Source organism: Pongo abelii, chromosome 3, assembly GCF_028885655.2.
Source record: "Pongo abelii isolate AG06213 chromosome 3, NHGRI_mPonAbe1-v2.0_pri, whole genome shotgun sequence".
In the NCBI taxonomy this organism is placed as follows: Eukaryota; Metazoa; Chordata; class Mammalia; order Primates; family Hominidae; genus Pongo; species Pongo abelii.
In genome coordinates this window covers 125,787,378-125,931,556 of record NC_071988.2, presented here as the reverse complement: position 1 = coordinate 125,931,556, position 144,179 = coordinate 125,787,378, and the positions used below count along the sequence as shown (strand labels likewise).

At 34.7% G+C, this 144,179-nt stretch overlaps 1 long non-coding RNA gene across 2 annotated transcripts; it reads left to right on the top strand.

The window, feature by feature from the left end:
- Nucleotides 1-57,911: 57,911 nt before the first annotated feature.
- LOC129059045 (uncharacterized) lies at nucleotides 57,912-140,915 on the top strand. Of its 2 annotated transcripts, none has more exons than XR_008524662.1 (4): nucleotides 57,912-58,163; nucleotides 123,532-123,680; nucleotides 125,831-125,893; nucleotides 140,699-140,915. It is a non-coding gene; the product is annotated as an uncharacterized LOC129059045 (long non-coding RNA). The 2 variants fall into 2 exon arrangements; XR_010139879.1 differs by lacking the exon at nucleotides 140,699-140,915 and adding an exon at nucleotides 133,216-133,279.
- Nucleotides 140,916-144,179: the final 3,264 nt, after the last annotated feature.

Below are 144,179 nucleotides of genomic sequence, written 5' to 3'. Positions count from 1 at the left end.
CTAATGCTATCCCTCCCCTCTCCCCCCACCCCACAACAGTCCCCAGAGTGTGATGTTCCCCTTCCTGTGTCCCTGTGTTCTCATTGTTCAATTCCCATCTATGAGTGAAAACATGCGGTGTTTGGTTTTTTATCCTTGCGATAGTTTACTGAGAATGATGATTTCCAATTTCATCCATGTCCCTACAGAGGACATGAACTCATTATTTTTTATGGCTGCATAGTATTCCATGGTGTATATATGCCACATTTTCTTACTCCAGTCTATCATTGTTGGACATTTGGGATGGTTCCAAGTCTTTGCTATTGTGAATAGTGTTGCAATAAACATACGTGTGCATGTGTCTTTATAGCAGCATGATTTATAGTCCTTTGGGTATATACCCAGTAATGGGATGGCTGGGTCAAATGGTATTTCCAGTCCTAGATCCCTGAGGAATCGCCACATCGACTTCCACAATGGTTGAACTAGTTTACAGTCCCACCAACAGTGTAAAAGTGTTCGTATTTCTCCACATCCTCTCCAGCACCTGTTGTTTCCTGACTTTTTAATGATTGCCATTCTAACTGGTGTGAGATGGTATCTCATTGTGGTTTTGATTTGCATTTCTCTGATGGCCAGTGATGATGAGCATTTTTTCATGTGTTTGTTGGCTGCATAAATGTCTTCTTTTGAGAAGTGTGTGTTCATATCCTTTGCCCACTTTTTGATGGGGTTGTTTGTTTTTTTCTTGTAAATTTGTTTGAGTTCATTGTAGATTCTGGATATTAGCCTTTTGTCAGATGAGTAGGTTGCGAAAATTTTCTCCCATTTTGTAGGTTGCCTGTTCACTCTGATGGTAGTTTCTTTTGCTGTGCAGAAGCTCTTTAGTTTAATTAGATCCCATTTGTCAATTTTGGCTTTTGTTGCCATTGCTTTTGGTGTTTTAGACATGAAGTCCTTGCCCATGTCTCTGTCCTGAATGGTAATGCCTAGGTTTTCTTCTAGGGTTTTTATGGTTTTAGATCTAACATGTAAGTCTTTAATCCATCTTGAATTAATTTTTGTATAAGGTGTAAGGAAGGGATCCAGTTTCAGCTTTCTACATATGGCTAGCCAGTTTTCCCAGCACCATTTATTAAATAGGGAATCGTTTCCCCATTGCTTGTTTTTCTCAGGTTTGTCAAAGATCAGATAGTTGTAGATATACATCGTTATTTCTGAGGGCTCTGTTCTGTTCCATTGATCTATATCTCTGTTTTGGACCAGAACCAAATACAAAAACCACATGATTGTCTCAATAGATGCAGAAAAGGTCTTTGACAAAATTCAACAACACTTCATGCTAAAAACTCTCAATAAATTAGGTATTGATGGGATGTATCTCAAAATAATAAGAGCTATCTATGACAAACCCACAGCCAATATCATACTGAATGGGCAAAAACTGGAAGCATTCCCTTTGAAAACTGGCACAAGACAGGGCTGCCCTCTCTCACCACTCCTCTTCAACATAGTGTTGGAAGTTCTGGCCAGGGCAATTAGGCAGGAGAAGGAAATAAAGGGTGTTCAATTAGGAGAAGAGGAAGTCAATGTGTCCCTGTTTGCAGATGACATGATTGTATATCTAGAAAACCCCATTGTCTCAGCCCAAAATCTCCTTAAGCTGATAAGCAACTTCAGCAAAGTCTCAGGATACAAAATCAAGGTACAAAAATCACAAGCATTCTTATACACCAATAACAGACAAACAGAGAGCCAAATCATGAGTGAACTCCCATTCACAATTGCTTCAAAGAGAATAAAATACTTAGCAATCCAACTTACCAGGGACGTGAAGGACCTCTTCAAGGAGAACTACAAACCACTGCTCAATGAAATAAAAGAGGATACAAACAAATGGAAGAACATTCCATGCTCATGGGAGGAAGAATCAATATCATGAAAATGGCCATACTGCCCAAGGTAATTTATAGATTCAATGCCATCCCCATCAAGCTACCAATGACTTCCTTCACAGAATTGGAAAAAACTACTTTAAAGTTCATATGGAACCAAAAATGAGCCCGCATCGTCAAGTCAATCCTAAGCCAAAAGAACAAAGCTGGAGGCATCATACTACCTGACTTCAAACTATACTACAAGGCTACAGTAACCAAAGCAGCATAGTACTGGTACCAAAACAGAGAATACCTACTTCTAAAGAGCTACAATGAAACTAAATTCTATGTAGAGAGGTCTGAGGGATAGCCAAAAATGAAAGAAACAATTCTGAATAAAATAATAAGAGTCAAGGGTGAAAATATTTGAAAGAGTAAAGAAGTCAGCAACAAAGGTAAATGCCACCAAAATATTAAGTTAATCTGATGAAAGTACTCATGAACTTAGAATTAAGAAGTCATGAAACACCTTAATTTAGTGCAATAAAAGGAAAAGCCAAATGGTGATACTGAATAAGAGATAAGAAAGTAAAGGTGGTGAGGGAGCAATATTTTAAAACAAAGAAAAAGAGAACTGAGTTATTATAACTTGCAATATTGTCAAAGAATTTGTTTAATTCTTTTCTTGGCTTATTTATGAGTTTCTATAAAATAGAAAAGTACTGTGCATGTGTAAATGGTTAGAATAAGTCAATACATAAGAATAAATCAAATATTTCACAAAATTAGGGGAAATGATAGATAAAGTTCTCAAAACAGAGAATGGGGAAAATAGCTATAACAATGTTGTCCTAAGACAGCAGAAGAAACACATCTTAATCTGAAACTGTCAAGAGAAGGTAAAGATAGAAGTAAAGAGATATGTTAAAGGTTAATAAGAAGCCAAAACGTCAGATAATAGTCTTGACTTTTCATGTAGAAAAAGAAAATAATAAAGTAAGCTTAATAGCTGAGAAAAAGACAGAAAAGAGGAATTATTTAGAGCTCAAGGAAATATAAGTTTGAAATACATTTTGAGAGAAATGGGAAATGTTAATCATTAAATATATGTATTAAGATTGCAGAATAGTATGGAGGCACAGTTATGAGTAAATCATAAATCTCTAATGACCCAACTTGCAATGTTAGGAGATTTTATTTCACATCATTCAGCAGCAAGATATAGTTTCTGAGAAATATGTTTAAAATTACCCATGATTGGGCATTTGGAAGGTATACAAAATCAAAGAGCAACGAGGTAAAGAAGGAGGTTGTTGCCAATAAATAGTAGCTGAAATGATGCTGCGTAAGTTGCCAGTGTCATAGTGATAGAATCGAAGCTGCAAGACAGCTGGTTAAAGTGGACATCAACGACTGCAGGTCACTATGAAGCTAGGGATGTATCTCGTAGAAATGAACAATAATATCAGAAGGATAAGAAATTACTTTCAGAAATGAAATACTGAAATATTTACCACAAAAGCAGAAACATATGGTCAATGACAAAGACGAACTTGTAGCTATAATTATTGATGACTGAGGTAGGGTGCAGGTAAAGGTAAGCAAAACTCAGGACATCAAAAAGAAAAAAAAGGTGAGGCTAGGGTGTTATAATTGCAATCTACTGAAACAGACCCTGCAGTGTCCTGTGCTACCCCATTACCCTTACCAATTACTAGCCTTTCGCTTTTAACTTTTAACTGCCATTTTTTGCACATTATTTGTTTGAGGGTTTTTCCTAGCTTCTGGAGCCTGCTTTGTTACCTGTAAGGTAGGATGGAAGTGCTGGGAAATTAGTGCACTTCTTCTCCCTAAAGTTCTTAAACAGTGAGAGACCAGCTCCCTCAACCCTTCAGTGGATGTAACTTATCTTGGCTTGCAAGATTTCTCCAGTAGAAATGAGTTTCAATCTTCAGTGATAAGCTAGCTTGAAAACAAACCCATTACAGGTTCTGCTCTCTTCCTTGACTAAGTTGTTTCTCTTGCCTCACGTTCTTATCTTAAAGTTCTGTTTTAGTCAGAAGGTAACTTCAATGAGGAGTGTTAAATGGTATATATTTATACATGTGGGTTGAAATAGAACAATTTGAAAAGCAAATTGATAACTATAAAAATGGTTGATACAACCCTTTTTCCTAATCACATTAATACATGCCAATTATCCATTGGAGAAGAACGAAGGAAACATGGCTCAAAGAACAAGCCCATGGTCACTCATTCAACAGACACTTATTGAATATCTACTAGGTACTGGCAATAGGCTAGGTTTCAGAGACACAAAAATAAGTAAGATAGCATTTATGTTCTGAATGTTTTTGCAGGCTATTACATGAGTTAAACCTATAATCAGAAATTTCTGATCAACTATAAAAGGAATGACTAAAACACTAATAGTGAATTGGCATAGAGGAAACATACCTAAAATCTAGGAGAGTCAGAGGAGACTTCGTGAAAAGGGTGTTAAACAAAACCAGGGCCACACAGAAATTAAAGGAGTGCAGATAAATTTTATCATTAAAAAGTATTGCAATAAGGGGAAAAATTTCTGGTAGAGAACTGAACTCATTCATAAATACAGCAGGCACAAGTAGGAATGTATAGACAATGAGCAGAATGGGAGTCAGAGTATGGAAAATTACTAAGAGGAATTATGAGGTCAGTAATTGAAGGTGATCGGATATCAAGAGTTGGGGATTCTTTCTAAACCAACTTAACAAGATTCTTGCCTAAACTGGGTGGTGCAGGCCCAGTAAAGACAGATGCCAAGGTTGAGACCTAGACAGCTCAGAGGAGCCTGATCAAAGTTTAGTCAAGGAGAGAATAAATCTTAGTCGGAGGTGACCTCTAAATTAAGTTTCACAATAAAGTGATGTTGACCAGGTGAAGGGGTAGAGGTAAAAGGGGTGGCTATTTTAGGAAGAGAGGAAAGATAATGCCACATAGGCTAAAAATGGCAGGGTAAGTGTCAGAAATTACAAGAGGTTTAGTGCTTCTGGAATTTAGACAGAAGAAAAGATAAATACATTTTGGGAAGCCAAGTAGGGTGCAAAATTATTCATTACATGTCAGTTCATGGAGTTTGTGAATGTATTTCAGGTAATGAGTTTTCAATGATGAAATCTGAATAAACAAAGGAACCACCTCTATTAGAGCATAGAATTGTGTGTGTGTTTGAGTGTGTGTATGTGAGAAAGAGAGAGAAGATAATAAATGTACCAATACATTTATAAATAAGGAAAATAGCAGAGATTGGTATAGAACATATATTTGGTGAAGTGATAATATATGGGTGATTTCTTTAGATGTTTTGGTTTAGTAAACCAACCCTGTAAAAGAAGAATTTCAGGAGATATTTAAATGATAAGAAGAAGCCAGTTATTTGAAGATACAGAATATGGCATTAAAAGCCAGAGAGAACAGCCAGTACAAAGGGCCTGTGCTGGATTTATTTTGCTTTGTCAGAAGAATAGGAATAAAAACAAGGCAGCTGGAAGATATTGGGTAGGAGAGGGAGTAAAAAGAGATGTAGTTGGGTAGTAAGAACATTCTAGTTCAAAAAGGGTTTTAGAAGCCAGAGTAAGTAGTTTTGTATCTTATTTTAACTGGGATCTATTTGAGGCAGAATAATGAGCCCCCAAAGAGATATATACCTTAATCCCTGTAACGTGTAAATATGAAACATTACATTGCAAAGGGGAGTTAAAGTTTATAGCCTGCTGATCTCAAAATAGATTACCCTGGATTATTTGTGTAGGTCCAATGTAATCACAAGCATCTTTAAAAATGAAGAGGAAACAAAAAGAGAGGGTCAATGGAAAATATGAGTATGACAGAAGGGCACAGAGAGATGTAATGTTGCCGGATTTCAAGGTGGAGAAACGGCCATGAGCCAAGACTAAGGCTGGTCACTAGAAGCTAGAAAAGAGGAGGAAACAAGGATGTCCCTTAGAGCCTCTGGTGTAGAACAAAGCTTTGCTGGCAGCTTAACTTAGGTTCAGGAGACCTAGGTTAAACTTCTCAACTAGTACTGTAGGATAAATTTGTGTTGCTTCAATCTACTAATTTTGTGGTAATTTGTTACAGCAGTAATAAAGTAATACTGTTAACAAGAAAGGGGATTGCAATATCTGCATATGGTTTTGAAAGTCCCTCTTGTGCTTACTATATGGGCAGTGGATTTTGGTACAAAAACAACAAGAGCAAGGAGGCCAGTTATGAGTTGTCTACTGTAGATAAAGTATAAAATGGACAAGTTGAACAAGAATATTCAGAAAACACATAAAGAGAAGTGGATGGGTTTGGGATATAATTTGGAATTAGAATTGAGATAACTTGTTCATTGACTACATTTGGGGAGTGAAATAAAAATAAATATCCAGGAAAATGCATACATTTTAACATTACACATTTTGGTATATTTTAACATTACACATTATACATTTGGTATGTTTTAACATTACACATTTTGGTATATTTTATAGAAGTGGAGAAGAAAGTGCAAGGGCAAGTTTAGGAAGTACATTTGAGAATCACAAGTATACAGGTGTTTTAAAATCCATAGGTCTAGATTAAGACACCAAGGGAGAATATTTTTCAAGAGAAAAGAAGGAGATGCAGTTCATAGCCATGGGACACTTCAAATATTAACAGTAAAAGACAAGACAAGAAAGTGAGGTACCTGGAAAGAGTGGTCAGGGATATAAGAAGACAATAAGAGTTACATGACACTGAGTGTTTCTAGAAGAATATGGTCTCAAATACTGCTGAGAAGTTGATGAGATGAGATAAAACCATTGCATAGAGGTCATTGGGGATCTTGACAAAAATTTCAGTGAAGCGGTGGGAACAGGAACCCAACTAAAGTCAGCTGAGAATAGACTGAGAGACCGCAAAGAGTAGAAAGTGATTTATTGGCAATCATGTCAATAAATCAGGCTATAAAGGGAAACATCAATATGACATAATAATTATAGTAAGGTGTCAACAAAATAATTCTCCTGAAACACAAATGAAGAATTTTATACATTAATTTTTCTATTCCCATCTTACACAGAAACACAGCCCTTAACTTGTTGTTCACCTCAAGTACATTTATTAATTATTCAGCCATTTATTTATTTACCCATGAATTTCCAATACATGTTTATTGAGCACATATAGATAGTACTGAGTTATTATCTAGAGAGAGGTCAGATATCTAAGTTTACATTTAGATGTCATAAGCATAAAGAAGACATATAATATATAAAATATATAGAGGATTTTACAGTTTTAGGTCTTACATTGATATCTTTTGTCTATTTTGAGTTGATCTTTATGTATGGTGTGAAAAAAGGGTCCACTTTCATTTTTATGCATGTGGATATCCAGTTTTTGCAGCACCATTTATTAAAGTGAGTGTCCTTTTCCCATTGTATTTTCTTGGTGCCTTTGTTGAAAATCAATTAACTAAAACCTTGGTTTTATTTCTAGACTTTCTATCCTGTTCCATGGGTCTTTGTGTCTTTTTTTTTAATGCTGTACCATACCCTTTTGATTACAATAGCTTCATCATATATTTTGAAATCAGAGAATGTGATGTCTCCAGCTTTGTTATTTTTGCTCGAGATGGCTTTGACTACTCATGTTCTTTTCTAGTTTAGTAAAAAATTAGGACTGTTTTCCTATTTTGACAATGAAATTTTTAAAGGAATTGCATTGAATATGCAGATCACTTTGGCTAGTATAGACATTTTAACAATATTAATTTTTAAAATCCATAAACATGGAATATCTTTCCATTTATTTGGTTTTTATTCAGTTTCTTTCATCAATATTTCACAGTTTCCAGTGTATAAATATTTTACCTCCTTGGTAAAATTTACATTAAGTATTTAATGTTTTTATACTCTTACAAATTAAATTTTCTTAATTTCTTTTTCAGATAATTCACTGTTAGTGTTTAGAAAGACTAATGATTTCCGTAAGTTGATTGTGTAACCTGTGACTTTATCAGTTCAAAATTTTTTTGTGTGTGTATGGAGTCTTTAGAGTTTTCTGTATCTAAGATTATATCATCAGCAGAGGGAATTTCACTTCTGCCTATCCTATGTGGATGCCTTTTATTTGTTCTTCTTGCCTAATTGCTCTGGATAGAACTTCCAGTACTTTGTTGAATAGAAGTAGCTAGGGTGGGTATGCTTGCTTTGTTCCTGATCTTAGAGAAAGTTTTCAAGTTTTCACCATTAAATATGCTGTTAGCTGTGAGCTGGTTATATATGGCCTTTAGTGTGTTGAGGTACATTTCTTCTATACTTATATTTTTGAAAGTTTTAATAATAAATGTTGCATGTTGTCTAATGCTTCTTAGGCATCTTTTGAGATGATCATGTGAGTTTTATCCTTTGTATTGTTGATATGATGTCTCACATTTATTGACTTTCTTATGTTGAACCATTCTTGCATCCCTGGGATAAATCTAACTTGATCATGATAAATAATCTTTTTACTGTGCTGTTGAATTCAATTCACCCATATTTTGTTGAGGATTTTTTCATCTTTGCTCATCAGGGCTACTGGTCTGTTAGTTTTCTTTTCCTGTAACATCCTTGTCTGGGCTTTAACACCAGGGTAATGCTGGCCTTGAAAAGATCAGTTGGAAAGAAAACATAGGGCACAAGCTCCATAACATTGGACTGGGCAATAGTTTCTTGAATAGAAATCCCAAAGCACAGGCAACTAAAGGAAAAATAGACAAATGCAATTGCATTAAAGTAAAAACATTCTGTAGAACAAATAAAACAATAGATTGAAGAGACAACAGATTGGGAGAAAATATGTGCAAACCATACATCTGATAAGGGGCTAATATCCAAAATATATAGAAAATGAAAAACAAATTACCCAACTAAAATGAGTAAAAGATCTAAACAGAGATTCTCAAAAGAAGAGATATAATTGGCCAACAGATAGATTAAAAATAATCAACATCTCTAATCATCAGAGAAATGCAAATTTAGACCCCAATACAATATCACCTCACTCCTATTAAAGTGGCTATTATCAAAAATTGAATAATAATAAGTGTTGCTCAGGATATGAAGAAAAAGAAACTCTTTTACACTATTGCTGAGAATATAAATTAGTGCAGCAATTTTGGAAAATAGTATGGAATTACCTCAAAAAACTAAAAATAGAATCACTGTATGATTCAGCAATCCCACTTCTGGATATACATCCAAAGGAATTGAAATTGGTATGTCAAAGAAATATCTGCATTCCAATGTTTATTTCAGCATTATTCAGAATAGCCAAGATTTGAGAGCAAAATAAGTGCCTATAAACAGATGAATAGATTTAAAAATGTTATACACACACACACACACACACACACGCACGCACACACACACACAATGGAATAATCCACAGCCTTAAAAAGGAAGTTCTATCATTTGTGACAACATGGATAAAACTGGAGGATATTACGCTAAGTGAAGCAAGTTAGGCACAGAAGGATAAATATTGTAAGATCCCACACGTGGGATCTAAAAAGTCAATCTCCTACAAATGGAGAGTAGAAAAGTGATTCCTGAGATTGGGGAGAAGGGTTGTGGAAAGGGAAGATGTAGATAAAAGGGTATAAAATCTTAGATGGGAGGAAGAAGTTTTCATGATCTTTTGCACTGCATGGTGACCATGGTTAATAATAATAAATCATATATTTCAAATTGCTAAAATAATAGATTATTCACAATCTAACTACAAAAAAGTGATATGTTGGTGAGATGATGGATATATTAATAAGATTGATTGAATTTTTCTGCAATGTATATAGAGATAAAAAATTACATTGTATCCTACAAATATATGTAATTATTATTTGTCCATTAAAACAAATACATACATTTTTTAAAAAGATACATATGGCATCTGGTTTCTAAGAATTATAACCTAGCAATTTCTTTGGATTATAATGCTTCATATATTAAAAATATTAATTGCCCAAAACCATTGTTATAAACTATTAATAGCTCTGTTCAAAATTTTAGTTTCCAGTGTATAAATATTTTACCTCCTTGGTAAAATGTACTCTAAGTATTTAAAACTACTTTGTAAAACTACTTCTTTTTAATGGACTGACTTTATGGCTCTCTTTAACACATACTTCGTATTTTTATCTATCAGTGCTCTGCCTTTGCCTTAAGAGCAGTGTATGCATCAGCTCCACCCACAGAAAGAGTAGCCATAGAAATTTAAGCCCTTACTCAATATTTTATATCTTCTAGAAGTCTTCTGCATAATCACGTATTTAGCCAGAAAAAAATATCTTTTTGCTTTGAGTTTTTGCCTCAGTTCTTGTATGTACTGTATGTATGAGTTTATCATATTGTTTGCCTTGCTTTGTGGGAAAGGAGATCATAGCTGTTTTTTTGTTTGTTTTGTTTTTTTGAACTATGCTCTTGAAAGTATCTTTCCAGAGTGTTTAAACTTAGGAACTTTTGATGACTTTACATTAAATATATATTCTGCAGTGCCTCATGGAATAATTAGGAAAGGCAACAGAAAATCGAGCTCTCAACATACTGAGATTATAGATTTGGACCATATTCTAACTGCTATATTTACTAGTGGCTACATACAAACAAATCCCTCCAAATGTAACTTAATGAAATAAGATTCTACAAATTCTCGAAGACACTTATAACCAATATGTTATTCAACGAATGCTATCTGATTTCATTTAGTATTCAGTTGATAGAAGAATAACATGAATTCATATAGGTCCATTCACATCTTTTCACCTCTTTATAGTCAAATGTCATGACAGGTCCAGTAAGTTGAACTTAAAATTTGAGAATTTATGTTAAATAAATAAATACTTCATCAGTACTTTTCTTTATCAACAATAGATTATTTTAGATATTGAAATGTAAAAATTACTCTTAAAAGTTAGAAAAAATCCCCTTAACTTCTTAAAAAAAGATGATTTAAATTGGAATAATTCTGAGTTTCATTTTGGAGAAAATTGCAAAAGATCAGACTTTTCCCATAGGAATTATAGTACTTACAGGTTTGGGTTTAAATTATAAATACCTCAGAAACTGCCTTACTCATGGTGTTTCAAATTATTCCCAGTTGTCTCCTACTGAAACAAAGAAGCATGCATATACCTGTATGTAGTGATGGGAAAAAACTGTTCTACTGTTGGAAAGGTTACATTTAGTTCAAGTTTGGATCTGGCCTTTACATGTGCCAAACTAGTTTTTCAATAATTACAAAAAGGGAAGGATTCAGTTACTCTTGCTCTGTGTGCATATTTTGTTACATTTGAAATTTACTTCATAGTTTCTTAGCATTTTGGAGGGGAGAGTATCCATCCAAATGTACAAAAGTGTCATTAAGACAAATGACAAACATTTCTCCATTATAGCACATATCACAGTTTCAGAATCAGCATTATGACATCTTATTAAAATTAAAATTTTTGTATACCATGACAGTATGTGGAACCCTAATAAATTATTTCACATTATTAAATCTTCAAAATGTATATTACATATTAAATTGTCACATATCACATACTAAATTAAGAAAAGTGGGCATTCAAAAAAGAGTGGCTAGAGACAAGTTAAATAACGAGAGTCACATTAGAAAAAAAGAGAAATTAATTTGAATTCCGTTTAGAATTTCCAGATACTCTTTGAAAGAAGAATCAATTCATTACAAAGAAGTATTTCATAGCAACTAGGCAATATGTTTTCAGCCTGAACCCCACAGGCACTGTCTCTGCCCTTCTTGGTGGCAGGTAAAATAGAATTTGGCAAAAGAAAAATCTGCTTTATGCATAGATTAATAGATGGTGTTAGCCAGATGTCAAAAAATCAGCTTTATTTTATTTTGTAAGGACTAGAAAATCACAACCTTGAGTTTTCAGTTTCTTTACACATTTCAACCTCCTACTTATGTAGCTATTTATTATTATTTTTTGATTTATAAAATGCAAAATATTCATTTCCTTCTTAGATTTTCTAAAATTATAAAAATAAATTCAAATGTAAATGATCAATAACTGTATATCTCGCAATAAGTAATATAAATTGAACTGCTTTTTTGAAGTTCAGACTAAAAATATTAGAATATAAATGCTGGAGATTAGAGCAGTTTGTTACATATAATTAGTTGTCTCATTCCCAATTCCATACGAAGAAAAACTTAAGAAGCTATGGATTCCTAAAAAATTTGTAATAGGTGGAATGATTTTCAAGACACAGAACAAGTATTGTAGCCCAAAGATAAATTTTTATCCCTGATTCATACAGTGATCTACTCTTGTTTCTGGTACCTCCTGCTGGTAATTAAGAGTCATAAGAAGGTCCAACACATGAACCTTGAAAACATGAGGCCCACTGAAAGATGATAGTCACAAAAGAGCACACATTGTATAATTCCATTTATACAAGCTGTCGAGAATAGGCAAATTTGTGGAGACAGAAGTTAAACTAGTAGTTGCCTGGGGGGATGGGGAATGACTGCTAATGAGCAAGAAATTTATTTTTGGGGAGATTAAAATGCTCTAAAATTAGATATTAGGGATGGTTGCACAACTTTATGAATATACTAAAAACAAAATGACTGAAATGTACGGGTAAAAGGGTAAATTTTGTGATTGGCAAATTGTATCTTGATACAATTTTGGAAATTTGGGTGTATGCAAGTCATTATTTAATTTGGTCTTTCATTTGCCAGCTAGACTATCCAGGTTTAATACTATTGCTTATTTTTAAAATAGTCTTTCACACAGTGTTTTACAGAATACATAGCTCTTTTATATACATTATCTTTCTTAAACCCGCAATAGACCTATTACTGAAATCTCATTTTAAGGAAGTATCATTTTAAGGAAGAAGATTTTAAGGTCAAGAGAAATTGAATGATTTGTCCAGTGTTAACGATCTAGTGAGCTACATGTTTAGGAGTTTTCTCACATCAAATCCCATGATCTTTCCTGACATCACAGATGACTCCTTGAAGATTTTACTTAGAGCAGTGCACAAATCAATAGGAATGAAATAGAAAGAGTCAGAATTCCAGAGAGGACTGCTTTGGTCATAACTGCTATTTCTAGATAAAAATGTGGATGGTGCAGAATGAGAAGTCAGTTGCAATTTGTTGTTTCATTCCATGTTCTCAGCACCCTTGTAGAAAGAAACTTCTGAGTATGGAGTTATGATTAGACAATGGATGCTTTTTCATAAGAACAGTGAGAACAGAATTGATCCAGTAAAATGTAAAACAGAAGAGGCAAATACATGGGAAGAAATGGAGCTGAACTTTTCTAGAAAGTTTATTATTATTAGAGCTATGAAATAAACTTTAGTAACCATAAAATATCCTATGTTTCTGTATAAGAATCATTTAACTAGTTGTGTCAAGGAAATGTGAGCAAGAGTAAAGAATATAATTTCTACACAGAGGAAGTGAAAACCTGATGTACCACCTTCATTTTTCTAGGTCTTGCTGTGGTGACCTTGGAGGCTTCATATTCCACATTGCACAGCCATAAGATGAAAGAAGACTTCTCACTCACATTAGACTCTGAGGTGAGAGAGAAAAAATGTATTTTTCTACCAAGCTAGTAAGATTTTAAAGTTTATTTCTTATTGCAGAATAGCTTATTCTATCCTTGCTAACTTAAAGTTAAGTGATGCCTTACTTTTATCCTTAATATGGTGTTGGTGTAGCAGTTGGCTAAAGCACTGGAGAAACCAATTAGAAGCTCAAAAATTGGCAACCCATATTACATCCAGGCCAAACAGTAATATTGTTGCCTGATATAATGGGGCGGCAGGCTGTTTGTGTGTTGACTACTGTTGGTTGTGTTTGGCAGATTAATAATATAGAAACATAATTAGGTAATAATTAACCAAGTCATAAACAAAAATGGAAAGACACAGAATCTCTCAATTTAGAGATTTGATCAATTGGAAAATGTTTCTAGATATGGGATAAAACATTTGAGCAATGAAGTCCCAATCAACTTAATTAATGCAGAACAAGAACCCAATTAAGGGCACGGTCTTTTCTTTTAAGCCTGATAGCCTTAATGTAGCTATCATGAAAGAGGTGGGGGGTATGAGGGTAAGAAAACAAAAATAAATAAATAAATAAGAAAGACAGATCTGCAACCAGTTGTCTCAAAAAGAACTTCTTTGGGAATGGTTATTGACACATTGAACTGACTGGAAGAAAAATAGATTAGAACCTGAGATGTGGTACCGATAACATATCTTCAAGGATTTAAGACCTAAAATAATGCCCTTGGACTTTCGATCACTCTCAAGCTGAAACTCAACTTAGAAAGCTGTGCATCCACCAAAAAGAGGATATTCACTAACTCTCCCTTTTAAAATAGTGATAATAGAAAGGGAAGAAACTTTTGGGAAGAGAATCCAGGAGCTAAAGAAAAATGTGAATTTAAGAGTTCCTAGCAGAAAGCAGAATTATGAACCAATGAACACAAATTTCTCGCATTCCCTGGGTAGGGGCCTTCACAGTGTTTGCTATATATCTCCTGTTTTCATATTTCCTGGAAAATAGTTTTATTATGGTTGCAACCTTGTGCTATCATTTTTTTATTTTGAATGCTTTTAGAAGAACACATAACTTGTGTTGTTAATTCATAAGGCACCACATCAGTAGGAAACACATTTAGACTTGATGGAGAGAACCATGTGGATAAGCTTTCCTTGATTTTTTTCCTAGGGAAATGGAGGAAAACAGACATTGGGAGGCAACTTGCAGTGTCAACCCTTTGTGTGACAACAATAAATTTGTCACAGAAAGTAATACCCAAGGAAGTCATTCACTTTTGGCCATTTTATACTGAAATTTATTTTTTAAAAAGGGAAAAGGGTAACAAGAGGGTTGGATCCATATTTTACCCATTTAGATGGGAAATATTTATCAGTTTCTACCTCTTATATGCTGCTTTTATTGTTTTGTTTTGTTTTTGAATGGAGGTAGTATGTGGACATATGGGAAACTCTAAAATAGTGCATCTAGGGTTACATTTTTCTCTTTCAGCTATCTTTAGTTTATATATAATCATTATCCATCTTCTGGTAACAGAGCACTCCTCAATGGCCATATTTGTGGGCATATGGCACAAAGTCAAATGTATTACTTTAGCTTTCTTCATCATAATGACTATCTCAGGGACTGAGCACATGGGTCCCAATAATTGCATTTTACATGACACTAGCCAGTGGTCATGAGACTGTAAGAAAGTAAATCCAGATCTTCAGGTGCTAATATTACCCTGCTTTGTGGATAAACTGGATTTGATATAATGATGTTAATACATGAAGAAGAACCAGATTTTTTTAAGAGGCAGAAGGAGGAAATTCTCCATTTATTTAAGTTTCTATAATTTACTGGGGCTAATACACACTTGCTCTTTCTAGTGATAAATTTGTGTATTAATGGAAGCAATATTCCTCTTTTAATTTACCTTAGTTTGACTTGGATTTTGACACTGTCATTCAAAATTACTTCTAATTAATTTACTTATAGCTATATTACTAAATGGTAAATGGTCACAACATTTTCCTGTGTATTGTTCCAGAAAATTTCCATCCATGTATATACTTGTCTATCTAGATATAACATGTTGTGTATTGAGTATTTTTGTGCAACTTAATTTTTATGTATTAGAAAATTATCTGTCTATTACACTTTGTTTATATATCCTATAATTTATTTCATGTGGTTCCAGCCCAGTTGGGTTTACTGTAGTGGAAAAAAAATATGAAAAAACCCACTCCTTTCAATAAACTTAGATTATCAGACCTAGGAAAATATTATTTCAGAGTGGCCCAGAATGATCCTCACCGAGGGGAAGTGCATTTAGAATGGCCATTGCAAAGGCTCTAGGTTGAATATGCTTAGGGTACTGGAGTAAAGCTGATGCTACGATGGAAAGTGATGAGTTGAAGTCACAGAGGTTTTGGAAGTTCCTGTGGGTTATGGGAATTCCTGAAGCACTTTTAGTAGAGGACCGAAAAGATCTAATTTAAGTATTAAAAACAATACCTAGGCATCTGTAAAGAAAATTGATCAGAAAACCACATGCAATACAGAAACCAATTGGGAAGTAATTGCCATAGAAAAGGCAAGAGATGATGGTGACAGTGTTGAAAAGAGATTTAATTCTGGACATGTTTTAAAGGAAGTTGTGGGAAGATTTGGATGGATTGACTGGAGGTTAAGATAAAAAGAGAAGAGTCTGACTTCTAAGATAATAACCCAAAGATCAGAAGAATGGAGCTGCCATTTATTGAATAGGAAAAGATGGGGAGAGGAGACACAATTGTGCAAGCAGTGAGTGGCAATCAAAAAGCTAATTTTGGAAATATTAATTTTGAGATGTTGAGAATATATGAGCCTGGAGTATAGGGGTTTTGAACTGGAGAAATCAATTTAAGAATTGTAAGATAAGATTCCCTAGGCAATAAGCAGAGATAAAAAAGGAAGTTGTCCAAAGATTGAATTCAGAGAAACATCAATATTATTAGAAGTTAGTTAAAAAGTAGACAAAGAAGTAGAATCCATTTAGATGGGGTAGAAACCCGGCAAAATAAGGTAAGCAAGTGTTCAAAAAGAAGGAAGTGATAAAAAAAAATCACATGCCATTGATAAGTTGAATAAAATCCAGACAGAGAATTGACCATGTATTGGTTAAAGTGAAGCCCGTGGGTGATCTTGTCATGTGGAGTTTCAGTGAAAAGGTGAACACAAGTCTGACTGGAATGAATTCAGGAGGGCAAAGGATGAAAATAAGTGGAGGCACAAAGTATTGACAAATATTTTCAGTGTTTCACTTTAAAAAAAAAAAGTGAAAAAAAAAGTTTGCTGTAGAGCAGTGAAGTGCCTGGGTTTTTTAAAAAAGATTGAGTATAATAGAGCATGATGGCCATTATTTGGTTTGAATGGAAAAATTGAGATGCAGAAAACAGAAAAGAGGACAATTGTCTTTTAGTGACCAAAGACAATGCAATCCATTGTGTAAACGAAGGTTTTGGCATAACAAGGGAACAAAGTCCATGGAAAAAGTGAAATGAGTGCACGGACTGGTAGCTTTGTAGATATTTGTGCAATAATGTTTAGAATTCCTCTTGAAAGTATTACTTTTTAAAGCAAAATAAAAAACAAGGGTATCATCTAAAAATAAAAAAATGAGAGAAAATATTACTGGAAGTTTGGGAAGTGAGGATAGAGTAGATATAGTTATTGAGGTCTGGGGAAAAAAGTGTGCAGGGGTTACTTGACAGCACTAGCAGACCACCTGAGGTTTGTGATAAACAATAGAAGCTATGGTGTAAGTTAGTATGGTTTTGAATTCTGCTTCAGTTACATTGCAGATTGTAGATGCTGAATGAACAGATAATTGAATTTATCTAGATTTGAGGTTTTAGCAGCTATATGCACTGAAGAAAGTGCCAAGGGAATAGGAAGAAAAGCAAAGGGGCAATTCTAATTATGGATCATGAAATCTAAGCTGGAAAATGATGGAAAAAAGCATATGAAGTGGGTGAAGGGCAGAAAAATATAGCAGGTCAATGGCAGGGCAATCCCAGTGATGTGGATAAATTTTTGAAATGAGGGAATTCAGTAATTGATCTAGAAATTTGCAAATGAGAAGCCTGAAATTGTTACTACAAAGGGGTATAAAATTATTAGAAATGTAGGTCTTAAGTTTATGAGATAAAAAAGAGGGCTACATGAAGAGACATCACTGTGGATATTCAAATTATTAAGAACTATGATAGAAGAAGTATTGGAGAGAGAGAAGGAGGGAGACAAAGGTGAGAATAGCAAGGAAGGGAAAGGAAAGAAAGAGTGCTCTGTCAAGATATTCAAGAAATATACGGGAGTCACACAAAGTGTGTAACTGGCTCTTACAAATTGGGGTAATTTGTGGTAATTATATGATGAAAAAATTAGTCTCAAGAAGCCTCCCCTTCCTTTGCAATGGCTGCATAGAAAACATTATATAAACATATAACAATCTGTGTAGCCAGTACCTGATTAAAAAGAATCATAGAAATTGCTAATTCAAAATATACTTCTTTAAATTTTGGAAATTTTTTTCCAACTGATCTCTCAAAAGTTTTTTGAATATCGCTGAGTTCACAGCATCTTTTTATAGCATCTAAATATTTTCTATAACAAATACATCTTTGCCAATCAGATATATTTTTAAAAGTCTCATTTCTTTTTAAAAAGCAGGTTTATGGAGATATAATTAAGTAACCTACAATTCACTGATTTAAAGTACACAATTCAATTCAATTTAATATATTCCCAGATTTGTGCAGCCAATTGCCATAATCAATTTCAGAAACTTTTATCATCTTAAAATAAAATCTTATTCCCACTAGCAGTTGCAACCCATTTGTCTTCAAACTCCATTGCCTAAAATATTACTAATGCACTTTCTGTCTGTATAGCTTTTCTTATTCTGTACATATAAATTGAATAGTACAATATGTGGCCTTTTGTGACTGGCTTATTTCACTTACAATGACGTTCTCAAGGTTCTTCCACGGTGTAGCATGTGTCATTATTTGGTTTATTTTTATGGCTGAATAATATTTCATTGTAAGGATATACCACATTTATTTATCCATTCATCAATTGATGGATGTTTAAATGGTTTTCACTTTTTGGCTGTTATATATAATGCTGCTAAGAACATATACGTTTTCTGTATGTTGACAAATGTTTTCATTTCTCTTTAGTAATAGGTTGGTGCAAAAGTAATTGTGGTTTTTGCCATTGAAAATGATGGCAAAGAACCACAGTTACTTTTGCATCAACTTAATAGATAACTAGGAGTGGAATGGCTGTGTTCTATGACAATTCTATGTTTAACATTTTGAGGAACTGCCAAACTGTTATCGAAGGCAGATGCATCATTTTACATTCCCAACAGCAATATATGAGGTTTCCAATTTCTCCGTATCATTGCAAAACATGTTATTTTCTATCTTTCTGATAATAGCCATTCTAGTATCTGTGAAGTACATCATTGTAGTTTTGATTTGCAGCTACTTGATCTTAATGACTAATGATGTTAAGCATCTTTACATGTGCTTCTTGGTCATTTGTATATTTTTGGAGAATGTCTAAAACCTTTGCCCATTTAGTGTTTTTTTTTTTATTATTGACTTATCGGAGTTAGTTACATATTCTAGATAAAATTTATATGATTTGCAAATATTTTCTTCTAAAGGTTGTCTTTTTTTTCTGAAGTTTTATTCTTTTAATGCTATTATAAATGGAATTGTTTTCTTAATTTTGTCTTGAAGCTGTTAATCATTGACGTATGAAAATACAATTTATTTTATGTATTGATCTTATACCCTGAAATGTTGCTGTACTTGCTTATTAGTTCTAATAGTTTTTTGGTATGGATTTCTTATGGTTTTCTATATGTAAATAGTATTACTTCTTCTTTTCTTATCTGAATACCTTTTATTTCATTTTTTCTTTTCTTCCTTCCCTCCCCTCCCCTCCCGTTCCTTCCTCTCCCTTTCCCTCCCTCCTTTCCTTCCTTCCTTCCTTCCTTCCTTCCCTCCTTCCTTCTTTCCTTCCTTCCTTCCTTCCACACCGGCTAGAATCTCCAGTGTTGAATAGAATTGGCAAGTGTACACATCTTTGTCTTCTCCTGACCTTAGGGGACAGCATTCACTTTTTCACCATTAAGTATATTAACTCCTGGTTGTTTTGTTTTTGGTTTTTGTAGATGCCAATATCAAATTAAGGAAGTTCTCTTCTAGTCCTAGTTTGCTGAATACTTTTTTCATAACACAGTGTTGTATTTCTTAAAAAGCTTCTTAAGTATCTATCGAGATGCTTATGTATAATAATATCCTTTTATTCAATTGACATGGTGTAACATATTAATTAATTTTTAGATGTTAGATCAACCTTGGATTCGTGGGATAAATCCCAATTGGTTATGGTATATAATCCTTTTTATATGTTTATGGATTTGATTTTGATTTTGTTGAGGTCTCATTTCCTTTTGTTCTCAATTCATGTTTATAAATCAGTCTTTGCTTTTTGTATGTTGTTGAATCGTCTGCTTATATGCTATGCTAATTCTGAATTATTTGACTCTTATATAATATTAAGGTATCTCTGTATATTACAGACTTTTGTTTATAATTATAACTTTGATTACTATGTATATGCCAAATTATATTTCATCATAAAATTGTATAGATTTTACAGGCTTTTTTATTGCAAAGGATATGTACAAATATGTTCTGATTTATTAATTTTCTTCATTGGTTCTGGATAAAAAGGTGTATCCTCCAGATATTATATTTTAACTCATCCTTTATTTAAGCACTTTTGAGCTTTAATTTTTAAATTTAGAAATTTAATGTTTCAACTATTTTGTCATGAGAATTGTAGTAAGAATCCAGTTTTACATTTTTTATTCCTGACTACCACTTTTCCTAAGCTAACTTCATTTTGTTTTCCACTCTATTTAGAGAGCCTAATCAATGCCTACTAAACCATAGGCTGTCAGTAGGAATTTGTTGAATTAAGCAGTGAAAGAAAACAGATTATTACATTATATATTACTCAATTATATCTAAAATGAATAAAACAAATGAACAAAACTTAGTACATTATTTGATGTTTCCTAAAAATGTCAGAATATTTTTGTGTATATTTGTGTGTCTGTTTCTGAGAAAGAGACAGTGAGAAAGAATATCTTTGGGTTATCTTCACTGATCTTATGAATTTTTATCATTAATTTATGAATAGTTTTTACGAAAAAGTCTTGCTTACACACAAATAGTGACTTTTCAGGCCTATGTTATAAAAATGATCAGTCTACGAAAAGACTAAACAAACTACAAGGAAACATTAAATGTGTATTAGTAAAATAGACATAAAATGTGGGCAGCAGCAAACATTCATAATGAAAAGACATAAGAAGTTATTCATAGAAAGATTTTACTGAAAGAATAAATGTTTGAACATAGTTTGAATAGAAAGTTGAAACAGGCCTCTGACAAAGAAGTAACATGGTTTCAACCTGCAAAAATTAAGAAGGAAGTTTGGGAATACAAGTAGAAGAGTGTTGAACATGATTGAAAGAGAGGGCAATACGTTTTTATTTTTATTTTAGTTTTAGCTTTAGAGACAGGATCTCACTCTGTTCTCTAGGCTGGAGGACAGTGGTATGAATCATGCCTTGCTAATTTTTTAATTTTTTGTAGAGACAGGGTCTTATTATGTTGCCCAGGCTGGTCTTGAAATTCTGACATCAAGAGATCCTCCTGCCTCAGCCTCCTATAAGTGCTGGGATTACAGGTGTGAGCCACCACACCTGGAGTTAAATTCTAAGAGGAATAGCTTATATAACTGTAGGACTGGAAAGAGATGAAAGAATTCCTATCCTTTTTCCTCAAAAGATCTTTATCTTCACCCATATGAGTAGTTTGAAAATTTTATAGAATGCTCTTCTTTATCTATATTTATTTTTGGTTGAGGTAAGCTAATTCTGTGTCCAAGTTAGAAGTTAACTGATCTTAAATAAATTCATCTCTCTTTTCTGAAAGTCCATCTCTTTGAGACCTCAAAATATAATGAAGTAAGTAACAGAAAATGGATTCAATTACCTCAGATTAATTTTCATAAAATAAATATGGGGGCCCAACACCCATTTACAGTGAATGTTGGAGCTCTTGTTTTAAAGAATTCAGCACTAACCTACATCATACTTTTTTTGGAACGTTGGTATAAAGTTTAGGCCATTCAAACTTGTATAATCATTATAAGGTCTAATGCTAGATTATTTGTTAGGTGCTGCTAAGTATGACAACCAAATTTTGTTGTTGTTGTTGTTTTATTTTATTTTTTATGACAATTTTCACTTTAGAAAAATTTGAAGTAAAATTTTCTTAATGGTACAGTGTAGTGGTTTAGAAGAGCCTACATTCAGAGCCCAGAGGTTAGATTCTGGGTTTTCTCCTCAATGGGTAATTTGGCAGGTTAGCTAATCAATCTGTGTATCATACAATTTGCCAGGGTAATTATGACATAGAGTTTTATGAGCATAAAATGACTTAAAAATTCTAAGGCACTCAAAATTATGTCTGAGACATAATAAGCAAATAATAAATAATTCATCTATGTCTTTCAGACTTTAAAAAATAATGCTGTAGATTGCCTGCTTGCCATAGAAAAAGACATCTCTAGAACTAAAGGAAAAAAAATCTGGTTGCTTTTTATGTGTATGTGGCAACCAATCAAGCATCACTTTTTTTTAAATGAACCCAACTAATGAGAAAAATTTTCTCTTGTTTCTTAAACAAGAGCATTAATATAATCGCACATATAAATATCAATGCTCAGAGTCATCTTCCTAACCAAGCTGATACATGTTTACATTATATAGTTCAGAGTTTAAACAAATTATATGTTATTTAAAAATATTTACAAATTAAAATTCCAATTTATTTTGGACTCCTGAGTTAATATCCCTTCTTTTTCTCATCCTTCTTCTCCTTCTCAAAATAGAGTTTATGTGATCCTTTAATGAAAGGAAACTTTAAAGATCAATATTTTTTCTATTATTTTTACAATACTAGTTTGTTTTAATGTTTTAAGCATTCTATATGAATTATGGTATTCTCTCACTCTCCCCTATTTCCCACTTCTGACTTTTTTCCCCTTCTTTGGGCATTTCTTCTTGAAAAAATTTAAGTAATTCAATATATTTTCTGAAGCCTTTCTAAATTTTGTCATTTAAACACTTCCCAGGGACAAAGGCAGAATACTCTGTTCTAGTCCCTACCGTAAAAGGAAGGGTTTGTACTGTTCACTAGATTTTTCTGAAAGAAGTTTAACAATTTAAGACCAAATGACTTAGATTCCTTTTTCTGTATCCATTAAAAGACAATATTTTATTTCCTATTCTTAACTTTCTGTACTCCTTCACAAACACTTCTGAGATTTAAATATCCTGAGTGTACTGAGATCCCAGTGGATTAGAGAAAGTTTTGAGCTATAAATAGAAGACATTTCCACAACCTCATGGCAGAAACCTAGCAGAGTGAACATAGATTTTCTCTGATGGATACTAAGGTCTCCTCATAAAGCTAGGCAGTCCTGACTGTCCCCTGGCTAGTGGGATGCTCATCAGTGCTGTGATGAAGTCAGTGTGGCACATAGGGGACTTAGATATTCCTCAATGAATCACAGCCCCAATACTTGATGCATATATGACCTGGGGCAAGCTGATCAAACTGTCTATGATTTTGCTTAGTTCTTTGTTTACATAATGCTGCCCCTGAAACAACTCCACATTAACCCTCTTTCCTAGGAACGTGTAAAACCAGTCTTGAATTAAAAGATTAAGAAAGGGAACCAAGGAAAGGACTTGCAAAAACCTGAAAGAAATAGCAGATACAAGAAAGAAAAAGGCTTGAAAGATGTTGTCAGAAAATCAAATTATTTTTCTCCCTAAAGCTTGCCTTTTTTCAAATGTGTAATTGTCTTGATGGGCTCAGAGCATAAAGACTATTCCTGCAGAAGAGCTGTTTGTTGGAGAGGAAGTGCCTGCATAGAATAATCATTTAAAATAAAACAAGAATATTGCAGTGAAGGACCAACACAAAATGTTAGAATGAAGCTGTATATATAATTGGGCACAAATAAATAATTTCCAACTCTTGAAATCCAAGCAGTATTTTCCAAAATAATATGGCTTGAAAATGATGGCACACCCACTTTTTTTTGACTTGCAAAACAGCCAGCATTTGGCAACAGTAATTTCTGTAATGCTCTAACTTGGAGAAAAGAGAGCTACAAACGTTGCTCTCATCTGTGGCATTCAATAAGGCAGTTGCTAAAACTGAATAATTTGTAGTGCTTACTTTTTTCTTGAGGTTGACAATTAGATTTAATAATTTTAGAGATTTTACTTGTTGTTTAAGTATTATGTAAACATACCCTGAATGTCTATGATTAATACCTGAAGTTACCACATGCCTTCACTACTTTTTGCTACCTACTCATTGTGCAATGATGTTGAATGAACGTGTTTTTAAATTTAAAATTATATCAAGCTTATTGAATAATGAGTTTTTTTGTAATATATAGAGTAAAATAATTACAATCAAGTAATTTACTTCATATGCAAAATTTATGTTATTTCATTATGGAGTTTTTCACCCCATGGTATGGTTTGGATTTGTGTTCCTGTCCAAATCTCATGTCCAATTTTAATCCCCAATGCTGGAGGTGGGGCCTGGTTGGAGGTGATTGGATCATGAGGATGGTTTCTCATGAATGGTTTAGCTCCATCCTGTTAGTACTACTTTTTTGATGGTGAGTGTGTTATCGTGAGATCTGGTTGTTTAAAAGTGTGTAGCACCTCCCCCTTCTCTCTCTCTTCCTCCTGCTTCTGCCATGTAAGATGCCTAACCCTTCTTGGCCTTCTGCCATGATTAAAAGCTCCTTGAGGCCTCCCAGTAGAAGATGCTGCCATGCTTTCTGTACAGTATGGGGAACCACCAGCCAATTAAACCTGTTTTCTTTACAAAATACCCAGTCTTGGGTATTTCTTTACAGCTATGCAAAAATGGACTAATATACCCCATCAAATATATTCATATAATTACAGTGCAATTAATTAAGCTACTACTCTATGCTGTTTATAATTTTTAAATTCCTAAATATTTTATTATGAATTTTATCTCCCAAAGAGTATTTTATTAGAACTAAAGTAACACCATAAATTATAACTGTGAATCCTTTTTATTTAATAATTTTAGTATTTTTGTAGGTAACATTATTAATGTAAACTTAAAGTTACTATAAATTGAATATCACCTACTGGAAAGATAAGACTATCATAATCTCTCTGTCTAATTCTTCACTATCTACATGATGCATACATGATTATATTGCTAATTTTTATAATCTGTTCAATGGGCCAGGTATAATATACCTTATTATTTAGTCAAAATAGCTTCTCACTACTATCTTGATCAGAAGAAGCCCTGGATACTACTGTGAAACATGCACACAAAAACACACATATACACAATATCCTGGGCTCATGCCATTCCTCATGCCCCAATCACACAGTATATCCAGTTATCTCTAGGCTACATACCCTGAAAGTTCTATGGTTTTGATTATAGACTGGGAGAGGAATTCTCTACTGTTAAGATATCAGATATATCAAATTTGATGAATCAGAAGACCATTACACAGTTTTAAATTAACAAAACATTTGACTTACTAATCACTCTTCTATCAATTCCAATTCTTTGTCATGATTTTTTAAATTCTATTTAATTGTATTTGTTTTATTTTGCTTATTAGTATCTCATGATTAGGGGAAATTAATAAGGTTTATCATCTCTTTTTTAAATTAATTAATTAATTAATTATTATTATTATACATTAGGTTTTAGGGTACATGTGCGCAATGTGCAGATTAGTTACATATGTATACATGTGCCATGCTGGTGCACTGCACCCACTAACTCGTCATCTAGCATTAGGTATATCTCCCAATGCTATCCCCCCCCGCTCCCCCCACCCCACAACAGTCCCCAGAGTGTGATGTTCCCCTTCCTGTGTCCATGTGTTCTCATTGTTCAATTCCCACCTATGAGTGAGAACATGCGGTGTTTGGTTTTTTGTTCTTTCGATAGTTTACTGAGAATGATGATTTCCAGTTTCATCCATGTCCCTACAAAGGACATGAACTCATCATTTTTTATGGCTGCATAGTATTCCATGGTGTATATGTGCCACATTTTCTTAATCCAGTCTATCATTGTTGGACATTTGGGTTGGTTCCAAGTCTTTGCTATTGTGAATAGTGCCACAATAAACATACGTGTGCATGTGTCTTTATAGCAGCATGATTTATAGTCCTTTGGGTATATACCCAGTAATGGGATGGCTGGGTCAAATGGTATTTCTAGTTCTAGATCCCTGAGGAATCGCCACACAGGTTTACTTAAAGAAGATTTTTTAAACTATTAACTAAAACCACAGTTAGTGTTTTTATTTTTCTTCCCATTTTTAATAGCATAAATTACAAAGCTACTATAATTAAAATGGTTTTTTTGAGACTCTGAGTTTTTTCACATGCCTGTGTCAAATTTGTATGATTTAATAGACTGTATAGAGAGCTTTACAGTGAGAATATAACCTCTTATTTCCAGAAATCCGAGGAACTATAAACTCTAAAAATCCTACCCATTGGAGAAAAAAAAAAAGATTCTGTATAAAACTTGCTTTCTAATGGATTGTGGGAGTGATAAGTAAGAATAATCTTTCAAATTTATGAATAAATAAATAATTTAATAAAACAATGATATTTGAGCTGTTATCTGTGTAGAAGTCCTGCATCTTGGGCACACTTGAATGGTAGCAAAAGCTTATACCTGCTAATAAGCCTTGGTCATTTTCCTCAATGTGCCAAATAAACTCCAACATTTAGGAAGAAGCTAAATTGACTGCAGATTGATTGTATCTTTTGGCTCTTTGAATAAACAAATCTAAATCCTTTTATTTGAAAAATGAATGTGTAATTTTACCCTCAAGATTTTTATCAGTTATGACCAATCAAATTAAACTTTCAATCAAGGATCATATACACATATAAAAACAAACAAGACACTAAAATCCAAGAATTTCAGACATTGGAATTATTATATAATACACAATATAAAACAAGTAAAATGGTGAAATAAATATAATGATAAAATCACAAAATCAAAAAGAAAAATAAGACTATAAAATTATACCTAACTTTTTGAACTGGCGTTCAAAAGGAGACAATAGAGGAAATAGAAGAGAAATGATATTTATAGTTGAGAATGTGCCAAAAGTTAAAGAAGCTATTAATCCATGAATAGAGGCAGCACAACATATATTAGGATATCATAAACTAATTAACTCCATGCTTAGGCATATCTCAGTGAAACTTTGGAACAACAAGTACAGTATAAAGATTAAAATTACATTCAAAATGAAAAATTATATCTCTAACAAAGGAAAGGAAACTAGGCTGAGAACCTGCTACTCATAGCAATAATAGAAACCAGAGAGAGTAGTCTAAAATCACTGTGCTATAGAGAGGAAATAACCAACTTAGAACTATATAACTAACAGTGATGTTTCAATAAATGGGAAGAAATTAAAACATTTAAAAAACTGAGAGAGTTTACCAATACAGCATTTCTACAAGAATGTATACAGAATAAATCAAGAAGAAGAAGGAAGGTTCCACGGGAATGTCTGATATGTAAAAAGAGAGGATTAACAAACACATTTATAAATAGGATGGCAAACAAACGTCTGTTTAAATGAATACGTATAAAAATGAGCATCTTAAAAAGAGACACAATTGAGGCCGGGCGCGGTGGCTCACGCCTGTAATCCCAGCACTTTGGGACGCTGAGGTGGGCGGATCACCTAAGGTCGGGAATTCCAGACCAGCCTGACAAACATGGAGAAACCCCGTCTCTACTAAAAATACAAGATCAGCCAGGCGTGGTGGCGCATGCCTGTAATCCCAGCTACTCGGGAGGCTAAGACAGGAGAATCGCTTGAACCTGGGAAGCAGGGGTTGCAGTGAGCCGAGATCTTGCCATTGCACTCCAGCCTGGGCAACAAGGGCGAAACTCCGTCTCAAAAAAAAAAAAAAAAAAAAAGAAAAGAAAAGAGACACAATTAAAGCACTATATACTAATAACATAGGAATTCAAATTGCAAGGATTATTGTCAGTGGTAAAGGTCCCTGAATTGTTTAGAAAGAGAGTTCAGATATAGATTAAAATAACTTTAAGGCTAAAAAAATAGTTTCGCAACTAAACCCCCAAAAGTTTAAAACTGTATAATAAAAATACAAATATTTCTATCTTTTCAATAGAGAAAAATAGAATAATACAAAGTATAAAACAAAACCCAAACGTCAATCAAAAACAAAGCAAGAAAAAAATGCATAACAAAAGTGGACAATTTGACAGTTAAATACTGGAACAAGGCCAAATATAAATCAAAATAATAATAAGTTCAGTTGACATAATTGTAAAATAAGTCATACTTGACTAAAACACTACTAACTCTACTTTTTCTAATATTAAAATACCAAAATACCTAAAACTTCAGGGTATAGATTATTAAAATTAAAAATCTGGAAAATCTTATATTGTACAAGTTTTAATAAAAGGAAAAGAGAGATAGCTATATTACTGTCAGGATAAATAGAATTAAAAGTAATACCATTTTCATACATTGATAATAAGGCTCAAATTATCATGAATATATATATAATATATTTCTAATCTTGTGTGTACCAATAAAATTGGCTGATCATATATCAAGCAAGTCTTAATAAAACTATAAAGATAAATGCACAAGTCTATCATTATGGGAAAATTTAATGTAACTTTTTCCATTTATGTTAGTTTAAGAAAAAATGGATGTAAAAATTGGAACAAGAAATTTAATAAATACATTATATTAGAACTATATTAGAACTCTGAGCCTTACAATTTGAAAATATAAAGTTGATAGTATAGCACATATGGATGATTTGTCAATATGGGTCATATAATAGGCCAAAAGAAAGCCTCAATGAATTTCAGAGAATTAGTATCTTGGAAATTATGTTGTTTAGCACAATAAAATAAAATTAAAAGTTATTGACAGAAAGCTATACTAAAATTCCCTAAATTGGTAGATTTAAAAAGGTTACTGTCAAATGATTTTTGACCTAAAAAAGCATATCCAAGATTAGAAATAATTAGAACTAAAAAAACCCAAAAATGCCACATATTCAAATTTGTGAAGCAACAAAAATGACAAATTGAAGGAAATTTAAATCATTACATGTTCTTATAAGAAAGACTAAAAATTAATGATCACAGCAACCATCTAAAAATGTTAGAAAAAAGAGAATAACCCAAAGAAATCAGAATGAGATAACAAAAAGCTAAAATTATTTAAAAAGAAAAAAGAAAAATTATTTAATTACTAAATGATACAAATAAAATATAAATCAAGAAAAAGAGAAATAAAACAAAAATGAAAAATAAAATTAAAGATATAACTTGAATTTTAATAATAATAACAATTGTAAAAGTATAATATGGAAATTTTTGTACTAAGAATAAACGTAAAAACCTGGACAAATTAGATAAACTCTTAGAAAAATGTAATGAACATCATCTGGAAGAAAACTACAGGACAGCTTTCCAGATAGTCTTTGACCAATCCAGTTCTCTTTTTCTCACTTGTTATCTGATCTTCCAATCATATACAGGAGTTTCAAAGAATAACTGTAAAGTGCGCTAGGCAGGCAACATCCTGAGATAAGGGGGGAGTTGACTGGAATAGCCCAGGCCCCGTTCTTGTCCCCCTAGAAACAGGACGTCCTTAGTGATTTTTACCCTATGGCACTTCGGGTATAAAATCTAGGGTGGGTTGGTTTTTGCAGTCCCTCAGCTGTGGGGTAAGTTCTGTATGCATAGATAATATTCCAGCCACCTTGGGTGGTTTTCCAGACCCTTGGGGGATGGGGTTGCCATGAATCTTTAGTTTTGTTGTCCCTTGCTGCCTATCTGTAAGTAACAAGTCCACTGCATGTAACCTGTTGTGTGTGTAAGTGTTCTGTCTCACTGGACTCAGGCAAGAAGTAAAGGTGCAGACCAAGATGCAGTGTGCTGGGATGGGGACCAGCACATCATGAACCTGCTTCACAAGTTCAATAATCTCAAAAGACAGTATATCTGAATAAATTGTCTTCCCTCAAAGAAAACACTAATTCTTTGCTATTTTACAGGATAGTCCCACAAAACCAGATCATTTCACTATTACAAGAACCCTTCCAAAGTATAAGAAAGAGAAATAATTCTTCAGTCATCTTATGTATTTAACTTTGATAACAAAACAAGACAAAGACAGTACAAGAATGGAAAATCTGAGGCCTCATTAACTCATGATACTAGATATAAATATAATAAAAACATTAGCAAACAGAGTCCAGTAATTTCTATAAATTGATATCATGACCAAGATGGACTTATTCTAGAAATTCAACAGAGATATAACATTAGTAAATTGATAACTTTATTTTACTATGTTACAGAATGAAGAAAATGATTCTTATTAGATATCATAAAAATGCATTTTATATAATACAAAGTCCACTAATAAAAAGCCTTTTAGAAAATACAAATATTGGGGAAGTTTCTCTCAGGATAAATTATATTTGCCATAAACCTACAGAAACTATCGTTTTACTGGCGAAGTATCAAAATAATTACCTTTTCTATAAAGAGCTATGTGAGGGTTTCTGTTATCATGTCATCACCTCTTATATTCAAAATATATAAAGGACCCTTCTGTACTCTGAAAGACTAAAACAAAAATATGAAAAATTGAATTGATTACTGTATATGCAGAAAACCAGAGTATCTACAGATAGGTTGTTAGAAAAAATGAGTTTAGCTAAGTGGTAGGAGATAGAATAAATACATAAAAAATGATTTAGCCTTATTTTTTATATACTGACAACTACCAATAAGAAATAATAATAATAGGAAACATCTGTGAACATACTTAAATTTTCAAAGAACACATGGAAACTTTTATAAGATCTTCTTGAAAGAGACTTTTTAAAGACTTAAATAAAAGGAGAGATATATCATGTCCATTAAGAAGTAATATTATCAAGATGTTCTTTCTCCCTTAGTTGATCCATACATTGAATGCAATTTTTTCATCCTTCCTACAGGTGTTTGTGTGTGTGTGTGTGTGTGTGTGTGTGTGTGTCTGTGTGTCTAACTTGGCAAGTTAATTCTAATATTTTTATGGAGGAATACAAGAGCAAGTGATCAATACTAGACAAAATAGTTCAAAGGAGAACTTTTCCTATGAGACATTAAATCTTGCTATACATATATAATAAATAAGGTATTGTAAAATTGATTCAGGATTAAAAATATTTACAAATGCAGCAGAATAGAGAGATCCAAAACCAGCTCAATTACAAACGCAGAAATTTTTCTCACTGCACTATTTCTACCACCTAAAGTGTAACTGACATATAGTAAGTGCTCATTAAATATTTCCTTAATGGATTTTGCATACTCTCTGCCATATGTGGCACTGCTAATAAGCGGGAGAAAGATGTAACTGTTCCATAAATTATTCTGGGATTGTTGGTTACTTCTTTGTAACAAACTGGTTATCAAATTCTATATATAAAAATAAATTCAAATTGCGTTGAATATTTACAATTTTAAAAATTATAATTTTAGGTTTAAAAATATGGAACATATAGATATCACATTAAAGCACATGTACCCTAAAACTTAAAGTATAATAATAATAATAAAAGAATGTTTAAACTAGACACAAGTGTTTAAAAATTCAAAGTTTAAAAATTAATTGAACATATTGATATTAAGATATCCTACTCATCAATAGGCACTATGTGGCAAGATAACAAACTATACACTGCAGAAAGTATTTGAAACATATGCAACTGAGAAAAATAATTATACAGAATATATAAAGAACATTTCTAAGTCAATAAGAAATAGATAACCCAATATAAAAATGGACAAATAATATAAATAGGCAATGTTTATAAAAACCAAATGGTAAACAAATATGTAAAAACAGTCTCACTCTCTTTAGTAATCAGATAATCAGTAATTAATGCTGCAGTGGTATACCATGTTATTTATATTGGCCAGAATGATGAAATTTGGACTGACAATAAACACAAAATTTTGGTGAGCATATGGGTTAATGAGAACCTTTGACTACTGCTATCAGGAGTGTGAATTAGTACAATCCTTTCAGAAAATAGTTTGGCATATATTTTAGGTCTGAACATTCTCATTCTCTACAACACAGCAGTTCCACTTCTAGGTACATATCATAGAGAATTATTACAAATGTGTGCCACAAAATCTACACAAAAATATTTATTGTACCTTGCTCTTAAAGGCAATAACTTTAAACAACTGCAACATGTATCAACAGGAGAATTGATAAAATGTAGAATAATCTCAGACTGAAATGTTAGATCACAGTGAAATTAAATTATAGCCATATGCAACCACATGAATGAATTTAAAAATGCTGCTGAGTGATATGTCATCAAACTATTTTTTTAAAGTAAAAAAAAATGGTTAATAGAAACTTCAGGGGAGTGTTACTTATGTTGGAAAGACAGAAGAGTGGACTGAGGATACACATACCCATTGAAGCCACACCCTTGGTTATGCTCTATTTCATAAGTAGATGGTGGGACTGTAAGTGTTTTTCCTTTCTTTATGACTTATAACCCAGGGGTTCCCAACCTGTTTGGCACCAGGGACTGGTTTCATGGAAGACAATTTTTCCACAAATTGGTCAGGAGATGTTTTCAGGAGGAAACTCTTTCACCTCAGATCATCAGGCACTAGATTCTCATAAGGAGCACACCACCTAGATCCCTCATACACTCAGTTCACAGTAGGGTTCATGCTCATAGAAGAATCTAGTGCTGTGGCTGATCTGACAGGAGGCAGAGCTCAGGTGGTAATGTTGGCTTGCCCACTGCTTTCCCACTGCAATGCAGCCCAGTTCCTAACAGGCCATGGACCATTACCAGTCTGTGGCCTGGGGGTTGAGGAACTCTGTAATATAACCCACTTAAATCTGTATCAAATGTTACATAATTAAAGCCATTTTAGAGTACTCACTAAATCTACACATAAGGACAAACATAAAGTGATCTAATGGAGAGTAAATTATTAACTATTATACAAACAGCACACGTTACTTCTTTAATTCTAAATTTGTGATAAAAATATTAACTGCCTTTCTATATTGTTTTCTAAAGAAAATTTTATCTGTAAGTAACAATAATATAATTTTAAATTAATATCGATATATTCCTGCCTCATACGTTTCCTTCTGAGACAAATGTCCTGGTAATTAATACTTATCGAATCTATAAGGAAACAACTTGGGAAAGAGGAAGAGAGGAATCTTCCTGACACTGTTAAAATGGAACATGCTTTTGCAATGGCGCCATTTCAGAAGAGCACAGTGAATGAGGGCTTTCAAATGGAATGCTTTGGCCTCTAGGATATTATAATTATTTTCTCTGAAAATATGTCTGAACATCACTGAATTCTAATTCAACTGTAAGAAAAAGATAAATGTAGACATTGTTTTACTCCAAAGAAATTAAGCCAAATTTTTATAAATGGAAAACTGTGAACAATACTAAGCTTTAACCATTGTAAAAAGATTGAACAACATAGACTTCTATGTATTTTTTTCTTATTTTTCCTTCAGAGACTCTTATAGTTCTCTAGCACAGATTTATTTTTAGTATCTTAGTGTTATGTTCAATAAATGCTCAGTTAAATCTCTGTTGATATTATGATTTCAATTATGTAAGCATGCAGCTAGAAAAAGTCTTGGGCATTTTTCTCCATAATGAAACATAACTCAGATACTCTTCAGCTTCATGATGTCATCCTCAATCTCTACCCCGACCCACAATTTAGCAATTATGCTCCATCATAATCAGAAGCGTGGTTTATCTGTTCTCATCCATGAGCACATTTTCTAAACATAAATCCCAGGAGAAATCCATTAATGGATAATACAGCAGATTTTACTACTGAAAGAATTAAAGAGAGGAGGGAAGAAGAGAAGATACCAGTTTCTGATTTGGGCACTTCAGTGGTGTTACCGTTCACTGAGAGGAAAATAGATGAAACTAGATGAAAGAAAGTTTTCACGGGGATGTCATAACTTCAGTTTGAGTATAAAATATCTCTGAGACAAACCAGAAGGTGATGTCTGGTGCTCAAACATGAGCCCCACACTGGAGATACATTGGGAGGCATTGATACATAGTTGAAGCATAGGTGTAGAGGAGCTTTCCCAGCGAGAGAGTTAAAACTGAAAAGAGGCCTAAAGAGAATTGTAAAGAGCACAGATAAAGATTTAAGTTAAACGGCTGGCTCCTGATTTCTGCCTCACAGAGAATTTTATTTAGTAGGTCTAGGGCAAAATCCAGAAACTAGTTTTTGTCAAGCAAATGTCCTCTGGACTATATCTTAAGAGAGGCTAAATAACAAGGGAGGACTACTCTTTTGCTGCCTGTGTATTAATTGTATACTTGCATCGTATCACGTTTTATTTCTAAAGTAATTTCATACAACTTTATTACATGAATGAGGAAGTCTTGAATGAACATGATGACACACAACAGGGTTTGTAAACATTTTCAACTATGAAAGAATGCACAGTGTAAAAGAAAACTATACCTACCTATTCAATTGAAAATTGCTAATTTAAATTCAGCATAATTATTTGTAACTACAAAAAAATTGGGAAAATATGTGTTCCCTATATAGAAATTACCTCTATGAGCATTTAGTGTATCTCTGAATGTTGTGGTAAGAAAGATCCATCCAGTTTATGAAAAGCGACTCTGTGGCAAAACACAAGATCATTTGTTTAGATGAATTACAATAGGATTGCATGACTAAATGATCAGCTTATCCATTCATTTGATTTTTGTGAATCTAAGTCATTCCAGAACAATCTAGCAGAAAGAATCTAAAAGATAATGCCAAAAATACTGTTGTTGAACAGTATACTAGTCAACTCTGCTCCACTTGGCTTGGAATTTAAGTATTTTAATGTATCAGTTTTACCAAGACTGATGCTTCATTTAAGAGAAAATCACAGTATTAGTGATCTTGATGTCATTATGAACTTGGATTTTCTTATTGGAAAAAAATTGTATGTTCATGTTGTCATTCTTGTGTTGTTAATAGTATGAAAGAAATAGAATGATGAAGTATAATGAATATTGAATTCAAAGCCAAGTAATAAGAAATCGTACTGAGAATAAAATACCAATAGAGAAGAGATGGATTGTAGCTAGATTTTTCATTTTCCTAAGAAACAATTATAAATCTGGTGTATTTTAGAAAAATCCTTGACTGAAGCATTGAAAATTACAAAGGACACTTTTTTTTAACCTTGTCCCATAATAAGATGAAGACAAGGAGATACTTGATAAAAATAAGGAGCAGTAAATTCAGAACAAATTGAGATAAATAATGCCTTATGAATGCGTATAGTGAACCTGTGAAATTCATTGACCGAAGAGGTCACTGAGTCAAATACGATGGTTGAATTTAAAAAACAGCTAGGTAATTTTATGACCACTAATAGCTTTGGGAGCTCTTTTCAGCAAGTGGATAATGATAAGGGTAATCAAATCTCTTGTTTCAGGATGTAAGTTACCAATGGGGGGGTTGTTCAATTCCACACCTTACTTTTGTCCTCTGGACACTTCTCGTAAACACCCACCTACAGGGAAGTACAATGATGGACACAAATGTTGTTATTCAGCACTTTGATACTGACATTTATAGAAGGCTGTCTGTTGTTTCACCTTCATCTGAAGTATCAGCCTCTGAAACATAGGAGCTAGGATAAGTCTGGTTTGGGAAATAGTGTCCTCCATAATGATAATCAAGATAATCAATCATTTATGCTTTTAGTGAGTGCCCTAGAATATCATTCTCAGAATTTCTGAATTTATCAAATCAAAATAATTTGAAAGTTAGCAATAATTACATTTTGGGGGGAAGGGGGCTTAATAGTGCCAATTTTGTATACCGTTATATCAAGTGGTATCAGTAAAGTTACTATTTTTTAACACTTCATTCTAAATGCGTCAAAAATTTTAAAACAACATGTCATTGAGTGTTAAACTGTGTTTCACATTTTACTATTAATTGGATTATGCTACCCCTTATGTCCAATCAGTGTGGCAGATTAAGTCTTTTTATATTTATTTATTTATTTATTATTTTGTGTTTTTTTGAAACAGAGTCTCGCCCTGTTGCTCAGGCTGGAGTGCCGTGGCATGATCTCGGCTCACTGCAACTTCCGCCTCCTGGGTTCAAGTGATTCTCCCTGTCTCAGCCTCCCGAGTAGATGGGATTACAGGCACCTGCCACCATGCCCGGCTGATTTTTGTATTTTTAATAGAGATGGGTTTTCACCATGTTGGTCAGGCTGATCTTGAACTCCTGACCTAGGGTGATCTGCCTGCCTCAGCCTCCCAAAGTGCTGAAATTACAGGTGTGAGCCACCACGCCCGGCCAAGTCTTTTTATTTTTAATCAAGGTCAAAATTCAAATTTTATTGTTTGAATCAGTATGTTACCAAAATAGAAAACTTTACAAAAAACACAAAACGACTTGTGATCTTAAAATACAGGACAACTATTGCTGATGTATATATATATCTGCCTATATACAATCATTTATGTGTTTTTTGCTAGTTTGGATGTATAAAGTTTGGATTCTGCTATATGTACTATTCCATAACATCCTTTTGATAACAGTTCTTCATGAATAATTTTCTATGTAATTAAATATTTTTGAAGCCTATATACCATATTAATATACTAGAATTTATTTTGCCAAATTTGTTTTTGAACATTTTGGTGGTCTATAGTTTTTACTACCATAACTCTAAAGATGTATGATTATTTATTATTCGCTGGTTCAAAGTAAATGCATTTTATGTTTAAGTATTTTGATTGATACTGCCAAATTATTTTCCAGAAAAAATTTCATTATTTTACACACTGATTATCAATTTATGACAGTATAATTTCCCCCACATAAACAATGGAAAATGCATATATACACATATATATATTTATTTAACCTTTAATATTATCACTATATAAAAAGAAGAATCTCATTAGTAATTAAATTTTCACACTTATGATCACTTGCAGTTTTAACACTTTTTCATAAGTTTATTAATCATTATATTTCTTTTTTTTGTGAATTGCCAGTTCATCTTGTTACTTTTAAAATTTGGATATTTAACTTTTTCCTTCTTTATAGACATCCTGTTTTTAAGGATAATAATAATTATTAGCTTAGATTTCCAATTTTTTGTTTACTTTTGATTTTATTTATGACACATTATACAATAATTTTATATTCTTCTACAGCCATAACTATTAATTTGCTATTTCTGCATATGAATATATATCTATTCTATTAATATTTATCTCTACTTTCTTCTGATACTAGGTATAATAGAGTAAGGTGATTCTGCTTTTTTCCTTCAATACATATTTCCAGATTAATAAAGTATCTTTTCCTTCCCTTGCTGGTTTAAATAATATTTTACTGTGTATCCTATTAATACCAGTAATTTAACTGACCTCTGAAATTTCTGTTGATTTCATATTTATTCCTGCATTCTTTATAAAATATTTAATTTTATATTTAAATATTTGAGAAAAATATCTTTCAATTATTTTCTCAAAATGTTTAATTCAATCAATTTGTTTCTTAATGAAATTTGGTTATTTTATTTATTTTAAGAATGAATTAAGAAACGAATTATTTTAAATTATTTTCATACCTCATCTTGTTAATTTATGACTGCACACATTAAGGTAGCTGTTTTATTTTGTATATTTTAATAAATTGTATAGGTATATCACATTATTTCTGCACATTTTTGATGTTTATTACTGGATGTCTTGTATTTTTGTATTGTCAAAATGCATGAATAAAATGCATTTCTCCTGTATTTTCTAATTGGATTGTTGTGGTATATAGAGAAATTCTTTATTTTAGTTTATTTTAAAATAACTTCTTTTCATAAGTGATTGAAATCTAAATTTTAAAATGTGTTTTATGAATATTATAGTCAGGATATACTATCATCTGAATATATATATTCATATTTATGATATATATGATGATGCTATAAGCATATGTATTTGAACATAATATATTTAGATGAAAGTATGTATATACACACACACACATTTTTTTTAGAGCAGTTTTACCTTCACGCCAAAGTTGATAGAGCAGAAACCACAGGGTTCCTCTATACTCTCTGACCCTGCCATCAACGTCCTGTACTAGAGTGGTATACACTTGCTACAATTGATGAACCTAAACTGATACATCATTATCACTCAAAGTCCACAGTTTACATTAAGGGATTTACTCTTGGTGTTTTACAGTCTATGGGTTTTGACAAATGTATAATGACATGTTCCACCATTATAATATTACACAGAGTAGTTTCGTTCTGCCCTAAAAATCCTCTGTGTTCTGCCTATTCATACTTCACTCCCCCACAACCCCTGGCAACCACTGATATCTTTTCTGTCCTCACAGATTTTTCTTTCTCAGATGTAGTTGGAATCATATATTATTTAGCCATTTCAATTTGACTTCTTTCACTTAGTAATGAGGAAAGTTTCCTCTACATCTTCTCATGCCTGAAAAGCTCATTTCTTTTCACCATTGAATAAAATTCCACTGGGAGGATGTTCCACAGTTTATGTGTCTATTCGTCTATTAAAAGAAATCTTGGCTGCTTTCAAGTTTTGGTAATTACAAATAAAAGTGCTATAAGCATGCAAGTTTTTGTGTGGACAAAAGTTTTCAGCTCATTTGAGTAAATACCAAGGAACACAATGGCTGGATTATTGGTAATAGTTTATTTTTGTCAACACCTGAAAACTGTCCTCGAAAGTGGCTGTACCATTTTGGATTCTCACCAGCAATGAATGAGACTTCCTGTTGCTGTACATCCTCATTAGCATTTGGTTTTGTCAGTGTTTGAATGTTGATCACTCTAATGGTGTGTAGTAGTATCTCATTGTTACTTTAATCTGCAGTACCCTAATGACAGATGATATTGAGCATCTTTTCGTATGCTTATTTGCTATCTATATATTTTCTTGGGTAAGGTGTCTGGATTCTTTTTCCATTTTTAAAGCAGGTTGTTTGTTTCATACTGTTGAGTTTTAAGAGTTCTTTGTATATTTTAAATGAGAATCCTTTATCAGATATAATTTCTGCAAATATTTCTTTCCAGTCTGTGGCTTGTCTTCTTTTTCTCCTAACAATGGCTTATCAGAGTGGAAGGTTTTAATTTCAGTGAAGTTCAGCTTGTCCATTAGTACTTTCATGGATTGTGCCTTTAGGGTTGTATCTAAAAAGTCATTCCCATATTCAATGTCATCTTGATATTCTATGTTATCTTCAACAAGTTTTACAGTTCTGCATTTTGCACCTATGTCTATAATTCATTTTGAGTTAATTTTTGTGAAAGGTGTAAGGTCTCTGTCTAGATTCACTTTTTTGCAACGAAAAGTTCTAGTTTCCAATACTATTTTTTAAAAGACTCTTTTTACCATTATATTACCATTGCTCTTTTGCCAAAAGAGCAGTTTTGGCACAATCAGTTGACTCTGTCTGTGTGGGTCTATTTTGGGGCTGTCTACTCTGTTCCATTAATCTATTTGTCTATTTTTTTTTCAGCAATATTGCACTGCCTTTAATACTGTGGATATATAGTAAGTCTTGATGTTGAGTAGTGTCGATCCTTCAGCTGTGCGTTTTGGCTTCATTATTGTGTTGATTATTCTGATTCTTTTGCCTCTCCCTATAAACATTAGAATCCATTTGTTGATATTCAAAAAATAACTTGCTGATATTTTGATGGGGATTATGTTGAAGCTATAGGCCAAGTGAAGAAGTGACAATATTGTGTCTTCTTGTCTGATTTCTTTCATCCCAGGTTTGTAGTTTTTCTCATATAGATTCTCTTCATATTTCTTTTCATTTTACCTCCAAGTGTTTAATTTTGGGGGATGTTAATATAAATTGTATTATGTTTTAAACTTAAGATTCCAGTTACTTATTGCTGGTATGTAACAAAGAGATTGAATTTTGTATATTAACCTCATATCCTGCAACCTTTATGTAATAATTTATTATTTCCAGGAGTATCTGTCTATTATTCTGAATAGCCTACATAGACAATTATGTCAACTGTGAACAAAGACAGTTTTACTTTTTCTTCCCAATCTGTATACATTGTCTCTTCTTTTTTAAAACAACCTATTTTTTAATTTTCGTGGGTGCTAACTAGGTATACATATTTATGGCTTATATGAGATATTTTAATACAGTCATGTAATGTGAAATAAGCACATCATGAAGAATGAGGTATTCATCCCCTCAAACATTTATCCATTGAGTTGCAAACAACCCAGTCAAAACAAAGCACTTATACACTTATAATTTAAAAATTATACTTAATTTTTAAATACACTTATAATTTAAAAATTTGCAGTTATTTTGAGAAGTGTTTGTTCATATCCTTCGCCCACTTTTTGATGGGGTTGTTTTTTTTTTCTTGTAAATTTGTTTAAGTTCCTTATATATTCTGAATATTAGCCCTTTGTCAGATGGAGAGATTGCCAAAACTTTCTCCCATTCTGTAGGTTGCCTTTTCACTCTGGTGCTAGTTTCTTTTGCTGTGCAGAAGCTCTTTAGTTTAATTATATCCCATTTGTCAATTTTGGCTTGTGTTGCAATTGCTTTTGGTGTTTAATCATGAAGTCTTTTTCCATGCCTATGTCCTGAATGGTATTGCTTTAGGTTTTCTTCTAGTGTTTTTATGGTTTTTGGTCTTATGTTTAAGTATTTAATCCATCTTGAGTTAATTTGTGAATAAGGTGTAAGGAACGGTTCCAGTTTCAGTTTTCTGCATATGGCTAGCCAGTTTTCCCAACACCATTTATTAAATAGGGAATTCTTTCCCAGTTGCTTGTTTTTGTCAGGTTTGTCAAAGATCAGTTGGTTGTAGATGTGTGATGTTATTTCTGAGGCTTCTGTTCTGTTTCACTGGTCTATATAACTGTTTTGGTACCAGTACCATGCTGTTTTAATTACTATAGCCTTGTAGTATAGTTTGAAGTCAGGTAGCATGATGCCTCCAGCTTTGTTCTTTTTGCTTAGGATTGTCTTGCCTATGTGGACTATTTTTGGTCCCATAAGAAATTTAAAGTAGCTTTTTTCTAATTCTGTGAAGAAAGTCAGTGGTAGCTTGATGGGAATAACATTGAATCTGTAAATTACTTTGGGCAGTATGGCCATTTTCATGATATTGATTCTTCCTATCCATGAACATGGAATGTTTTTCCATTGTTTATGTCCTGTCTTATTTCCTTGAGCAGTGGTTTGTAGTTCTCCTTGAAGAGGTCCTTCACATCTCATGTAAATTTTATTCCTAGGTATTTTATTCTCTTAGTAGCAATTGTGAAAGGAAATTCACTAATGATATGGCTCTCTGTTTGTCTATTATTTGTGTATAGGAATGCTTGTGATTTTTGCACATTGATTTTGTATCCTGAGACTGCTGAAGTTGTTTATCAGCTTAAGGAGTTTTTGGCCTGAGACAATGGGGTTTTCTAAATATAGAATCATGTCATCTGCACACAGAGATAATTTAACTTCCTCTCTTCCTATTTGAATACCCATTGTTTCTTTCTCTTGCCTGATTGTCCTGGCCAGAACTTCCAATACTATGTTGAATAGGAGTGGTGAGAGACGGTATCCTTTTCTTGTGCTGGTTTTCAAAGGGAATCCAGCTTTTACCCATTCAGTATGATATTGGCTTTGGGTTTGTCATAAGCAGCTCTTATTATTTTGAGATATGTTCCATCAATACCTAGTTTATCGAGTGCTTTTAGCATGAAGGGGTGTTGAATTTTATCAAAGGATTTATCTGCATCTATTGAGATAATCATGTGGTTTTTGTCATTGGTACTGTTTATGTGATGGATTACGTTTACTGATTGCATATGTGGAACTAGCCTTGCATCCCAAGGATGAAGCTGACTGATGGTGGTGAATAAGCTTTTTGATGTGCTGCTGGACTTGGCTTGCCAGTATTTTATTGAAAATTTTCTCATCGATGTTCATCAGGGATATTGGCCTGAAATTTCTTTTTTTGTTGTGTCTCTGCCAGGTTTTGGTATCATGGTGATGCTGGCCTCATAAAATTAGTTAGGGAGATGTTTCTCTTTTTCTGTTGTTTGGAATCGTTTCACAAGGAATGGTACCAGCTCTTCTTTGTAACTCTGGTAGAATTCGCCTGTGAATCTGTCTGGTCCTGGACTTTATTTTGTTGGGAGGCTATTAATTACTGCCTGAATTTCAAAACTTATTATTCTATTCAGGGATTCGACTTCTTCCTGGTTTAGTCTTAGGAGGGTGTATGTGTCCAGGAAGTTATCCATTTCCTCTGGATTTTCTGGTTTATTTGCATAGAGGTGTTTATAGTATTCTCTGATGGTAGTTTGTATTTCTGTGGGATCAGTGGTGATATCCCCTTTATCATTTTTAATTGTGTCTCTTTGATTCTTTTCTCTTTTCTTATTAGCCTCGCTAGCAGTCTACCTATTTTGTTGACCTTTTCAAAAAACCAGCTCCTGGATTCATTCATTTTTTGAAGGTTTTTTTGTGTCTCTATCTCCTTCAGTTCTGCTCTGATCTTAGTTATTTCTTGTCTTCTGCTAGCTTTTGAATTTGTTTGTTCTTGCTTCTCTATTTCTTTTAATTGTGATGTTAGTGTGTCGATTTTAGATCTTTCCTGTTTTCTCATATGGGTATTTAGTGCTACAAATTTCCCTCTGACCACTGCTTTAGCTGTGTCCCAGAGATTCTGGTACATTTTGTCTTGTTCTCATTGGTTTCAAAAAATTTATTTATTTCTGCCTTAATTTGGTTATTTACCCAGTAGACATTCAGAAGCAGCTTGTTCAGTTTCCATGTAGTTGTTTGGTTTTGAGTGAGTTCCTTAATCCTCAGCTCTAATTTGATTGCACTGTGGTCTGAGAGACTGTTTGCTGTGATTTCAGTTCTTTTGCATTTGCTGAGGATTGTTTTACTTCTAATTATCTGGTCAATAGTAGAATAAGTGCTATGTGGTGCTTACTAGAATGTATATTCTGTTGATTTGGGGTGGAAGGTTCTGTAGATGCCTATTAGGTTCACTTGTTCTAGAGCTGAGTTCAAGTCCTGAATACCCTTGTTAATTATCTGTCTCGTTGATCTGTCTAATATTGACAGTGGGGTGTTAAAGTCTCCCACTATTATTGTGTGAGAGTCTAAGTCTCTTTATAGGTCTCTAAGAACTTGCTTTATGAATCTGGGTGCTTCTGCATTGGGTGAATATATATTTAGGCTAGTAGCTCTTCCTGTTGCATTGATCCCTTTACCATTACATAATGCCCTTCTTTGTCTTTTTTGATCTTTGTTGGTTTAAAGTCTGTTTTATCAGAAACTAGAATTGTAACCCCTGCTTTTTTATTTCCTTTCCATTTGCTTAGTAAATATTCCTCCTTCCCTTTATTTTGAGTCTATGTATGTCTTTGCACGTGAGATGAGTCTCCTGAATACAGCATGCCAATGGGTCTTGACTGTATCCAGTTTGCCATTCTGTGTCTTTAACTGGGGCATTTAGCCCATTTACATTTAAGGTTAACATTGTTACGTATAAATTTGATTCTGTCATTATGATGCTAGCTGGTTATTTTGCACATAGTTAATGCAGTGTCAATGGTCTTTACATTTTGGTATGTTTTTGCAGTGGCTGGTACTGGTTTTTCCTATCCATATTTAGTGCTTCCTTCAGGAGCTCTTGTAAGGCAGGCCTGGTGGTGACAAAATCTCTCCGCATTTGCTTGTCTATAAAGGATTTTATTTCTCCTTCACTTATGAAACTTAGTTCGGCTGAACATGAAATTCTGGGTTGAAAATTCTTTAAGAATGTTGAATATTGGCTCCCACTCTCTTCTGCCGCCTTGCAGGGTTTCTGCCGAGAGATCCGCTGTTAGTCTGATGGGCTTCCTTTTGTGGGTAACCTGAAATTTCTTTCTGGCTGCCCTTAATATTTTTCCTCATTTCAACCCTGGTGAATCTGATGATTATGTGCCTTGGGATTGCTCTTCTCGAGGAGTATCATAGTAGTTTTCTCTGTGTTTCCTGAATTTGAATGTAGACCTGTCTTTCTAGGTTGAGGCAGTTCTCCTGGATAATATCCTGAAGTGTGTTTTCCAACTTATCTCCATTCTCTCCATCACTTTCAGGTACACCAAGCAAACGTAGGTTTGGTCTTTTCACATAGTCCCATATTTCTTGGAGGCTTTGTTCATTCCTTTTCACTCCTTTTTCTATAAACTTGTCTTCATGCTTTATTTCATTAAGTTGATCTTCAGTCTCTGATATCATTTCTTCCACTTGATTGATTCAGCTATTGATACTTGTGTATGTTTCACGAAAGTTCTAATGCTGTGTTTTTCAGCTCCATCAGGTCATTTATGTTCTTCTCTAAACTGGTTGTTCTAGTTAGCAGTTCCTGTAACCTTTTATCCAGGTTGTTAGCTTCCTTGCACTGGTTCAGAACATGTTCCTTTAGCTCAGAGGAGTTTGTTATTACCCACCTTCTGAAAGCTACTTCTGTCAGTTCATCAAACCCATTCTCTGTCCAGTTTTGTTCCTTGGTGGCTAGGAGTTGTGATCCTTTGGAAGAGAAGAGGCATTCTGGTTTTTGGAATTTTCAGCATTTTTGCGCTGGTTTTTCCTCATCTTCATGGATTTATCTACCTTTGGTCTTTGATGCTGATGACCTTTGGATGGGGTTTTTGCGTCAGTGTCCTTTTTGTTGATGTTGATGTTATTGCTTTCCATTTGTTAGTTTTCCTTCTAACAGTCGGGGACCTTTTCTGCAGGTCTGCTGGAGTTTGCTGGAGTTCCACCCCAGACCCTGTTTGCTGTGTATCACCAGCGGAGGCTGCAGAAGAGCAAAGATTGCTGCCTGCTCCTTCCTCTGGAAGCTTGGTCCCAGAGGGCACCCCCCAGATGCCAGTTGGAGCTCTCCTGTATGAGGTGTCTGTCGACCCCTGCTGAGAGATGTCTCCCAGTTAGGAGGCATGGGTGTCAGGGACCCACTTGAGGAGGCAGTCTGTCCCTTAGCAGAGTTGACCACCTTTTCATATGTCTTTTTGCCACTTGTATGTCTTCTTATGAGAAATGTGTATTCAAATCTTTTGTCCATCTTTTGAGTGGATTATTAAATTTTCCTATAGAGCTGTTTGAGCTCCTTATATATTATCCTTATTGATCCCTTGTCAGATGGGTAGTTTGCAAATATTTTTTCCCATTTTGTGGGTTTTCTCTTTGATTTGTTGATTGTATTCTTTGCTGTGCAGAAGCTTTTTAACTTGATGTGGTCCAATTTGTTCATCTTTATTTTGGTTGCCTGTGCTTGTGGGGTATTACTCAAAAAATTTTTGCCCAGAACAACGTCCTGGAGGATTCCCTCAGTATTTTAGTAGTTTCATAGTTTGAGATCTTAGATTTAAGTCTTTAATTCATTTTTATTTGTTTTTTGGTATGCTAAGAAATAGAGGTCTAGTTTTATTCTTCTGCATATGGATATCCAGTGTTCCCAGTACCATTTATTGAAGAGACTATCTTTTTCCCAGTGTATGTTCTTGACACGTTTGTTGAAAATCAGTTCACTATAAGTGTGTGGATTTTTTTCTGGGTTCTCTATTCTGTTTCATTGGTCTATGTGTCTGTTGTTATGCAAGTACCATGCTGTTTTTGTTACTGTAGCTCTGTAGTATATTTTGAAGTCTGGTAATGTTTTTCCTCCATTTTTTCTCTTTTTGCTCAGAAAAAAATTGGTTATTTTGAGTCTTTTGTAGTGTCATATAAATTTGAAGATATTTTTCTATTTCTGTGAAGAATGTCATTGCTATTTTGTAAGAACTGCATTGAATCTGTAGATTGCTGTGGGTAGTAGGGACATTTTAACAATATTGACTCTTGTAATCCGTGAATATGAAATATTTTTCCATTTGTTGCTGTCTTCAATTTCTTTCAGCAGTGTTTTATAGTTTTCACTATAGAAATCCTTCACTTCTTTTGTTAATTGCTAGATATTTAACTTTATGTGTGGCTATTGTAAATGGGATTTCAAATTTATTTATTTCTGCTCTCATCTTTATTATTTCTTTTCTTCTACTAATTTTGGGTTTGGTTTGCTCTTGCTTTTCTTTTCCTTTAAGATGAATCATTAGATTGCTTATTTGAAGTTTTCCCTCTTTTTTTGATGGGATACAGCAAAAGTAGTAGATATGCCTAGATCTTCATCTGTGATCTGTTTGTGGTTATTTGTAGCCATTTTTCTTTAGACTAAGTTTTCCAGATATTTGAAAGGAGTTGGATGTTTTTAATCTAAGCCGTATCTGCTTAAGGGGACACCCAACGCCCAGTAATGCTGTGGTTCCTGCAGACTCATAGAGTTATCATCTTGTTGGTCTTGTACAAAATCCAAGAGAATTCACTGGATCACCAGGCAGAGACTCTTGTTCTCTTCCCTTATTTTCTCCCAAACATACAGAGTCCTTATTCTAATCTTAGCAGGAAATCTTCTAGTTTCTTATCATTACGTATGTTGTTAGCTATAGGTTTTTTGTAGATATTGTTTATCAAGTTGAGAATGTTCTCCTCCTTAGTTTGCTGAGAGTTTGTATCATGGGTAAATGTTAGATTGTTTCAAATGCTTTTTCTGCATCTACTGATATGATTATGTTTTTTTCTTCAGCCTTTTGTGTGATGAATTGTATTAGTTACTTTTCAAATGTTGACCCAACCTTGAATATCTGGGATAAATTCCAAGTGCTCTTGGTGCCTATTTTCTTTTTATAGAATGTTACATTTGATTGGCTTTGTATGAGGATTTTTGCACCTATGCTTATGATGGGATTGGTTTGTAGTTTTTTAAAATATATTTGTTTGCTTTTGTTATTAAAGTCTTACTGGCTGTATAGAGTTAGAAATCATTACTTTTACTTTTGTTTTCAAGAATTAGCATGATTTATTTCTCAAATGCTTGGTAGAATTCACCAGTAAACACATCTGAGCCTGTTTATTTCTCTTCTGAAAGTTCTAAAATTATTATTTCCATTTATTTAAGCTATAGGCCAGTTCACATTGTTTATTTCTTCTTGTATGAGTTTTGGTGGATTGTATCTTTCAAGGAATTGGTCCATTTTATCTAAGTTATCAAATTTGTGTGCATATAGTGCTCATAGTATTCCTTTATTATTCTTTCCATGCCCATGAGATTCACAGTGATGTCCTCTCTTGCATTTCTGGTTTTGTAATTTATGACTTCCTTTCTTTTTATTTAGTTTGTCTGAATAAAGGTTCACCAATTTTTTCAGATAATGATATTTTGGTTCATTGATTTTCTCTATCAATTTACTGCTTTCAATTTTATTAATTTCGTTTTTATTCGTATTGTTTGTTTTCTCCTTTGGTTTGAATTTCATTGTCTCTTGCTTTTCTAGTTTCTTAAGGTAGAAGCTTAAATTTTTGATTTTGGATCTTTCTTCTTTTCCTATATAAATTCAATGCTATAAATTTCTCAGTAAGCACTGATTTTGCTGCATTACAGATTTTTGACAGGTTGTATTGTTATTTTCATTTAGTTCAAAAATTTTTAAATTGTTTTGTGCAATTTCTTCTTTGAGCCACATGTTATTTAGAAATGTATTGTTTAACCCCTAAGTTTTGGAATTTTTCCACCTATCTTCCTGTTATTGATTTCCAGTTTAATTCCATTGTGGTCTGAGAGCAGACATATCATTTCTATTTTTAAAAATTTGTGCAAGATGGCTGACTAGACACAACTAGGAAGAATAGCTCGCACTGATCAAGATCAAACCAGGCCATTGGGAAGACTGGCACACCCCAAGCAGATCTTTGGAGAGAAGACATTTAGAGTGGATGGAAAGAGGACACAGATCCTAAGCTGAAGAGAGGAAACTGGGAACACTTCACAGAGCTGCCAAGCAATGGGACTTGTTCCTGGTCCCCAGCAGCTCCTGCAGAAGAGGTGACTTGAACAGGAAAGGAGTGGCCCACTATCACCACAGCATCTCCCAGAATCCTAGCTACAGGAGACCCCATGGTCCCCGAGAGGACCTGGGCTGACAAGAAAAGCTGTTTAGATGTGTAGCAGGTACAGGACTCCAGCTTGTGCAGACCCCAGAGGGTTTGGCATGGGAATTGCTTCAGTGGAACATGGTTAGGGACACCCACCCATCACCAAGGCTCACCATGCTCCTCTAAGTGGCATTGGCATTTGATGACTCTGGACCTGGACAGAACAGAGTAGCCTCACCTGTTGGGTGGGATATGTCTGATCTTGGTGACTTCCTGTCCACCAGCATCTCCTGGGGCCTCAGCCTTGCTGTTACTGGTTGCAGAGAAGCCTTGGATGCAGGGGTCATCATCATAGCTCCTGTCCCCCACCAATGTGCAGCCACCAAGCTGCAGCATCCTCCTGCCGCAGCCTCCTCTCATAATTTTGCCAGCATACACTCCACATGAAAACCCCTCCCACTGTGTGCTGACACATGTATGCAGGTGCACCTTGCCTCTCCTCCCCCACCAGTATACCCATACACAAAAACATTGCTCTGCCCCCACCAGCAACCTGCCCTTACCAGTGCCCCACACTCACTGCTACACAGGAATTGTGTTTTGCAGCTGCCAGCACAAGAACATGCATGGACAATAGCACTGTGCCTCCACTGGTGCCCCACCCCTGTCAACTCACATGCACCCTGCTGCACAGCTGTTCCTGCTGACACATGAGAACAGGCATGGACCCCACTGCCACAGCCCCAGTGTAGCACTGTGGCTGGCACTCTCCATCAGAGTTGTTGCCAAAGACCTGGGAATACCTCAGCCCTCCCAGTGTGGGAGGTTTCTTACATTGAGGAGCCAGAGAACAAAGCTAGGGACCCAGGACCAGCCTCCTGGAGCTAGAGCACACAGCCCAGGAGTGATGAGCTAATAAGCCTTTACCACCAGAAGTCTTCCAGAAACAGAGCCAGTCAACTAAACCCATTTTATACCACAATGAAGCCATAAAGGACATCAAAGAATATGAAGGCAAAACAAAACCATCCAAACACAGCAAGTTCAAAGACTTAAGAAACATCAGCCCACACAGATGAGAACCAATGTAAGAACTTTAACAAGCAAAAAGCCAGAGTGCCTTCTTATCTCAAAAGGATCATACTAGTTCCCCAACCATGCTTCTTAACTAGAATAAAATGGCTGCAGTGGCGCAAGTACAATTCAGAATATAGATAGAGACAAAGATCATTGATATTCAGGAGAAAGTTGAGAGTCAATTCAGGGAACCTAAGTAATAAAATAAAATGATACAAGAGATGAAAGATAAAATAGACATTTTAAGAAAGAACCAAATTAAAATGATAGATCTGAAAAACTCACTACAAGAATTTTATAATACACTTGCAAAAACTTACAGCAGACCAAACTGAAGAAAGAATCTCAGAGCTTGAAGACCGTTTCTTCAAATCAACTCAGTCAGACAAAAAGAAAGAAAAAAGAATGAACAAAACTTCTGAGAAATGTGGATTATGTAACGAAACCAAACGTGTGACTTATTGACATCCCTCAGAGAGACAAAGAGGAAGCAAGCAACCAGGAAAACATTTGTGCAGATATTTTCCATGACAATTTCCCCAACCCTGCCAACATTCAAATTCAGGAAATGTAGAGAATTCCTGTGAGATACTACACAAGATGACCATCACCAAGATACATAGTCATCAGATTATTGAAGATAAACATGAAAACAAAAATATTAAAGGCACCTAGAGAGAAGGGGCAGGTCACCTACAAAAGGAACCCCATAAGGCTAACAGCAGACCTTTCAGCAGAAATCCCACAAGCCAAAAGAGATTGGGACCCTATATACAGTATCCTTAAAGGAAAAAAATTCCAACCAAGAACTGTCTATACAGCCAAACTAAGTTTCATGAGCAAAGGAGAAATAAGATCCTTTTCAGATAAGCAAATGCTAAGTGAGTTCATTATTATCAGACTTGCCTTACAAGAGGTATTTAAGGGAGTGCTAAATATGGAAACAAAATGCCATTACAGGCCACCAAGAAAACACACTTAAACACATACCAATGACACTAGAAAGCAACTATACAATCAAGTTTGCATAATAACCAGCTAACATCATGATGGCAAGATCAAATGTGCACATACCAATATTAACTTTGAACATAAATGGGCTAAATGCCCCCACTTAAAAGGCACACAAGTTGGATAATAAAAAAAGAACCAAAAATATACTGTCTTCAAGAGACCCATCTCACAGGCTGTGACACCCATAGGCTCGAAGTAAAGAGATGGAGAAGAATCTACCAAGCAAATGGAAAACAGCAAAAAATGCAGAGATTGCCTTCAGACAATTTTCAGACAAAACAAACTTTATACCAACAATCATCAAAAAGAAATGAAGAAAGGCATTACATAATGATAAAACTTTAATTTCAACAGGAAGACTTAACTATCCTAAATATATATGTACCAAACACAGGAGCACCAGATTCATAAAAGAAGTTCTTGGGATCTACAAAGAGTCTTAGGTAAACAGATAATAATAATGGGAGATCTTAATACCCCCACAGAACACTGAGGCTGAAAACTAACAAAGATACTTAGGACCTGAACTCAGCATTTGACCAAATGTACCTAACAGCCATCTGTAGAACTCTCTATTCAAAAACAACAGAATACACATTCTTCCTACTTGCACATGGCACTTACTCTAAAATTGACTACACAGTTGGCCATAAGACAATCCTTAGTAAATTTAAAAAAAAATCATACCAAACACAGTTCCAGAGCACAGTGAAATAAAAGTGGAAATTAATACTAAGATCACTCAGTAGTATACAATTACATGGAAATTAAACAACCTGCTTCTGAATGACTTTTGGGTAAATAATAAAATGAAGGCAGAAATCAAGACAGTCTTTGAAACTAATCAGAATAAAGATACTACATACTAGAATCTCTGGAACACAGCTAAAGCAGTAGTAAGAGGAAAGTTTATAGCACTAAATGCCTACATCAAAAGTTAGATCTCAAATTAACACCCTAACTTCACACCCAGAGAAACTGGAAATTCAAGAGGAAACCAACCCCAAAGGTAGGAGAAGATAAGAAATAACCAAAATCAGAATGGAACTGAAAGAAATAGAAACATAAAAAAAATACAAAAATCAACGAAACTAGAATTAGTTATTTGAAAGGATAAATAAGATTGATAGATTGCTAGCCAGACTAATAAAGAAAAAAAGAGAAAGAATTCAAATAAATATAATCAGAAATGACAAAGGGGACATTACAACCAACCCCACAGAAATACAGAAACTCTCAGAGACTATTATGAACACATCTATGCAGACAAACTAGAAAAACTAACAAGAAAGCTATAAATTCCTGGAAACATACAAACTCTGATCATTGAATCAGGAAGAAATTGAAACCCTGAACATACCAATAACAAGTTCTGAAGTTGAATCAGTAATAAAAAGCCTACCAGCCAGAAAAACCTCTAGACCAGATAGTTTCACAGCCAATTTCTACCACATGTATAAAGAAGAGCCGGTACCAATCCTGCTGAAATTATTCCAAATAACTGAGGAGAGGTGAGTCTCTCTAAATCTTTCTGTAAGGTCAGCATCATTCTGATACTAAAACTTGCCAGACATACAATGAAAAAAGAAAACATTGACCAATATCCTTGATGAACAGAGATGTGAAAATCCTCAACAAAATACTGGCAAACCAAATTCAGCAGGACATCAAAAAGCTAATCCACCCGTGATTAAGTAGGATTTATCCTGGGATGCAAGGTTGGTTCAACATACAAAAATAAATAATTGTGATTCATCATATGAACAGAACTAAAAACAAAAGCCAAATGAGTATCTCAATAGAGCAGAAAAGGCTTTCAATAAAATTTCATATCCCTTTATGTTAAAAACCCTCAGCAAACTGGACATTGAAAGAACATACTTTAAAATAATAAGAGCCATCTATGACAAACCCACAGCCAATATCTTACTAAATGGGCAAAAGCTAGAAGCATTCACCTTGAGAACTTGACCAAGACAAGGATCCCCACTCTCAGCACTTCTATTCAATGTAGTACTGGAAGTCCTAGCCAGAGAAATCAGGCAAGAAGAGGAAATAGAGGGCATCCAAATAGGAAGAGAGGAAATAAAACTATCCCTCTTTGCAGAGAATACGATTTTATTCTGAGAAAATACCACAGTTTCTTCCCCAAACCTCCTAGATCTGCAAAGACTTTTAGCAATGTTTCAGGACATAAAATTTATGTACAAAAATCAGTAGCATTTTTATGCACCAACAACATCCAAGCTTACAACTAACTCAAGAATCCCATCCCACTCACAATAATCATAAAGAAAAAAAAACACACCTAGGAATATAGCTAACCAGGGATGTGACACATCTCTACAATGAGAATTACAAAACACTGCTGAAAGAAATCAGTGATGACATAAACAAATGGAAAATCATTCCATGCTCATGGATAGGAAGAATCAATACTGTTAAAATGGCCATACTGCCCAAAGTAATTTACAGATTCAATGATCTTTCTATCAAAGTATCAATGTCATTTTTCACAGAATTAGAAAAACCTATTCTAAAATTCATACACAGCAAAAAAACAAAAACAAAACAAAAAACAAAAAACAAAAAAAAGCCTAATAACCAAAGCAAAGCAGTTCTAAGCCAAAAGAAAAAGAGAACAAAGCTGGAGGTATCATATTACCTGACTTCAAACTATACCATAAGGCTACAGTAACCAAAATAGCATAATACTGGTACAAAAATAGACATATAGACCAATGGAATAGAATAGAGAGCCCAGAAATAAAGCCCCACACCTAGAACCACCTAATGTTCTACAAAGTTGGCAAAAGCAATAGAAAAAGGACTCCCTATTCAATAAATGGTGCTGGGATAACTGGCTAACCATATGCGGAAGATTGAAACTAGACCCTTTCTTTACACTATATAAAAAATGATCTCAAGATGAATTAAATACTTAATTGTCAAACCTAAAACAATAAAACCACTGAAGAAAACTGAAGAAATACCATTTGGAATGGTCAAAGATTTCATGACAAAGACACCAAAAGCAATTGTAAGAAAAACAAAAATTGACGAATGAGACCTAATAAACTAAGAGCTTCTGCAAAATGAAAGCAATTATCAATAGAGTAAACAGAAAACCTACAGAATGGAAAAAAATTGTGAAGTATGCATCAAACAAAGATCTAATATCCAGAATCTATAAGCAACTTAAATTAACAAAAAGCAAACAACCCCATTAAAATTGGGCCAAGAACATCCACAGACACTTTTCAGAAGAATATATACTGAAGCCAACAAGAATATGAAAAAAATTATCAACATCACTAATAATCAGGGAAAAATGCAAATCAAACCTGCAATGAGATACCATGTTATACCAGTCAGAATGGCTATTATTAAAAAGTAAAAAAGTAACAGTTGCTGGTGAGGTTGCAGAGAAAAGGGAATGCTTATACACTGTTGGTAGGAATATAAATTAGTTCAGTCACTGTGGAAAGCAGTTTGGCAATTTCTCCAAGAACATAAAACAGAACTAGCATTCAATCCAGCAATTGCATTACCGGGTATATAAATATTACCCAAAGAAATATAAATCATCATTCTACCATAAAGACACATACATGCCAATGTTCATTGCTCTGTCATTCACAACAGCAAAGATATGGATCAAATCAAATGGCCATCAACAGTAGACTGTATAAAAAAATATGGTACATGTTCACCATGGAATACTATGAAGCCATAAAAATAGAATGAGTTCACATCCTTTGTAGTAACATGAATAGAGCTGGAGGCCTTTATCCTAAGTGAATTAATGCAGGAACAGAAAACCAAATAGTGCATGCTGTCAGTTACAAGTAGGAGCCAAACATTGAGTACACATGGACATAAAGAAGGGAACAATAGACACTCAGGCCTACCTGAGGATGGAGGGTAGGAGGAGCTTGAAGATAAAAAAATGACGTGTTGGGTGCTATGCTTATTACCTGGATTAAAAATAAATCTGTATAACAAACCCCTGTGAAACAAAATTTACCTATATAACAAACCTGCATATGTACCCCTGAACCTAAAATAAAAGTCTAAAACAAAACTAAATTTGTTATCTTGTGCTTTATATCCCAGTGAAAGACACAATTTAAAACTCTCCTTTTAACTTTAATAATTTAGTTTTTTTTCTTTTTTTCTTTCTTTTCCAGTTTTCCTTTCTTTTGTTTTAGAATTATTTTTCTCTTTATTTTATTCTTTGTTCTGTTCTTACTGTTCTTTGTATTTATTTACTTATTTAGCAAATCTAACAATTATTCAAATCAGTCTCCAACTGTGAATTCTGTTTCCAACTATTTAAACATTTCATAGTTATTGAAGTCTGTGAGGCTAACTGATGAATATGATAACAAATACTTTCATCAGCTAAAGATATTTGCTTCAGTAGTTCAGTTCTTTGTTAATTTACTGGAGGTGCTTGAGCAAGATTCTAATTCCATTTCATTGTACTCTGAATTTTTTCCTCAAAATACTGATAATTTTCTTCAAGAAATGGGTGAGCAAACATTTATACTAATGAAAGTGAATTCTATTATTTTGTGTTATAGTTTATGGCACTTTATGAATTTCATACTAATTTCCTAGATTCAAAGGGAGTAAAATCACAAACACACAAATTTTGTTGTTCACAAGCATTCAGCTATGTTTATGCAGACATTTCCCCCATGTAATTATTGAGAGATTCAGCTTTCATCATGTCCATCAGTTTATGGTTTTAGGAAATTTCAGCAAATGTTGGTATGGCTATGATTGCATTTCTACACTGTTCTTTGGGGAACCTCTTACCTTTGAGAATCATTCATTTGGGAACTTTTAGCTGGGTTTAGCATCAGAATGTGTAAGGCAAATTTTTATGCCTAGATATGGTTTCTCCAGCAGAAATTGAATTATCTGGCTTGGTAAGAGAATAGGACAGCATAGTAGGCCCCTTTCTGTCCCCGTACAATATCTGCAAACATAAATTCTCATTATGAGGGTGGTTGTTGTTTGGTACATTGTTAATCACTCCATAGACTGCATACATCAGGATAAAAGTTAATTTCGTTATTACCCATTTTAGAGTTGATGGGTCTAAGGCAAAACTAAATAAGTTTTATATTTTGCACCTTTACCTAATATAATTTTAAATATACATTATTATTTATATATATCTCTCATTAAATGAGGTTGCATTATTCACAGCGAAAGTCACTTCATCAGTTCCACCTTAAATTCCCTTACTCTTCTAGAACAATAATAATTTAACTTTTGTTTGTTTCTGAGAGAAATTCTAGATGGGTAATATGAAGTACTATGGTGGAGATATGAATTAGTCTGGTTGAACTTGTATCTAATATATGTCTACTACAAAAATCCAATTTCTAATTTCCTGGTAATCTGGGAGGAAAATGAGTTATTTGAAAGTGTGTACTATATATTTTATCAAATGATATTATTTTCTGTGATGCAAAAGTCAATTTTCATTAGGCTTACTCAGTGTCAAGTGTAGATTTTGAGGAAAGGAATATTCCCTCTTAACACTATCAGAAATGTTTTTATCAATGAACAAAATCTTCAAGAAGTACAGCTAATGAATGAGGTAAAATGTAACACTAAGAAATGAGTAAGCAGGATCTGCTGATCTAGGAACACAATGAAAAGGAAATAAAAATAAAATTCAATTAGGATATGGTAGTTTATACTCAAATCTTGCTTGTACTTTTTCAACTTCAATATTCTTTTGATCACTTCTGGTTTCCACAGTGAAACCACTGTTGGTAAGCAACACTGAAGGAATACTATTGAGGTCATGTCTGTTCCATAAACATTTAAAATTTTCCATAAGCCCCAAGAATCTAGAGGTTAGTATGGAAATAACTCTTGGGAAAATATGTTTACTAATTAGTATGTAAATATCAACTAACTGTGGCTTTCATTTTCTTTTTTATGTCACAATGGCATCTGGATTGAATGAGTTGCTGTGAGTGGAGCTATGTATACTTTTCTAATGAATCTCTAGTCAAAAAATGTTTCCTTGATTTTCTGTTTTTAATAACAACAAAACCATCACCACTACCACCACTATGAGCAGCATGAACACCACCAAATCCACTACTCCCTACTACTGATAATAACAAGGCAGTCTGCATGATTTCTATCTTTTAGGCTCTGTAATAATAACCATTTATGTGTTAATCATCATAGAACCCCTATGATGTAGGTCTTCAAATATTTTGGAATAATTGAGAGGACAGGTAGATTGTAGCTATATGGACTCTGCATATTTAACAAACATGTGGTATATAATAGAAAATTTTTAAATGAAAATAGCTCTCTGGTGTCTCAAAGAGTAACAGGGATGATGCGAGAAACAAGTTCTTTGACTTCACCCCATAGTTATGTTGGGATGCTTTCAGAGCAGAAATTATATATATGCACATTCCAAAGAGTAATTACCTTTCCTCCAGCACGTCAGAACTGTGGGATTTTATGTAAGAAATAATTAGTTCTTCCCATGTTTCAGAGAGACAGATTTAAGGGTGGGAAATTTAGGTGTAAGAGCCCAGAAGAGACAAGATAGCAGCTTTTGGGGGATGGGCTGCTGAAGGGCCTTAGGTGGCTGTGGAGCACACAGCCTTGGTTGAGAAATGGCAGTGAAGGAGCGAGTAATAATGAGCACAGTGAACCTATATGTGACATTGTAATGGATAAACCAAATGAAATGGGAGAAGCTTGGAAGACAGTTGGTGTGAAGAAAAGCAGCAGCAGTGCCTGGACAGAGTATAACTGGACTTAAAAGGGAATAACTGGAAAGATAAATTGTAGGAAAATTTATGTATATATATATATGTGTGTGTGTGTGTGTAAAATAATGTGACAAAAAGAGATTAATTGTATGAGTACTTGGTGACAGGGACAAAAATCCAGAATTCATAGCATGTGCACTGACCATTGCTAATCCTTAGGACTTAATATATTCAAGGCACTGTGTTAAGGACTCCAAATAGATTATTTAGTTCTATAAGTAGAGACTAACAGTGATCAAATAAGAAAAACAAAATACATAGTGGCAATCTTCCCACTGCCAAGCGCCTTGTAAAAAAGGTAGACCTAGAATCAAACCATGGCACTCGGACTCCAGAACAAGTGTTCATACCACTACACATGAACTGCATCCCTCTCTCTCACACACACACACACGCACACACACACACACACAGAGAGAGAGAGAGAAAGTAAGTTACAGGGGAGAAAAGTATAAAACTAACCCAGACAGGAAGACTTACTCAGAGCCCGGTCTGTCTCTAACTAAACTAACTAAAGAAAGTTTGTCAACTCCAACTTGCCATTATTCACCAATAACCATCCTCTTCCAGAAAGAGTGGAAGTGGCTCTCTGAGAGGGTGCCAGGAAGGATGACAATAAAGCCATACAGAATTTAGTTACAGATAATGCTCTCTATTCAGTAAATTTCATGATTTAGTCATTGGATGTGTCCTGAGCAAATACTTGTTATTGACTGCACTAAAAATGTTTACTTCAAAAATCCCAGGTAGAAAATTTTATCATATGGCCGTTGAAATAATGCCCATACAGAGGTGCACATCCCCACTGGTTATCTGGTACCAAACTCCCAAGCCTCCCTAAAATGGGAGAAATAAGAGTAGTTAGATTCAGACAACTGAAGCACATAACAAAGTTGTTTTGTTTTTTTTTTTTTTTTTTTTTTTTGAGACGGAGTCTCGCTCTGTCGCCCAGGCTGGAGTGCAGTGGCGCTATCTGGGCTCACTGCAAGATCCGCCTCCAGGGTTCACGCCATTCTCCTCCCTCAGCCTCCGGAGTAGCTGGGACCACAGGCGCCCACCACCATGCCCGGATAATTTTTTGTATTTTTAGTAGAGACGGGGTTTCACCGTGTTAGCCAGGATGGTCTCGATCTCCTGAGCTCGTGATGCGCCCGCCTCGGCCTCCCAAAGTGCTGGGATTACAGAACAAAGTTGTTTTACGCAGGTATTTGATGCTTATATGGCAGATTAGATGTTTCTAGTAATGGAAGTGATCAAAGTTCTATATAGATGATGAAATTTACAACTGCTAAACAAACGGCTCAAATTGGTTGAATTTGAGTTTAGATAACACTTACATCATTTTCCTGGGAAGATCAAGCTATTAAAAACTTACCAGCCAGGAAGACCTTGGCAGACACAAATGTCTCTCATAAGTAAGAAAAATTATCTGTTTTCACTGTATTGCCTGGCTCAAAATTATATTAAATTACCTACAAAATGTTTAGGACCACTTAAGTAATGACTCATTTATCCATTTTAAATCTGTACAAGCAAAGTATTTAAAAAAATTTTTTAAAGGAAGGTATTTTTCTTTTATATTAGATTTATCTGTTTTATTTTAGCATAGTAAATATAAATCGCAGTAAGATTTTGAGGTTGTCTTTTCCAAAAGAAGAGCCTTATAGGGTTGTCTTTTAAGCAGATGATGATGGAGGAATGGATGTCCCATTACCTGATTTTTCAATGGAAAATGGCTAGTTTAGTAACATACTTTCTCCATTCAACTCAAGAGATTTTTCTTGAGGAGCTTTTGTATTACAGGCCTTGGAGATACAGAGGTGAGTAGAGTCAACATCTTTCTTTCACTTATTGAGCTTACATTCTAAGCAGCAAAATATATTTTGAGCAAATGTGTTTACAAATTTACCATTTTTATTACATTATTGTACATAGTATAGAGGAGAAGTACAAGATGTTGTTGATTTCAGTAGAGACTGATCTAGACTGATCAGTGGGATGGGGTGTAATATAAGGCTTTTCTAAGGAAGGAATATTCAGGGCAAACTGCGAAGGATGAGTATCTAAGTGCCAAAAATGGGAGGAGCAGTCAGAGTCTGAGAAAATAGTACACGCAATGTGAAGAAGCCTAGCAGGGACACAAAGAGGTCAGTGATGCTGGAGCACACAAAGCAAGGGAGAAAGTGACATGGGAAGAAACTGGTGGGCAGGTAGCATTATAAAATAATCACATAGAGTTATTAGTAATCCCAAAGTAGAAAAACGTTAATCTTTGAGTTAAAGACCCCCTGATGATCTTAGAAACAAAAATCCTATATTATTCATCCATTGACTGCCAGGAAAAAATATTGTCCTTTTAGATTCCATTTCTATTTTACTGTTGGTCATGCTAGGATTGAACTTGGAACCAAAAAAGAAAATTTAGGTGCTAACTTTATTAAGTTTTTGAAGGGGTCAATTTATATAAAGTACTTGAAGGGACCTAGAAAATGATACACTTTTCAACTGGTAAAGTTGGAGACATATTTCTTATAACAAAAGGGATTAAAATTAGAGGGCTAAAACCTTCTGAAATGAGTACAAGTTTGCCAGCATATCAGTTGCTAAGGTTTATAAATAGTATTAAGTGAAAGTAGCTTAAAGAAATATAGTTATTTAAATTAGTATGCACCAGTAGGCTTTAAGATTTTAGTGGATTTTTTTTCATTAAAAAATATTTAAGTGATGAAGGTAAAAAATGAATCTTACCACAAAAACTAGCTTTTACTTTACTTTTGTCTTGAGAGTATAACAAATGGTTCAAATTGCGTTAATCTGTCCTGCCAACGAAAATGTGCTCGAAATTTTATTCCATCATGGTTAGGTATTATTTTAAGTAAATCCAAAACCCTTTTAGGCTTGGCACTGGGCAAAAAAGATATGTATTAAAACACTGATTTGTTGAAAATGTGTTGAGTACCTTCTATGTATTGATTATTTCTAGTTGGCTATAGATATATATAAAAGACAGTTTCTACCCCTAAGACATTTCGGGAAGACTTACGTTTCCTATATGTAAAATATAAAAGATGGCAGGATGTAACAGATGCAATAAAAAATGTTATACTAGAGCACAAGAAGGAAAGCTGAAGAGAAATGAAAAACAAAATAGAGAAGCCTCACTGAGTGGCATCAGAATCACCATTAAAGAATGCACTGAAAAATTAATAATAATGTCAAAACCATATAATAGGAGCTGACTTTGTTGACTATCATGCCCCTGCCTCTATGCTAAGAGTTTTTATGCATTTCACCATTCATACCTCACAAGAATTCTTTGAAATGGGGTTGTTATCCCCATTTTACTGTTGAAAAAATTGAGAGCCAGAGAAATAAAGCAGCTTGTGTTAGGTCGTAGGAAGTACATTTGAATTCAGGTATGTCTTAGAGTAAAGCTTGCCCATTATTTATTTTGCATCTCAGGCAGAGGGCCCACCAAAGAATAAAGATACAAAAAGCTCAAATCATATTCTGAAAGACCAGTATTCTTATTTGGCAATGTAGAGTACAGATAAAAAGGCAGTGTTGTTTACAGCTGGAAAAATAAGCTAAAGCTAAGTTTTTGAGGGCTTTGAATGCAAAGCTATGGAATTGAACTGTATTTGATAGCTCATGGGAGAAATTACAAAATCTCTAATTAGAAGAGTCATATAATAAATGTAGCATTTACTAGGATTAGCCTAGCCAGTTATGAAAAGAAAATTAGAGCACAAAGAGAACAGAGAAAGTAAAGAGATCAAGATCACTTTAATTGTCCAGGAGAATGATACTCAAAGGGTAAGTTTAGGGTAGTGGCAATGGGAATAGGAAGAGAAAAAATAGACATGAGAGACAGGGAAAAAATAAAAGAGAAATGGAAGTGAGAAGCTTTGAAAGGTTTTTAATTCAGAAACTCATTATTTTTTAATGTTTTGGGAGACATAAAAGGCCTCTAAGCACAAAAAAAAAAAAAAGAGAAAAAGAAAAATGAAAAAAAAAATATCTTCGAGAGTTTTCCTATCTAAAGATTTTCAATTTGCAGGGTAGTCCACTTTTATTTGGGGGGAAATGCCGAGTGCTGTGCATGCCGGGTTTGTGCTGGGCTACCTCATTATTGCTTCAGCCTTTGTGCCTTGGATTTTCAGATGGATGGCTTTTTCCATCATATATCATCACCATGACAGCACAGGGATGATCTACTACTGCAAGTGCTGTAACCCTGATGATGTGGACGGTAGTAATAACACAGTCTCCTCAGGGGAAAAAACGGCAGTGTGTTTTTTTTCTTAAAGGCAAACTGGAAAGGTAGAAAGGGGAAAAGTAAACTAAAAAATTAAACACTGACTTTTCAAAGATTTAAAAATAACTACTGTAGTGTTAGCAAAGGCCAGTATGATAAGGCAGAGAGCACAGAAAAATAGAATGCTTTGGATACTGCTGAAATTCACTCTGAGCATCACAGACATAGAAACCAATTTTAAGATTAAAAAATTGAATTGGTAATTTTGACCCACACTGTGATTGAATTATGTGGGTCTTAGATGTTAATTAGAGTCACATGCCCATCAAGTAAAACCCTCGGGAACGTCTGAAGTAAAAATATCATTTAAACACATTTTTAAATGCAAGGGAAGACCCTGAATCTGACATGAGAAAATTATCTTTCTAAAATTATCTTCATCTTAGTTTATAGTTTTCAGACCTTGAGAACATTCTGTCCTGACTTTTTATTAATAAATTAAATATTTTTGTAGCATCCAAGATGAACACTAATAAGGAAAATTAATAATAGTATGGGTCTCAATTTTTTATTTGAAATATTGACAAAAGTCAGATTAATATTTTAGAAAATGGCTGAGCTCTTTAATTCAGTATCCCTACATATCTCCTAAGCAGATTCAGCCTCCCCTTTAGCTAAACATTCTGGATTACTTAATTTTCAGATTTACAGCTGTAGCTTGTAAAGCGTTTCTCTTCCCTCCCTAATACACAGATCAATTCCCCCTGGGTACTGGTATCTTAATCATATAATCATTTGGGTTGGAAGGACCTATGCTGGGGCACTAATCTATCCCTGTGAATCACAGCAGGATTGATTTTATTATTACTAAGTCATTCCTGATCAATGGGTATGGGGATTCAGCCTTGAATCTCTCCAATGATGACAATTCCACAGTCTCCCCTGGCAGCTGGTGCCATTCCCAACTATTCATATTGTTATAAAGTTAGTCCTTATATTTAACTTGAATTTTCCCTTCTGGAATTGAAGCCTGTTACTTCTTGTTCTGTCCTCATTGACTAATGAGAATTGGTCCCTCTGCCCTTTGTAACATCCCTTAACGAATTTGCAGACAGTTATGTCTCTCCCCAGTCTTGTTTTCTCCAGACAGAACATGCCCACTTGCCTTAACCTTTCCACATAGGTCTTATTTCCTAAGCCCTTTATCATCTTTGTGACTCTCCTCTGAACTCTCTCTATTATGTCTATGTCTTTTTTGAAATGTGATGCCACAGCCTAAATGCAGGATTTCACTGGAGGCCAAAACCACAGAGGGGAGAGCAGAAAAATAGCTTTTTGCTGCTCTGCATGAAACTTACATTAACTACTTTACCGCCATTTAGTAGAACTTGCAGAAATTGAATGTATGTAAGTAGAATCTCACCAAGCTCCTGCTAAATGCATAAGCTCAAGTAATAGCAAATCTGTTAGCACTTGCTTCTGTGGTTTCTTGAAGAAGTCATTCATGACAAACTCAAGCTTCTCTAAACTTGGATTCTTTTATTTTTTTTCTTTTTTTTAATTATACTTTAAGTTCTAGGGTACATGTGCACAATGTGCAGATTTGTTACATATGTATACCTGTGCCATGTTGGTGTGTTGCACCCATTAACTCGTCATTTACATTAGGTATATCTCCTAATGCTATCCCTCCCCCGACCCCACGACTAGCCACATGTAGAAAGCTGAAACTGGATTCTTTTAAATAACCAACTGCCCTTTCACTACCAATATCAGCAATAAACAGTAACAAAATAAAATGCTCAATAGATTAAAGGTCTTAATTATCACTCAATTTAGCGTACTTCTTAGTTCTGCCTTTAACTACACAGGATCAAAGAACCTTAAAAATAAACCACACGAGGAAATGGGTAAAACAAAACAAAATACTATATTATTTGTTGAAAGGTAAAATGTTTAAGTTTATACTTTTCAGCTGGCTATGTAGGTGTCACTTAGAGGTAGACTTAAAAACTCACAATTTGATATGATGACAATTTCCCCCAAGTGTCACTGTGTGAAATAATAGCATAATTCACAGAATCTGGAAAGAAGTCTTAAAATAACCTTCTTAGTAAACATTTGATAAAACTTTAAACCCAGAGAGAAAAAGTGAGTTGATTAAGATTGACTTTTAAGATTGATTTATTATTTTAATTTATTTAACAAAAATGTAATCATATGCCTCTTAAGTTTCAGTGGAGGATCTCAGCATAAGAAATACAAAATCAAATATAAGGTATGTCTTACCCTTAAACAGCTAGTTAGTTGAAATTCCAGAACCAGAATCAGAATCCTTGTCTCCTGACTCTCACAATTTATTTTTCTGTTATAAAAACTTGTTTCTCATTGTTACCATGACATTACCTTCCTTTCAGAGTATTAGAGGATTAGATTGCCAATGCCAAAATTCCAAATAAACATTTCCTCAGTTGTATCTGAAGAGAATCAGTTGAAAAAGGTAGTAGAACTTTGGAAGCTGTTAATAATTATGTACTTCCACTACAATTAAAAGACTAAATCTCATTTGGTGGCACATAGTTCAGTCTTCCTATAGATTTAGGGCTGTGTGTTTAGAGTCACATGATTTAGCATGCCTTTATAGTCTAGTGTGCACTCTGTAATTTATGCCTGGTAGTTATATCTGTCAAAAGAAAACTATTTTTTGAGGGAGTATGGGATAAGAAGGGAAATCCATACTATAAAATTAATGTGCATACATAAGACCCAGGGATTTTGCCAAAATACAGGTTATAATAAAGAAGGTCTGGGAAGGGCCTGGAATTCTGAATTTCTAAGAGGTTTGTGGGTAATAACAATGCTGCTGATCTTCAGGTCGCATTTAAAATATCAACGTTTTAGAGAGAATTACTTTAAGATCTATTTTACTGGGTTGGATTCCAACTAGTGAAAGTATCAGTGCCCTGAGACAAAGTAACTAGAATGATACAATGCCTTCAGAGGTCTTTCAAAGATATTCACATGGTGTCTTCTAGCTTAATACATGGCTTCAAAATTGTGGCGAAATAGGGAGTATGAATAAAATGTGGCTGTTATTACATTTGCCTTAAGAGAAAACTAAAATAGTACATATCCTTTTCTTATCCAAGTACAATAAACCAGGCATAACAAAGCTTGACTGATTTAATGATTGGCTCATTCAGGATTTAATAAGGATAACGTTTATATATCCCATATTGAGGCTAGTTATTGATATATATTTTAAATGTGCTGCTAAGTCTTATAATTCTTGTCCTTATTACTTTTAATTTCATTGGTTTTGTCCCGTGAAAGTTACTTCATGATTTTGTGTAATTTGTTACCTTTGTTTTTAAGACGAAAAACGAAACAGTCAATTCGGTCAATTCAGTCAACAAACCAGTTGGGTAAAAAAATGGATCGATATAATGTCCCATTTTCTCAATTTCCAAGACATTTTCCTAAGTTTATAAGCTGATTTAGTTAGATTATTATCTATTCAGTGGACTCTGATACAACAGAATATGCTGTTCTCTGGAGCAAGATATTGATGTAAAGATTGGATTGCATTCTCCTAAAAGAATTTCCCAAAATGCCTGATTTCTTCTCATTTATGTACTTATTTGTCAAATATAATGGTAGGAGTACAAGATTTATTTTAGTTTTAGTAAAAAACAAATGACCATTTAAAAATTGTTCTGTAGAGAGTTGAACTTACTGGGAAAATATAGATTTATTATGGGAGAATAATTTTAATTTTAATGAGACAGTTTTTGGCTTCACAAAAGCTAAGGGCTTCAGTTTTGAGAGCACATAGAATCCTGGCAATTTTCTCATATATCCAACCATTGGGATATGGAAACATCTGCAAAAGAACTAATGAGTTAAATGATAGGAAGTAAATTCTAATGCCTATTGCTCATTTCATGAATTCTGTTAGATAATTTTTTAGATTATTAATTAAATAACCAATTTTCAAATTACAATCAAATGCTATGAAGTAAGCATATACTTTAGTAATCCTACACTATCTTAGGATAGTTTTATTTTTAAGTCTGGATTGAATTCCACATTTGAGAACTAATATCCAAAAGATCATACATTCTTAAGGAGTAGACATCATGGTCTTCTTTGCCTAATACGATGTCTAAGTCCTAGCACATACAGACATACAAGAAAAATGGTTGTTGGATGGATTAATAATTTCCTGTGTCAATTTATTGTCAGTTGAAAGTTTCAGGCTTGCCATAGAAAATATTTATGGTTCTGTTTTAATATAGTAGGTTCAAAATATTTAGGAGTAAAAGGCTGAAGTAAAGTAGGTCTAGGATGTCTAAGACAATATTCCAAAAGTTGGAAAAATAAATGGAATTGGCAGGATGGGAAAATGGATGTCTTTTTTGTTTCTTTTTCTTCAGTACTAGGTACTATAAGAAACATTGATTCATATTCTTGGATTCATCACTGACATAAAGAAGATGTTTTAATCTGGAAAACATACATTTAAGAAAGAATATTTATTAACATATATATTTATATGTATATAAACATATATAAACATGTGCACAGGAAACAGATATATAATATGTATATATACACACAAAATATATGTTTGTGTATATATATATTTCCAATTTATTCATACCAGATTATTATAAGAATTAATGATAAAAAAGGAAGTTTCAGTTGTGATATCTAGTTATTTTTCAGCTTCCACAGCATACTCCCCCTTTACCCCAACTCTGGAAAACCTTGATATCTCTACGTACCATCCTGATTTTGTCACAATTTGTCATATTCTTAAATTTTGTAGAAAATATTTTAGTAGCCTAAATCAACACTACTGTGAGCATTAAGGCATTCTTTCTTGTTGTACCCTATAGCTGTGAAGATTAGTACCAGTCATTGGACTTTTGCCTTGCTTTGAGACATAACTAAATATTTATATTCCATGACATTTGTTTAAAAGATTCTTAAGTGTATGTTTTCCTGATTATATCATAATACATGTAAATCATAGAAAATAATAAAATATGTGCAAATGTATAAATAGAAAATTAAAATCACTTGTTATTCTGGAAATTATGCCCATACTTGTTTCTTGTGCTTTGATATATCTTGATAACTAGAATAATGTTTTAGTAATGATAATAATGGAATATTGCCTTTTCTTAGTGCCTGAGAATGACTCTGTATTTAATACCTAATCTTTGATTCCTAATTCCCATTAAAATAATTCTCTAAATTTGCTTACCTGTATCCCTGAGTATAAACTGATTTTACATTCTCCATCTTCAGATCAAGTTTGTGGTATCTCTCTTAATTTTTACAGCTCTTCAATATTGCCATTCTAGATTTCCACAGCATTCTAGTAATGTTGCTTATTAACATATTATTCTTTCTTCTGGGTTGAATAAACCAGAATAAACAATGAATAGAGCCTGTCCTGTTTCTTTGGTAGTGCTTCCATCTATTAGAATCCTAGCAGGGGAGAGGAATTATCCATTGATCTGAACAGCAAATTGGAATATTTAAAGTAGATACTAAGCATATTCTAAAGAATACAGGAATAGAAGGTATATGGAGTAACCATAACCCACAGGGCTGTTGCAGAGCACCCAAGTAAGAACATGTCTGGAAGAGGCATGACATCCAGGGCTGAGGTCTAGACCTCTTTATAGAGGATCTCCTTGATGGTGGAGAAGTTGCTGAAGTACTACATCTTTAGATTCACTGGAAAGCTACCCATGGGGAAGTGTCACAGTGCAGAACTCATTGTGAAGTCATCCAGTGAGATGCTGGGGGAAGCCATCCGTGGGAAGGTACCACTGGGAGTGGAACTCAGTGGGAAACTACTCTATGTAATGGCAGGAGAAGCTCTCCACAGGAATGTTTGGAAATTTGCTAAGAAAAATCACACAATAGAGTACCTACTCATAATGAAGCTTCCATCATGCCAGCTAGTGAGAAGTAAATGTTCTAATATCACAAGTAGACAATGAAGAGTGAATTCGGAGTAGAAAGAAAAAAGATTAATAAATGAGACACCATTCAAATGCTTGACTCTCAATCGGTTGGCTATTTCTTAAGATATGAAAAAGATAACAGAATAATGAAAAGTACAAAGCTTAGAAAACATTAAACTATATTAGTTATTACTATATATCTAAAATTTATCTAATATTAATATTATTTATCAAATTTTAGCATGTACCGCATTATATTTGGTTTATTTCCACCTTTAGTTTATATATTTTCTTTTGTTTCCTTTCCTCTTTGCATGTTTTGATTTTCTATAAGTTTTTTAGTGTTTTTAAAATATAAAAGGAATAAAATAAGTACATATTATTTATGTACTTATAGGAATACTATAAGTACCTATAGTAAATTATTTCAAATAAAATCAAAATAAATATGTTATTCTCAAATTAATCTTTAATAGAAATTTCCTAAAATCTCATAATGTAAAAATTAATTTTCCACATGTAATGTTGAAATATAGTTGTTATTCATGTTGTTTTCAACTGAGATTTTTGATGCTTGTCTAAAAATTTGTAATAAATGTGAACAAATAAAAGGTTAATTTTTTGATATGTAAAAATCCCAGCAATCCCACTACTGAGTATATACCCAAAAGAATATAATTTTTTCTAGCATAAAGACATATGATCATTGCAACATTATTCACAATAGCAAAGACATGGACTCAACCTAAATGCCTATCAACAGTAGGCTTGATAAAGAAAATGTGGTACATATATACCATGGAATACTGTGCAGCCATAAAAAAGAATGAGATTGTGTCCTTTGCAGGAACGTTAATGAAACTGAAGGCTATTATCCTTAGCAAACTAACATAGGAACAGAAAACAAAATGCTGCATATTCTCACTTATAAGTGAGAGCTAAATAATGAGGACACATGGACAGAAAGAAAAGAATAGACACTGGAGCCTACTTGAGGGTAGAGGTGGGGGAGGAGGGAGAGGTTCAGAAAAAAAAAAATCAAGTACTATGCTGAATACCTGAGTAATGAAATAATCCATAGATCAAACCCCTGAGTCACAAGTGTATCTATATCCCAAACCTATACGTGTACCCCTGAACCTAAAATAAAAGTTAAAATATTAAAAAAGAAAAAAATGGATTGGTGCATCAAAATATCACAAATCACCACGAAAGAACTTACTCATGTAACCAAATATTACCCATTACCCAAAACCTACGGAAATAATTTTTTAATGTAAAAATTTTTAAAAAAATTAAAAAGAATAGAAAATTAGTAGAAATGTTGGGAATATTGTGATGGTGAAATGTTGGGTTTTAATTTCTTTACGTATTTTCATAAAAACCAGACAAAACAACTATTTAGGAAAACTAAATACCCATAAACCCAATTCTGCTTCCAGTTAGTGTGTAATAATAATAATAATAATAATAATAACATACTACTCTTGTTTCTATCCTAAGAATTATAGCAAGATAGACAAGATAAAATTATTTGGCTTTTTATCTTTTTGTTTGATTTTTGTTTTGCTTCATCATAACTGACCAGAATAAGCAAAGACACTAAAAAAAAAAATACATCCTAGAAGATGCAGAAAGTTATGAATATTTCCTACAAGAGGAGAAGCCCATGACTGCTTTCAGGCAGGAAGAAAAGGAATTCTCTACAGATGAGTTAAGAAAAAACTAGCCACACTTTTAGCAATACAAGAAGCCTGGCATGAAGGATTAGCATCTGGAAGAGCCTGGTAATATAAGTCTGCATTCACCCACTAGCAAGTTCTGCAGACGTTTATTGGATGAACAAAGTGTCGTGCATTTAAGCCCGGGTGGGGAGGAAGGAGAGTCTAAATAAAGCCCTTTGTCTTGGTGTATTTCAAGTACATACATGGGACAGATCAAGAGATAAGGAAAATCTCTCTGGGTACATGGCACTGAATAAAATGTAACATACCTCTACAGGCTGGGGACTCATCAGGAGCCCTGAGAAAAATTCCTCTGAAGCCACTGAGCCTTCACTGAGAACACAGAAATGGCTCTCCAAAGCCTAGGGGAAGGGTGACAGAGTGAAGAGAGTCCTTCCAAGGCACTAAATAAATAAAGCCCAGGAGAGGTCACAGGAACAAAGATAATTCCCCAGTAGAACAAACAAACAAACCAAAACACAAAAACTGGTGGGTAGCCTACAGAGAAATGTGTCCTACCAGTATGAAAGGTGGTAGCTGATCTGTACGTACAAAGAAATATGCAAAGTCTTACAAGTGCTGAGAGTCAAAGCTCTACTGAAAATAAAATTCTGTTTGTGCCCTCAAAGTATTTGAAGCATGTGGTGAATTGACTCTAAATCTCTGTCAAAGCTCAGACCCAGCTCAAAAGCAGCTTATGTTGACTCAGCCCTCTGGTACTAGCAATGTGTCAGGAAAAGGGCCATGTCCTTCTCTTCCATGTCCTTTTCTGGGATAGATAGTATTTTTTTCACTCTTTTGTTTTTTACACACTGTCTAGCATAGTATCAAATTATGGTGCATGCAAAGAGGCAAGAATATATGGGCTCAATTTAAGATAAAATAAAGAGTTAATAGAAAGACACCCAGAGAGCCCTAGATATTGGAATAGACAAAGACTTTAATATAACTAAGACATATATGTTAAAGGAACTAGTAAAACATTGAACAAAATGTTTAAATAGATTAGAAATTCCAGCAGAGATACTATAGAAATGATGAAAGAGGGATGGGGTTTTGTTTCTTTTGTAGGGCAATTATTTCCTGAAAAACTGACCTTTCTATAACTTCTGGCAAAACACAAATCCATTACTGGAGGGCTCTGGAAAAGTTACTGAAGCATGTAGACTTTGAAAAAAAATTAAAAGACAGGTTAAATGAATAATATAGAGTGAGTTATTTATTTTTGTGGGCTTTCCCATGCAGTAGCTATAATTGTGGTGATGGTAGAGTCAAGCTGAAACTCCAATAGAATACATATTTCTGGGTGGAAGATTAGTGAAGTTATCATATGATGAAGATAATACTGGAAAGGCAAAGCCATAAAGGGGGATACCACATTCTGTGTAAGAAGAATGCTTATGTCTCTCACTGACTCCTGGGCCATGTATGAGTAGAGCAGACTGAAAGCATTCTTAAATGAAATATCAGCAACCACCAAAACAAGCATGAAAATATCAACACTCACTGGAAGAATAGTACAAAATCCAGAGTCTGTAGAACATAACATTCACAATATCAATTCAAAATTATCCAACATGAAAAAATGGAAGGTGTATACCATTCTTCATGGAAAAAATAATCAACAGGTACCAATCTCAAGGTAGTCTAAACATTAGAATGATAACAAAATGATTTTAAAACAGTTAATATATCTGTGCTCAATAAAGTTAAAGAATATATTTATAATAAAAAGATAGGCCATATCAGTGAAGAAGCAGAATATTTTAAAATGTAAATTTTTAAAAAATATAATGTCTGAAATAAAAAATCCACTAGATAAAACTAATAGAGTGATGTAGATTATGAAATACTCAGGGAAATATATGATAGATTCACATATATTATTTAACATAAAAAGAGGCAAGAAACACCTTAAAATATGAACAGAACCTCAGGGATTGAGAAATAATCTTATTGAAAGGTACATAAGAGTAAGTGAAACCACAGAAAAAGAAAAAAAGGTTTAAAAATGCAGAATTAATATTTGAAGAACTAATTACAATACCAGAAATCTTCCCAAATGTGATGACAGACTGAAATGAACACATTCAAGAAACTTAGTGAATCCAAGACAGCATAAACTCAAATATCACTTTAGCTCATCATATCAAACTATTGAAAACCAAAAATAAAGAATATATTTGATAGTACCCAGACAAAAAATGACCCATTGCATACAAGGAAGCAGTGATTCAACTGAATGAAAACTCATTAGATATGTCAAGGCCAAAAATTAATAGAACATATAAAATGCTGAAGAACAGTAAAACTTACCACTTGCACAAGAATGCAGATAATGCACTATGATTTTCTGAGGTGTTTGGATTGGCATCTTGTCTACCTTACATGCTAAGCTTCTGACTGTAGTAAATGTATGAAGATAAACCTGCACATTAACTAGAATCAGCTTTCCAACTTGTAAACTCTTATGTCTGTATTCCTTGCTTCCAGTTCCATGAGACCTACTACCTACTATTCATTCCTTTGTCATTTTAAATTAGCTGTTTATATGGATTTCTCATAAAAGAGTGGCTTGTGTCACCGCACAGTTCTCCCTTCCTCAGACTTTGTTCTCCTTAATTCTTGGTTTCCTTAGTAGCTCTCCAATGTCTTCAATTTTTAGTGAAACAATTTTTTAAAAAATTATTTTAGTCATTCTCGTTCTCAGTGGGAACATCTGAATGTTCAAACTACTCCATTCTTCACCGAATTGTAGTTATAAAATCATACAATTTTATTGAGTGAAATTTAAGAATAAATAAATGGAGATATATATCATAATCATAAATTGAAGAATTCTATATTATAAAGATTTCAGCTCTTCCTAAATTCATATTTGATTTCCAAAATATGTGCAGAGGTCAAATAAGGTCAAAGGGCAAAACACTATTAAAGAAATAGGACAAGATGAAAGATATCAACACATGACATAATACAAGCTATAGTTACAAAGGCAGTGTAATATTTGGAAATAGACTGATGAAACAAAATATTAACTATAAATATCCTCTTACACATATATAGGAACTCAGTATACAACAGAGGGCTTATTGCAAGATCAGTCAGAAAGAGTAGGCTTTTCAGTAAATACTATGACAAAATTGAAAACTTATATGCAAATTAATGGTATTGAAATCTTGCATTAGACCGTACCTTAAAAGCAAGTCAAGGTAAATTAGTCTTAATATGAAAGTCAAAATTACTCATCTTTCAGAAGATGACATGGAATAATAAATTAATATCCTCTGCCTAAGTATGTTTTCTTAAACACAAAAACTTCCAGATGAAGATTTTTTAAAATCAATACATACCATACAGAGTGATAAAAGATGAGCTACATGTAGAAGAAGATATTTAAGACACGTATAATTGACACAGGACTAGTGTTCACAATTCTATGAAGAAAGACAGACAATAATGGAAAATTGGGCCAAATGTATTAGTAAATATTTACAGAAAAAAGTTTAAATACTTAGTGAATATAGGAAAAGGTGATCACTCAATCTCATTAGAAATTCAGAAAGTGCTAATTAAAACCCACAAGTAAAATTTATTTTACAACTATTAAAATTGCATATGAACAGTATCTAACATTACCAAGTATTAAGGAGCATAGAGCAATAAGAATATTTCAAAATTGATTTGAAATTCCAGAAAAATTGCTTATTATTGTATAATAAATATAAAAATCTGCATTCTCTATGTCTAGGCAATTTTCTCATAGATATGACTCAGAAAAATATTTGCCCCGTTCACCTGGATACATACACAATATTATTCACATTGACATATTTTATAATAGAAGAAAAGCAAAGTGTAAAAACTCTCAGCCATCGACATAGAATAGCTAAATCAATCACAGTATAGAGAATGCTGTGCAGCAAAAATGACTAAGTTGTGATTAAATACCATGACATGGAGGAATCTTACCAACAAATTTGAGGGAAAACAGAAGGTTACAAAAGAAAACAAATGAATGATTATATTAAGTTAAAATATAAATACAATTATAAGTAACTATAAAATAATTATTACAAATATCAAGATGGCAGTTACCTTTAGGGGGATGGGAGGAAGGCAAAGGGATGCTAGCCATTTTATTTCTTGATATAGGTGTTTATTAAATAAATAAGCCAAAATACATCAAGTTTTCACCATGCTCCTTCTGTGAAAGTATTCCAAGAACTAGGAAAGGATTAAAGGTAAGGAGAACTTGGTTGGGTGATAGGTTCCTGAAATAGGGTTCTGTGGCTGCAACATTTTCTATCTGATGAAATTTCTAGGCATGTTTAGCAAAGATGGAAATGATCTATTAGCCATTTCCAGGCAAGATCCCAAAAAAGCAAAATCTCCATCAGCTTCTCATGTTTAACATGGTAGAACAATAAATAAACTATTGAGTAAAAATAGGCATAGGAAAGTCTTGAAGCATTTCTTATGACCTTAGCATGAGATAGGATCAGTAGTAAGTTTCTCATTACTGATTCATTTATTCACTCACTCATTAATTCATTCAAAGTACATTCCTTGAAGGCCTACTACCTATATTCTAGACATGTTACGGGAACTTGAGAAAATAGTAATGAATAAAATTACCTTCATAGAACTTAAACTGTAGTGTTTGAAATGGATAGCAAAAACAATAAAAATAAAATGCACATGATATTAGTGAAAATTCCTAAGGAATATATAAAATATTGCTAGAATAAGAACAAAAGCTTAGATAGAGCAACTGTGGAGAGCCTTATTGAGAAAATGACTTTTAAATAAACACCTGAAAGACATCTGTGTGAAGAGCATGGTAGGCAGAAGGAACAAAAGGACAGTAGAATGGCTGGTCTTATGGCGGAAGCATGCCTGGTGGGGTCACAGAACTGGCAGGAGACTAGTGGGGCGAACCAGAGTAAGAAGCAGAAACTGGCAGAAGATTAGTCATATTGGTAAAAAGACCAGATTGCAGGGCCTTGCAGGTCATTAAAAGCACTTGGGCTGTACTTAGGTGAGGCAGGAATCTACTGGAGGGCTTTAAGCAGAAGACTGAAATAATTCGGCTCATGTTTTAGATCACTGTGATTGACGTGTGAAACAGACTGTATGGGAAATAGAAGTAACAGGAGAATGGCTAAGAGACTATTGCAATTATTTAGGTGAGATACGTCCTCCAAAAGAGAAGGGATATGACATAGAGAACAAGTGGAAATAAAAAGATCTTGGAATTGAAAATGAGGGAGGACATGGTAATAATCTCAATGAAATGAAGGTCAAAGACTGGATGGAAATTTGGGTCCACTTTTGGGTTAGCTTAGGTGACAGCACTCAGGTCCCACTCCTGATACCTTGACAAGTTTCCTAGACCTAAAACACGACCCTCGAGAAAGGGGTATGAAACCCACAACAAATGGAGATTAGGTTTCTAACTGGGACATTATGTAAAGTTTGACATTTGTGATAGAGAAATTAAAGATAATTTTCTTATAGACCTGAATTTGCAAATGGAGTTTTATATGTAATGTATGTATATTTGTGTGGTATGTGCCTAGGACTCTAAAAAACGTCAGAAGTATACCAACCAGGCCGGGCACGGTGGCTCATGCCTGTAATCCCAGCACTTTGGGAGGCCGAGGCAGGCAGATCACCGGAGGTCGGGAGTTTGAGACCAGCCTGTCCAACGTGGTGAAACCCCGTCTCTATTAAAAATACAAAATTAGCTGAGCATGGTGGTGTGCACCAGTAATCCCAGCTACTCGGGAGGCTGAGGCAGGAGAATCACTTGAACCCGGGAAGTGGAAGCTGCAGTGAGCCAGGATTGCACCATTGCACTCCAACCTGGGGAACAAGAACAAAATTTTGTCTAAAAAAAAAAAAAAGAGATGAAGAAGTATACCCATCAAACTGTCAATAATGGCTACCTGAGGAGTAGACAGTGATAAAAGAGAGTTTTTATTTTTTACTATATTCTTATAAGGCTTATGTAAGAGTTTTCTGATTTAAAAGTAAGAAAGAACAGTTTAAAAATTAACTATAGTTTTCTAGAATGTGTTATGATTCTATTGCTAGATTTGCCTTTCTAAAAATTAATATTCTACAGTGAATATTATATACTTTGCTGATTTGAATACATTCCAAGTTACTGTGATATTTTTTAAACTAAATATGGTTCAAATGCTGCCCAGTTACATGTTTTTCTCATTAACTCTTATTGCCCTGAGCATTCCTTTTCTATTATAATTGTCAATGACTGAAGTAAAGTAGATATTAGGAGTTTCAACCCTCACCTTGTCAAATATTACTTTTTCTCCTGCCCCTGAAAAGTAGTAAGCCCACCTTCCCACTGCGTGCTTTGATTTCCTAATCGCTTGTAATCTGTGACATGCTTCCTTTTATATCATTTGCTGATGGTAACCCATTATAGCCTGGCTGTTTTATATGTCCCCCAAATGCGTTTACTAATTATTTTTTCTCGGAGAATCATTTTTCTTAAAAAACTCATACGTTCCTTTTAGACAATTGCCTTTTTTTTCTGTTGCCTTTTCAAATCTACTCCTTAAGTAGAGAGAAAATTTTTAAATAATAAAAGTCAGACATTTTCTAAGAATAATTGTTTTTCTGCTTTGTTTCCTCAATTATAAAATGTAGATACATAGTTTTCTTGAAAGGAAGGCTACTTCTATTTTGCATTGTCTTTCAGGTCACTATGATATAATTATCTCCTTTTGAATCCCTCACGTTCTTGTGACTTAAAAATGAAAAGGAAATGCTCATAGGATGCTCAAAGGAGCCATAGTTTTGTTGCAAATGAAAACAAAGATAAAACTATGAAAAATCTGAATTTTTGAGTTGCCTGTTAATCTAGTGTAAAATGTGTAGTCCCATTCAAAATGTCCTCTCGGATTCTATCCTATTCTTTTGCAGGAAAATAAAGAAGGGAAAAGAAAAGTGATCCTGGGAGAAGCTGGTAGATAAAGGGAATTCTATCATATAGCCACAGTGAACAAAACTGAGTAGCGTCTGAGGAATTGGAAAAATTCAAACAACTTAAATAGATTAAAATTTAATATTTTAAATTAAATTTTAAAAGGGATTGAAAACCTTCCTATGTAACTGGCAAATATACATTCTTATCCAGAAAACATTTTCTGATTTTCTCTGTGTGTGTGTGTGTGTGTGTGTGTGTGTGTGTGTGTGTGTGTGTAACCTCTCTGCAGTTATTTGTTTTTATTTGGAGGCTTCTGAAAAAACTGTGCTTTAAATTTAATGAATAATATTCAATAGTGAAAATACAAATATTATAGGGGGTCAAGTAAGAAGACGTTTTGTAGAATGAATATTTTTATTAGAGCTTCTAAAACTATATTTATTTATTTATCTTTCTCAGTGTTTAGAGTGTGACCTTCTGGTAAACAGACACATCTTTGTCAGTGTGGCTGCATGGGGAGAACAAATGGTATGCTAGTCATGGCTCTTCAGATAAACAGAACCAATAGGGTGTATGTGTGTGTGTGTGTGATGGTATTTATTATAAGAATCAGTTCACACAATTATGGAGGCTGACAAGTCCCATGATTTGCCATCTACAAACTGGAGAACCAGGAAAGTCAGTGGTCTATTTCAGTCTGAGTCTTGAGGCCTGAGAGTCAGAAAAGCTAATGGTGTAACTCTTGTGGTCCAAAGCCCTGAGAACCAAGATGTCCAGGGCAGAAGAAGGTGGATGTCCCAGTTCAAGGAGAGAGATAGATATATAGAGAGAGACTTCTTCATTCCTCTGCCTTTTTGTTTGATCTGGCCCCTCAACGGCTTGGTTGATGCCCATCCACATTGGTGAGGGTGGCTCTTTTCTTAATCTACTGATAAAAATGCTAAGCTCTTCGTGAAGTACCCTCACAGACATACTCTGAAATGTTTTGACAGCACTCTGGGCATCCCTTACCAAATACAATTAAATATCACAAGTGGCACAGTTACACATGTGAGAACAGCAACAGCGTCCATGCTGGTGAAGAAGCTATGGCATAGGTTAGTAATGTCGAATAGAAAACATGAACACCTAAATGTGACCAAATAAAAACACTCATTCATACTGATTTGTCTCATATTAAATTCATCACCACAAACTTCAGGTGGGCCCATGATACTCCTGGACCATTCCATTACAATTCTTTAAAAAAAGGAAAGTCTCTGTCACTCTCCTAGGTGAATATTATTTATATCTTCTCCTCTCTTCTCAAACTCTCAGTACAATTTCCTGTTCTTCATTCTCAGCTGAGGACTTCTTAGTTCCCTGACAACTTAGAAAAAACCAAGAAGGAAATTTCACATGCTCCCATTACCAAATATAACACCAACCTTCATATGAATGCATATAATCTAAATTTCTGTCAGTTTCCCTGGTGATTTGTCTGTGCTTGCATATAAGGCCACATTCTCCTTTGGGCACTAGAGCTTCTTTCCAATATTTAAGGACTTTGCTTCTATATGTGTCCTCTCTCTCTTCTGAATCATCAGATATTCCCATTCTGATGAATCTTTCCAATTAGCATACATAACATATTATTTCCCATATTAAAATAACAAAACAAAACAAAGCTCCTTAACCAAATATTCTATTTCAGCTCCTGCTCCACTCTACAGAAAATTCTTAAGAGAATTGTTAACAGTAATGGTCAGTCCCGCATTTCTCTTCTTTCATTCTCTCTTGAACTTATTCCAAATCCGAGTTTTAGCCCTGCAATTTCACTAAAAATATTCTTATCGGGTCAATGACTTCTACAATGGCAAACCTAACGGTCAAAACTCAGTCCTCTTATTGCATAAACTGTGCTCATTTGACACAGCTACTTAATACTTTCTGGACTTGGCTTCTGGATTACAACTCTCTCTTGGGTTTCCTCTTACCTTACATTACTCTTCAGTCTCTTTTTGCTGGTTCTCTTATACCCATCAAACCTCTAAACATTTTAGTTCCCTACATCAATAATCTATTCCCTTTTGAATAAATACTCACTGTTTTTGACAGTCTTGTCCATCTCCATGATGTGAAATAAAATTATATTGTGAGAACTCTTGAATTTATATTTTAGCTAGGACTTGTGATAAAAACTCTAGATTTTATATTCAACTTCTTGTTGACATCTCCACCTGGACATCTAATCATCATTTTCAACTTAACTTGTCTATTAATTAAGTGTTTATTCTCTCCTCACTTATTTCAAACTGTTTTTCCACTAGTCTCTAGCGTCTCATTAAATAGTTAACTCCATTTCCCAGATGATTAAGACAAAATTCTTGGAGCTGTCTTTGCACCCTCCCTTTTCCTCAATTCTTTATCCAATCTGCTAGACAATCTTATCAACTACTTTAAAAATATAGTCTCAATATTACAATTTCTCACCATCTACTCTTACTACTCTAGTAATAATAGTATTTATTAGGCACTTGTAGGTACTTGTCTCACTGTTTTATTACATGAGTTGTACTTAATTCTCATAACAAACCTATGAAATATTTGCCCTTATTTTCATCAACATTTTATGGATGAGAAAATGGAGCCACAAAAAATTATTTTACCAAAGTCACACAGTTTGAGTGTGGAAGAGGCTTTATTTAAACCCTGAAAATTATGCCTCAAAGATATTGCTCATATATCTCCATTTGGGAAGGCATATCAAACTGGAACTGTTCAAAACTGAACTCCTGATTTCTACCCCAAAACAAACCATCTTCTTCTACTTTTCATATTCCAGTAACTAGATTACTACATGTAGCTCTATGGCAGCTTAGGATAATGAATTTATCATTGACCTGTAATTTTTCTATTTATAATCACATAGCATTTTCTATATTGAGATAGCTTTTTAATAATAACAATGTGTTGAGAAGAAAATTGTATTAGTAGTTTTACCTCTATTCTTGAAAGCAAAAGCTTTTGATTGCTACATGTGAAAAATATTCGTTTCTGGAGACCTTTTAGATGTGTAAATCCATGGTGCAAAGTCATATATCTATAGATCATTTTTTCTATTAAATTTCCATAAAATGAGCTTTCCAATCACTCTCAGGCTAAAATAAAGCTCTGTTTCACCACTGACTCATGTCTGTGTTGCATAGTTCAGGTTTATATGTTTTCAATAATGTATATTTTTTCTTACAAAATAAAAGTGACTTAGGGAATATAGCTACATCTCTCTATCTATCTATCTATCTATCTATCTATCTATCTATCCATCCTCTATCTATCCATCTATCTATCTCCAAAAGTTTAAATTATGTTACCCAGTCTGCATTATCACTTTGCTATTGGCTCTTTTCTCAAGTAGAACCTGTCACTTTCATGATCACAAAATTGTTGCAATCAACTCTAGCCTTATGTAATATTTTTCAGGATGAGAAAAAAGAAAAAGTAAAATAAAAATAAATATTACTTACTGTTTCTCCAATGAAAGTCTAGAAATTTAGTCTCAGACCCTGATTACTCTGTCTTGAATTTTGTGCCCATTTCTGAAACACTCACTGTGTGGCAAGGACATGCAATGCTGCCTCCAATTGCCTGGATATAGATACACTTAAAGTAAGCTACATTGAAATTCATGGACTAAGAATGCATGGCTGTGGTCCCAAGGGAAACCATGTGTTTTTACCAGAAAGAGTAATGTAAGTAACAGACGCTCATACACTTACCTTTAGTACACTGCATATTGAACATTATTTCTCAACTTGTAAGGAGCTCGCTAGAATTCTCATTCTACCCACATGCCTTTACTATCTCTTCATTTATTTATGGGAATGACACATCTGATAATAGGTCAAAGATATGTAATGTAAAGATGAGGATGGAGAAGTGAGAGAATTAGCAATATGAGTTCCTCAATATCACAGCCCTTGGTTAGTAAAGGAACCATGGCTATCATTTTTGCTAGTTACAGTTCTGTGTGAATTAAGAACATATAGGGAGGAACTAAATGTTTTTATAATGACTTTTATACCACAGATTTAAGTAATGGAAATTTAATCCTGAACCCTAGTTTGGTACTATCCACCAATTGATTTTAATCATTGCTGGATATGCTTAGCAGACAAACTGATGGCAAAAGTCTTATAAAAGTATGTTTTCTCTCTCCCTTTGCCTTTTCTTTTTCTATTTCCTTCTCTTTCTTTTTTTGCATTTCTTTAAATTATACTTTTAAGTTCTGGGGTACATATGCAGAATGTGCAGGTTTGTTACATAGGTATACCCATGTCATGGTGGTTTGCTGCACTCATCAACCTGTCATCTACATTAGGTATTTCTCCTAATGCTGTCCCTCCCCTTGCCCCCTACCCGCTGACAGACCCCAGTGTGTGATGTTCCCCTCTCTGTGTCCATGTGTTCTCATTGATCAATTCCCACTCTCACTCATAGAACATGCGGTGTTTGGTTTTCTGTTCTTGTGTTAGTTTGCTGAAAATGAGGGTTTCCAGCGTCATTCATGTGCCTGCAAAGGACATGAACTCATCCTTGGCTGCATAGTATTCCATGGCATATATGTGCCACATTTTCTTTATCCAGTCTATCATCAATGGGCATTTGGGTTGGTTCTAAGTGTTTGCTGTTGTGAACAGTGCTGCAATAAACATACGTGTGCATGTGTCTTTATAGTAGAATGATTTATAATCCTTTGGGTATATACCCAGTAATGGGGTTGCTGGGTCAAATGGTATTTCTAGTTTTCTAGTTCTAGATCCTTGAGGAATCGCCATACCGTCTTCTGCAATGGTTGAACTAATTTACACTGTTAATGGGAGTGTAAATTAGTATTTCCTTCACTTTCTAAACAATTCTGGTCTAAAGCCATTAGGTGAGCAAGTGGGTGGTGGGGGGTGAAAGGGGCAGATACAATAGCCTAAAAAATAGTATCGGAACCCAAATTGTATGAGGAGGGTATCCACACAGGGAAGGAGGCAGTGGCCAACGTGAGAGATTGATTACATACTGGAGAACTGACCAAGTAAATAACTAGAAATGGAATAAGTTCTCTACTATCGAAAAAATGTGAACAAATATCTAAAGGGAGAAAACCAAAATGAAGCTTTTGCTGGTAGATAGGAAATGAAAGTATTATGGTATCGGTTCCCATGGTGTCTATGGATGTGTGGATAGGAGCTAGAGGAACATATAGTTAGAAAGACAGATAAAAATAAAAATAGATGTGTATGTGTGTGTGTGTATGTATACACACATTTATTTCCCAACTTCTGTCTACTGAGAGATATGCTTAGAGGCATATATACTGCCTAGATGCTGGCTTCAAAATATCATTTCTCTTTCTCTTTAAAAGGAATCAAGAATACTTAGACATGGCTGATTTCAGTGCTTGAACAGACAAGGAGACAATAAATATAGAATATTTTATTGTAACAGAAAGTGAGAGAAATTTTCCCATTTTGAAGAATTTGTTTTGATTGTGTAGTAGAATGTTTTTATAAAAAATAAGTGGTTAAGAAATTTTGGGACACAGGGCATCAAGTCAACAACTTATTCTCAAATAGTTTGTGGGGGGGATTTCCTTGCATTGTGTTTTGAATTTTTTGTTTGTATCTTTGTAAAGTCAGTAATTATTTTTAAAGTATTGAAAATAAAGAAATGTAGTTGTGTGGGAGCTAAAAAGGATATTAAAAATAATCAAAGCTTTTTCCACTCTTGGGAATAACTGAGACACTGGTAGCATAATCAAACAGAACTATTGTAGCAAATTCCCCTTAGTCATGAAAGGATTTTTTCCTAAGAGAAGAAAGAGCAGGGGAGAACTGGAGGAGGTATCCCAAGAGTAGAATGATGCCTGTTACTTGAATCAATTCCCCTAGCCTCTTGGTTCAATTGTCTTAAAACCTAAGAAAATAAGGACTACAATGAAACAATTTTAAAAGCAGTTTCTGTGAAACTGAGAAAACTGTTGATGCCACTAGCTCTACTGTTTTTATTCCTTTACTAGAACTCAGCTAAAATATGGGAGTCACACTTGATTCTCCTCTCTCTTGCCATATATTCAGCCGCCATGTCCTGTTAAATATTCCTATTTTCAAAAAAATCTTTCTATATTTTTTCTATCTCTACTCTTTTTTCTCACTCGTGAAAAGCTTCAATCATCTCTCACCTGCATCATCTTCTCCTTCTTCTTTTTCCTCCCCCTCTTCTTCCTCCTGCTCTTCTTTTTCTTCTGCTTCTGCTTCTTTTTTTGCAATAGCTTCTTAACTATGCTTTCTCTGTTCAATCTTGACCCCCTGCCAAATTATTCTACACACTGTATCCAAAAAGTTATCTCAAACATCCCATCACTTCAACCTCTCAATGGCATTCAGCCTCCTTGGAATGAAGATGTAAATATTTACCATGATTTATAATATCATTTATAATCTGGAGCTTATTTACCTTTTATATTCATCAGTCTCCAGTTACACTGGACCTCATTTGGTTACTAGAATTCAGAAAAACTATGTTTATTCTCTGGTGTCAGGGCCTCTGTATAGACTGTTCCATATGTCAAAAGTAAGACTCTCCTAGAGGTTTCTCTATGGCTCTGTATTCTGTTGACCTCTGTTTAAATGCCATTCCTCAGCTTAGATTATTTACCCTGCCATAAAATTCTCTAACTTCTTTATTTCTCTCCTAAAATATGTAAGTTCTGTGGAGGTATGAGTTAGGACTAAGATGTTTACTTATATATTGTTTTATTATTCACTTTATGGGTTTAATTAAAATTAGTGGAATAAATTTTAAAATTAATAAACTCAAGAGGCAAACGTAGTAATCATTTTTCTTTGCTATGGACTACCACACAGCTTCAACACAATAAGGGTCATTTATGCTGCATCAGTGATGCTGAGTAGCAACATCCTCTGCTGCAGTTCTAAGAAGCTGTGGTAACTGGATTCTGAAGTACAAGAAAGAGTTAGTATTTGGTGGGGACATCAATTCATGGTGAACCAGCAATCCCAACTGCACTGCCAGATGAAGTAACTGTGGAAGTCACAGAAAGTAGGAGTACTGTTTTTATGGTTTTAGGTCTAATGTTTAAGTCTTTAATCCATCTTGAATTAATTTTTGTATAAGGTGTAAGGAAGGGATCCAGTTTCAGCTTTCTACATATGGCTAGCCAGTTTTCCCAGCACCATTTATTAAATAGGGAACTCTTTCCCCATTGCTTGTTTTTCTCAGGTTTGTCAAAGATCAGATAGTTGTAGCTATGCGGCATTATTTCTGAGGGCTCTGTTCTGTTCCATTGATCTATATCTCTGTTTTGGTACCAGTACCATGCTGTTTTAGTTACTGTAGCCTTGTAGTATAGTTTGAAGTCAGGTAGCGTGATGCCTCCAGCTTTGTTCTTTTGGCTTAGGATTGAATTGGCGATATGGGCTCTTTTTTGGTTCCATATGAACTTTAAAGTAGTTGTTTCCAATTCTGTGAAGAAAGTCATTGGTAGCTTAATGGGGATGGCATTGAATCCATAAATTACCTTGGGCAGTAATGACCATTTTCACGATATTGATTCTTCCTACCCATGAGCATGGAATGTTCTTCCATTTGTTTGTATCCTCTTTTATTTCATTGAGCAGTGGTTTTTAGTTCTCCTTGAAGAGGTCCTTCACATCCCTTGTAAGTTGGATTCCTAAGTATTTTATTCTCTTTGAAGCAATTATGAATGGGAGTTCACTCATGATTTGGCTCTCTGTTTGTCTGTTATTGGTGTATAAGAATGCTTGTGATTTTTGTACATTGATAAAAACCCTAGAAGAAAACCTAGGCATTACCATTCAGGACATAGGCATGGGCAAGGACTTCATGCCTAAAACACCAAAAACAATGGCAACATAAGCCAAAATTGACAAATGGGATCTAATTAAACTAAAGAGCTTCTGCACAGCAAAAGAAACTACCGTCAGAGTGAACAGGCAACCTACAAAATGGGAGAAAATTTTCGCAACCTACTCATCTGACAAAGGGCTAATATCCAGAATCTACAATGAACTCCAACAAATTTACAAGAAAAAAACAAACAACCCCATCAAAAAGTGGGCGAAGGACATCAACAGACACTTCTCAAAAGAAGACATTTATGCAGCCAAAAAACACATGAAAAAATGCTCATCATCACTGGCCATCAGAGAAATGCAAATCAAAACCACAATGAGATACCATCTCACACCAGTTAGAATGGCATTCATTAAAAAGTCAGGAAACAACAGGTGCTGGAGAGGATGTGGAGAAATAGGAACACTTTTACACTGTTGGTGGGACTGTAAACTAGTTCAACCACTGTGGAAGTCAGTGTGGCGATTCCTCAGGGATCTAGAACTAGAAATACCATTTGACCCAGCCATCCCATTACTGGGTATATACCCAAAGGACTATAAATCATGCTGCTATAAAGACACATGCACACGTATGTTTATTGCGGCACTATTCACAATAGCAAAGACTTGGAACCAAGCCAAATGTCCAACAATGATAGACTGGTTTAAGAAAATGTGGCAAATATACACCATGGAATACTATGCAGCCATAAAAAAATGATGAGTTCATGTCCTTTGTAGGGACATGGATGAAATTGGAAATCATCATTCTCAGTAAACTATTGCAAGGACAAAAAAACCAAACACCGCATGTTCTCACTCATAGGTGGGAATTGAACAATGAGAACACATGGACACGGGAAGGGGAACATCACACTCTGGGGACTGTTGTGGGGTGGGGGGAGGGAGGAGGGATAGCATTAGGAGATACACCTAATGCTAAATGACGAGTTAATGGGTGCAGCACACCAGCATGGCACATGTATACATATGTAACTAACCTGCACATTGTGCACATGTACCCTAAAACTTAAAGTGTAATAATAATAAAATAAAATAAGAAAAAAAAAAGAAAGTAGGGGTAGTATCTGGCACAAACCACCACATTCAATATGATTAGCGGTCATGCCAAGGTACATGAGCTTAATCCTGAACAGATATCTGAGTATTCAGTTCATAACTTGGACTACTTTTAAAAGATTGGAACAATGCAGTATGTAGACACAAGAACCAACACTGTTGGAATTATTACTGATAATATGACCTCATGTGAAAGCAGGAAAAAAATTATTCTAATATTATCTCTGTAAATGGAAGAGCTAATTTATACCAGTCCATTTACCTTACAGTTATTAAAAATGAGCTTTTTCCCAGATTCTGACAATGGGTTGACTGTCGTTTATAGATCCTAGTTTTCTGGGTTATAAGTTCTTTTAAACTTTGTTTAAATATCATTGCCATTTTAGGTGAAAGTTGGAGAAATTGAATTTGACATGACTAAAGGATTTTTATTTTTTATTTATTCAGTAGACAAGCAGTACAGGCTCAATGTAGAAATGTATAGAATGAAAAAAATGAAGAGAAAGTAAGAATAATCTCTAATCCAATCATCAATGACTGCCATTCTCAATGTTTTATTCCACCTCTTTTTCCACATATTTGCAGTAGAGACTTGGAGAATATGTTTGTAAAGGTATGTATTACAAAAGATTGTTATCCAAAATATACAAAGTACTCTGAAAACTCAACAATATGAAAACAAATAACCTGATTTTAACATGGGTGAAGGGCTTGAATAGAAGCTTCAACAAAAAAATATTTACAGATGTCAAACAACCATATGAAAAGATGCTCGTCATCACATGTCATTAGAGAATTGCAAACTGAAATAATAAGATATCACAACACACCTATTAAAATGATCAAAATCTAAAGCACTGATAACACCATATGTTAGTGAGGATGAGGAGCAACAGAAATAATCATTTATTGCTGGTAGTGATACAGAAAGTCACAGCTATTTTAGAGAATGGTTTGGCAGTTTCCTAACAAAACTAAACATATTCTTACCATATAATCTGCCAATTATATTATTTGCTATTCAAATGAATCGAAAACTTATGCTCACACAAAAACCTGCATACAGATGTTTATAGCAGCCTCATTTGTAATTGTTAAAATTGAGAAACCAAGATATTTGTCAGTAGGTAAATGTAGAAGTGAACTGTGGTACATCCATGACATAAAATATTATTCAGCGATAAAAAGAAATGTGCTATCCTATTTACAGCAGCAAAGACATGGAATCAACTTAAATGCCCATCAGTGATAGATCAGATAAAGAAAATGTGGCCCATATACATCATGGAATACTATGCAGCCATAAGAAAGAAGGAGATCATGTCCTTTGCAGACGTGGATGGAGCTGGATGCCATTACTCTTAACGGGCTAATTCAGGAACAGAAAAACAAATACTATGTGTTCTCACTTATGAGTGGGAGCTAAATGATGACAACACCTGGGCACATAGAGGGGAATAACACACACTGGGGCCTATCAGAGGGTGGAGGGTGGAAGGTCGGAGAAGATCAGGAAAAATAACTAATTGGTACTAGGCTTAATACCTGGGTGATGAAACAATTTGTACAAAAACCCCCTATGGCACAAGTTTTCCTATGTAACAAACCTGCACTTGTACTTCAAACTTAAAATAAAAGCCTTAAAAGAAATAAAGACAGGAATTGAAATCAGAAAAGAAATGTGGTGTCAAGCCATGAAAATACATGCAGGAGCATTTAATGTTTATGACTATGTTAAAAGAGGCAGTCTCAAAAGGTTACATAGTATATGATTCCAACTATATAATATTCTAAAAAAGCAAAACTATTGAGACAGTTATTTCCCATAAATTTGTACAGTTATTACATGTCAATTAAAAATGTATTCCAAAAAAAGATCAGCTGTTTCCAGGGTTGAGGGGGAGAAGGATAAATAAGTAGAGTTCAGAGAATTTTTAAGGTAGTGAAATTATTCTTTATGATACTACAGTGGTGGGTACATGTCATTATACAATTGTTCAAACCCATCTAATGTACAACACCAAGAGTGGCCCCTAATACAGCATATGCTATGGACTTAGAGTGACAGTGATATGTTAATGTAAGTTTTATCAATTGTAATAAATGTACCCCTGTGATACAGGATGTTGATAGTGAGGGAGGCTGTGGGTATATAGTATAGTGGGAAGTTGTACATTGAAAATCTCCATATTTTCATTCAATTTTGCTCTGAATATAGAACTACCCTAAAATAATAACAATAAAAAAAATTGAAGTTCTGATAAAGGCTACAGCAAGGATAAGCCTGAAAACCTTATACTAATTGAAAAAAGATTAGTATTGTATAATTCCACTTATATAAAATATCTAAATAGGAAAATTTATAGGGATAGAGAGTAGATCAGAGGTTACCAGAGATTGAGGGGAGGTGTGAAAGAGAAGTTACTGATTAATGAATATAGATTTTCTGTCTGGAGTGGTAAAAATGATTTGAAAATAGTGGTGATGATTACACAACACTGGGAATGTAATTAATGCCATTAAATTGTTTGGCCTTTCACATGCAACATAAAATTATTCAGCAAGACAACGCAATAAGGAAAGGTGACTCTTTCCTTAGAGGATTTTGAGTTCTCTTTCTCATGTGTACTCTTATTTTGGTATAACTTTTTAAGTGCACGGTTTGATAAATTTTGACAAACATATATGCTGTCCATCACTCCAATCAAAATATATAATATTTATTTTAAATATTTATATTAAAAAATCCTTTCTGCAACTTTCCTGTCAATATTTTTCCTCTACCAGAAGCAACCATGATTGTTTTTATCAACAACACTGTAAATTCATTTTAACATTATTCATTAGCATACCAACCACAAGTTTTGTGGGTTTATTGATTAGAATTCTCCTGTATGGATTTGAAGTTACACTTAATAGGCCATGGAAGCAAGATCAAGTCAGGAATTAAAAAATAATAAGGTGGCCAGGAGCAGTGGCTCACGCCTGTAATCCCAGCACTTTCGAAGGCTGAGGCGGGTGGATCACCTGAGGTCAGGAATTTGAGACCAGTCTGGCCAACATGGCGAAACCCCGTTATCTACTAAAAATACAAAAATTAGCTGGGTGTGGTGGGGCGTGTCTGTAATCGCAGCTAGTCGGGAGGCTGAGGCAGTGGAATCCCTTGAACTCGGGAGGCGGAGGTTGCAGTGGGCCGAGATCACACCACTACACTCCAGCCTGGGAGACAAAGCAAGACTCCATCTCAAAATAATAATAGTAATAATAATGTGTAAAAGAAGTACAAGAATATTCTACATACCTCTTGATAGTTCAGAGGCAATATGGGCCTGGGTGGTTGCACATTAAAATAAACTTGGTGTAAGAGTGAGGTCAAGGAGAAAAAAGCACTGAAATTAGCTCTCCTAATTTGCTATGATATATGACTATGTGTCATATATAAGACCCAGAGACAGCTCAGAGTCTGGTATGCTTGTCAAATGTGCAATAATGGAATGAAGTGTATCTGTATAAAAGGGGCCACTGAAAGGACTACAAAAGCCAACGGAAAAAATGAGAGCCAAGGGATACAAGTCTTTTGATCAGAAAGAGATCTACAGGGCTACCTGGTATCAACATGACGCTAAGGAGGGCCAGAGAAAGCATGATTCAAGCCAAGGGAAATCAGCACACAAGGTATAGAGTTACAGGCTTCAATAACAAATGGCAATAGAGCAGACTGTCTCTCCAGTGAGGAGGGTCCTTTGCCTCCTGCCGACATATACCTAAAGAAAAGCATGCTGACTTTGGGAAAGAGACACTTCTGCCCTGTGCCACAAACTCACATAAGAGTTTCTCTCATTTCAATCAGCAAGATATCTTTTAGGGTAAGAAGTAACAAAGACATAAATCTGAGACATTATTTGAAGGATTGTTTAAATCAGCAGCTGCAGGTTAGATACTTAGTTTAATTATCTCCGCTGCTAACCAGTAATCTGGGGGGGGAGGATTTGAACAAAAACCAGATTAGTTATTGACAACAAATAAAAGAGTTATATTTTCTGTAAATGTCTGAGTAGCTATACATATTAAATTTATGGGCTGCTGCCATTTCATTTAAAGACCAGGTTGAATACAGATTATGAACTGTATCTTAAAAATTAGAACCATATCTAGCAAAAGTGACATCATCAAACTGTAGATTATTTTTGTGCTCTTTTCTAGACTAGTGTTTCTAGTAGAATTTATGTGCAGTCATACCATTCTTAGGCTTATACCCTGATTATTTTCACTTAACATTATGCAATGAAACTTTTACATGTTTAAAAATTCTCTAAAATGTTTTTAATATCTGTACGAAATTCAAATGGATTTACTGAAACGTGTTTACATACTCTCCTGTATTTGCATATGAAATCTAGTTTTGCAATTAATAGAAATAATATAAATGTATAAGCTGTTTGGACTATATCTCTAAATACTAATTCAGCATGTTTTAACTAAGATTGAAATTTGTGAGTCAAAATAGATGAAGATTTTAAAAGTTAGCATATACTGCCAAATTGCTTTCCAAAAGCTCTGTGAAAATTTACACAGCTACTAGGAGGGAAGAAGGTGCCAATCATAAAGAGTATACTTGCCAAGATTATATAATATCATTATGAATCTTTGATAATTTGATAGGTCAAACATTGTATAATCTTTCATCAGAATTTTTTATTATCTTTGAGTGGTATGATAGATGGCTATTGGAAGGCATTCATAAAGACATAGTCTCTGCACCTGGGGAAAATAAGGTTGTTATTTAAAATGGAGTTACAGGTTCTGGATTTTTATTTAATATTGTTCTAGGGCTCTCTTTCCTTAGAAGAACACATTGTGGTCAAATTTTGTAAAATATACTATTTTTTCTTCCCAAGTCTAACATTCATTGCTCCAAATTCTGTCTTAAAGTAATGCGTTTTATAAATGGGGCTGAATTTTTTGAATTATATATATTTTTGAAATAGTTTAAATATTACTATTCCTTAATTCAGAAAATCATTTTTGTTTGTTTGTTTGTTTTTAAATATCAGCTGTGTGTCAGGCACTATGGTATGTGTGAAATATCAGACATGGTCTCTGTTTTCAAGAAATTCACAATTTTGAGGGTAGGAGGAAACAGGAGACCTATGAAGGAGTCATCTATAATATAATTCTATTAATATTTATTAGAAGTAAAGAGAGAGAGTTCTATATAAGAATTTATAATTGAACACTGTACTTTGAACTTCAATAGGGCAATTTAGTACTATGTCCCCAGTACTTAGCAAATTTCCTGGTACACAGACAGCACCACACAGGACATGATGCCTGATCGCATAGCATTTGCCAACAATAGGGACAAATATCAAGCATTTGATAGCATTTTCAATAATAACAGTTTTGTATATTTTTGATATATACATAAATAATAATAATTCTTATAGGTAGCCACAATGTTCATTATTAGTATGCAGGCAAATAATAGTGTTTGCTATCACATCCATCAGGTGATCTCCTCCCAACTGACCATTGAGAAAACCTAAATACAATTTTTAAGGCAGAACTTTATCAATTTTTAGAGCTATTTACATAGAGAGACTTAAAGATTCATAAACCACAAAAATAATATCTTTATTTACAAATATTGCCTTTTCCACTTATATTTTATGAAACAAGCTTATTCACCCATCCACAATTATCTCCAATATTCATATCTTTTAAAAAATCTCTGTGGTAGTAGGTGTTATGGTTCTATAACCAAATACTTAATACTGGGTAACTTACAAAGAACAGAAATTTATCTTCTCACAGTTCTTGAGGCTGAGAGTCCAATATCACGGCCCTGCCAATTTTGGTGTCCAGTTAAGGCACCATCTCTACTGCCAAGATGGCACCTTGAGCACCACATCCTACAATGGATAGGAACACTGTGCCCTCACATAATAGAAGGCAGAGGGGCAAAAGAGAATGAACTCCCTTGGTCAAGCTCTTTTACGGTAGCATTAAGGCATTCATCCATTCATGCAGATGGAGCCCTTATGACCTAAACATCTCCCCAAAACTTCTACATCCCAAACTGTTGCTTTTAGGATTAAGTTTTAATATGAGTTTTTGGAAGGGACAAAAATATTCAAACCATAGCCATCACCAAAGTTACGTTTGGCATCTCATCTAATAGATTATTCGGAACACTTTTCTTTTGCTTCTAATTTGCTTGGACAATCTTTGAATTTGTCTGAACTTTCATTGCTGAAAACTTTATCATAGGCCACAGGTAACCATTCTCATTGCTTTGTGGAAGTTTGCTTTTTAATTTTTCTATAGGTATATACTTATGATTTATTCAACCATATCACTTATTGCATCATTTATTTCATGTTTTTTAAAAAAGGTATCCAACTCTTGTAATTTTAGATCATATCTTAAGATAAAAGGAAAAACAACTAAATTTGTATTAAATTTCATTGCTTCCTTTTTGTCATGTATTCCATAGGGTATGGAGGCAGGAGGGTTCTATAAGCATCTGACACTCATTGATTGTTCAACTTTTCAACTAAGTTGTCTTCAGTAAATAAGACTTTATTTTTAAGATAAAGTAAATAAGAGCATGCCCTGTAATACTAAAGACTTTGAAAGGATTTTAGTATCACATGATTTTATAACATAATAATTTGGGAAAAATTGTGCCTTACATTAAGATGTAAAATATTGTTCTAGCTAGGAAGATAAAATCAAAATTGGTCTTAAAGTATAGAGTAAGCAGGATTTTTTCAGATAGGTAATAGGCTGTTCAGCAACAGAGGTTTGTACATTTTCGTTCTGTTAAAGTACCAGAACTAGTCAAACATGGGATTTAGGGTTACTTGGTGCTATATAAGACTTACAGTGTTATTAGGGACAATGCAAAGGATATTGAAGTTTGTCAACTAACTTTTCTCAAAAAAAATTTACGTATTAACAATGAAAATTATGGAAAAAGTCTTGTTACAAACTCTAGACTGTGAGAAAGAGAAAGATATGTAACTGCACCAAACCAATCTGGCTCAATTGTTATGGAACAAAATTGTGAGTTGATTTTCAGTTGCCGTGGACCCCCAGGTTGAAGGTTACATAACCTCGTAAGCATTCCCCGACGAACCAAGTGTGCATCCACAGGTGGAACCTAAATCCTTGGACCAAGAAACTGGGACTAAAAAAGTGAACACCAAATGGCAGGATCCAGCTCGCATCATCCCATGAAAGGATCCAGGCAGATCATGTCTTCTGGCAGCTCCTCATGACAATATCCAATCAGATCATGCTTCATCATCCTCTGTGTATAAAACCTGCCCCAGACTCCGGGTCTGGAAGACAGACTTGAGTGTTTTCTCCTGTCTGTTTGCCAGTTGATTTGAAATAAAGCTATTTGTTTTCTCAAAAGCCAGTGGCATTGTATTGTCTTCTATACACATTGGGCAAAAGCCCATTTATTGCTAGGTAACAGAAGGAGCCCCACTTATGTATCACTGTTGAATTGATAAATTAGTTAGATGCTATAGTGTCCTCTTTTTTGTTTCTTTGTTTGTTTCTCTGACAAAGTTCTAAAGGTTACAGATACATATTTCCCCCAAACTTTAAACCTCATACCCTCACATCAGTGGAGAGTGAATGTGACTGCCCAATATCTTCTTCTACGTATTTTAAAGCCCTTAAGCCCATAACCTATGTGCTCAATCAAGAATGTTAATTGCATGAAAATGGGAAAATATCATTTTATTGAGCCAACATCCCATTAGATTTTAGTGAGTATGAATGGAGAGGGTAGAAAATGACCTAAAAATGTAGATTAGATTTGTCTGGAAAGGTAATGAACTTCTAAGTGAGCATAAGATAAATTCTGATTTCTAATAAAAATGGAAACGAGCCAGGTTTCAGTTCTCATTACCAAAATTTTGCATGGCTCTAATCTGTACTCATTTCATGCTGTAACCATTCTATTCTGACAGATCTTGGTATCTTCTGATTTAAAAAATAAATATCCCTAAACTTTATATATTCTGTCATAGGAAATTTACAAAAGAATAGCTTTATCATATCTTAATTATCTCTAATTTCTGTTTGTATTATCAGCACCTGAATCCACAAAAGATTACGTTTGCTGAATATACAAAATGAGTAATTCTGCATATGATTTTACTATGTATACTGCTATTCGAATCAAAGTAATATAATTTTTAATTTTTAAACACTTGACACTAATATGAATAAAACAATTCAAAGTTTAGATAAATGTTGGTAAACAATAAAAATTATCCTTTCAAATAAAGTTTAGTAGACGTTTATAAATTAATATCTTTAAAGAATACATAAAAACATACTGCAACATATACTAATGAAAATAATACTTTAGTGGAGCTGCAGTTAACAACTTACATTAGTCAAGCAATATTTAACAATGAATACCATGAAGTACTAGTGCAACCTTATAACTTGGACAGTATTATGGAGTTTATTGTTTATGAAAATTAAAATTAACTTTCTCCCAATGGACTTTGAGGTTAAGATCAAGATATTAATACATGATGTAGTAACTAGAGTGATTTTCCCTCAAGGTTTTACTGGTTCTTGAAGGAAAGTGGGAGATTCTCCCACCAAAAATCATAGTAAGATTCCTCTGAACCTAAAGCTCCATGCATTGCCTGGTTATACTGGATTCCTCAGCACCTATGATTGAGCCTCATAATCGCAGAAAGCTAAGATTGCCGCTGCATAATGATTGCAGAGAAGAGTGTGTCTAGACTGTGGAGATTCACTGGAGCCTCTCTTGTTGCTTTTGTGCCCAGTGATTAACAGGAAGGACTATTATAGAAATCATGGCCCAATAAGGGCAAGGCAAGCAAGGGCTCAGACCTTCAGGGATGAAGATATGATTTACCACATTATGAGCAACCTAGCCTAGTTGAAGGGCTGGCTGAGTGGGAAATCTGATCGTATGGTAAAGGGAGTTGGGTAATAAGTGTCAATTATGGTCTCAGAATCAGTTATCATAATAAGACTATACCTTTACTGACTAATCTTCCTGTCATATGTCTTTTTTTTCTTTTTATAAAGATTTGGACCAGCCATAATCTTGAAGTGTCAGTAACAAAATAGTTTTAATGTACAACATGAATAGATCTGAACAATGCAAGGAATTGACTGTCACAAATACATGTTCTTATATAAAAAAGAAAAGAAACAAATGACATTCCTCATGAAGCTTACACTTTAGTAAAGAAAGTCATGCTTATTATTATTATTACTGTTCTTTTTTATTACACTTTAAGTTCTGGGATACATGTGCAGAACGTGCAGGTTTGTTACATAGGTATACATGTGCCATGGTGGTTTGCTGCACCCACCAACCCATCATCTACATTAGGTATTTCTCCTAATGCTATCCCTCCCCTTTCCCCCTACCCCCAAGAGGCCCCAGTGTGTGATGTTCCGCTCCCTGTGCCCATGTGTTCTCATTGTTCAATTCCCACTTATGAGTGAGAACATGTGGTGTTTGGTTTTCTGTTCCTGTGTTAGTTTGCTGAGAATGATGGATGAAGGGACAGCTTCATCCATGTCCCTGCAAAGGAAATGAACTCATTTTTTATGGCTGGATAGTATTCTATGATGTATATATGACATATTTTCTTTATCCAGTCTAACATTGATGGGCATTTGGGTTGGTTCCAAGTCTTTGCTATTGAGAATAGTGCTGCAATAAACATATGTGTTCATGTGTCTTTATAGTAGCATGATTTATAATCTCTTGAATATATACCCAGTAATGGGATTGCTGGGTCAAATGGTATTTCCAGTTATAGATTCTTGAGGAATTGCCACACTGTCTTCCACAATGATTGAACTAATTTACACTCCCACCAACAGTGTAAGGTGTTCCTATTTCTTCACGTCCTCTCTAGCATCGTTGTTTCCTGACTTTTTAATAACTTCCATTCTAACTGGCATGAGATAGTATCTCATTGTGGTTTTGATTTGCATTTCTCTGATGACCAGTAATGATGAGCAATTTTTTTAAAGTTTGTTGGCTGCATAAATGTCTTCTTTTGAAAAGTGTCTGTTCATATACTTCATCCACTTTTTGGTGGGGTTGTTTTTTTCTTGTAAATTTGTTTAAGTTCCTTGCAGATTCTGGAGATTAGCCCTTTGTCAGATGAATAGATTGCAAAAATTTTCTCCCATTCTGTAGGTTGCCTGTTCACTCTGATGCCAGTTTCTTTTGCTGTGCAGAAGCTCTTTAGTTTAATTAGATCCCATTTGTCAATTTTGGCTTTTGTTGCCATTGCTTTTGGTGTTTTAGTCATGAAGTATTTGCTCATACCTATGTCCTGAAAGGTATTGCCTAGGATTTTTCCTAGGTTTTTTTACGGTTTTAGGTCTTACATTTAAGTCTTTAATCCATCTTGAGTTAATTTTGGTATAAAGTGTAAAGAAGAGGTCCAGTTTCAGCTTTCTCCATATTGCTAACCAGTTTTCCCAACACCATTTATTAAATAGGGAATCTGTTCCCCATTATTTGTTTTTGTCAGGTTTGTCAAATATCAGATTGTTGTCTATATGTGGTATTATTTCTGAGGGCTCTGTTCTGTTCCTGTGGTATTATTTCTGAGGGCTCTGTTCTGTTCCATTGGTCTATATATTGGTTTTGGTGGCAGTACCATGCTGTTTTGGTTACCGTAGCCTTATAGTATAGTTTAAAGTCAGGTAGTGTGATGCCTCCAGGTTTGTTCTTTTTGCTTAGAATTGTCTTGGTTATGCAGGCTCTTTTTGTCTTCCATATGAAATTTAAACTAGTTTTTTTCCAGTTCTGTGAAGAAGGTCAATGGTAGCCTGGAGGGAATGGCATTGAACATATAAATTACTTTGGGCAGTATGGCCATTTTAAGATATTGATTCTTCCTACCCATGAGCATGGATTTTTTTTTTCATTTTTTTGTGTCCTCTCTTGTTTCCTTGAGCAGTGGTTTGTAGTTCTCCTTGAAGAGGTCCTTCAGATCCCTTGTAATTTGTATTCCTAGGTATTTTATTCCTTTGTAGCAATTGTGAATGGGAGTTAACTCATGATTTGGCTCTCTGTCTGTTATTGGTGTATAGAAATGCTTGTGATTTTTGCACATTGATTTTGTATCCTGAGACTTTGCTGAAGTTGCTTATTAGCTTAAGGAGATATTGGGCTGAGACAATGGGGTTTTCTAAATATACAGTCATGTCATCTGCAAAGAGAGACAATTTGACTTCCCCTCTTCCTATTTTAATCCCTTTATTGCTTTCTCTTGCCTGATTGCCCTGATCAGAACTTTCAATACTACATTGAATAGGAGTGGTAAGAGAGGGCATCCTTGTCTTGTGCCAGTTTTCAAAGGGAATGCTTCCAGTTTTTGCCATTCAGTATGATACTGGCTGTGGGTTTGTCATAAATAGCTCTTATTATTTTGAGATATGTTCCATCAATACCTAGTTTATTGAGAGTTTTTAGCATGAAGGGCTGTTGAATAACAAACTCCTCCAAGCTACAGAAGCATGTTCTAACCCAATGCAAGGAAGGTAAGAACGTTGAAAAAGGTTAGATGAAATGCTAACTAGAATAACCAGTTTAGAGAAGAACATAAATGACCTGATGGAGCTGAAAAATACAGCATGAAAATTTTGTGAAGCATACACATGTATCAATAGCTGAATCAATCAAGTAGAAGAAAGGATATCAGAGATTGAATATCAACTAATGATATAAGGCAAGAAGACAAGATTAGAGAAAAAAGAGAGAAAAGAAATGAACAAAGCCTCCAAGAAATATGGGACTATGAAAAGATCAAATCAGCTGGGCATGGTGGCTCATGCCTGTAATCCCAGCACTTTGGGAGTCTGAGGTGGGTGGATCATGAGGTCAGGAGTTGGAGACCACCCTGGCCAATATGGTGAAACCCTATTTCTACTAAAAAAAAAAAAAATACAAAAATTAGCTGGGCTTGGTGTAGCATGCCTGTAGTCCCAGCTACTCAGGAGGCTGAGGCAGAAGAATCGCTGGAACCCGGGAGGCGGAGGTTGCAGTGAGACGAGATTGCGCCACTGCATTCCAGCCTGGGTGACAGAGAGAGACATCATCAAAAAAAAAAAAAGGAAAAAAAGAAAAAAGACCAAAGCTACATTTGATTGTTGTACCTGAAAGTGAGGGGAAGAATGGTACCAAGGTGAAAAACACTATTCAGGATATTATTCAGGAGAAATTCCCCAACGTAGCAAGGCAGGCCAACATTCAAATTCAGAAAATACAAAGAACACCACAAAGATACTCCTCAAGAGGAACAACCCCAAGACACATAATTGTCAGATTCACCAAGGTTGAAATGAAGGAAAATGTTAAGGGCAGCCAGAGAGAAAGATCGGGCTACACGCAGACTACCAGCAAATCTCTTGGCAGGAACCCTAAAAGCCAGAAGAAAGTGGGGGCTAATATTCAACATTCTTAAAGAAAAGAATTTTCAATCCAGAGTTTCATATCCAGCCAAACTAAGCTTCATAAGCGAAGGAGAAATAAAATTCATTACAGGCAAGCAAATGTGGAGAGATTTTGTCACCACCAGGCCTGCCTTACAAGAGCTCCTTAAGGAAGCATGAAATATCGAAAGGAACAACCAGTACCAGCCACTGTAAAAACATAGCAATTGTAAAGACCACTGACACTATGAAGAAACTGTATCAACTAACAGGCAAAATATCCAACTAGCATCATAATGGCAGGAACAAATTCACACATAATAATATCAACCTTAAATGTAAACAGGCTAACTGCCCCAATTAAAAGACACGAGGGGCACATTGCATAAAGAGTCAAAGACCCATCGGTGTGCTGTATTCAGGAGACCCATCTCATGTGCAAAGACACACATAGGCTCAAAATAAAGGGATGGAGGAATATTTACCAAGCAAATGGAAAGCAAAAAAAAGCAAGGGTTGCAATCCTAGTCTCCAATAAAATAGACTTTAAACCAACAAAGATCAAAAGAGACAAAGAATGGCATTACATAATGATAAGTGGATCAATGCAACAAGAAGAGCTTACTAGCCTAAATGTATATGCACCCAATACAGGAGCACCCAGATTCATAAAGCAAGTTCTTAGAGACCTACAAAGAGACTTAGACTCCCACACAATAATAGTGGGAGACTTTAACGCCCCACTGTCAGTATCAGACAGAACAATGAGACAGAAAATTAACAAGGATATCTAGGACTTGAACTCAGCTCTGGATCAAGTGGACCTAATAGATATCTACAGAACTCCCCACCCCAAATCAACAGAATATGCATTCTTGTCAGCACCACATTGCACTTATTCTAAAATTGACCACATAATTGGAAGTAAAACACTCCTCAGCAAATGCAAAAGAACAGAAATCATAACAAACAGTCTCTCAGACCACAGTGCAATCAAATTGGAACTCAGGATAAAGAAACTCACTCAAAACTGCACAACTACATGGAAACTGAACAAGCTGCTCCTGAATGACTACTTGGTAAGTAACAAAATGAAGGCAGAAATAAAGATGTTCTTTGAAGCCAATGAGAACAAAGAGACAACGTACCAGAATCTCTGGGACATATTTAAAACAGTGTGTAGAGGGAAACTGATAGCACTAAATGCCCACAAGAGAAAGCAGGAAAGATCTAAAACTGACACCCTAACATCACAATTAAAAGAACTAGAGAAGCAAGAGCAAACAAATTCAACAGCTAACAGAAAACAAGAAATAACTAAGATCAGAGCAGAACTGAAGGAGACAGAGATACTAAAAACCCTTTAAAAAATCAATAAATCCAGGAGCTGGCTTTTTTAAAAGATCAGTGAAACAGATAGACATCTAGCCAGAATAATATAGAAGAAAAGAGAGAAGAATCAAATAGACACAATAAAAAATTATAAAGGGGATATCACCAACAATCCCACAAAAATACTAATTACCATCAGAGAATACTATAAACACCTCTACCCAAATAAACTAGAAAATCTAAAAGAAATGGATAAATTCCTGGACACATACACCCTCCCAAGACTAAACCAAGAAGAAGTTGAATCCCTGAATAGACCAATAACAAGTTCTGAAATGGAGGTAGTAATTAATAGCCTACCAACCAAAGAAAGTCCAGGACCAGACGGATTCACAGCCGAATTCTACCAGAGGTACAAAGAGGAGCTGGTACCATTCCTTCTGAAACTATTCCAATCAATAGAAAAGAAGGGAATCCTCCCAAACTCATTTTAAATGGCCAGCATCATCCTGATACCAAAACCTGGCAGAGACACAACAAAAAAAGAAAATTTCAGGCCAATATCCCTGATTAACATTGATATGAAAATCCTCAATAAAATACTGGCAAACCAAATCCAGTAGTACATCAAAAAGCTTATCCACCATGATCAAATGGGCTTCATCCCTGGGATGCAAGGCTGGTTCAACATACACAAATCAATACATGTAATCCATCACATAAACAGAACCACTGACAAAAACCACATGATTATCTCAATAGATGCAGAAAGCCATGCTTATTATTTGCTGTTTGTATTTCTCTGCTAAAATGTATGCTTTATGAAAGAGAATTTTTTTTTCTGCTTTTTTCCCTCTTATTAGATCTAAATATGGCATGTGGTTGTCACTTAATATATTTTGAATAAATAAATATTGACACATTTCTACTTATAACTTTCCCATAGCTTTATATTATTTAAAAATAAAATCACCAACTCCTACCTATAGTGTAGGAGGCCTTAAATAATCTACTGTCTGCTTCATTTTTCAAAATAATTTATCTCACTGATTGTTATTGTTCAGCCATATTATCCTTTAAAAATTTTAAGTACATCACACTTGTTGCAAACTGAAAGACCTTATGCTGAAATTTAATATTATGTGTGAAGATATGTCATATTCCCTATAAATGCTAATTCACAATAATGGAATTATTACAAAATACTACTTATGAAAGATAGTGTTGAGATTAATAGTGTGAAACACTTACAAGAGGAAATGTCTTATCGAGAGTAATGTGGTTTTCCAAAATGGTGAATAAGTGTTAGTGATATTAAAAAAAGTGTTTCCATTGATTTGTAAGGCACTGCCATTCCTGTAAAATTAAATAAATATTAAATCCTTGCCAAAGATACATTGAGTTTATATGTAAAATGGCATTAGGTTCCTGGTTAAGATTGACTTCTAGGCTCAGATAAATATGAACAGGAATTTTTCTACAGATATGTCCTATGGAGCATTTTAAAGTCATAAGGAATGTAACATTTATTCATTGTGCAGGCTGCTCATACATTGCAAAGTGACCATAATGCCAGGGCCCTCTCCATTCAATCAAATAATACTGTTCTCCAATAATGGTGATGAACATAGATGCAAAAATCCTCAACATAATAGTAGCTAACTGAATCCAACAGCATATCCATAAGATAATCCACCTGGATCAAGTGGGTTTCATACCAGGGATTTAACATATGTAGGGCAATAAATGTGATATACCACATAAACAGAATTAAAAATAAAACTCACATGATCATCTCAATAGATGCAGAAAAAGCATTTGATAAAATCCAGTATCAGCTTTAGGATAAAACTCTCAGCAAAATCATCATACAAGGGAGATACCTTAGGTAATAAAAGCCATCTCTGACAAACCCACAGCCATTATACTGAATGGGGAAAAGTTGAAAGCATCCCCCTTGAGATCTGAAACAAGACAAACATGCCTACTTTCATCACTTCTATTCAACATAGTACTGGAAGTCCTAGCCAAAGCAATCAGACAAGAGAAAGAAATAAAGGGCATCCAAATTGGTAAAAAGGAAGTCATACTGTTGTTGTTTCCTGATGACAAGATTGTATACCTAGAAAACCCTAAAGACTCATCCCAAAAGCTCCCAGAACTGGTAAATTTATTCAGCAAAGTTTCAGGATACAAAATTCATGTGCACAAATCAGTAGCACTGCTATACACCAACAGCGACCAAGCTGAGAATCAAGTCAAGAACTCAACCCCTTTCATGATAGCTGCAAAAAATACAACAAAATACTTAGGAATATACTTAACCAAGGAGGGAAAGACCTCTACAAGGAAAACTACAAAACGCTGCTGAAAGTAGTCACAAATAACACAAACATATGTAAACACATCCTATGCTATTGGATGGGTAGAATCAATACTGTGAAAATGACTGTACTGCCAAAAGCAATCTACAAATTCAATGCAATTCCTGTCAAAATAGCACCATCATTCTTCACAGAACTAGAAAAAAAATCCTAAAAATCACCTGGAACCAAAAAAGAGCCCACATAGCCAAAGCAAGACTAAGCAAAAAGAAAAAATCTAGAGGCATTTCATTACCTGAATTCAAACTATACTATAAGGCCATAGTCACTGAAACAGCATGGCACTGGTATAAAAATAGGCACATACACCAATGGGACAGAATAGAGAACAATAAATAAACCCAAATATTTATAGTCAACTGATCTTCCACAAAGCAAACAAACACATAAAGTGGGGAAAGGACATCCTGATCAACAAATGGTGCTGAGCTAATTGGCAAGCCAAGTGTAGAAGAATAAAACTGGATCTACATCTCTCACCCTACACAAAAATCAATTCAAGTTGGAGCAAAGACTTAAGTCTAAGACCTGAAACCATAAAAAATTTAGAAGATAACATCAGAAAACCTCTTCATGACAAAGAACCCCAAAACAAATGCAACAAAAACAAAGATAAATAGATGGGACTTAATTAAACTAACAGGCTTTTGCACAGCAAAATAAATAATCAGCAGAGTTAACAGACAATCCACAGAGTGGGAGAAAAACCAATCTATACATCTGACAAAAGACTAATATCCAGAATCTACAAGGAACTCAGACAAATCAGCAACAAAAACACAAGCAATCCCATCAAAAAGTGGGTTAAGGACACGAATAGACAATTCTCAAAAGATGATGTACAGATGACCAATGAACATATGAAAAAATGCTGAACATCACTAATGGTCAGGGAAATGCAAACCAAGACCAAAATGCAATACCACCTTATTCCTGCAAGAGTGGCCACAATAAAAAAAATCAAAATATAATAGATGTTGGCGTGGATATGGTGAAAAGGGAACACTTTTACACTGTTGGTAGAAATGTAAGCTAGTAAACCACTATGGAAAACAGTGTGGAAATTCCTTAAAGAACCAAAAGTAGATCTACTATTCAATCCAGCAATTCCACTCCTGGGCATCTACCCAGAGGAAAAGAAGTCATTGTACAAAAAAAGATACTCTCACATACATGTTTATAGCAGCTCAATTTGCAATTACAAAAATATGGAACCAGCCCAAATACCCATCAATCGAATAGAATACTACTCAGTCACAAAAAGGAATGCAATAATGGCATTTGCCAACCTGGATAGAATTGGAGACCATTTATTTTAAGTGAAGTAACTCAGGAATGGAAAACCAACCATTGCATGTTCTCACTCACATGTGGAAGCTAAGCTATGAAGATGCAAAGTATAAGAATTATACAATGGATTTTGAGGACTCAGGAAAAGGGTCAGAGGGTGGTGAGGGATAAAAGACTGCACGCTGGGTACAGTGTACACTGCTCAGGTAATGGGTGCAACAAAATCTCAGAAATAACTATTAAAGAAGTTATTCATGTAATTAAACATCACCTGTTCCCCCAAACTTATTGAAATAAAAAAGTGTATATATGAGAAAAGAAGGGAAAGTAAATATACAAAATAATAAAAATCTTATAATATGGTACATAAGTCCCTTATAGATTTTATTTATTGATCATAGTTTATCTAAAAATCCCAATGAACAAATAGAATGAGACAAACTAACTTAAAATATTATACTAGCCATTGATAAAAACAAACCAGTAACTTATATGACCTGAGATGTATAAAATAATAATGCACTGTGTAAATACAGGATTGAGGAGATATGGTTTAACAATAGTCCATGAGCTGGAAAAATATGGATTATAAATACCTGATTAATATAAAACAAGTAAGTTACATGACTAAAAAAAAATCCCTAATGTTAATAGCTTTCTTGAAAATAGAGGGACTACTTTTTTTTTAATTTAACCATATCTAGAGATCAATTCTGAGTTTTATGTGCTATATTTTAACAAAAACATGAACAAAACAGAAATCAATATCAGAAATGTAACCAAAATGATGAAGAATTTAAGAAGCCATTTATTCACACATTCATACAACAAATGTGTATTAGCTCTTAACAATGTGTCAGGGAATGCTCCAGGCAACAGATTTATAAAAATGAAACAAACAAAGTCTAACTAAGATTGTAAAGGAGGATAGAGACAAAAAATAAAGAAGATGCCAAGCATAAAGTGAGGTAATAATGAGTCCATAAGCGGCTGAAAGAAGAGCAAGGTGATGGAGTGTTCATTAAATATAGCAGTCAGTTCAGTATGACTGTTTCTCTGTTCAGTATGATGTTGGCTGTGGGTTTGTTGAATGCAGCATTTATTGTTTTGAAGTATATTCCTTCTATGCCTAGTTTTTTGAGGATTTTTACCATGAAACAATGCTAAATTTTATCCAATACTTTTTCATCATCTACTGAAATGATCATGTGATTTTTTTCTTTATTCCATTAATGTGCTGTATCACATTTATTGCTTTGCATATGTTGAATCATCCTTGCAGCCCTACTATAAAATCCACTTGATCATGGTGCATTATCTTTTTGATATGTGTTGGATTCTGTTTACTAATATTTTGTTAATGATTTTGGTGTCTATTTTCATCAGGGATATTGGTCTCTAGTTTTCTTAGCAGCATACTTGTCTGGTTTTCGAATCAGAGTGATACTGGCTTCATAGGATGATTAGGCAAAAATCCTTCCTTGATTGTTTGGAACAGTTTCAGGAGGATTGATGTTAGTTCTTTTTTGTATGGCTGGTAGAAGTTGGCTATGAATCTGTCTGGTCCTGGGCTTTGCTATGTTGGGATTTATTTATTTATTTATTTATTTTATTTTTTTGAGACAGAGTCACGCTGTGTCGCCCAGGCTGGAGTATAGTGGCACAATTTCGGCTCACTGCAACTTCTGCCTCTCGGGTTCAAGCAATTCTCCTGCCTCAGTCTCCTGAGTAGCTGGGATTACAGGGGCCCGCCACCATGCCTGGCTAATTTTGTTTGTATTTTAGTAGAGACAGGGTTTCACCATGTTAGTCCCAAAATGCTGGGATTACCTGGGATTTTCTTTTAATTACTAATACAAGCTCACTACTTGTTATTGGTCTCTTCAGGCTTTCTATTTCTTCCTGGTTCAGTCTTGGAAGGTTGTATGTTACCAGGAATTTATTCATTTTCTCTAGGTCTTGTAGTTTTTCAGCATGTATTTGTTCATGATAGTCTCTCATGATCTTTTGTATTTCTGTGGTATCAGTCTCCTTTTCATTTCTGATTTTGTTTATTTGGGTCTTCTCTCTTCTTGGTTAGTTTTGCTCTGATCTTTGTCATTTCTTGTTTTCTGTAATTTTGGGTTTAGTTTGCTACTGCTTTTTCTAGTTCCTTGAGGTGCATCATTTGGTTGTTAAATTGTAACCTTTCTACTTTTTTGATGTAGACACTTAGTGCTGTAAACTTCCCAGTTAGCAATATTTTTGCTGTTTTCCACAGCCTTTGGTATGTCATATTTCAGTTTTCATTTATTTTAATTATTTTACATTTCCATATTAATTTCATCACTGGCCGACTGATCTAATTTCATCACTGACCCACTGATCATTCACGAGCATGTTTAAGGATTCCCAATTTAACCAATCCTGTTCATAGTATTAGAAATCCTAGCCAGAGCAATTAGGAAAGAACAAAAAAGAAAAGACATCCAAATTGACAAAGAAGTTCAGATGGTTGCAGCTGTCCAGTCCTATTTCTGAATTCTCTGTTCTGTTCCATTGGTCTATGTGTCTGTTTGTGACATAGATGGAGCTGGAAGCCATTATCCTCAGCAAACTAAGGCAGGAACAGAAAACCAAACACTGCATGTTCTCACTTATAATGGTAGCTGAATAATGAGAACACATGGACACAGGGAGGGGAACAATACACACTGGGGCCTGTCAAGAGGTGGGCTGGGGGGAAGGAGAGCATTAGGAAAAATAGCTAATGCATGCTGGGCTTAATACCTAGGTGTGATGGGTTGATAGGTGCAGCAAACCACCATGGCACACGTTTACCTATGTTAACAAACCTGCACATCCTGCACATGTATCCCAGAATGTAAAATAAAAACTAAAAAAGAAAAAGAAAAACAAAAAGAAGTAAAATTACCTCTGTTTGTTTGTTAATAATGTGATCTTATATTTAGAAAAAAAAAAAGTCCCCCAAAAAACTCTTAGATTTGATACATGAATTTAGCAAAGTTGCAGGATAAATAAAAATACATAAAAATTATTAGCATTTCTATATACCAATATTGATCTAGGTGAGAATGAAATCAAGAAGTCAATCGTATTTATAATAAATCCAAAAAATTAAATATTTAGGAATACATTTAACCAAGGAAGCGGAAGATCTCTTCATGGAAAACTACCAAACACTGATGAAAAAAATTGTAGATGTCACAAACAAATGAAAAAACATGCTCACACATTGAAAAACATTAATATTATTAAAATGACCACACTGCCAAAAACAATCTATAGATTTAATACAATCCCTATCAAAATACCAGTGTCATTTTTAGCAGAATTAGAGAAAATCATCCAAAAATTCATATGGAACCAAACAAGGGCCTTAATAGCTAAAGCAATCCTAAGCAAAAAGAACTAAACTTGAGGCATTACATTACCTGACTTCAGATTATATTTCACAGGCTTATAATAATAAAAACAGAATGACACTGGTATAAAAATAGACACCAAGATCAGTGGAACAAAATAGAGAACCTGGAAATGAAGCCAAATATTTACAGACAACTGATTTTTGACAAAGCCAACAAGAACATACATTGGGTGAAGGACACATGCAGAAAAACGAAACCAGACCCTTAGCTGTCACCATATACAAAAAAAAAATCAACTCAAGGTGGATTAAAGACTTAAACATAATATCCAAACCTATAAAAATACTAGAAGAAAACCTAGGAAAAACTCTTTTGAAAATTCATCTTGGAAAATAATTTATGGCTAAGACCTCAAGATCACAGACGACAAAACAAAAATAGATAAAAGTGACTTAAATAAACTAAAATATTTCTGCACAGCAAAATAAATAATCAGAAGAGTAAACAGACAGCTCGCAAAATGGGAGAAAATATTTTCAAACCCTTCATCCAACAAGGAAGTAATATCCAGAACATACAAGGAACTCTAACTATTCAACAGGAAAAAATATAATAAGCCCATTAAAAATTGGGCAAAAACATAAATAGACATGAATAGACATTTTTTTTCTGAAGAAAACACACAAATTGCCAAAAGGCATATGAAAAAATTTTCAACATCATTAATAATCAGAGAACTGCAAATTAAAACAATATGAGATATCACCTTATCTCAGTCAGAATAATGATTATTAAAAAGATTTTTTTAAAATAACAGATGTCAGAATACAGAGAAACACTTGTAAACTGCTGGGAGGAATGTAAATTAGTACAGCCTCTATGGAAAATAGTATTTAGCTCTCAAGGAACTAAAAATAGAACTACCATTCCATCCAGCAGTCCCACTACTGGGTATCTGCCCAAATGAAAGGAAATCAATATATCAAAAATATACCTGCACTCAAATGTTTATTGCAGCACTATAAACAATAGCAGAGATATGGAATCAAGTTGAGTGTCCATCAAGAGATGGACAGATGTGTGTATATACATCAACATCTGTGTGTGTGTGTATATATATATACACACTGAATATCCCATTCATATATATATATACACACACACTGAATATCCCATTCATACACACACACACACACACAAGAATACTATCCAGTTATAAAAATAGTAAAATAATTTCTTTTTGCAGCAACATGAATGGAACTGGAGGAAATTAAGTGAAACAAGCTAGACGTGGAAAGACAAATATTGCATGTTCTCACCATAAGTAGGTGTTACAAAAGATGTACACATGGGTGTAGAGAGTGTCTGTGTCAGACAATGCAGACTCAAAAGGGTGAGGATGAGAAACTACTTAATGGATGCAATGCACATTATTCAGGTGATGGATACCCTGAAAGCCCTGACTTGACCATAACACATGTAACAAAATTGCACTTGTACCCGGTAAATTTATGTACAGTAAATAAATAAATATAGTGGGCAGGTAGTGCCTCTGGTGATGTGATAATTGAGTATAAGTCTACAGAAAGAGATTGCATGGCATATACAGATGTTTGTGGAAAGACAGTTTCAGGCAGAGAAAACTATAAATGGAAAGTCCCTGAAGTAGAAGTGTTCTTAGAATGTTCTAAAAATAGAAAGGAAGCTTATTTGGCTGCAATTGATTGAGCAAGGGAAGAAAAAATGGCTGAAGGAATCAACCATTTAGGCAGGGTACAGATCTTATAGGCCCATTCAGACTTGGCAAAGAACTTTAGATTTTATTTTAAATATCAGTATAGGCTATTAGATGGTTATATATATATATATATATATGTGTGTGCATATTTTACTGCATTATATCACAATGATCTTGCACTTAGCTGTAACAGAAATCTGACAACCTGGACTTATAAAAGTAGGGGTGTGACTTTCTTAAGTAATCTGAAATGCAGACTCACACTGTTGAAGACTGATGTAGCAATGTGAATTTAACACGTGTCTCCAGCTTCTTCTGTCTTTCCACTCTGCCATCATTAATGTGTAGCTTTTGTCCTCATGTTTGCCTCCTGTTACGAAGTGCGCGATTGTGTATACCTAAAGTTCATATGTTCAAATCCTAACTCCCAGTGTGATGATATTAGAAGGCAGGACCTTTGGAGTCGATTACATCATAAGGGTGGAGAACTTATGAATGGGATTAGTGCCCCTACAAAAGAGACTAGAGAGCCTTGTCCCTTCTACCATGTGAGGATACTAAAAGAGGGTGGCTAAGACCCAGGAAGCATGCCCTCACTAGACACTGAATCTGCAGGCTCCTTGGTCTCGACCTTTTCAACCTCCAGAACTCTCAGAAATACATCTTTAAGCCACCCAATTTGTGGTAGTTTGTCATAACAGCCCAAACAGATGAAGATAACATCCTCATGGTCACAAAATAGCTACTCCTTTTTCAACTTTACATTTCTTTTCAAAGCGGGAAAGGTAAAGACATAAATTGGTAAAGAAAAATAAACCAAAGAGTGATGTGTGAAAAGGGTATTATCTTTTACAAAAATTTTCTGTTACACTACATGACAACTTCCTCTCACATTTCATTGATTTGAACTGGATCACATGGCTCCCTGCGGCTGCAACTGAAGTTGTAGAGATGATAATTTTATCTGGATATATTTTCATACTAAATTAGAGTAATGTTCTTTTAGTAATAAAGAAGGGAAGAATGTATATTTTGTAAACTATGCATAGTATCTAACTAGTCTGCTGTAGGAGATTACAGGAGACTATTGCAAGAGTCCAGTCAAGAATTAATGGTGGCTAGGACAAAGATGGTAGTGAGGAAGTAAGGAGTGATTAGAATAAGGCTAGATTTTTGGGCAGGTGCGGTGACTCAAGCCTGTAATCCTAGCACTTTGGGAGGCTGAGGTGGACTGACTGCCTGAGCTCAGGAGTTCCAGACCAGCCTGGGCAACGTGGTGAAACCCCGTCTCTACTAAAAATACAAAAAATTAGCCAGGCATGGTGGTGCGTGCCTGTAATCCCAGCTACTTGGGAGCCTGAGGCACCAGAATCACCTGAATCCAGGAGGTGGAGGTTGCAGTGAGCTGAGCTTTCACCACTGCACTCCAGCCTGGGCGACAGAGTGAGATTCTGTCTCAATAAAAAATAAAATGATAATAATAATGATAATAATAAAGACCAGTCGCGGTGGCTCATGCCTGTAATCCCAGCACCTTGAGATGCCGAGGCAGGCAGATTGCCAGAGGTCAGGAGTTCAAGACTAGCCTGGCCAACATGGTGAAACCCTGTCTCTACTAAAAATGCAAAAATTAGCCAGATGTGGTGGCAGGCGCCCATAATCCCAGCTACTCGGGAGGCTGAGGCAAGAGAATCATTTGAACCTGGGAGGCAGAGGTTGCAGTGAGCCGAGATCGTACCATTGCACTCCAGCCTGGGTGACAAGAGCGAGACTTCATCTCATAAAAATAAAAATAGAGATAGATTTTCAAGGTAGAAACTACAGAGCCCATTGATGAGTGTGCTTGGTGGGAAATAATAAATTAACAAAAATGCATTAAAAGAATTTGGCAATTTAAGCCTTATAAATGGTTAATTACTGTGACATATAATTTACTTAAATGTATAACCCTAGAGAAGTACGTTTTGGAAGTAAGAAAACGAATATTTCAATTGGGATATGTTATCCTGACATTCTATTACATATTTAAGTAGAGAATCAGAATTTAAGATTTGCTGGGACTAGATGTATTAATTTTGGGACAAATAGCCATTAGCAGAATTTATAAAGAAATGAGATATGAAAAAAATCACCAGGGTTGTGAGACTAATTTAAAAAAAAATCGGTCCAAGGAATGAGACATCAGGCACTTGTCTATAAGAAAAGATTGAAAAGAGTCTTTGCAAAAGAGACTAAGGAAGAGTAGCTGGTCAAACAGAAAGAAAACCAGCAATGTGTGATACACCATACCAAAACAAAATAATAATCTAAGAAAGAGTAATTAATTTAGTCAAATGCTGTTCATAGGTTAAGTAAAAGAAAAACTAAACATTGGCCACTGGTTTTCACAAAATCAGGGTCATTGGTGACCCCCAAAATATGATACAGACACAAACAATAACTATTTTAATGAGTGAATTATCTAATAAAATGTTCTAAACCACTTTTTGTGTGGTTCTAGAGGAAATAACCAAGGAGTAAAAAATATATAGCTCAGTGGTAATTAGATATTCTTACAAATAAAAAATAGAAGATCTGGCTTGTAAGGAGGTGACTTTCTCATAATTACAAGTGTAGCAGATTTCATAAACTTCATGACAGGGACAAAGATGGGAGGGCTTCCTTAGAGAGTCAGATTAGAAGACACAAGTTATACTCTGAGCTTTTATGATTAATTTGTGCCAGTACCTCATGTTTCTGCCATGTCTCCTTAAAAAAAATAATTACTCTCCCTCTGTCCCTCTGCTTTAGATAGAGAATATCTTTTATCATTTACAATTAAAGCATAAGGTATACTTTAGTCCAAATTAAAAAAAAGTATTAAAAAAAAACAGCTCAAATATACACACACAGAGAGAGAAAAAGTCACCAAACTGTTACAGATATAAAAACTTAAAATGGTCATGGGGAATTTTTACCAGTTTCAAGGCAAAAATAATTTGCTAAAAATGCAGAAGCCTTTATTTATTTCAAAAGAAGTGATGAGATTGAGGTAGAAGAAGAGAGAAAGAAAGCAAAGGGGATAGGCTGAATGCTGCTTTTAGCCTTGACCATTTCTCTGCAGGGTGTGGGGCAGAATTTTATCTATTTAAACTGCATGGTAAGTCACTCTGGGGAAGATCTGTGATGCATAACATGTTGTAAATCCTCCGCCTGCTGCCTAGAAAAATATAACCTAATAAAAACTGCTTGATACATAATTTGGCACCCCATTGCGTAATTGCAGATAAAGGATAAATGGATAGGAGCAGATTACTATTATTTAACATTTATTAAGCACCCACAGTGTACCTGGTATTCTATAAAACATGGATGAATACACCACTTCCTACTTTCAAACTTTGATTTCAAGCATAATCATGTATACACAGAGATTTCTTAAAATATCACCTCATGCTCCATACTTAAGTTTCTCTCTTTCATGTATCTATGTATATATACATACCATACATTTTTATGTGTTTATATATACATACTTATGTATATATGTATATTCAGAGATACATTTTAAAATATTACCTCCAGATATATGCTTAAGCCCCTCTCTAATACACACCCACAACACACACACACACCCCCACAACACACACACACACATAAACACACACACATTTTTGCCTTTATGTAGAAAATGCAAAAATAAATGGTAGAAAGTATAGGTAATTTGAACTGAGAAAGCCAATAGCATAAAGTAGCTGAAATTGGGAGATATGAGAAGAAGGAGTACAGAAAATCTGTGTCTCTGCAAACAACTATAATCAAATTAATATAAATTAATTCCCCAAGCTTCCATGGGACTCTGTGTGTATGTGTATGCATATATAATATTTCATTTTGTGTTAGAAAAAGTAGTGTAATGTAGAAAGAACAAACGGAATTTAAAATGACAAGATTAAGGGGTGATAATTTATTCAAGAGTTTAGGTAACATGTATGAGAGAAAGTGATTGGAGTGATAAAAATTGGAAGGAAAAGGGATTAAAATGATTTTAAAAACACAGCAAAACAGTGTAACATAAGTGAAATCTCTCCTCTGTATTCATATTTCTGCTGTGAGAACTCTCTTCCTATTATTAATATTTCCTTTGTTTCTTCATCATCACCATTATTGCCATTACAATAAATGATGTTGTAGCTGCAGACCTATGTGGTATGTCGTTGGTCACGACACACTGTCGAAAAGCATGCATGTGAAAACACAAACACACACCAAAGCATGTGCACATTATCATTTAGATTTTCAGCACTTTATTTTTCTTGAAGGAATTTTGTTTCACATTAATTCCAACAGCGACAGTTCCATATTTGCTGAACACCTACATTGTACCACATGTTGATGAGGCTCTTAAGATGTGAAGAAGAATATTTTTAAAAGGATACAAAGACCCCAGCCAGTAGAAATTTATAGTCTAAAAGAGGACACAGAAATATTGACAGAAGATCTGAGAAGTACCATGGTAAAAGTATGTTTAAAGTGTTTGGGGCAACAAAAGTGAACACTTAATTCTACCCAGGGTTTGGGGGAAAGATTCTCCTCTGATTATATAAATCAAATCTATCTTCATTGAGCACTGAAGGAGCAAGAAATGAAGCCCTCTTAGATAATATTTGTATACAGACTATTTGGCAACTGATGATAGATTATTTTGTGGATATTTCTTGCATTATTATCTTGTGTAGTTTGCTGGTTTGGACTGTTTTTATGCTGTAGTTCCCAACTCTGTAGCAAGCTCCTTGTGCCTTGCATACAGACATATGTCTAATGACAATTTCAGTTGTAAAACAGAAAGACATTGATATAAAGCCTGTGTCTTCATTCACCCCATTCCCAATTAGGCACTTCCTTGTCTGAGATTCTAAAGTACTTTATAATACTCCTAAGAAGAACTTGTCATTTTTATTTTTAAATTCAGGTTTATATATCTGACACACCCAGACTAAGCTCCTTGAGGCAATGGACTGGGTTTTATGCTTGGCACCTAGGTAGGGTTGCAGATTTAGAAATTCAGTATACAGGATGCCCAGTTAAATTTGAAGTTAAGTAATACTAATTTTTAATATATATAGATCCAAAACATTACATGGATATATTTATGTATTACACTAATATTTAAACCAATGTTTATATATTTCTAGTCATACTGAAAATATTTATTGCTTACTAAAATTCAAATTTAACCGTATTTAATTTGGCAACCCTATGTAGGGATAACTGCAAAAACATTGTGGTAGAAGAAAATATTTTTCTTCCTTTTTGTGCTTTGTTCAGGCTGCTCATCATGTCTCTCTGAATTGGAGCGTGAGGCAGATCATGACACTATGGTCACTCTGCTATCGAAAGGGATTTTGGATTTACAGCTGTGCAAATTCCACTGGAGAAGACCATTGGGAAGCTTGGGGTTATATCCACAGTAGACCACAGGGATGCTGCACTGACTGTGTGCTTCCTATAGTACTATGGGCTCAGTGTGACCATTGGCTCAGAACCATGAGGGCAGCTCTAAAAGATCATGGGGAGGCAGAGGACTGGGGATAGCCTTCAGCTTTGGAGAGAGCAATGGAGACTTTTCAGACTAAAGAAACCCTTTGATAACCATCTTCTCTTTTTAGGGAGAGGTTTTTATAGTTCAGTTTTACTATTTAGAAATCACCTCAAGTTCCACTCTAATGTGACATTAAATTTGATGATTTAAAAGGGAATGTGATACAGTGAACAACAAATACGGTACTGGACTCAAACAGAAATGAGTGTGAGCTCCAGCACTGCTCAGATTAGCTGTGACGGCAGTCTCAAGAGGACACAAGGTACCTTTAGCTTGACCCCACAGATAACTGCATTCACCATTCTCTCATTCTTTAATATTTTCTAGAGAATTATATACTGTGTGGTTGCGGGCCCCATCTTCCAACTAGCTTGACACTTACAATACAGAATTCTGGAGCCACCACTGATGTTATGAGTTCCCAAGCCTAGTCATCCTCTTTGAAGCTTCCACATTTGTACATTGAATACATTATCACATATAGTGTGGAACTATGGTATAGCTTCAAGATAACAGATGTGATGCACCTGCCACATACCAGGAACTTAACAAGTGTTGATTCTTATTATTGTGTTTGTTCCCTTATAGCATCTATGCTTTTTTTTTTGTTTCTTCTCCATTTATGTGAGCTTCTTTTCACTATAGGTTCCTCTGCCATTGCAGCCCAGTGTGTCACAATGATTCTTCTCTTCAAGGGTTCAGTTTATATCTTCAGAAAGCCTGGTATATATTTCCCCATGTGTGAGCAGAAGCTCTTTCAATTTCAGAAAGAAAGAAGAGATTAGTGCTAGGCGTCTGATTGCATGGATTCAGAGAGCAATAGAAAGTGAATGGTTTCTGATAAGATAACTGTAGCTGGCTACATATACACACACACATAAAAAATGCTGCCAATACATGACATTGAAGTGTTATTTTTGCACATTTTAAGGGGGAATTCACATTATATAGTGTTACAAATATGCATTTGGTATGTAACTGGTATTCATTGTCTCATGTAAGACAAGGTGTCAACATCAGAGATAAAAATGAGACAATTCTACAAGGTAGAAAAAAATCTACCACTTAATAAATGCTAGTGTAATTATCATCTCGATGGATGAGGTGCTGGTAGGTTTCTCATCATATTTCATGAATCAGTATGTTGCTCCAGCTGTGGAGCTGCTTCTGAACTCAGCAGGCATTTTATAAGCATCTGTTTTTTTAAGAGATGGAAACCCTGGGGTTAAACACCATTTGACTTGTGAGTGGGCTTCACAGAGTGAATAGTCTTACATTTTAGTTTTGGGACAACAACCATTCCAGTGTGGATTATAGGAAAAGATACCTAAACTTTTTATGAGAAAAATTCCATTCTCATTAAATAATAGAGAAATGAATATTGTTTGTCATATGAGTTATAACTTTTGATGTGCTGTATACATGCAAATTTCTTATATGATTAAATATAAGGGATTTCAACATTCTGTTCATCTCTTAAATTTCAGCCACGAAGAGGAATCTAAATTAATGTGGTTAACCATTTATTTTTGCTGTTTTTGAAGGGGCCACATTTGTGGATTTCTTTTAGCTCCTCTTGATACATTTATTGATCTCCACATCATTAATTAGAAAGCAACATGTGAATGCAACAGATGAATATTTATCACGATTTATTTAATTAATATTACCAAACAGAAAACATATCTTATGAAACTTTCAATAAGTGAAGCTTTCTCCATCTTGGAAAATGATCTTGTGGTGTAGGTTACTTATATTATTTAATGAGTTTAAATGAGTACTTCACAATTTATTTGACCTATTATAAGTCAATTATAATATGTCAAATTTATAATTGATATAATTTATTATGTTTATATATTATAAGTCAATATAACTGATGTATATACGTATATGTGTGTATGTATATATAAATAGATATACATTTGTATATTAATATGCCTATACATCAATTTTTATATTACATATACATCTATTTTTCTTCTAGAAGAAGTTCACATAACTAGAATAAGTTAGGAAGAAAACCTTTCCTCTAGAAAGAAAATTTCCTAGAAGAAAAATAGATGATGAGAAGGTTGAGTTAAATATAAATATATGAAAAAAATAGGGGGAGGAGCCAAGATGGCCGAATAGGAACAGCTCCTGTCTACAGCTCCCAGCCTGAGCGACGCAGAAGACAGGTGATTTCTGCATTTCCATCTGAGGTACCATGTTCATCTCACTAGGGAGTGCCAGACAGTGGGCGCAGGTCAGTGGGTGAGTGCACCCTGCGCCAGCCGAAGCAGGGGTGAGGCATTGCCTCACTCGGGAAGTGCAAGGGGTCAGGGAGTTCCCTTTCCAGGGGTGACAGACGGCACCTGGAAAATCGGGCCACTCCCACCCAAATACTGTGCTTTTCCGACGGGCTTAGGAAACGGTGCCCCAGGAGAGTATAGCCCGCACCTGGCTCAGAGGGTCCTACTCCCATGGAGTCTCGCTGATTGCTAGCACAGCAGTCTGAGATCAAACAGCAAGTCGGCAGCGAGGCTGGGGGAGGGGTGCCCGTCATTGCCCAGGCTCCCTTCGGTAAACAAAGCAGCCTGGAAGCTTGAACTGGGTGGAGCCCACCACAGCTCAAGGAGGCTTGCCTGCCTCTGTAGGCTCCACCTCTGGGGGCAGGGCACAGACAAACAAAAAGACAGCAGTAACCTCTGCAGACTTAAATGTCCCTGTCTGACAGCTTTGAGGAGAGCAGTGGTTCTCCCAGCACGCAGCTGGAGATCTGAGAACGGGCTGACTGCCTCCTCAAGTGGGTCCCTGACCCCTGACCCCCAAGCAGCCTAACTGGGAGGCACCCCCCAGCAGGGGCAGACTGACACCTCACAAGGCCAGCCAGGTACTCCAACAGACCTGCAGCTGAGGGTCCTGTCTGTTAGAAGGAAAACTAACAGAAAGGACATCCACACCAAAAACCCATCTGTACATCACCATCATCAAAGACCAAAAGTAGATAAAACCACAAAGATGGGGAACAAACAGAGCAGAAAAACTGGAAACTCTAAAAAGCAGAGTACCTCTCCTCCTCCAAAGGAACGCAGTTCCTCACCAGCAACGGAACAAAGCTGGACGGAGAATGACTTTGACGAGCTGAGAGAAGAAGGCTTCAGACGATCAAATTACTCTGAGCTACGGGAGGATATTCAAACCAAAGGCAAAGAAGTTGAAAACCTTGAAAAAAATTTAGAAGAATGTATAACTAGAATCACCAATACAGGGAAGTGCTTAAAGGAGCTGATGGAGCTGAAAACCAAGGCTCGAGAACTACGTGAAGAATGCAGAAGCCTCAAGAGCCCATGCGATCAAATGGAAGAAAGGGTATCAGCCCTGGAAGATGAAATGAATGAAATGAAGCGAGAAGGGAAGTTTAGAGAAAAAAGAATAAAAAGAAACGAGCAAAGCCTCCAAGAAATGTGGGACTATGTGAAAAGACCAAATCTACGTCTGATTGGTGTACCTGAAAGTGACGGGGAGAATGGAACCAAGTTGGAAAATACTCTGCAGGATATTATCCAGGAGAACTTCCCCAATCTAGCAAGGCAGGCCAACATTCAGATTCAGGAAATACAGAGAACGCCACAAAGATACTCCTCGAGAAGAGCAACTCCAAGACACATAATTGTCAGATTCACCAAAGTTGAAATGAAGGAAAAAATGTTAAGGGCAGCCAGAGAGAAAGATAGGGTTACCATCAAAGGGAAGCCCATCAGACTAACAGCGGATCTCTCGGCAGAAACCCTACAAGCCAGAAGAGAGTGGGGGCCAATATTCAACATTCTTAAAGAAAAGAATTTTCAACCCAGAATTTCATATCCAGCCAAACTAAGCTTCATAAGTGAAGGAGAAATAAAATACTTTATAGACAAGCAAATGCTGAGAGATTTTGTCACCACCAGGCCTGCCCTAAAAGAGCTCCTGAAGGAAGCGCTAAACATGGAAAGGCACAACCGGTACCAGCCACTGCAAAATCATGCCAAAATGTAAAGACCATCGAGACTAGGAAGAGACTGCATCAACTAACGAGCAAAAGAACCACCTAACATCATAATGACAGGATCAAATTCACACATAACAATATTAACTTTGAATGTAAATGGACTAAATGCTCCAATTAAAAGACACAGACTGGCAAATTGGACAAAGACTCAAGACCCATCAGTGTGCTGTATTCAGGAAACCCATCTCACGTGCAGAGACACACATAGGCTCAAAATAAAAGGATGGAGGAAGATCTACCAAGCAAATGGAAAACAAAAAAAGGCAGGGGTTGCAATCCTAGTCTCTGATAAAACAGACTTTAAACCAGCAAAGATCAAAAGAGACAAAGAAGGCCATTACATAATGGTAAAGGGATTAATTCAACAAGAAGAGCTAACTATCCTAAATATATATGCACCAAATACAGGAGCACCCAGATTCATAAAGCAAGTCCTGAGTGACCTACAAAGAGACTTAGACTCCCACACATTAATAATGGGAGACTTTAACACCCCACTGTCAACATTAGACAGATCAACGAGACAGAAAGTCAACAAGGATACCCAGGAATTGAACTCAGCTCTGCACCAAGTGGACCTAATAGACATCTACAGAACTCTCCACCCCAAATCAACAGAATATACATTTTTTTCAGCACCACACCACACCTATTCCAAAATTGACCACATACTTGGAAGTAAAGCTCTCCTCAGCAAATGTAAAAGAACAGAAATTATAACAAACTATCTCTCAGATCACAGTGCAATCAAGCTAGAACTCAGAATTAAGAATCTCACTCAAAACCGCTCAACTACGTGGAAACTGAACAACCTGCTCCTGAATGACTGCTGGGTACATAACGAAATGAAGGCAGAAATAAAGATGTTCTTTGAAACCAACGAGAACCAAGACACAACATACCAGAATCTCTGGGATGCATTCAAAGCAGTGTGTAGAGGGAAATTTATAGCACTAAATGCCCACAAGAGAAAGCAGGAAAGATCCAAAATTGACACCCTAACATCACACTTAACAGAACTAGAAAAGCAGGAGCAAACACATTCAAAAGCTAGCAGAAGGCAAGAAATAACTAAAATCAGAGCAGAACTGAAGGAAATAGAGACATAAAAAACTCTTCAAAAAATAAATGAATCCAGGAGTTGGTTTTTTGAAAGGATCAACAAAATTGATAGACCACTAGCAAGATTAATAAAGAAAAAAAGAGAGAAGAATCAAATAGATGCAATAAAAAATGATAAAGGGGATATCACCACCAATCCCACAGAAATACAACCTGCCATCAGAGAATATTACAAACACCTCTATGCAAATAAACTAGAAAATCTAGAAGAAATGGATAAATTCCTCAACACATGCACCCTCCCAAGACTAAACCAGGAAGAAGTTGAATCTCTGAATAGACCAATAACAGGAGCTGAAATTGAGACAATAATCAATAGCTTACCAACCAAAAAAAGTCCAGGACCAGATGGGTTCACAGCTGAATTCTACCAGAGGTACAAGGAGGAGCTGGTACCATTCCTTCTGAAACTATTCCAATCAATAGAAAAAGAGGGAATCCTCCCTAACTCATTTTGTGAGGCCAGCATCATCCTGATACCAAAGCCTGGCAGAGACACAACCAAAAAAGAGAATTTTAGACCAATATCCTTGATGAACATTGATGCAAAAATCCTCAATAAAATACTGGCAAACAGAATCCAGCAGCACATCAAAAAGCTTATCCACCATGATCAAGTGGGCTTCATCCCTGGGATGCAAGGCTGGTTCAATATACGCAAATCAATAAATGTAATCCAGCATATAAACAGAACCAAAGACAAAAACCACATGATTATCTCAATAGATGCAGAAAAGGCCTTTGACAAAATTCAACAACCCTTCATGCTAAAAACTCTCAATAAATTAGGTATTGATGGGACATATCTCAAAATAATAAGAGCTATTTATGACAAACCCACAGCCAATATCATACTGAATGGGCAAAAACTGGAAGCATTCCCTTTGAAAACTGGCACAAGACAGGGATGCCCTCTCTCACCACTTCTATTCAACATAGTGTTGGAAGTTCTGGCCAGGGCAATTAGGCAGGAGAAGGAAATCAAGGGTATTCAATTAGGAAAAGAAGAAGTCAAATTGTCCCTGTTTGCAGATGACATGATTGCATATCTAGAAAACCCCATTGTCTCAGGCCAAAATCTCCTTAAGCTGATAAGCAACTTCAGCAAAGTCTCAGGATACAAAATCAATGTACAAAAATCACAAGCATTCTTATACATCAATAACAGACAAACAGAGAGCCAAATCATGAGTGAACTCCCATTCACAATTGCTTCAAAGAGAATAAAATACCTAGGAATACAACTTACAAGGGATGTGAAGGACCTTTTCAAGGAGAACTACAAACCACTGCTCAAGGAAATAAAAGAGGATACAAACAAATGGAAGAACATTCCACGCTCATGGGTAGGAAGAATCAATATCGTGAAAATGGCCATCCTTCCCAAGGTAATTTACAGATTCAATGCCATCCCCATCAAGCTACCAATGACTTTCTTCACAGAATTGGAAAAAACTGCTTTAAAGTTCATATGGAACCAAAAAAGAGCCCGCATTGCCAAGTCAATCCTAAGCCAAAAGAACAAAGCTGGAGGCATCACGCTACCTGACTTCAAACTATACTACAAGGCTACAGTAACCAAAACAGCATGGTACTGGTACCAAAACAGAGATATAGATCAATGGAACAGAACAGAGCCGTCAGAAATAATGCCACATATCTACAAGTATCTGATCTTTGACAAACCTGACAAAAACAAGAAATGGGGAAAGGATTCCCTATTTAATAAATGGTGCTGGGAAAACTGGCTAGCCATATGTAGAAAGCTGAAACTGGATCCCTTCCTTACACCTTATACAAAAATCAATTCAAGATGGATTAAAGACTTAAATGTTAGACCTAAAACCATAAAAACCCTAGAAGAAAACCTAGGCATTACCATTCAGGACATAGGCATGGGCAAGGACTTCATGTCTAAAACACCAAAAGCAATGGCAACAAAAGCCAAAATTGACAAATGGGATCTAATTAAACTAAAGAGCTTCTACACAGCAAAGGAAACTACCATCAGAGTGAACAGGCAACCTACAAAATGGGAGAAAATTTTCGCAACCTACTCATCTGACAAAGGGCTAATATCCAGAATCTACAATGAACTCAAACAAATTTACAAGAAAAAAACAAACAACCCCATCAAAAAGTGGGCAAAGGACATGAACAGACACTTCTCAAAAGAAGACATTTATGCAGCCAAAAAACACATGAAAAAATGCTCACCATCACTGGCCATCAGAGAAATGCAAATCAAAACCACAATGAGATACCATCTCACACCAGTTAGAATGGCAATCATTAAAAAGTCAGAAAACAACAGGTGCTGGAGAGGATGTGGAGAAATAGGAACACTTTTACACTGTTGGTGGGACTGTAAACTAGTTCAACCCTTGTGGAAGTCAGTGTGGTGATTCCTCCTGGATCTAGAACTAGAAATTCCATTTGACCCAGCCATCCCATTACTGGGTATATACCCAAAGGACTATAAATCATGCCTCTATAAAGACACATGCACAGGTATGTTTATTGCGGCATTATTCACAATAGCAAAGACTTGGAACCAACCCAAATGTCCAACAATGATAGACTGGATTAAGAAAATGTGGTACATATACACCATGGAATACTATGCAGCCATAAAAAATGATGAGTTCATGTCCTTTGTAGGGACATGGATGAAATTGGAAATCATCATTCTCAGTAAACTATCGCAAGAACAAAAAACCAAACACCGCATATTCTCACTCATAGGTGGGAATTGAACCATGAGAACACATGGACACCGGAAGGGGAACATCACACTTCGGGGACTGTTGTGGGGTGGGGGTGGGGGAGGGATAGCATTGGGAGATATACCTAATGCTAGATGACGAGTTAGTGGGTGCAGCGCACCAGCATGGCACATGTATACATATGTAACTTACCTGCACATTGCACACGTGTACCATAAAACCTAAAGTATAAAAATAATAATAATAAAATAAAAAATAAAAAATAAAAAATATATATAAATATATATGTCTATGTATATATACACATGCACACACACAAGTTCACAGTTGTTTCTTCTGTGAAATAGGAGAACAATTCTGCATTTCATTTTTCTCATCTATAAATTTAGTGTTATAGTAGCATATATCATATTAAATAAATATTAAGTAAAAATTAAATTGTTTAAAACCTGTAAAGAATATAGAATAGTGCATGGCACATATTAAAACAACACAATTTTAGCTATTTCTCCATCTAGTAAAGTTTACTTGGTTCATGCCATCCAGGTAAAATGTGTCTTTTCCTTTAACATGACATTGATGATCCCAGCTTCCCTGGAGCTCCTTTTCCTACCAGTCACAGGGCACTTTTAATAATTCTCTATATTGTAGTAATTTGTGTACAAGTTCTGTCCTATCTCTCTTGATCTCTGTGATGGTGGGTCTATGTATTAATAATTTCAGTACTCTTTAACAGTACTGCTGAGCAAAATAATTTCAGTACTCTTTAACGGTACTGCTGAGCAAAATAATTTCAGTACTCTTTAACGGTACTGCTAAGCAAAATAATTTCAGTACTCTTTAACGGTACTGCTAAGCAAAATAATTTCAGTACTCTTTAACAGTACTGCTGAGCAAAATACCTTGCACACTTACATATGTTGAGTAAATAAATAAAATTCAAGGTAAGGTGTATATGCCAGAAATTCACTCTTAAAACCTTTAATCCGATAAAAGTTACCATATGTTAAAAACAAATTTCTGTAAATTTGGCTATGTTAGATCTTACAGAGAAATTTAAGTAAAGCTTAGTTATGTTTTATATATATATATTCTGTAAATATAGATATTATTTATACATCTATTTATAAATATATATAATTTATAAATGAAACCTAAGATATGAGGAGTATTAAGTTCAGTCCAGAGCAAGATGTTAAGATTTAAGAGCACTGTTAGTGGGTGTGGCAACAGAAGCACAAACCGAAGCCCAGACTTAATCCTTCCCAAAACTGAGTCCAAGAAGGATTAAATTTCATTAGATTCAAGCTTTTGGCAGAATCCCCTCATTGGCTTTGATTAGTTTATTTCTATATTTGCCTGTTATAGACATGACTTGAATTAATCAAAATTAATTACATCAAAGGAAATAACCCCTCTATATTACCTTATCTACACAATTATTTTTGATACAGTAAAGAATCTTTTGGAAAGGACAAAAGAGTTTTTAAAATATGTATTGTTGCACCTTCCTTATGTTTGATAAAAATAAATTCTATAAATGCATATTAAAATATTATTTTATTTGGAAAAAACATTTAATATTCCACATTTCTAATCCGTAATACTCAAAAGAAGAAAATAAAAGACAAAGGAGAAAGAGGAGGAATGAAACTGAGAAAGAAGAAAAGGAAGGAGGGAGGGAGGGAAGGAGGAAAGGCAGGGAGGGAGGGAGAGATGGAAGGAAGGGAGGGAGGGAGAGAGGGAGGGAGAGAGGGAGGAAGGAAGGAAGGAAATCATTTAGGCAAGTACAACACAATTATTTTGTTCATGATCTCTCAAGATTTTATGATTTTTATGATTTACACAAATGTTTTAAACTAGGAAAGTTGATTATTGTTTTTAAAATTACTACCTTTATCACCATCTATGTAGTTATGCAAGTTATTTAAAGTATCTACCAATGACATCAAATATTCTCCAAAAAATAAAAAAGAATTTTTAAAAGTAACTTAGACTATTGTAATAGAGATTGTGAAGAAATAATATCTTAGAGGTTATTCCTGGTTAATCTGTTGTTACCTAAGAAAATAAGCAGATGAGTAAGAATATTAAATCAAAGAAAAGCAAATAAGACATTTTTTGTTTACCATTATTGTTATTATTTTTATTTTTGAAGCCCAAACTGACACTGAAATAAGCTAAATTTTAAAAATAGCTTATTTTACTCTAAAATAAATTGAAAAGTGAAAAATCAATATTTCAGGAAAAAGAGTTCAAAGTAATTAAATTAATACTAAATTCCCAAATAAGCATATTGATTGATAAACTTCCCAAATGCTTTCATTGTATTTTACTATTCTTTTTTAAATGGGCATGTTCATTTTGCAGATAGTTATGAGAAAACCATTCTTTTGGAATATGAAAATCTGGGAAAAATTATTTTCTTAATATAAAATACACTAAATTTTCAAGATTCACTCTTATACTCCAGTAAACCTATTTTTCTTTATTTTTCTCTTACTGCTTCATTTTGAATAATTCTAAATCAGCTTTCCCCACTTCAAGCTGGTTATTTCTAAATTTTAGTTATTTAATTAATAGTTCTAAAATTATTCTTTAGGGCAATTGACTTTTGGCATGCCAGAGTAAGGAGCTTCACTGACCAGCTCCCAAGTGAAATAGGAGAAAATCATTTTGAAACAATCATTTAAAGCCTCTGGAAATATTCTTAACGATAAACAGCAAGTGAAGAAACATTTATTCAAGACAATTCATAAAAATGTGTAAGAACAGTGAGAGTTTGTGGAATTTAATCCAAGACTGCTTCCTCCCTTCCTCTTGTCAGCTCAGTGCAGAGACATCACTCTAGACTACTTTAGTCAAGAACACATGGCTTCCTCTAACCTGAAGTCCCAGCCAGAGAGTTCCTTCTGGTGAGAACTCCCACATTTCTCATCCTGCTCCCAGCTATCTACTGGTGAGGCTAAGTTCCAGGTGAGAGGAGTTAAGAGGTGGGGGCTTCCTTCTTCTGCCTAGCTGACAATCATAGAAAATACTGGGCCCCATCATCCTTGGCCTGGCAGGCGAGGTGGGGGTGCCATGCCAGGAGAGGCAAGTGGAGAAGACTTCATATTGCTACAACAACTTCCTCCACTGAGTGCTCAGCTTCTAGAGCCGGGGGTTAACTCTGTGAGAAGCTTGCTGTGTTCCCTACCCTTAGGCCCAGAGTCCTGGCTAGAAGATTTTGCCTGGAGCAAGAAGTAATCGCTAAAATGAGTAACTCCTAATCTCTTCCCAAAGGAAATGACTACATTTCCAAGAGTGTGGAGAGTTCAAGCCTAAGGACACTCAGGAACAGGAGAGATTGTGACAGAAAGCAATGGGGAGAAATTTTATGGATTTAATTAAGATGCAGCCTAGACTATAGTGTGGCTAGGCTACCAAAGAGAACCTGGGAATAAGACAGTTTGGAGGAGCCCTCTTGGCATCTGAACAAACCTAAAACACTGACTTTGTTAACTATTTCTTCACAGGATTCCAGATAAAACTAATTTAGTCTGTAGATCAATTTATGCTCCAAGAAATGTTGAAAATGATGGAGCAATCAGCCAGCAATTAATAAAGCTTAAGAATTGGGTCTGTTAGAGAAGGAAACAGTCAAAGAAAGCCCTGGGAAAATTCCCATCATCCAAGGTGACTATAAGCATATCCAAGACTGCACCTACTGAGGTACATCAGAGGCTTAACACTGTGATGGAAAAATAGACTTCACAAAAACAATGCAGCCAGTCACTAAAGAATAAATAAGTAAATAATAAATGACAAACCCCAATTGGTGGGTGGGGGGGGAGGTGGGGAGCAATGTCCAGAATTGGTGCACGGAGTTGCTTCAAGCTCCTAGCACAAAGCAGAGTGTGTTCACCAGGACCTTGACGTTTTATGAGCCCCAGACTCTGAATTTTTATCTCATAGCCATGGAAATTACCAAAAGAATCGGAGAGCTCAACCTTTTTAGGGTAACATCTGCTCCTGAATCTTACCCTGGTAATTGTTCAGTATCATTTTAGCTATACAATTTTGCATCTTTTTAATATTAATTGATTTATTTTTAATTGAGACGTAAAAATGTGTACATTAATCATGGACAACTTGATGTTTTAGAATATGTATACATGGGTAGAATGGTTAATCGAGCTAGTCAACATACGCATTACCTTACATGCTTATCATTTTTGTGGTGAGAACCCTGAAAATATACTTAGTGATTTCCAATAATACATTTTTATTAACTACAGTCACCATGTTTTACAATAGACCTTTTAACATTATTCCTTCTATCTAACTGAAGTTTTCTTCCTTTAACCAACATTTCCCCACCCCCTCCTCCATCCCCAGCCACTGGTAACTACCTCTCTGCTCTCTGCTTCTATGACTTCAACTTTTTAGTTTTCACATGTAAGTGAGACCATGCAATAGTACAGGCATATCTCACAGGTATTGCAGGCCCAGTCCCATATCACCTCAATAAAGCAAGTCACATGAATTTTTTTGGTTTCTCAATGCATATAAAAGTTACGTTTATACTATACTCCAATAACATCGGATGGCTGTGGTAATTTCTTAAGATAACAATGAAATTTGCCACATATATCGGCACCATCTTTCATGCAAAATGTATCTGTAGCATGAAACACTGATAGCATTCTACCTGCAGCAGAACTTTTTTCAAAATTGAAGTAAATCCTCTCAAACTGCACTGCTTCTCCACCAATTAAATCAATGAAATATTCTAAATCTTTTGATCTCATTTTAACAATGTTCACAGCATCTTCTTCAGGAGTAGATTCTATCTCAAGAAACCACTTTTTTTGCTCATTCATAAGAAGCAATTCCTCATCATGGAAGTTTTATCATGAGATTGCAGCAATGAGGTCAAGATATTCAGGCTCCACTTCTCATTCTAATTCTTTTGTTATTCCCACCATATCTGCAGTTACTTTCTCCATTGAAGTCTTGAACCCCTCAAAGTCACCAATGAGGTTTTGAATAATCTTATTACAAAATCTTGTTAATGTTGATATTTTGACCTCCTCCCATGAATCACAAATGTTCTTAATGGGATTTAAATGGTGAATTCTTTGCAGATGATTTCCAACTTACTTTGCCAAGAGGATTCACTATGTATGGAAGCTATACCCTCACAAAAGGTACTTCTTAGATAAGGATTAGGAGTTTAAATTATTTCTTGATCTATGAGCTGCAGAATGGATACTTTGTTAGTGGGCATGAAAACTACATTAATCTCCTTATATATATTCATCAGTGCTATTGGGTGAGTAGGTGCATTGTTAATGAGCAGTAACATTTTGAAAGAATTTTTTTTCTTTCTCTGAGCAGTAGGTCTTAGCAGTGGGCCTAAAATATTCAGTAAACAGATGTACTGTCAGCTGGGCTTTTGTTGTTCCATTTACATTACACAGGCAGAGAATACTTGGCATAAATAGGCCCTGGCATATATGAAATGATAAATGAGCATTAGGTTAAACTTAAATCACAATTTGCATTAGGCACTAATAAGATAATCAGCCTGTCCTTTGAAGCCAGGCATTGACTTCTCCTCTCTGGCTATGAAAGTTCTAAATGGCATCTTCTTCCAAAGACAGCTATTGTGCTGAAACTGAAAATCTGTTATTTAATGTAGCCACCTTCATCAGTGATCTAAACTAGATCTTCTGGATAACTTTCTGCAGCTTCTACACTAGGACTTGCTGCTTCAACTTGTACTTTTATGTTATAGAAATGGCTTCTTTACTTAAACCTCACTAACCAACCTGTGCCAGCTTCCAACTTTTCTTCTACAGCTTCCTCACCTCTCTCAGCCTTCATATAATTGAAGAAAATTAAGGTCTTACTCTGGATTAGGCTTTGGTTTAAGGGAATGTTGTTGCTGGTTTGATCATCTATCCAGATCAGTAAAACTTTCTCCCTAGCAGCTATTAGACTGTTTTGCTTTCTTATCATTTTTGTGTTCACTGAAGTGGCATTTTTAATTTCCTTCAAGAACGTTTCCTTTGCATTTACAACTTGGCTAATGTTTGGCACAGGAAGCCTATCTTTTGGCCTATCTTGATTTTTGATATGCCTTCTTCACTAAGCTTAATCATTTCTCGCTTTTTGCTTAGAGTCATGCTACTCTTTCTTTCATTAAACACTTAGATGCCATTGTAGGGTTATTATGCTGCTCAAATTTCAATAATGTTCTGTTTTCGGGAATAGGGAGGCCTGAGGAGCAGGAGAGAAATGGAGTCAGCTTGTGGGTAGAGCAGACAAAACATAGACAACATTTATCAATTAAGTTTACCGTCTCATATGGTCATTGATCATGGTGCCCCAAGGCAGTTCCAATAGTAATATCAAAGACGACTGATCATAGACCACCATAACTTAAATAATAATAATAATAATAAAGTTTGAAATAGTGTTAGAATTGCCAAAATGTGGCGCAGAGACACAAAATGAGCACAAACTGTTGGAAAAATCTTGCTGATAGAGTTTCTGATGAAGGGTCACCACAAACCTTCCATTTGAAAAAAAACACAGTATCTGCAAAACACAATAAAGAAAAGCACAATAAAATGAAATATGTCTGTATCTGTCTTTCTATACTTGGCTTGTTTTACTTAATATGATGTCATCCAGGTTCATTGATGTTGTTGCAAATGACTGAATTTCCTTCATTTATAAGGCTGCATTTTATTTCATTGTGTTTATATGCTACATTTTCTTTATATATATTTTTTACTATACTTCAAGTTCTAGGGTACATATGCACAACGTGCAGGTTTGTTACATATGTATACATGTGCCATGTTGGTGTGCTGTACCCATTAACTCGTCATTTACATCAGATATATCTCCTAATGTTATCCCTCTCCCCTCCCCCCACCCCACAACAGGCCTGGGTGTGTGATGTTCCCCTTCCTGTGTCCAAGTGTTCTCATTGTTCAATTCCCACCTATGAGTGAGAACATGCCGTGTTTGGTTTTTTGTCCTTGCGATAGTTTGCTGAGAATGATGGTTTCCAGCTTCATCCATGTCCCTACAAAGGACATGAACTCATCCTTTTTTATGGCTGCATAGTATTCCATGGTGTATATGTGCCACATTTTCTTAATCTAGTCTATCATTGTTGGACATTTGGCTTGGTTCCAAGTCTTTGCTATTGTGAGTAGTGATGCAATAAACATACGTGTGAATATGCTACATTTTCTTTATTCCTCTATTTGTTTGTGGATACTTAATTCCACATCTTGGCTATTGTGAATAATGCTGCAATGAAAATGGGAGTTCAGACATCTTTTTGACATATTGATTTCAATTCTTTTGGATGTATACCCAGAAGTTGAATTGCTGGATCATATGGTAATTCTATTTTCAGTTTTTTGAGGAACGTCCATACTGTTTTCTATAATGGTTGTACTAATTTACACTCTGACCACCAGTGTGCAAAGGTTCCCTCTTCACATCCCCACCAACATTTGTTATCTTTTGGCTCTTTTATATTGGCCATTCTCACAAGTGTAAAGTGATCTCATTGTGGTTTTGATTTGCATTTTTCTGATGATTCCTGATGTTGAGCATTTTTTCATATACCTGTTGGCTAGTTATATGTCCTCTTTTGAGAAATGTCTATTCAGGTTCTTTGTCTATGTTTTAATTGGATGATTTGTTGTCTTGCTATTGAGTTAAGTTTCTAATGTATTGCAGAACCCTTTGTCAACTGTATGATTTGCAAATATTTTCTCCCATTCTGAAAGTTGCTTTTTGTTCTGTTAAGTGTTTCTTTTGTTGTGCAGAAGGTTTTTTAGTATGATGTAATTCCACTTGCCTATTTTTCTATTGTGCTCCGGGGTCATGTTAAAAATTATTGTCTGGATCAATGTCATGGACCTCTTCCCCTATGTTTTCTTCTAGTGGGTTTATAGTTTCAGGTCCTACTTACATTCAAATCTGTAATCTGTTTTGATAGAATTTTTATATATTGTGTGGGATAAGGGTCTAATTTCATTCTTCTGCATGTGAATATCCATTTGTTTTAACATCATTTATTGAAGAGACTGTCCTTGTCCCATGTGTGCTGTTGGCACCTTTGTTGAAAATCAATTGCCCATAAATGTGCGGTTTTATTTCTGGGTCTTCAATTCTGCTTTATTTCTCAATGTATCTGTTTTTATTCCAGTACCAATATTTCACTATGCTGTTTTATTAAAGCTTTCAGTATATTTTGAAGCCAGATAGCATAATTCCTATAGTATTGTTCTTTTTGCTCAAGGTTGCCTTGGCTATTAGGGGCTTTTGTGGTTCTATATTAAATTTTAGAATAGTCTTTATTTCTGTGAAATATGTAACTGGAATTTTGATAGGGAGTGTGCTGAACCTATAGATTGCTTTGGGTAGCATGGGCATTTAACAATATTAATTCCTCCAGTCAATAAACGTAGGGTATTTTTCCATTTATTTGTGTCTGCTTCAATTTATTTTATCAATATTTTATCATTTTCCATGTACAGGTCTTTCACCTCTTTGGTTAAACTTATTTCTAAATTTATTCTTTTTGATACTATTGTAAATAACATTGTTTACTTGACTTATTTTTCATATAGTTTATTGTTAGTATATAGAAAAAAACTGACTTTTGTATGTTAGTTTTGTTTCCTGAAACACTACAGAATTTGTCTATTAGTTCTAACAGGTTTTTGGTGGAGTATTTAGGGATTTCTATATATAAGATTATGTCTTCTGCAAATAATGACAGTTTAACTTCTTACTTTCCAATTTGAATGCCTTTTACTTTTTTCTCTTGACCTATTGCTGGCTAGTACTTCCACTACTATGTTGAATAAAAGTGGTGAGAGTGGGTGATAGGCTTCTCTGTGTCTCCACCCAAATCTCATCTTGAATTGTAGTCCCATAATCCCCACGTGTCATGAGAGAGACCCAGTGGGAAGTAATTGAATCATGGGGGCAGGTTTTCCCATGCTGTTCTCGTGATAGTGAGTAAGTCTCATGAGATCTGCTGGTTTTATAAAGGGCAGGTCCCCTGAACACACTCCCTTGCCTGCCACTATGTAACATGTGCCTTTCCTCCTCCTTCACCTTCTGTCACAATTGTGAGGCCTCCCCAGCCATGTGGAACTATGAGTCCATTAAACCTCCTTTTCTTTGTAACTTACCCAGCCTTGAGTATTTCTTCATAGCAGGATGAAAATGGACTAATACAGTGGACATTATTATCTTTTTAATCTTATAGAAAAAGCTTTCAACTTTTCAACATTATGATGTTAGCCATGGAATTGTCACATATAACCTTTATTGTGTTGAGGTGCACTCCTTATATACCTAATTTGATTAGAGTTTCTGTCATGAAAAGTTGTTGAAATTTGTAAAATATGTGTCTGTAACAATTGAGATGATCATATGGCTTTAGTCCTTCATTCTGTTATTGTGGTGTATCACATTTATTGATTTGTATATGTTGAATTATTCTTGTGTCCCTAGGTTAAGTCCCACTTGACCATGGTGAATGATCTTTCTAATGGGCTATTAAATTTAGTTTGCTAGTATTTTGCTGAGAATTTTTGCATCTACAGTCAATGGGAATATTGGCCTATAATTTTCTTTTTTTTTAGTGTCTTTCTGGGGCTTTGGTATCAGGGTATGCTAGGGTCGTAAAATGAGTTTGAATACACTCTCTCTTCTTCATTTTTTGGAAGAGTTTTAGAAAGATTTGTATTATTTCTTCTTTAAATGTTTGATAGAATTCAGCAGTGAGGCCATTAGATCCTGGACTTTTCTTTGATGGGAGACTTTTTGTTACTGATTCAATCTCATTACTCATTATTGCCTGTTTAGATTTTCTATTAATGATTTAGTCTTGGTAGGTTAATGTGTCTAGGACATAATAAATTTCTTCAGTTCTACTAATTTGTTGGTATATAGTTAATTGCTCATGGTTGTCTCACGAATTTGATATTTCTGTGGTATTTGTTGTAATGTCTCATCTTTCAATTCTTATTTTCTTTGAGTTTTTCTCTTTTTTCTTAATTGGTAGCCTAAGATTTATCAATTATATCTTTTTAAAAAACTGTTAGTTCTATTAATCTTTCTATTGTTTTTCTGTCTCCATTTCATCTATTTCTATTCTGATTATTATTGTTTCCTTCTTTCTACTCACTCATACTTAGGCTTAGTTTGCTCTTCTTTCTAGTCCTTTAAAGTATACTGTTAAGTTGTTTATGTAAGATTTTTCGTGTTTTTTGCTGTTGATATTTTTTGTATTTTTTATATTTTAAGTTTTAAACATTTCTTCCAATATTTTTAGTTATCCTTAATGAGAAAGTTGGTTTAAACTATATAGCTGGCCATTAATGAAATCAAAATTAAATGATTAATTTGTACTTTCACAACATCTTATAAAATTTGAGTAACAAGATTCATGTTTATCATTTTTTTGAACACAAAATTGGTTCTCAAAAGAGCAATGTAAGTTTTTCAAATTACATTCACTCAATTAAATTCAAGCCTTTATTTGGGCAATCATTACTGCTTCCCTTGGACAGCATGTGCTTTTTTCTGGCACCTATTACACTATTCTCTTTCATAATTTGTTATTGAAGTGTAATTTGTGAAAAGACAACACACACACATACAAACATTAATAAAGCTTGATGGATTTTTACAAACTTAACAGATGAAGTCAGTCAACAGCATCCAGATCAATAAACCAACCATTACTAGAATCCTAGAACAACTTCCACAGTCCCTTCCTGCCACCATTCCATGCCAAGTGTCAGCACTAGCCTGACTGAAATATAATACGTTAGTTTTTTCAGTCTTTGTAGTTTAAGTGAATTTAGAATATGACCTCATTTTTTGTAAGTTTCTTTTGCTTAATATTTAATTTTTGATATTTTCTATGCTTTTGTGTAGTGATAAATTGTTTATTTGCATTTCTACATTATTTTTCATTCGGTGAATTTGCCGCAACTTCTTTATCCATTTTACTGTTGATAAAAATTTGAATAGTTTGTAGTTCCTGCCTACATGGTTATTATTGTGTTTTGATGAACATATGTGCCCGTTTCTGTTAGGGATAGACTTAAGAGTGAGATTTCTCATTCAAAGTATGCATATATTCATGTTGAGTAAGTACTGTTTTGTAACATGGTCGTACACATTTACCTATTTGCATGCAGTGCATGAGAGCCTAATTGCTCCATATTCTCACATACACTGGTATTTTTTAAAATTATTCAAGCCATACTAGTGATTTTAATTGGAATTCCCCTGATGAGGTTGAGAATTTTTCATGTATTTGAAGATGATTTGAACACCCTCTTCTTTAAAGTATATATATTGTTGAGAATTTTGCCCATTTCTTACTAGATGTCCACTTTTAAGTAGGTAACAGGAATTTTTTTTTTTTTACATACTGTGGATATAAGACCTTTTTCAGATATATGTACAATGAGTATCTTTTCCCAAATTCTGAGCTGTCATTTCACTTTTTAATTATGTCTTTTGGTGAACAGAAGTTTTAAAGTTTTATCACAGTTTACAGTGTTATTTTTTCTTTTAAATTTACAATCTTTGTGCCTTCTTTAAGAAATTATTCCTACTCCAAGATCATGACTATTTGTATTAAAAAAAACTTTGTTTTGTTCATATTCATATTTGCAATTTGTAATGTTTTTATTTTTGTGATGTGTGAAGTAAGGTTCAAGTTTTTTTTTTCAAATAAATGTTTAGTTAACCCAGCTTTAATTATTAATACGATCAGAAATTTTCCACTATGCTGCAGTGGTAGCTTTTTCAAGTATGAGGTAACTCTCTATATTTGGAATTTCTTTTGAACTCTGTTCTGTCCTTTGATTAGTGTTTATATCCTTAATTACCATATCTTTATACCAAGTCTTTTTAAATGTGATATTGTAGGTTCTCCAAATTTTTCTTCTAGATTGCTGTGGCTGTTCTTGGGCCTTTATGTTACCCAAAACATTTTTGTAAATAATTTACCACTTCCACAGAAAAAAATAAAACTGCTAGGATTTTTGTTAGAAATATGTTGAATCTAAAGATTAATTTGGAAAGGTCTGAAATTTTTAATATAGAAAACTTTCTAATCCACAAATGTGCTGTATCTTTCAATTTAAGTCTTTATATTTTCTCCAGAAATTTTGTATTCTCTCATATGAAGTTCTGCATACTTTTGTCAAATTTTTTCCAAAGTATTTGGCACCATTTAATTTTATTGAAATAATATCATATTTTAATTATTTGTTTTGTGTTTATTGCTAGCATATGAAAATACTTTTTATATATTTAATTTTACCTAGCAATTTTGCTAAAGTTGCTTCTTTATTTTAGTAGCTTGCAGATTATCTTTGACTTTTATACATAATTATGTTACCTATGTATGAATACTTGAATAACTATGGGTGTGTTTGTTTTGGCATCTCTCATGCTGCAGTTCAGCTGGGGAACCTGTGTTCTACTTGTTTCTCATCTTCTTCTCAGGACCAGAGTGCTATCTGGTATGTTCTCATAAAAATGGCAGAGGCATAATAGATAATATTGCCAAATAAATTGCAGATAGATAAATCGTTTTGGAATATTTAGATCTTTGACACACTAAATCTATAGCTGACAGTTTTTCACTTTCTCCTTTTGACATAACTACTCTCACTATCATTATACCTGTTTTGTCCTCTGGGAAAGCTGTTTACCACCTTTTTAACAAGCTCTAAAACCATGTTTTCCCATTATTCATAAATATTTTGTTGAATTTCAGGTAAACAATGAATAAATTAGCATAAGTATGTCCTATACATAGTATTAGTGTGCCTCCATGCATTATTAAAACTATTACAGTCCTACTACAGCAAGGAAAAACGTGCAAGATTTGTTAAGACACACTTCCCTTAATTTCTATTGACCAAGAGTCACATGGCTGAACCTATAAGTAGGAGCTCGGAAATCTATTTTACCACTTTAATTGAGAAATTAAAGTCACATGGTTAAGGACCTTTGTTCACAGAGGAGTAAAGGCTTTGAGCCAATAATATAGTCAACTACATAGCCTGTTAGGTAAAAATGGGATTTAATGGAAGTTATATAAATATTTAAAAATGTGTAATTAATTGAAAAATAAAATAAAAATTTAAAAAGCATAATTGAGTGCTTATTGTGTGCCAGATTCATTTGTGCACACTCTTTACTTAATCATTCCAACAGGCCCTTAAGGTAGAAACTATTTTTAGATGAACATACAGAGACTGTTGAAGGCTGTATCAGTCCAGTTTCATACTGCTATAAAGAACTGCCCGAGATTGGGTAATTTTTAAAGGAAAGAGGTTTAATTGACCCACAGTTTGGCATGGCTGGGGAGGCCTCAGGAAACTTACAATCATGGTGGCAGGTGAAGAAGAAGCCAGGCACCTTCTTCACAAGGTTGAAGGAGAATTGCCAAGTGAAGGGGGGAAGAGCCCCTTATAAAACCATCAGATCTTGTAAGAACTCACTCACCATCAGGAGAACAGCATGGGAGAAACTGTTTCCATGATTCAATTACCTCCACCTGGTCTCTTCCTTGACACATGGAGATTATGGGGATTACAATTCAAGATGAGATGTGATTGGGTACACAAAACCTAATTATATCAAAAGTGTAGTGACTTGATCAAGATTAAATAAATTTTTATGGGGAGAAGTGGTCCTTTCCACTATCTGAGTTCAGAGTCTAAGCTTTTTAACTCTTAAGGATCTACCTTGAAATTGAATAAAAATATGTAGGTTCATTTGGAAAAGAAAAAAGCTCTTAAACAAAATATTAAAGAATGATAGGAAAACATGATTTTAGAGCTTGTGAAAAAGGTGGAGAATAGCTTTCCCAGTGGACAAAACAGGTATAATAATAGTGACAGCAGTTATGTCAAAAGGAGAAAGTGAAAAACTGTGACCTATAGATTTAGTTTGTTAAGGATCTAAATATTTCAAAATGATTTATTTATTTATCTATTTATTTCATTTGCAGATGTATCACTCATTGTTTTATCTATGTAGCAAAACTCACTCTTGAGAACTCATGAACTATGACTTCACCCACAAAGCCATATCTTTCAAGATTAATTTCCAGATTAACCAAACATGTGCTACCTACCTATGTGATCATTATTTTCAAAATCGGTAGGCTTTCCTGTTAGACCTTATGAGCCGTATTTCTTTGTAAGTTTATTGTTAAAAAGTGTTGATGCCTATGCACTCTTATAATTGAGTCGTGTTTTCTTTCCTTCTGGCCCACATAGGCAATAAAATAAATGACTATTTCACAGTTATCTATGTGCATCACATGTCTAATACATATCCCTCTATATTAATATTTGGCCCGCTAAAATAAATGAAAATTTACAGAGAAGATATATGAGGGAGAAATGGTTTCATGTTAAGTAACTTCAAAGGATATGGACGTTGAAACCATGCTTGACTCTTCAAGTATTTGAAAACATGCAAGATCATTAAAGTCATAGGATCTAAAATTGATTAAACAATAAGAAGCTTTGCCATCATTAATATTTCAAAACTCACAAATGGATAAAAAATTCCTTAATCACTGGGTCAAAATGAGTATATTCTTCATCTAAAAATGCGTTTATAAATGATTCTGTGACCAGATAATATAATCTTTGGATCCTATAAATATCCTGAGGGAGCAGTAAATTATTGTTGTGTATAATAAGTATGGAGAAAGTTTAATTCTGGGAATAATCAAGATCTGATTTATTAAGACAGGAAAGATACTGGGTATCTAAATTTTCAACAAAAGTTATGTCCATTTAGTCTGTAATATCATTGTCTTAGGAGTAAGCTGTGCACGGCTGGAAAAATGAGAATGTCAAAATATCTTGTTAGACAATAATATTAATAACAAAATAATAATGACAGGAAAGTCTATCATGTATTAAACTTTGATAAGCCAGATGTTGTTAAATGTTTAATATACTACATTTTGTTAATTTTCAAATGGTCATATTTGTGTATTTTAATACCTGCTGAAATAGATGTTTCTTACAACAGATGACATCTTGCCATCATTATATGCAAGACGAATTATTACCCATTTTACATCACCTGAATTTGTGCAAATTTTGCCATTGCTGCTTAATATTTTTCTCATGTAAATCCATTGGTACTACGCAAGTTAAGCTTAATTGGTGTTTAAAGTAAATTCAAAATTTTGCATTGTGTTGAGTTATTGAAAGGCATTACATATGTAAAATGACACAGAAACAAAACAATGCGTGCAGTTAAACCTGGAACCTCAATTTGATAATGAAAGCAAAATTCATCAGAGAGATGATCACAATTCCATATTTTCTTGAAAAGCTACAAGTTCTCTCAGAATCAAAGAGAAGATACCCATGATTGCAATATTCTCTTTCATATATTGTTTCTGTGCTATGCGAGAAAGCATTACTTATCAGGAAAAAAGCCCTATAACTAAAGTCAGGAATACTACTAGTTCTCTTAAAATATCAGAAAGAAACTTGGAAGAAACCAGGGACAGATAAGATTGATTTTTCCACAGAGAAAGAGCATATTAAGACATTGAGTATCTTTTAGCTCTTTGAGGAATTACTACACTGCTTTCCACAATGGCTGAACTAATTTATACTCCCACCAAGAGTGTATAATTGTTCCCTTTTCTCCACAACCACACCAGCATCTGTTATTTTTTGACTTTTTAATAATAGCCATTTTAACTGGTGTGAGATGGCATCTCATTGTGGTTTTGATTCACATTTCTCTAATAATCAGTGATATTGAGCTTTTTTCATATGGTTGTTGGCCACATGTATGTCTTCGTTTGAGAAATACCTGTTCATTTCCTTTGCCTACTTTTTAATGGGGTTGTTTTTCTCTTGTAAATCTGTTTAAGTTCTTTATAGATGCTGGATATTAGACCTCTGTCAGATGCATAGCTTGCAAACATTTTATCCTGTTGTGAAGGTTATTTTATACTCTGTCGATAAGTTTCTTTTGCTGTGCAGAAGCTCTTAAGCTTAATTAGATCCCACTTGTCAATTTTTGCTTTTGCTGTAATTACTTTTGGTGTAATTAAATCATGAAATATTTGCCCATTCCTATGTCCAGGATGGTATTGCCTAGGTTGTCTTCTGAGGCTTTTATACTCTGGGGTTTTACTAAGTCTTTAATATGTCTTGAGTTGATGTTTGTGTATGGTGTAATGAAGGGATCCAGCTTCAGTCTTCTGCATATGGCTAACCAGTTATCCCAGCACCGTTTATTGGATAAGAACTCTTTTCCCCATTATTTGTTTTTGTCAGCTTTATCATAGTTGTGAAGCCTTGTATCTAGGCTTTCTATTCTGTTCTGTTGGTCTATGTGCCTCTTTTAGTACCAGTACTATGCTGTCTTGGTTACTGTAGCCTCACAGTATAGTTTGAAGTTGGGTAACATGGTGCCTCTGGCTTTGTTTGTTTGTTTGTTTGTTTTTGGTTAGGATTGCCTTGACTATTCAGGTTCTTGTTTGGTTTCATATGAATTTAGAAAATTTTTTTCTAGTTCTGTGAAGAATGTTGTTGGTAGTTTGCCATTCAACCCAGCAATCCCATTACTGGCTATACACACAGAGGAATATAAATCATCCTACCCTAGTGACACATGTACGCAAATGTTCGCTGCAGCACTATTCACAGTAGCAAAGACATGTAATCAACCTAAAGCCCATAAATGACAGATTGGACAAAGAAAATGTGGTACATGTACACCACGGAATGCTACGCAGACATAAAAAAGAGCAAGATAATAATGTATTTTTTGGAAACATGTATGGAGCTGGAGGCTGTTATCCTTAGCAAACTAATGCAGGAATAGAAAACCAAATACCACGTGTTCTTACTTATAATTGGAAGCTAAATGAAAAGAACTAATAAACACAAAGAAGAAAACAACAGACATTGAGGTCTCCTTGAGTGGGGAGAATGGGAAGAGGGAGAGAAACAGAAAAGATAGCTTTTGGGTACTGGGCTTAATACCTGGGTGAGGAAATGATATGTACAACAAACCCTCGTGACACATGTTTACCTATGTAACTGAAGGGGTGGCCTGCCCCTCCACACCTGTGGGTATTTCTAGTCGGGTGGGATGAGAGACTGAGAAAAGAAATAAGACACAGAGACAAAGTATAGAGGAACAACAGCGGGCCCAGGGGACCGGCGCTCAGCATACCAAGGACCTGCACCGGCACCAGTCTGAGTTCTCTCAGTTTTTATTGATTATTATCTTCATTATTTCAGTAAAAAGGAATGTAGTAGGAGGGCAGGGTCATAATAAGGAGAAGGTCAGCAACAAACATGTGAGTAAAAGAATCTGTGTCATAATTAAGTTCAAGGGAAGGTACTATGACTGGACGTGCACGTAAGCCAGATTTATGTTTCTCTCCACCCAAACATCTCAGTGGAGTAAAGAATAACAAAGCAGCATTGCTGTAAACATGTCTCGCCTCCCACCATAGGGTAGTTTTTCTCTCATCTCAGAATTGAACAAATGTACAGTCGGATTTTATACCGAGACATTCAGTTCCCAGGGGCAGGCAGGAGACAGTGGCCTTCCTCTATCTCAACTGCAAGAGGCTTTCCTCTTTTACTAATCCACCTCAGCACAGACCCTTTATGGGTGTTGGGCTGGGGGACGGTCAGGTTTTTCTCATTCCACGAGGCCATATTTCAGACTATCACGTGGGGAGAAACCTTGAACAATACCCCGCTTTCAAGGACAGAGGTCCCTGCGGCTCTCCACAGTGCATTGTGTCCCTGGTTTATTGAGACTAGAGAATGGTGATGACTTTTACCAAGTATACTACTTGTAAACATTTTGTTAACAAGGCACATCCTGCACAGCCCTAGATCCCTTAAACCTTGATTTCATACCACACGTTTTTGTGAGCTCCTGGTTGGGTCAGAGTGGCTGGGTCAAAGTGGCTGGGGCAAATCTACAAATTAACAACATCTCAGCAAAGCAATTATTTAAAGTACAGGTCTTTTTCAAAATGGAGTCTCTTATGTCTTCCCTTTCTACATAGACACAGTAACAGTCTGATCTCTCTTTCTTTTCCCTACAGTAACAAACCCTCACATATACCCACAAACCTAAATAATAAAAGTTAAAAAAGATATTGAGCCTCAATGTGTCAGAAACTTTATTGACTTGAAACATAAGTTGCTACATTTCCAGCATTGCGATTTAAATGAGAAAACAAAGTAAAATTTTGTGTTTAGATAAATAGAAAATTACTAGAATCAACACCTGCAGAATGAGTGTTAACAATGTGGGAGAAAATCCCAGAGATAAGAGTAGAGCACTCTCTTAAGAAGTGCTGCCACACCCATGCTTTTGACAGCAGAGAATAATATTACAATTAAAGGGAAAAAGAGAAACAATATTGACAGTGACAATTTTAGTTTAAAAGCAACTTTAAAAAGTAAGGTTCTGAATATTGTAAGTTTTGGTAACACATACACCAATGTATTTTTTATATTTTCATTTAAATAGTGAAATAAGTCAAATTTTTTACATATGTTAAAAATACTCTAAAAGAAAATTAGTTTATTTTTATTATTTAGTCATACAAAAAATAAAAGTGACTATTAGAATAATGTATTCGATTTGATGAAATATGGTAAGTTATTTAAATTATCTCTCAAAATTCTATTTATACATATTATTAGTTTCAGTTTGCACATGAAAAAAAAATTGATTCTTAGAGAAGCTAGGTACCATATAAAAGTCACACTACTCATTCTATGCCTGAGAGTATCCATAAGAATTGTTTTGTTGAAATGCTGTCTTTCACAATGTAATGAACTTTATGCACATCTTAAAGACTCAATTTCTTCAAGTTTAAAATGAGAAATTTGAACTAACAATATATAAAGGTCTTTATACTGCTGGCAACTATGATTCTGAGGAAAACTTGAGCTATTGTGTAGTGTTCACTGCAACATTCAGAAATGTTGGCTAAGTAATCTTTATATTGGTCCAAAATGTCCAACTCTCTCACAAATCCTCTTGAGCATTTTAGGATGTTCTATTTATTTTATACTATATCAAGTGATAATGAGCCTTCTACATTGTAGTCTATAGTAGAAAAAAGAGCTTATTTTTATTTGTCCTAAAATCAACATTTTGTTCTAAACTCTAAGGATTTAGGGAACAAGTTTTCTTTCCTGTATCCATACTTTTAATTAATTTTCAACTTATAGAAGTTCTCAATTTTTATTTTTGAGCTTTAAGAATATTTTTAAATTTTTTAAATAAAAATACATATAGTATCTCTAACTCCTTAATTGGCTTTTTTTCTAGAACATATATAGCCTTATTTTATTGCCTATAGCTACAATAAACAAAAATAAGATTTTTCACTGTGGTGAATATTGCTTGCTTCAGCAAAATCGGTCCTTTTCTCTAAATAGAGCTGACACTTGCAGATCCAATGTGCTTCGGCCATATTTTGACCAGTCAGATAATCTTCTAATATACTCCTGTGATTTATCTCTGTCAGCATCAAATGACACTGAGAGCTGAGAATTTAAAGGTCATTCAACCCATTTCACTGCTTTTCCATCTGAAGTAGAGTTAAACATTTTAGAAGTGTAGTTTTTCTTAGAGTTCTTCTAAAACAGTCTCTTCTGAGAAATGTACCATCTGAGATGGTAAATGAAATTACAGAATTAAATAATTCAACCAAGCTGTTCTATAGGAGGGTATAAGAGCTGTGTCTCTGGAACCTTGAATCAGTATGCCATGCTGGTTATTCTGAGTCTGTTCAACCCATTTGTCTGAGTCTACTTGGTAAGTTGGTTTTGTTACCTGCAACAAAGACATTCTTTCAATACCTTTAAAACTCAGTTATATTGTTTTTCCTTTTTAATCAGACTATTTTACAACCTAACTCAAGAGACTGTCTTGAAGAAGCTGAAAGAATACTCTTTGGAGTCAGAAATATATTGAAACAAGTCTGGGCTTTGCTAGTTGCTAGCATAATGTTCTGAGCCTTCTCTAGTCTTCTTTTTAAAATTTACGTGACGGAATAAAATGATATTATAAAATTGTTGAAAAAATTTCTGTAAGCTGTATGAGTCTATATACTTTAAGCCTGGATCGTTGTGAGTCTTTAATAAATGTTCACAATTTTATTATGATGGAGAAAATAGGATAAAGTAGACCAAAATGTGAATAGTAAATATGACAAGGTAAAAAGTTATGAATACTTATTCCTTTTATGTAGCTTTCCCAAATATTGTGTGAAATTATTATAATGGTGAATAATGAATAAATAAATGTGATTAAGATGTAGAGAGAATAAGGAGAACATAAATAATTTTTTCCACTTTGAGTTTCCTGTGATGATGGAGATGCCTGAGAAACTAGACAGTTTTCCTTCCTGTTATTCATCACCCAAAGTTTCAGCTTCTAGACAAATTAACATAAGGAAATTAAAACTACAATGAGATGCCACTTCACAACTATTCAAATGGTAAAATTTTAACAAGACTTATCATACAATGTGTTGGTGAGGATGTGAAGCCCCTAAAATTCTTTGAATTTTCATGTGGGAATGTAAAATGGTACAACCAATTTGGAAAACAATGTGTTAGTGTCTTGGTCACTTTGAGCTGCTATAACAAAGTACCATAGACTAGGGGGCTTATTAAAAAAAAAATTTATTTTTCACAGATCTAGAGGCAAAAAGTCCAAGATCAGGGTCCAGCATGGTTGGGTCCATGTGAGGGCCCTCTTCTGGGTAGCAGACAGTCACTTTCCCATTATATCCTCACGTAGTGGAAGGAGAGAGCTCTAGGCTCCTTATTGCCTTGTATGGGCACTAATCCCATTTATGAAGACTCTACTGTAATTACCTAATTACCTCCCAAAGGCATCATCTCCAAATCCACTGGAGATTCAAGCTTCAATATATGGACTTCGGGGGAGAACAAACTTTCACTCTATAATATGTTTTGATGTTTCTTCAAAAACATCAAAGATATACCTATTCCATTTCTAAGTGTTTATTCAAGAAAGAGAAAAACAGATGTTCATATAAAGACTTGCACACAAATGTTCACAGCAGCCTTAATTTTTGGTGAACTAAAATTAGACACAACCCTCATGTCCATCACCATGCTGGCCAGGCTGGTCACAAACTCCTGACCTCAGGTGATCTGTCCACATTGGCCTCCCAAAGTGCTGGGATTTACAGGCGTGACCCACTGCGCCTGGCCTGTTTTTACTTTTAAAGCATTATATTACACAGAATTTAGTCTTCTCTCTCTAATAAGTGTCTTAGTGTCCTTATCTTTTCAAGTGACAAAAATTAAAGCATAAAAGCATGGTTAAAAAATGTTTATAGGATTATCTCACATATTTATTCTGTTCTATTCTAGAACTTAAAGGTATTGTTTGTATTAATATTTTATTACCTTTACAGTATCTAAAAGGGTCATATTTACTTTTTTCATGTTTGTATAATAAGATACTGACTCAGCAAATCAATGAAACTGTTGCAGTTACACAATCCTAAGGGTTCTTACTCCAGTTTTTAGTAGTTAATTATTTCCAACTTGGCAACTTGTAGATTCAAACCTATTTGGAGAGAATGTAGCTAATCTACAGATTTCCCAGTAGCAAGAACCATTTCATGAGAGAAAAAAAAATACCTGAAGTTAACTAAGGAAAGAAAAATCCTACCACAAAATGTCCCCAAGAGATACAAGAGAGATATGGCCTTTATTTACACTTGGCTAGAATGCAGGACATAAGAAATGCAAATGGTGTGTTCCTAGTGATTTAGATTCTTGTCTTCCCCATTTTTCTACACAGAGAACATTAAAATTGGTTATAGCAGTTTTCAACATTAGTCTATACTCATGGATTTCTCTTAAAACCTACTCAAATATACTTAAGTGACTAAATATCAGGGCGTGGTGGCTCACGCCTATAATTCCCACACTTTGAGAAGTGGAGGTGAGAGAATCACTTGAGGCCAGGAGTTTGAGTGAGACCAGCCAGAGTGAAAGAGAGAGACCCTGTCTTTGAAAAACAAAACAAAACTGAATAACAAACACCTCCTTTATGAAAATTAAGAAACTGGCACTAATTGAGGTGCATGCAAAATTTCTGTACAATAAGAATCCATAAGAAACACATAAAATTTCATTCTACATAACTAAATTGCTATGAATCAAATTTTTGTCCTACAGAGAAAATACTCAGCTTCCCATCTTTCTTCATAAAAACTGTCAAGTGTCAGACAGAATTAGTACGTGAGAAATATTTTATATAGGGCAGGTGTTCTGTGGCTGACAAGAATCCTGCTACAACCTGGACTGAAGAAATTAAAGCCTACTGTTTGTTGTCATTTAAATTTGAACAATACTGGGAATCTCTCTACCCTCAAAATAGCTCTCCATTGGCCTGTCAAAATGCCTATAATTTCACCATTAGAAATTCACTCCTTTCACCTAGCTGAGGCCATGAGTGAGCTGAGGCACAGGAAATAGAAAATACATGAATGCTTGATTAGACCTGGGAATCTCTGATGTGCCTGAATACTGGGCAAAGGGAAATATTATTGCCCCATTGTGAAAACTTTCAGCTCTCAAAATTATTTAGTTAGCCCATTTAAGATAAGGCATTTATCTGATATCAACTAGATGAAAGAGAATATCCATTATTATGACATTATTATATTATCAAAGGTGCGCAAGTAATACAAGTTTAATTATGTAGTATTATCCCTATTTTATTACAGTGTACAAGGAGATTCTTTAGAACACAGAAATCAGTGATGTTTTTAAAGAGCATTTAGCAACAACTAAGGTGATTAAAAATGAGGAGCTGAGTAAGTTAGTGAGAATGTTTGTGTGAGAGAAGTGAGTGTAATTTCAGTATCTATACAATATTTAGGGATATCCTGAAGAGACTGTCATTATTATATTATAGCTTATGCCCATGGAAGGTAAGGTTTTAATTATTCATAACTTAAGGCTTTTGAGTCACATAACAGCAGTAAACATATATGGCAACTAATAAACAACCAAAAGCCAATGTTTCGGTCTCCAGAGCTCTGACTCTCAGAAATGAGGCAGAGGGAACTAGGAATACAAAGAGACACTCCCAAGAAAGCATTTTTAACAAACTAGCCCAAATCTCAGGTCTGTGTACTCTGCCTTCCCTGGCCTTATCATAAGCCATCCTTCTGCCATGTAATTCCAATCAAATTCCATATAGGGGCATGTGCTGAGTGATTGTTACTTTCCTGCCTGTGCTCTCCTGACATTTGCAGTTTTTGGGCATTCTTATTTGCCTGTTCCTGATGCTCATTCACACTGATGTGGCAGTAACATTTAGGTCGGT